Raw genomic sequence first — 141,197 nt, 5'->3', positions numbered from 1 at the left:
ATCAGCTTTATCCCTGACATTCCTACCCATGAAAACACTCTCCATCCTGAATTTTTCTGCCTGGGAGCAGCATTCCCAACCTCTCCTATTGACAACTCCTTTATGTCCCTGTAAATACAAACCACGAGCCTTCTGTTGCTGTTGCAGCCCTTCTTAAGAAGGATCTTTTATTTGTATGAATCATCCAGCAGCTCCTTTCTGTCCAAGTGGGAATGAAAAGCCAGGATATCCTGGCTCATCCCTATCCATCCCTGCAGCTTCCAGCTCCTTCCTGGGACCTGGATGATGTCCCTTTGTGCTTAAACAACCCCCTGGGGGGAAATAATAGTAAGGAAAAACCACTTGATTGTATAAAAACCACTTTATTGTATAAAACAAAAAGCATTTGCATCTATGGAGGGTTTGAGGGTGCTGCTGGTCCAAGCCAAAGTGTGCCTGTCTCTGGATAAAGATGGGATATAGTGGCTTGGAAGCCATGGGCATGGACCCATGGACCTGGGACCTGTAACAGAGACAACGCAGTGCCAGAGCTCCCTGGCATGGATGGAGCTCTTCCCCCTATCCAGGGGTCTTTGCCCCCAGCTAATTCCTCCATGGAATGCAGCCAGGGGGGCTCTGGCAGCTCCTGCACCCGTGGATGGGCAAAGAAGCACCTCCAGCATTCCCAAAACATCCCAGTCTGGCAGGATTCCCTTGGCACCTTGACTTCCCACCTCGCTGCTGGGTCTGGCTCCTCACAGAGGGAGGAGCTGCCAGAAGAACCCCCCAGAAATTGCTCCTGGAGTTTGTCCTGGGTGGGCTGTGAGCAGCAGGTTCGTGGAGATGGGATGCTGTGGGCAGGGATCCTGCTCCTGGTGTCCTGTGGGAAGGGGTGTCTCTCCTGGGGAGAGGACTGAGCCCAAAAACCACCCTGTCCAGGTCTGAGCATCCATCCTCAGGGACACCCCCCTCTGGAGCTGCCTCTCCCCAACAAACCCCTGAGCAGCACCAGCTTCTCACCCGGGAGAAATGACTCCCAGCTTTGGATCCCTGGGGCTGCAAACCCCTCAGGGCAGAGAGGAATGGGCTCCGACTGGGGCACATCTGCTGTGGCCACACATTTTCCACATCCCCCCAGCCCGTGATCCCTGCTGGGGGTGTGGGGATGTGGTGGGGACCATCTCCACCTCAGCTGGAGCAGCAAAGTGTCCCAGAGCAGCATCATCCATGGCAGGGGGCTGAAGACATGTCAGAGAGGAGGAGGATGCTTTTCTTTCTCCTTCCCATGCCCTCCCTGGCTCCTGCTGGTCCCCTTTTCCATCAGGATGAGCTGGTGGATGAGCTTTGCAGGTGGGTGGGGAAGGGCTTGTGCAGCTGTGGCCTCTGAACCCTAAATGATCCTGCTTAAAGCTCCAGCCCTGGGGCTGGAAACCCTCTGGAGGCTCAGGGATGGGCAGAGGAGTGTTGGGTGGCTCCAGGTGAGGCGGGTCTGAGGTGCTTTGGCTCTTGCAGCCTCCTCTCTGTCCTGGTGTTGTGGGAATTCTGTGCCACAGGGGCTCAAACCACCCCTGACTCATGTAGGACCATCCCAAGGCATGTTATACAGCTTGGGGGGGGGACAGCATTCCCAGGGTGGGTGGGGTTGGAGGCACCTCTGAAGGTCATCCTAGTCCAGGTTGCTGGGGTTGTGTCCCATTGGAGTTTGAGTGTCTCCATGGGTGGAGACCCTCCAACCCCTGGGGTGACCTGTGTGTGAGCACAGCCAAGGGGTGTTCTCTCCTCCCAGCCCAGCTCTTGGCTGACAGGATCCTTCTCCTCTCTCCCAGGGCTCAGTGACACCTTCAACATCGACACCAAGAGGCCCAAAATCATCGCTGGCTCCAAGGAGGCCTATTTTGGGTACACGGTGCAGCAGCACGACATTGGGGGCCAGAAATGGTGAGTGAGCTCTGGGCTGGGCTCTGGAGGGGGGGGAGTCCAAAACAACCCTCCCAAAACGCTGGCTGGTCTCCTCCTGCTCCACCTGACCCCCAGTTTGGGGTGGGAAGAGCTGTGGCTCTGGGGGAAACTGAGGTTTGCTCGTGGTGGTGCTGAGCAAGGCAGAGCCTGGAAACCCTTTTCCTTTCAAAAAGCGGAGTTTTGGGAGGGGATAACGGGATATTTTGGTAGGGTTGTGTACAGAGGGTGGTATCCTGGCTCCTGCCCATCTGCCTCCCGTGCACAGGGCTTTGCTCCAGGCAGGTTCCTCGTTCCTTGGAGCCCCTTGGACTCGGACACTGCTGGAAACCCACCCGGGTTTTGGGTCGGGGCCATCCCGTTTTCTGGAGTTCCCATCAGAGCCGGGTCTGCAGAAGTGCTCAGCCCTGCCTGTGTCCATCAGGAATGTGAGATGAGCCTTGGGTGGGCCCTGCCCAGGTTTTGGGTTTCGTGGGGGGGTTTTGCTGCTTGCCAGGGCTGATCCCCACGGGGGATCCTGCCCAGATGTTGGCAGAGCCCCTCGGTGCTGGATGCTGTGGGGAGCCCAGGGAATTCCCTGCACCTCCATTCCTGCAGGATCCGCCCCAGGGTGGGTGACAGCCAGGCTTGAGGCAGCAAGAAAACACATAATGAATGCCCATGGATACTCCTGGAATTCAGGAATCAAACCTGCTGTGCCTTTCCATGCCCTTTGCTGGTGCTGGTGGGGGACACGGGGCTGGATCTCGTCCTGTGTCCTCAAGCTGAGCTGATGTTTCAATGGAAAGGAATTTTGGGGCCAGTTGTGGGCCCTCTTTCCCCTGGCTCCGAGCCCTGTTTGCTGCAGGGGTTGTGTGGTTTTCCCAAATGGAATTTTGCATCCCACTAAGGGGGTGATGCTGATGCTGCAGCCCCAGGGCTGGGGGGGCTCTGGTGCTCCCAGCTGCATCCCAGAGGGCCCTGCCAGGGAGCAGGTGACCTCTTGGGATGTTTTTCCTCCTCCCTGTCCACGAACCTGTGCTGTGGGACTGTTTCCCAAGCGAGCTTACACTCAGGAATCCAGAAACATCTGGATGGGACAGAGCCCTCCACCTTTCCTTTGCTCGAGAATGTGACTATTTACCCAGAAAAAACGCTTTTTTGGGGCTAAAGAATTTTAGGCAGCTCATGACCAAAGTCAGTGGAGCTTAAACACAGCTGTGGGGTCATTCCAGTGAATCAAACAAATCTCTGCAAGGTCCTGTGCTGGACCTTGGGTGAGGAGCTGGTGGCACAGAGGATGTTCCTCTCCCTGGCCTGAAGACTGCCATCCTCAGCTCCCTCCTTGCAGTGCTAGAGCACATCTGGGTGTCACCATGTGCCTAATTCCTAGGGGAACCTGGTGTCTCCATCCCTCAGCTGCTCCAGGGGTGTCTGGGATGGTGAGATGGGCTCGTGCTCTCCAGGGCACTCGATCGGATGCTGCGGGGCACGGGAGCTCCTCGTGTGCAAAATGAACAAAATGTGAAATATGTTCCGTTGGGAATGGATCCAAAACCCCAAAAAATTCGGTGCTGTTTGCTCTGGCTCCTGCAAGAGGCTCCAGAGGTTCTGCCAGGTCAGGATGAGAGGATGTTCAGGGATCGTGGTTCTCGGAAGCAGATAAGGAACAGGAACCAAGTGTCTCTGCCACCACATTCCTGCTGCCTCTTCTTCTGGAGAACATCCCTTTGCCAGATCTCATTTCATCCCAAACAGCCAAATCCCTGGGAGTGTCCAAGGCTCGGATGGATGGGGCTTGGAGCAACCTGGGATAGTGGGAGGTGTCCCTGCCCATGGCAGGGGTAGAACTGGATGGGCTTTAATTCCCTTCCAACCCAAACCATTCCATGATTTATGAGGGATCCTGTGCAATTCCCTCCCACCCCTCAGGGCCTGGTTTCCCTGGGAACACCAGCAGCAGGGAAACCCTGGAGTGTTCAGTGCCTGCAGAGATTTCTGCCCAAAGGGAGCTCTCTGAGGGAGAGTGGTGGAAAACACCCATTTTGGGGAATCTTTTCAGCCCAATTGCATCTGTAGGTGCTGTTTTATCCATGATCCCAGCAGAGGGACTCCAATTCCTGTGCCACTGGGAGTCTTATGCTTCTTCTCATGCCTTGGAGCTGCCACCACCAGCAGGGTGGTCAAGGGCTGGGGATCAGTGAAAAGGGATAAAAATCCTCCCTTTTCCCAGCAGGAAACTGGAGCAAAGACCAGCCCTGGCTTATTTTGTCTGTTCTCCCATTTCTCCTGCCAACATCAGTCAGGACAGAGATTTAATTTCCTCTGGTTTTGGTTATTCTGCATGAAAAAAGGGACTTTCTCTGCACAGCAGGAGCGTCCACATACACACACACATATATATATATATATATATATAAATATAAATCCAGCATTATTTAAATCTGCAGTTATGCAGCACAAAATGTCCATTAAATATGTGGACGTGGTTAAAAAATGAAGCCACTGTGACTCACCCTGGTTAAAGGAGAAAGGAGGGAACAACCCCAAAGCTCCGTGGTCCAGACCAGGGATGTGGAGGGGGAGCAGGATAAGGATTGTCCCAAGCTCCAGGAGCAATGGAGAGGGAAAGATGAAAGCAGGGGCCAGATGAGCATCCTTCAACCCCATCCCAGGGGAGTTCAGCAGGATCCACTGCAGAGGAGCTCCGGGGGGATCTCAGAGCTCCGTGTGGTTCCAACGACGTGCACGGACCCGGCTGCCAAATTCCAGGCGTGGAATCCGAGGACTTTGGCACCTCTCCTTCAGTCTGAGCCTTTTAATGCTGCTTTTGGCTGCTGTGGATGGGTTTAGAAGGGTTTCAAAGCAGCTTATATATATATGTATATATATATATATACATATATATATATAAAAATATGGGGGGGGGTGTAAAGGCATATTTAGGTGTATATAAACTTAGAGATAATATTCTCCAGGTATCTTTTTAATGAGTTTTTCCCCTTTCTTGAAGCTTTTGCAGAAGGACCCAGATCGTTTGCACGTGAGGGCTGTAATTCCAGCCCAGATAGTGGAAAATCCATGAGGAAAGAATTCAGATTATTAAACTCTAGGGGAGGGGGGAAAAAAATCCACTTGGATATACAGTGCTTGAAAAGCTGGTGGATTTGGGGGGGTGAGTTTGAAAGTGGCTTTCAAACTTCTCTCTCAACACCTTCTCTCTCTTCTTCATTAAGCTGGGGGTGCCTTCTGCAAGTATGTGAGTGGAAAAGATGACAACAGGGTTACTGAAACTCATCCTGAAGTGCTCCAGGGCCTCGTGCAGCAATGCTCAGGCAGCAGCTGCCTGGCCCTGGAGCCTCCTGGGATTTTGGGATTATGGGATCTGAGCTTGCCCAGTGCCCAGGGCTGGGCACCTTGGGGGAAATGGGAGCTCCCTGTGCTGCTGGTTTTGGGGCAAAATAACCTGGCAGGGGTTTCAGGGAGTTGCTGAAGGATGGAGGTGGTTGTGGGGTTGCCCTGAAGGGCTGAGCTGGCTCAGCACTGCTCCTCTGCCCTGGGTCACGCTCTGGTTTGGGCCATTTTGGGGGGGTTAAGGTGTGAATCAAATCCAGGCAGGTTTGTTGCTGTGGAAGGAATTTTTTGGGGGGCAAAATAAGTGTGTTCAAACAAGCCAAGGGTTTCCACAAGCTCCCATGGGCTGTGTGTCCCTGAATTGGGGAAGCTCCCACGGGTGCTCTTCTCGCAGTGCTCAGGGATGTTTGTGGCCAACATAAACTGGAATCACATCAAATTTGGGGTCCAAGAGCAGGGGGAAAAGGGAAAAAAATTCCCTCTATCTTTCATCTCCTTCCAGTTGCTTGTCTTGGTTGCTCCCTGTCATCCCGTGAGCAGGAGCTGTGTCATTCCCTAAGGAAGGACAATTCCCTCCTCTCACACGTGCGTGGGAGGACACTCCAACCACTGCCCTCAGCTTCCCATTGCCACCAGACATCCCAGGAGAGAAGTAGGAGAGGGAAAGGGAGTCCAGGGGGTTGGCTGTGTCTCCACAGGGCAGTGGCAGCATCTGGGATGCTCCACACGAGTGCCAGCACCAGCCTGTGGCTGTGGATTGAGGGTTTCCAGCTATGCAAAAAATGAAGCTTGAGAAGAACTGGCTGTGGAAGGAGAGCCCTGGGAATAAACATCCATTAGCCCTCAGAAGCTGTAAAAATAATAAATACAGCATTCCCAAGCTGGCTGAGGGCAGGGATTCACTGATCTGCTGGCAAGGTGGCAGGACTGGGGAGTGGGTCCCTGTGGGCTTCGGATCTGTGGGTCGAGTGATTGGGATGCTCCTGAGCTCCCTCCCCATCCTGAGCTCACGTCCTGCAGCTGTGAAATCCCAGTGAAGAGCTCACCTCCCTTAACCTCCCCCAAAAATCATCCTTGTGAGCCCCCCCAGAAGTTTCCCCCCTTCCCAAGGGTTCCTGGAGAGGGGCAGCCCCGACCCCCATCCCTGCAGCTGCTCCAGGCACAGACATGACGTTCCCAGTCTGAGCCTGGCCAAGGGGAAAAAGAGGAGGGAGAAGGGAGGGCAAAAAATCTGCCTGCTGGATTTCAAGCTATAATTGTGCTGATCTGGAAAAACAGTTACAGGGTTTGCTGTTTCCCTACTACTGAGAGAGACTTTCTTGGCTGGAATTCTCCTGTGGTTTGGCCGCTGCCCGAGCGCTCGGATTATTTTGGTGGAAGGGGACGGGACTGCAGAGCTTTCCTGCAGCGTGGGGAGCATGGACACTGGCTGTGGGGGTCATGGACACTGGCTGTGGGGGTCATGGACACTGGCTGTGGGGAGCATGGATGCTGGCTGTGGGGTTCAGGGACACTGGCTGTGGGGTTCAGGGACACTGGCTGTGGGGATCATGGACACTGGCTGTGGGGATCATGGACACTGGACACTGGCTGTGGGGATCGTGGACAGTGGCTGTAGGGGTCATGGACACTGGCTGTGGGGGTCATGGACGCTGGCTGTGGGGGTCATGGACGCTGGCTGTGGGGGTCATGGACAGTGGCTGTGGGGATCATGGACACTGGCTGTGGGGATCATGGACACTGGCTGTGGGGTTCAGGGACACTGGCTGTGGGGATCATGGACACTGGCTGTGGGGATCATGGACACTGGCTGCTCTCAGCTCTGCCTCCCACCACGGGCTGCAGGCACAGGGTGCCCATCTCCTGCCTGCAGGGATTGGCCCTTTTTTGGCCTCGTTTTCAAGAAAATCATGGAACGGTTTGGGTTGGAAGGGACCTTAAAGCTCATCTCGTTCCACCCCCCTGCTGTGGGCAGGGACACCTTCCACAGAGCAGGTGACTCCAGCCTGGCCTTGGACACTCCCAGGGATGGGGCAGCCACAGCTTCTCTGGGCTGATTCCAGCCAGAAAACTCCCTCCCTCTCCCTGCCTGCTTGTTTCTTGGGAAGTTGGCTGAGCTTTGGAGCAAATTCCCCCCCTGGCTGCACGGGAAGGGCAGGGATGGCTCAGCTCCCCCATGGACACACTGCCCAGGGAGCAGGGCCTGTGCTGCTCTGACCTGATCCCAGAGAATCCTGGAGTGGTTTGGGCTGGGAGGGACCTTAAACAGGTTCTGGATGGGCAGGGACACCTTCCACCAGACCAGGTTGCTCCAACCTGGCCGCAGACACTTCCAGGGATGGGGCATCGATAACTTTTCTGGGCAACATTATCAGAGCTGGTGCCCAGTGGCGCCTCCAGAAGCAAATGGGTGGGGGAACCCCCTAAGCACTCTTTGCTGGTGCTAAGGGGTGACTGGGCAGAGCAAGAGCCACCTGGGGAGAACTGGATTCCCAGAGTTTGTTCTGGAAACCTCCCGAAGGCAGGCAGGGATCCCACGAGAGCAGAGGGACACGAGCAGCCCTCGGAGAGCACCGAGCCAAGAAGGGCTGTAAACACCTCCCTAATGCAGCACTCCAGAGTAAAAGGGGGGAAATTACACCAGGAAAAATAGGAGAGTCTCCTCAGTGCTGAGCACAGGGAGTTCCTCAGCCATGTTTTCCAACCCGCCCCTCAGCCGCTATTTTAGGGCCGTGACCTAAAATTGGCCGGTTTTGTGTCATTGCTGCAGCCACGTGCGGGGCTCTGACCCTGCCTGTCCCCTGCCCTGCTGCTGGGTCCCCTCAGGGCTGTTCCTGTGACGTGGCTGCTCCGTGGGAGGGGGATGGAGGGGTTTGCTGGGTGATCAGGAGCGAGTTCCCGGCTGGACGTGGCGCGAGGAGTGGCTGCGGGAACGCCGGGCGTGCTTGTGTCTCGTTCTGTAATGAGAGGGTTTGTTAGAAAGTGGAGAAAACACCGAGCAGCCCTTAAAGAGCAGCAGCTGAGAGCTGCTCGTGGGTGTTGGTGACACATGGATGGCAGGAGGGGACGGGGACAAAGCTCACGTTCAGGGTCTGGAGCTGGGGCGCTGCAGGGGCAGAGGGACCCAAACTTCAAAGCAAGGATTTGCTGCTTTTGGGGGGAAAAATAATCCCCTAAAACTCCCCAAATGTGGGGATGGAGCTCTGTACTTTGCAGGTTGTGGATTAACTGGGGTAATTTGGGGAGTGTGGGGAGACTTGGGAGCAAGAGGCCAGCTCTGATGGCTCCACCAGGAATGCTTCTGCCAAGGGATGGTTTGTCAGGTATTCAGTGGGTAAAACCCATCTTGCAAAGGGTGTAACATCCCCTAAACCCACCAGTAAATAAGGAGCCTGGTGGCTCTCTGGTTGGGAGTCAGCCCAAAGGTGGTGCTGGAGAAGATCCATCCCAGAGCGGCTCGAAGGACATCGGGCACAGCCGAGGGAAGGATCTGGTTTGATAAAGCAACAACCACCAACCCAAACTCCCTCTCTGAGACCCATTGGAGGCTGCCCAGCCCTCAGCCACAGCTGCTGGTCCCAAGAGTGGTTTTGTGGTGGCCCTTGGTCACCAGCACACGAGTTTTCTGTGCTCGTGGTGGGCAGGAGTGGCCGGTGGGATCCTCAGCCCCAGCAGAGCCATCTCACACCGCCTGTGCTCTTCAGCTGGTTGAAAAAACAGGAAAATAACCTCAGATTGATCAAATGGTTTGCTGGAGGCTGCCCAGAAGCTGCTGGCAGACCCAGGACTCATTTTCAGGTCCCACATCCTCCACCTTGCAGACTCCTCCACCGTTTCTGCCCCTCCTTGCACTCCCGCTGTTGGTGTTTTTCCACCATGACCAGTGCGGAGGAAAACATTTGGAAGTCCATCCCTCTGTCCCAATCCCTCCAAGGAGCTCCAATCCCACTTAAAGTTTTCCACAGCTGAACTCTCTCTTTCCTGAACCTCCTTAATCACTTCTTCATCCAGTTCCATCTTGAATAAATTAACTGCAAGTGAATTTGCCTCGCAGGAGATTAAGTGTCCCATTGATTGAAAAGTCCTGTGAACAGCAGAGTGGCTCCTGCCTTCCTCCCTAATCCCCACATTCCCGGCTCTCCAGACATACCTTCCTCTCCTGGGTTCTTTTCGTTTAATCAAAATACCTGAAGGCTCAAAATGAGCTTTAATCAAAATACCTGAAGGCTCAAAATGAGCTTTGCACCCTCTCCACGACACACCCAGGGAGTGAGCGGTGCCAGGGGGGTCATTCCCTTCAGAAATTAGGGATTTGCTGGATGCAAAAAGGCTGTGGGGTCACCAGAGGACCTTGAGTGAGGGGCTGAGCTACATCCAGGTGAAGATGCTGGTGAATACAGGGGAAAGTGCTGGAAAATTTGGCTTCTCCCTCGGGATGCCTTCAAATGCTGCCTTCAAATCAGGGATGGATGTTTTCTCAGGAGACACGATCCAGCCAAAGCTCACTTGTTGGGTTCCGTACCAAGGTAAGTGAAGTGAGTTAATGTCTGTGACACAGGGAATTCCACCATAAAATGTTTTGACCAAGAGGAAGAAAATACCCCAATAATTCAACAGTCCTGAATAACTGTGATTTTAATCTGTGCATGTGTAACAAAACCATTTAAAATGGTGTAAAAACATGTAAATTGAGCTTGGCACATCATTTTTGTCCAGAGTAGCTGTGGCTGCCCCATCCCTGCAAGAGTCCAAGGCCAGGTTGGACGGGGCTTGGAGCAACCTGGGCTGGTGGAAGGTGTCCCTGCCATGGCAGGGGGTGGGATGGGATGAGCTTTAAGGTCCCTTCCAACACAAACCATTCCAGGATTTCCTGATTCCCTGTTTGCTGTGAGCCTGCAGCAATGGACACAGCCATCCCATCCCATTCCCAGCCCAGGCAGGACATCGGGAAGCAGAACCCAGCACAAAGCACTTGAGCTCCTCTGGTATTTCCACCAGCAGCCTGGTTTTCCTCTTTTTATTTTTTCACCCTGGATGAAAGTTAAAAATATGTGCTCAGACATGTTGCTCTGAGCAGTCTGTGCTTTTCCCACTTAATCCCTCTTCTTATTTTTTCCCTTTTGTTTTCCCCACAAGCAGGGCATGAAAAGGAAGGCGAGGGAGGGCTTGTTTGGTTCTGATTTTCTTTTAAAGCCTCTTTTCTGAGTCAAGCCGTGATGCAAGGGCTCCCTGCAGAGCCAGGAGGGCTCTTTGCAACATCCCAGGGAGCACCAGGGGGAGATTTGGGATCACCCGAGGGGGTGAGGGGTGTGTGGGGAGGGGGGGAGCTGGAATGGAGCGAGGAGTGGCTCCCTGCTGCAGCAGGGTTTGGGTGATCGGGTGTTTGGGGTTATTTGGGTGATCTGTGCTATTTGGATGATTTCGGTGATTTGAGTATTTTGGGTGATTTGGGTGATCTGGATTATTTGACTGTTTTGGGTTATGTGGGTGATCTGGGTTATTTGGGTGATTTATCTGGGTTATTTGGGTGTTTTGGGTGATCTGGGTTATTTGAGTATTTTGGGTTATTTGAGTTATCTGGGTTATTTGGGTGATTTGGATTATTTGAGCAATCTGGGTTATTGGAGTACTTTGGGTTATTTGGGTGATCTGGGTTATTTGAGTATTTTAGGTTATTTGGGTGAATTGGGATTATTTGAGTGATCTGGATTATCTGAGTGGTTTGGGTGATTTGGGATATTTGGGTGATCTGTGTTATTTGGATGATTTGGGTGATTTGAGTATTTTGGGTGATTTGGGTGATCTGGACTATTTGACTATTTTGGGTTACTTGGGTGATCTGGGTTATTTGGGTGATTTATCTGGGTCGAGTGTTTTGGGTGATCTGGGTTATTTGAGTATTTTGGATTATTTAAGTATTTTGGGTTATTTGGGTGAACTGGGTTATTTGGATGATTTGGATTATTTGAGTGATCTGGGTTATTTGAGTATTTTGGGTTGTTTGGGTGATTTAGGGCTAGTTTGATGAACTGAGTTATTCGAGTATTTGGGGTTATTTGGGTGATTTGGGGTTAGTTGGGTGAACTGGGATATTTGGGGTTTCTGGGTGATCTGGGTTATTTGAGTGTTTTGGGTTGTTTGGGTGATTATTTGGGTGATCTGGGTTATTTGGGTTCTTAGGGTTATTTGAGTATTTTGGGTTATTTGGGTGATCTGGGTGATTTGGGATATTGGGTTATTTGGGTGACTTGGGATGGGGGTTTTATTTCTTTTTAAGGAAAAAACACAAATTTAAAGCACAGGGTTGCAAACCCCCAAGTAAAGGAAGAGGCTGGGAGCTGGTGAGTGGAGCAGCATCCCTGCAGCAGCACCTTCCAAACAGCTGGAAAAGCCTTTTCCCAAGCTGCCAAGTTTCCATGAGGATTTGACAGCTTCAGCTAATGAATCATTCCAGTTGAACCAAAAAGGGAAACAATGCCATTGTCTCTGGGAGACAAGAATTCCGGTTTCGTGAGCTCCACAGCCCCTTTGCCTTCATGGCACAGCCTGGAAATATTTGGGTTTCCTTTGAGCTCCCAGCCCTGGCAGAGCTGGAGACCTGGGGAATGGGTGGGTTGTGCTCAGCATCATCTCGTGTTTGAAGGGATGCTTCGACCTCATAACCACTGGTGTTCAGGAATGTTCGTTATTGGGTGGTGTGAGAACATTAATCTGTGAATATTAATTAATGGGAAAGCCTCTGAGAGGATTTCCTGCAGCTTTCCTTCCAGAAGTTCATGTTAAATCCCATTTCTGTTAGATTCTTCGGGAATGAAGAATTCCACAATGAGAACATCACTGTCTGAGGTGTCTCAACCTTTATCCCTTTGCGTCTTCAAGGTCTTTTTCTCTCCCCCTCCCACACCCTTCCACATCTTCCAACCTTCCCCCTCCTCTCTGGCCACCAGCAAATGGACACTGATGGTGGGACAGAGGCTGAGGGACACGAGCAAACTCCTGGTGCAGCTCAGGGAGAAGGTCCCAGACTCCCCTGAGCTTCTGGATGCTGACAGCTCCAGATGGATATTGCTTTCCTGCAATTAATCCCCTCGTTAACACTGGGGCTGTAAGACAGGAAGTATTTCCATGAGAATCCGTGGATTTTGGAGCTTTTCCTTTGGTGAGCAATTCCCTTTCATAGTGATGGAATAAAAGAATGAGTGTTTAGTGTCTTTGTAGAAGCGACATTGAAAAAAAAAAAAATATGACCATTTCTGGTCTAACAGGGAACATCTGTGCTGGGCCAGTGGCTTTGCCAGCTGCTGGGAAGGGCTGTGTGGAACAAAAGAGGTCCTGTTTTATCTGGAGATCCAGACTCGGACAGTTGAATCCACAGATAGGATTTTGAAAGCGAAAAAGCAGATTTATTTTGGGCCGACACATTGGGAGCAGAAGATTCCAATAACTCGTGGTTCTGGGTATTTTTGAACCGGCCTGGAAGGAATGGGCAAATTCCTCAGGTCCTGCTCCCTTCCTCCTTTGGTTTGCTGGTTTTTCTGGTCAAGGCCAGGAGAAGAAAAAGTGAGAAAAATGCTTGTCATGTCCCAGATACATCCTGACTGGAGACCTGTGTCTTTAATGGGTGCGTGGATTTTTATCAGCTCCTCTTATTTTAAAGAGCAGATTCATGCCCAGCGTCCTCACTCGACCCTGGAGATCCAAATGCTCAGTTCTGGGCTCTTTGTAACAACCCCAGGTTGGAGCAAATCCCCCTTTTTCAGCTTTTTGGTGGGGAAAATTCCTCGTGGGTCCCGGTGTGAGTGGCTGTCAGTGCTCTCCCAGCTCCTCTGGGTTCCCTTAGGCAGGACTTTGGACACATCCATGTCCTGAAGACACTCTAGGCATGAAGTGGGAGGTGTCCCTGCCCGTGGCAGAGGGTGGGGCGAGGTGATCTTTGAGGTCCCTTCCACCCCAAACCATTCCAGGGTTCCATGAAAAGGCTCCTCCGTGACCAGCAGTGAGAAGGGACAATGTGCCCCCCTGCCCAGGGCCAGTGCCCCCCACGGACACCTCAGCTGGTGCTCAGGGGTTTGGTGCCATCCTGGTGCCGGCCATGGGGTGGTGATGGGGGTCCCTGCTCCTTCCTGTGCTTCCAGGTGGTTTTGGAGGCCTCACTCCCTTCCAGGCATCTGTTCACCCCCATTCCAGCGGGTGGGCATTAATTCCAGGCAGCTGTGAGTCAGAGCTCCAGCTTATTCCTGCCTCTTCCCATGGGAAGGAGAAATGGTGCTTGCACTGAGCCAGGATGGGGGAACCTTGGTGACACCCCGAAACCACGAGCAGGGGATTTGGGCTGGGGAATCCTTCTTCCCAGGGGGTTCTCCCCCTCTGGGCACTGACAGACCCCTCTTTCCCCAGGCTGGTGGTGGGAGCTCCCTACGAGACCAACGGGCAGCAGAAGACAGGAGATGTCTACAAGTGTCCAGTGACTAGCGACAGCCACAGCAACTGCACCAAACTCAACTTAGGTACGGCCCCAGGGGGTCCTCAACGTGCCCTTATCAGGGGATGATTTTTGGCAGGGCTTTGGACTCGGTCTGTAAAGATAGACCTGGTTGTGCTGCCCTAAAAGCATGAGGTCTGTGTGGTTCAGGAGGAGTTTTAGATAAGGAATTATTTCGGGAGTTCATGTCATTCCTGGTGCTGAGCTTTAAGCGGTGTTAGGGGAAAACTGAGCAAATTGGAATAGAGTAAAAAATCAGTTATTTAATATAGCTTGCACTGGTTTGTTAAATGATCAGGATAAACTTTTCAATGGATAATGGTCCCACGAGTATCTGTATTCCCTCCCCAGGGATGGTTGGACAATGTGCCTGTCTCAGATGGTTCCCTGGGCACAGGCAACTTTAGTTCCCAGGACCCAGCCTGACCCCGTGGTGTTTTGGGAATTCTCACCCAGCCACACCACCCCTGGGCTCCATCACTGCTGTTGCAGCAGGAGAGGCCCTGGGGGTGCTCCAGTCCCGCTGCCATCCCAATCCCACCTCCCTGGGTGGAGAAAGCGAGACCTTCCTCGGGGCTTCTCGGGCTGGTCCAGCACCAAAGGCACAATACTGGGATTTTGGGACGTGCCCTCCCCGAGTCAGAGCAGACAAATCCCCCTTTTCTGCCCAGTTTGGGACACTCCACAGGCACATCCCTGTCTCAGCAGGGAATGTGAGAGCCAGGAACTTTCCCATGGTCCCACAGAGGGTTTGGGGCAAGATCTGGGATTTTTTAACACTGGAGCAGCTGGAGCAGCTGCTGCTCTCACTTTATTTTTCATCATTATGAATCTCAACTATCCTGGGTTTCTACCAGATCTGATAAGAGAGGAGGAACTTTGAATCATCTGCAATATTTGATTGATTGGCTCCAAATATTTTTGTTTTAGCCATTGTTTTCTTTTCTCCTGTTTGTTTTCATTATTTGGGATGACAACACCAAGACTCTTCAAGGAAATAAATCTCTTTTGTGTGTAAATTTGAACCCTGCTAAAAAGCAACCTCTTTTTTTTTTTCCACTGGGAAGGAGTTTCAAATGACAAGAGCAGTTCCATGAGCACATCCTATTTTGTTTTATTCCAAATCAACTTGTCCAGTGAGCACAATGCCCCGGGGCCCTCTGAGTGGAAGCAGATGGGAGCTGCCCTGGGGGGATGCCAAGCTGGAGAAGCAGGAGGTGATGTGGGAGCAGGGATCTGCCCTTGTCCTCCCTCACTGAGTGGGCAGCAGGAGCAGGGACATCCTGGTGCCCATGGAGAGCTGTGATCCCAAACTGTCACACCCAGTGGGGTGGCTGCACCTACAGCCAGGATCCTGAAGGACTCAGAGCATGGGATGGAGCCCCTTTTTTCCTGGATTTGCTGCAGATCCATGTTGAATCAAGCTCGGGGTGTGCAGGTGGAAGCCAGAGCTGCAGCTGGTCCTCGGGGAAAAACAAGGGGTGGTTGGAATCTGCTCGGCTTCAGGCTGAGCTCCCTCGAGCTCCAGGTCGTGGATCTGGGTTTTGGTTTAAACCTCAGCAGGAGGAAACGGCCTCCAGTTCCACCAGGGAAGGTTTAGGCTGGATGTTAGGAAACATTCCTTCAAAGCAAAGGTTGCCCAGCCCTGGCACAGCTGCCCAGGGCAGTGCTGGGGGAGGGTTTTCCAACCTGACTTCCAAATGCCACAAGCAACGAAACCAACCCCCAGTTTTACTATTAATTGCCTGATTTCCTCCTTCTTTTTTCCTTTGGACAAGGGCCTGGAGGGACAGGACAAGGGGGAATGGCTTCCCACTACCAGAGGGCAGGGAGAGATGGGATATTGGGAAGGAATTCCTGGCTGGGAGGGTGGGGAGGCCCTGGCCCAGGTTGCCCAGAGAAGCTGTGGCTGCCCCTGGATCCCTGGAAGTGTCCAAGGCCAGGTTGGATGAGGCTTGGAGGGACCTGGGATGTTGGAAGGTGTCCTTGGGGGTAGAACGAGATGGGTTTTAAGGTGATTCCAATCCAAACCATTCCGTGTTTCCATGATTCCCAGTTTACTTTTCAGGCAAAGCAGCAAAGGGGCAGCCCTGGATTGGGGGGATCTGCTTGTCCTGGAGCCCTGGGGCAGAGGGATGTCTGGGTGAGGCAGCACTTGGGTCACAGCTCAGTGGTACTGGAGGAACACAGGGCTGCCCTGGGGCCATTCCCAGTTTCTGGGCTGTGAAAGATGGATCAGCCACTAAACACCTGCTGGCCTGGCATTCAGGAGGAGACTGAGCCCCTCAGAGGGGTTTCTTCCTAAGCACTCCGTAGAGGTCGTGCCTCTGACTCAGCTCATTCCCTGGAAGCCTTTTCCTAGGAGGAAAACCCCCAATTCTTTGGTGCCAGCTGCTCCAACCCAACCCAGAGCACAGGGGCTGCAGCGGGGCGGGCACGGCCCTGCTCTGCCCACAGCTCCCTCTGGGTCTGGGGGTGCCAGGGGGCACTGCAGGGATGGGATGGGTGCCCCTGGCCGTCCCTGACCGGCCCCTCTCTCCCAAGGCCGGGTGACGCTCTCCAACGTCTCCGAGAGGAAGGACAACATGCGCCTGGGGCTCAGCCTGGCCACCAACCCCAGGGACAGCAGCTTCCTGGTGAGCCACTGGGGTTTGCTGGGGGGTCTGTGTAGATCAGCGTGGAAAGGCAGGAGGATGCTCCTCTCTGGTTAGATATCTATTTTTTATATATATATACACATATATATATAAAATATAGAGAAATAAATATAATATTTTCATTTATATATTTATTTTATATTTAAAATATATAATATTTTTATTTATATATTTATTTTATATATAAAATATAGATATTAATAATATTTTTATTTATATATTTATTTTATATATAAAATATAGATATTAATAATATTTTTATTTATATATTTATTTTATATATATATAAAATATATATATTTATATATATATATATATATAAGGAGTTGGTCTTCACTGATTCTTGTAGGTCCCAACTCAGAGTACTCTGTGATTCTATTTTATATATATGTGTGTATATATATATAGCATTTTATATATTAATTATATGTATTCTATTATAGATAAATATATATATTATATATGAATTGTATATATCCTATTATATAGAAATAGAAATATATATATGCATGATAGAATGTATAATTCATACATTTATATATTATATATGAATTGTATATATCCTATTATATAGAAATAGAAATATATATATGCATGATAGAAAATACAATTCATATATATATACAGTCTATCTATATATGTTTATTTATTATATATGAATTGTATATATCCTGTTATATACAAACAGAAATATATATGTGCACGATAGAATATACAATTCATAGATTTATATATATTTATATCATCTATGTATATATATATATATATATTATATGAACGGTATATATCCTATTATATAGAAATAGAAATATATATATGCATGATAGAATATACAATTCATATATATATTTATATAGTCTATATATATTTATATATTATGTATGAATTGTATATATCCTATTATATAAAAACAGAAATATATATTTATATGCATAATAGAATATACAATTTATATATATTTATATATTAAAAATACATTTTTATATTATATATGAATTGTATATATCCTATTATATATAAATAAAAATATATTTATATGCATAATAAAATATAGAATTTATATATTTATATACATATATGTTTAGATATTATATATGAATTGTATATATTCTATTATATATATATAAATATATATTCACATGCATAACAGATTATAGAATTCATATATTTTTATATATCCATATATGTTTATTTAAACGTATATTGTATTTTTATGTTTACTTTTTAATATATTTATATATTAAATATAATTTCATATATTATAGATTATTTTTATATATTCTATTATGTATTAAAATATAAATATACATACATATTTATAATAATATAAATATACATACAGAGAGAGAGACACATATACACACACTGAGATATAGATATAGATATAGATAGATAGATACACATACACACATATATATATATTTTTATTGTGGAATCCCCACCCCTGGAAGTGTCCAAGGCCAGGTTGGACAGGGCTTGGAGCAACCTGGGCTGGTGGAAGGTGTCCCTGCCCATGCAGGGGGTGGCACTGGATGGGCTTTAAGGTCCCTCCCAACCCAACCCACCACACGATTCCTTGTTTCATGCGCCAAAGAGTTCCAAACAAATCACCTTCTACGGGGAAAAAGATGCTGCAGGAGAGGACAAGCCATCAAGGAAGAGGTGCCAGTTTTAACCCCCTCCCGATTTTCCCCCCAGGCCTGCAGCCCCCTCTGGTCCCACGAGTGCGGGAGCTCCTACTACACCACGGGAATGTGCTCCCGCGTCAACTCCAACTTCAGGTTCTCCAGGACCGTGGCTCCGGCTCTGCAGAGTGAGAACTCAGTGCCCTCAGCTCCCAGCCTGGCTCTGGAGGCAGAGGGAGCCTCCAGATCCCTGATCCCTCCAGCCCCAGGCAGAAAACAAACCCTGTCAGGGATTGGGAAAGGCAGGAGAGCGGAGGAAGTGGCTGCAGGGAAGTGATTCCAAGGGGGTCACGTTCACGGACATCTGGGAAACATTTCCCTCCTGATTGACACCCAGGGAAGACAAAAAATACCTTCTTCTTCCGAAGCCAGGGATAAGAGCATCCAGAATATTTTATCAGAAGGCAAAATAGGGAAAGAATTCGGACTTGGCCGCACAAAACAAAGCTCTCATTGACTGGGAGCGAAAGGGGTTGGCCCGAATTTGTACATTTGGAGACGTGATTTTATTTTTGAGGTCTTGAAAAAGCTCCCTGGCTTTCCTGAGGCTGGGAGGAATTGCAGAAGCCTGTCCTGCACTGTCAGGGCTCCTGGAAGCTCCTTTTCCCAGCTGGGCACAGCATTTGATTCCCAATCTCCATCACCCCTCTGGTGTGGATTAATTCCCATGGAATAGAGAGGGGCTTGGGAAAATGGGACTTTGGGGTGATCCAGGCAGTAGAGGCAGAGCCCACCACCAAATTCTCAGTGTCACTTCCCTCTTCATGGCCAGCAGGGGTTTTAGCCCTTCTGCAAAGGGTAATTGGGATTTTAGGGAGGTTTAGAGGGTGTTATCATTCAGTAAGTGGGATGCAGAGGGTCAGCTCCTTTCCCTGGTTTCCAGGGTGAGACTGGGATTGGGATGGTGACACTCAGCCGAGTGATGGAGTGACCCATGGTGGGTGACTCAAATCTGTCGATGCTCCAACCTGTGAAAGCCCCTGAAAAAAGCAGCTGGTAAATGTCTGTCACAGGGAAATTCAGCTTCATCTGCTTTTCTGCCCCTTTTCCAAGCGGTGTTATAAAATGTAAGCAAAACAGAGACGATGCTGAGCAATTTTCCCCACTGAAAACCACTCTGCTGCCTGAATCCTTCGTGGCTCGTGCTGCAGAGCCGAGCCCTGGGGTCCTCACTGGGGTTTCTTGGCTGCCTCCTCGCCGAGGATTTAATGGGAAGGGAGGAAATGCCCGGCTGGTGCTGGCTGGGAGAACAGGCAGGGCTGAGCAGTGACTCAGGAGCAAGGCATGGGCTGTGGGGAGAGCAGGGGCCGGATCCTGCTGCTCTTTGAAGTGTGGAATTATGTTAGACCGGATAAAAGCCCGAATCTGAATCACAGAAGATGCCACGGAGTGTTATTCTTAGGAAGTGATCCCATTTTTTCTCAGCAGAGAGGATTCTTGTGGCTTCTCTCCACCTTGCTGGAGCCCAGAGCTCTTTCTGAAGGATTGAAATCAGCTTTATTTTCAAATAAATCATCAGAGGAAGTACCTGGCTGGGAGGGAAGCCGTAAATCTCCCCTTCACGAGCACCAGTGAGGTGTCTCAATAACAGCCTGTATTTTCCACAGGATGCCAGACCTACATGGACATCATCATCGTTCTGGATGGATCCAACAGCATCTACCCCTGGGTTGAAGTCCAGCACTTCCTGATAAACATCTTGAAAAAGTTTTATATCGGTCCCGGCCAGATCCAAGTAAGACCCTGCACAACCTGTGTGTCCCCCTGTGTCACACAGAGTCCCCCAGCCCTGCTCATGGGGCTTCTCAAGGTCCCTTTGCTGGAAATGTGGCCTAATTTGGCACAAAACTCGGGGGGGGTTTAATTCATTCCATGGAGATAATTTTCCCACTGATGTCCCTAAATGAGAGCTCACACCTCACATCCTGACAGGCACAAGGAGGATGAAACCCTATGGAAATATAGGCAGCATGTTCCATGTGTAAAGAGCTCCCCATCCTCTTCCTGTTAGTAATTGTGGGCTGATTTGGGCAGGGATTTGGGCTGGAATTTGAGCAGGGGTTTGGGCTGATATTTGGGCAGGGATATCCCCAACAATTTGCACAAATAACCCCAGTTTGGTCCCACCAGAGATGCTGTGGGTCCACACTGGGGCATCACCCCAAACCTTCAGAGCAGGGCAGGGGTGAGAGAAATAAAACTGAGCCTTTTTAATGGTCCCAGAGAGGGAAAATTGGGGCGAGTGGGGACAGAAAAATGGAATTTTAATGGTGGTGGTTGTGTGTGGTTGACAAAGCTCATTGTGGGGGGGGTTGTTGGCATCCTTTGTGATATTCCCTTAATCCCCAGGTCGGAGTTGTTCAGTATGGAGAAGATGTTGTCCATGAGTTTCATTTAAATGACTACAGGTCTGTAAAAGACGTGGTGGCAGCTGCCAGTCACATAGAGCAGAGGGGAGGCACAGAGACCAGGACTGCCTATGGGATAGAGTTTGCTCGGTAAAAACCTTTCACCTTCTTCTTTCACAACCTTTAAATCACCATTTCTTTGCCTTCCCTCCCCCTGCCTTCACTTTTCCTCACTGCTTAGAAAGTGGGCGATACCACCAGGCTAAAAATACTTTTGCAGAGGGGTTTGGTCCTCAATTAATGCTTTAAAAACGATGCTCCATAAAACTGCTCTGCCCCCAGTTGGAGCTGGAGCTGAAGGAGGGAGCAGAGGCAGGCTCTGGAATAGTATCCTCTTTCTGAAAGCACCCAGAGCTGAGCTCTCAGCCCCCAAAATGCAACCCCAGGCACTGTAGGGTAGCCAAGGACTTGTTGCAGCCATGACCCACAGCTCCATCTCCTCCCTTGTCAGGGACAAGTCCCTGCTCCTGCTTTTTTTTTTGCCACATCCCAACCAGTTATTCCTGTTGCAAATTGAGGGCATTTCCACAGAATCGTGGAATCATGGTTGGAAAAGGTGTCTAAGATCAGTAATCAACTACTGACCCAGCGCTGCCACTCCCACCACTCCCCCATGTCCCCCAGTGCCACATCCACGTGTCTGCTAAATCCCTGCAGGGATGGGGACTCCACCACTGCCCTGGGCAGCTGTGCCAGCATCTGGCCACCCTTTGGGTGAAGAAATTTTCTGTAATACCCAACCTAAACCTCCCCTGGCACCACTTGAGGGTGTTTCCTCTCGCCCAGTTTTGCTGAATTAAGGCCCCTCTCCTGCGAGAAGCCACCTCCACCCGTGCAAAAATCCTCTTTTAACATCCTGAAACATTCCCTGATGGTCCTGCCCTACCCTGAGGGGGGTTCAAGGCAGGCAGTGGGGCGGTGCCAGCGGGCAGGGGTGGCACCAGGACCCTCCTGGCAGGGCTGAGCAGCCCAGGGCATCTCTTCACTTGCAGCTCGGAAGCGTTTCAGAAAGGTGGCCGGAAAGGGGCAAAGAGAGTAATGATTGTCATCACAGATGGAGAGTCCCACGACAGCCCAGACCTGGAGAAGGTGATCGAGGACAGCGAGAGGGACAATGTCACCAGATACGCGGTGGCGGTGAGTGGGGGCACAGACGGGCACTGAGGGGCTCCAAAAACCACGCAGGTGGTGCCCTGTAAACCCCAACACGACCCCTCCCGGTGTGTCCCTAGGGATCCCTGTTGCTGCTCCTGCTTTTGCAGTGGGATGGGATGCTCAGCTCTGGATCCAGCTGCCGGAGCAGGTCAGGGAAAGGCAGGACCCCGAATTGCACAGGGGGTGTCCAGCCTGGAGGAACCGCAGCAGCTCCAGGGTTTGGTCCCACAACGGGACAGGTATCAGATGTTAAGGATGGGGAATCCTTCCATATGGCCACCCCTCAGGGGCTTTGGGATGGTTCTATCCATCGTGTGAAAATTGCAGCTGTGGCTGCCCCTGGATCCCTGGAAGTGTCCAAGGCCAGGTTGGGTGAACTTGGAGCAACCTGGGCTAGTGGGAGGTGTCCCTGCCCATGGCAGGGGGTGGAATAGGATGAGCTTGAAGGTCCCTTCCAACCCAAACCATTCCAGGATTCTGTGAAACTCAAAGTATGACCAACCATGAAACTGGATGGGATCAGCTGGAATCACATCCAGTGGAATTTTCAGTATCTCCAGGGATTATCAGGGCTTACAAACCCCTTTTCCTGGGGTATCCCTGCCCATGGGAGAGTTTGGAACAAGATGAGATATAAGGTCCCTTCCAGCCCAAACCATCCTGGGATTGACGAATCCATGAAAACCCCTGAGTCCTGGATTTCTATCCCAACCCAGGTCTTGGGTTATTACAACAGAAGAGGAATCAACCCCGAGGCCTTTTTGAACGAGATCAAATTCATAGCGAGCGACCCCGACGACAAACATTTCTTCAATGTCACGGATGAGGCAGCACTCAAGGACATTGTGGATGCTCTGGGAGAAAGGATATTTAGCTTGGAAGGTGGGTGATGCTCCCCCCTGACACCTCCCAGCCAACCCAGGCTGCAAATGTGCTGTTCATCTTCTGTTTGCTAAATTTGGCAGAGTCACACTGGGGGGTGCCCCATATCTGTTCAATACAGAACCTAAAATCACACTTGGAATGGCTTCATATAGAAAGAAATATCTTTATTTTGAGTGGTTTGCATCCCTGGAGTGTCAGGAGCACAGATCCCTCCTCCTCCAAAGGACACTCCTCATTCCAGGCACAGCAGCTGTGGTGGCTTTGGCATTTATAGCAAACCTTGGAAATATGGGAATAATGTTGGGGTTGCTGGTTTATTGGCTGAAATTAAAGATCAGGAAATATTTCTGTGCTAAATGTCAGCACCTCAGTCTGCCTTGTGACAAGTTTGTCGGTCTCCAAAACTAAATTTATCTAAATTTCATAGGAGAAGAGCAGCCTGGGATGAGCCATTGAAACAAAAGATGGGGGGCTTGCACTGGAAATTAAACATCTTGGGTTTGGGGGAATTTGGGTCAAACCAGTTTGACCAGTTTCACAAACTCTCCACCAGTTTGCCAGTCCAGCCAGCCTGATGCTTCCTTGCAGAAGAGCTTCCCTGAATGAGAAGCTTCTCCCAGTTGCATTTATGAAGCAAAACCCTCTGAAATCCACATTTTTGTGTGATCCTGCAGCTGGGAAAGGGGAGAACTGACACCACAGCAGAGCTCCCAGTTCCTGTTAACAGCAGGAGTTTTGGTGATTGGGGTGACCTAGGGAGAAACAGGATCATAAGAAGGACGTGGGGCTGCTGGAGCTGCTGCTCCCAGCCCCTCTGCTCTGGAGACCTGGAATTGTTCACCTGGAGAAGAGAAGGATCCAGGGAGAGCTGAGAGCCCCTTGCAGGGCCTAAAGGGGCTCCAGGAGAGCTGGAGAGGGACTGGGGACAAGGGATGGAGGGACAGGACACAGGGAATGGCTTCCCAGTGCCAGAGGGCAGGGATAGGTGGGATATTGGGAAGGAATTCCTGGCTGTGAGGGTGGGGAGGTCCTGGCCCAGGTTGCCCAGAGAAGCTGTGGCTGCCCCTGGATCCCTGGAAGTGTCCAAGGCCAGGTTGGACGGGGCTTGGAGTAACCTGGGATAGGGGAAGGTGTCCCTGCCCATGGCAGGGGGTGGGACTGGATCAGCTTCAAGGTCCCTTCCCACCCAAACCATTCCATGGTTCTGTGATTGGGATTTGTGTCAATTGAGCACCTTTGTGCTCACCCCACCCCAACCCACCAAAGACCCCCCCAGGAAACAAAACTCTCCACTAAACATGAATTCCCTTTTGTTTTTTGAAGGAACCAACAAGAATGAGATCTCCTTTGGCCTGGAAATGTCCCAGACTGGATTTTCATCCCACGTTGTGGAAGTAAGAGAGTAAATGTGGGGTTTTGTTCCTCCTGCCTTGTGCTGTTTGCCACCACCCTCTGCAGGGGGGAGATGGGGATTTGGGGCAAATTAATAATTATGGTGTTCAGTCACTCCCACGAGCATAAGCTGCTCCTCCTGATGCCACAAAGGCTTGGGAAGGACGTGCTGGGATGTGGAGGAAGGCACTTGTCACTGCAGGGGGATGCTCAACTCCCCCACCCCAAAGGCTCTGGCAGGGCCCAGAGAAAAGCCAGCAGGGAATTCTGTCCAGGGGTTTTCCTAGGGAGGAAAAGCACTCTGAAAATATACAACTAGGGCTGAAGTGTCATTCCAGCAGGTGGAAAAACCTCCCTCTCTCCAGGTGTGCTTTGAGGAATGGTTTCCTTGGTCTGGATGGGAAGGGAGGGGGGGAATTGCCTCCACCTGGCAAGAAATCCCCTCAAACTCCCCCTGCTCTCCCACAGGACGGGATCCTGCTGGGGGCAGTGGGAGCCTACGACTGGAATGGAGCTGTCCTGAAGGAAACCAGCAGTGGGAAGGTCATTCCTCTGAGGGAATCTTATCTCCAGGAGTTCCCGGAGGAGCTGAAGAATCACGGGGCGTATTTGGGTAAGAGAAGGGAATGAGGCCGTGCTGCCAGGGGGGAATTCAGGATTCTGTGCTTAATAATGGGAAGAGGAGGATATTCCTGAGGTGACTGATGCCAGTGTGGCTCTGTGCCCGGGATCCCACAGGTGTGATCCCTCGGGGATGCAGCACAGGAGCATCCTCACCTGGGAAGAGCCCGGCTCCCACCCTGGTGTGCAGCACAAAAGGGATTCAAATTCGGGAACAGCTGAGCCACAGCCAGCCCGGGTCATCCACAGGACTTCCTGGAATGGTTTAAAAGCAGAGATGGAATTTCATGCCTAGGGAGGAAATACCTGCTGGGTTAATCCATTCCATGTGTGGCTGCAGCAAAAATATCCGCCCGCCTTGGAAAACGAAGCCTCTCTCCGGAGCTGTGGCTGCCCTGCAGGGTGGGATGCTGGGGGGTCATCAGGGCTCTTCCCTGGGATCACAGGCTGCCTCTGGACACGTGGGACATCCGTGGGGTGACAGCAGAGTGTCCCCCTGGGGTCCCAGTTGTGTTCAAGGGGTGCCCACGGCAGCGTGTGGGAGTTCAGCTGGGCTCTGTCTTTCCCACTGTCTGCAGTGAGAAATCCAGGAATATTAAGGAAATGCTGGTGCATCAGGACCTGGGGGTTTCAGAGCTGATGCTTGGCTTAGGAGTATCCCCCAAAAAGGGGAATATTTAGGGAAACAGGAACCCCAAGTTAGGCCTGTGACCAGGAAAAGGGGGTTGTAAACCCCAATAATCCCTGGAGATACTCAAAATTCAACTGGATGTGATTCCAGCTGATCCCATCCAGTTTCATGGTTGGTGAAACTTTGAGTTTCATAGAATACTGGAATGCTTTGGGTTGGAAGGGACCTGGAAGGATCCATGACCAGGGCCACCTTCCACTATCCCAGGTTGCTCCAAGCCCCGTCCAACCTGGCCTTGGACACTTCCAGGGATCCAGGGGCAGCCACAGCTTCTCTGGGAAACCTGTTTCACTTCTAACAGTCTAAGTAGTATTTAAAACTTGAGTGTGAAGGTTCAGAAACCTGGAGCTGGGGTTGAAAACCAGGATTTTGCATCAGCAAAGCCCTTCCTGCCTGGTGTTCCTGGCACTCGAAGGATTGGAGCAGCAGAAGCCGCACTCCCGGCACTCAGCACCCCACTGGGGTTTGTTTGACTTGTGTGACCCCTGGAATAAAACACTTTAAAGTCCAGGAATTGGATTCACCTTGGATGAAAGAAGGATTTACACGGGGTTTGCCAGGCAGTGCCAAAACTCCTGGCACAGCAGTGCTGCCCAAGGTGTGGCAGCACCTGAGCAGGAGACTCAAAGCCCAGGGTCGGGGCGCTGGGGTTGATCCAGGTGACTTTATCCTTGGAAAAAATCTGCATTTTTAAGCTTCCTGCTCTGGGAAGTGGCCAGAGCTGTGTCCCCAGCTGGAGGCTGATGGAAAGCAGACCCTGGGAGCAGGAGCTGGGAGTTCTCACACCATGCACACCCCCCTCCCAGGTTACACCGTCTCCTCCGTCGTTTCCACCAAGCACGAGCGGATTTACGTGGCGGGAGCTCCCAGGTTCAACCACACTGGGAAGGTCATCCTCTTCAGCATGCACAGCAACAGGAACCTCACCATCCACCAGGCCCTGAAAGGAGAGCAGGTAATGCCAGCCAGGAATGCTGCACTGATTTATCCCCCTGGAAAAATCAACCTTCCCCTTTCATCTTGCGAACTGTCCCGAGGGTGTCCTGGCTGTTGCTGCACCCACAGCTCCAAACCGTGGGGCTGGAGCAGGGGCAGGGCTTGGAATGTCCCCACGAGGGAGGGTGGCATCGCTCCCACCCTCTCCTGTCTCCTCCAGATCGGTTCCTACTATGGCAGCGAGATCAACTCCCTGGACGTCAACGGCGACGGCGTCACCGACGTGCTGCTGGTGGGAGCCCCCATGTTCTTCAGCGAGGGCAGGGAGAGGGGCAAGGTCTACGTCTACACCCTGCAGGAGGTACGTGGCAGCACCAGGGGGTGATTTGGAATAGGAGATTAGCCTTTTGGGCACTGTGGTGGCAGCTGTGTCCCCTTGTGCCACCCCCCCTTGTGCACCCGCCGGCTCCCATCAAACAACATCCCCGCTGGTGGTGCCCAAGGTGCAAAGTGAGGTCCTGCTGCTCCCGGCCCCCACAGGGCTCAAAACAGGGGCTTTGCAGCATGGTGTGTCTCGGCAGAAACATCTCCATCCACTTTACCCCCCACAAACCCGTTCCCTCCAAGGGCACCCAGAGGCTGGGCCTGGTGCGGGGCTCTGGGGAGCAGCAAGGTCGCTCTCTCTGCCATGGGGATGGGACATGTGCCACCCCTGTCCCCTTTCCTGGTGCACTGGGGCAGGACCAGCTTTCCTGCCACCCTCAAATCTGACTCAAAATCCAGTTTCTGAGCCAAATCCATGAGGCTCTGGGGGCACCTGGGCAGCGAGCAGGTCATGTTCTACACCCGAGGGTGCAGAGCCCACCCTGAACAGTGGGGTCCCCGTACCTAAACCACACATTTGATGCAATTATTTATGTAGGATGTTATAAAAAGGAGGCAAAGCAGACATGGGGCTGGTGTGGGGTTCAGGGGCTCATCCCTCCCCAGGGAGGTGTCCCACAGACATTCCCACAGCCCCGGCAGTGCTCCCACCTCCTTCCTTGGCGAAATCGCTCCCACGTCGATTAACGTCACTCCCGTATTGACTCACGCATCTCGTTTGCTTGCTTTGAGGGGCTCCTCCTCTTGCCAGGCTGCTGATGATGGTTTTGGGGTTGTTTTGCTCCCTTTTCTCTCTGGCTGGCCCGGCAGAGCCGCTTTGTTCCCAGTGGAGCCCTGGTGGACCTGCAGAGCTACCAGAACTCGCGCTTCGGCTCCTGCATCGCCGCCGTGCCCGACCTCAACCAGGACAGCTACAACGACCTGGTGGTGGGGGCACCCTTGGAGGACGAGCACCAGGGAGCCATTTACATCTTCCTGGGCTTCCAAGAGACCGTGCTGAAGAAGTACAAGCAGGTGCTTCCCTTGTCCTGGTCCTCTTTGTCATTTATGCCCATTTAAAGGACTGATGGAGCATGAGCAGTATTGAATTGTTAATTGTTATGGCCAGATATTTCCTCTTCTGAGGCATCCAAGACAAAGCATTGGAATTCAAGGCCTGGAAGAGGCTTCCCAGGGCAGTGGTGTAGTCACCATCCCTGTGGGTGTGGCACTTGGGGACATGGTTTAGTGGTGGCCTTGGCAGTGCTGAGGGAATGGTTGGACTCAGCAGCCTTAAAGGGCTTTTCCAACCTGGATTATCCCATGATTCTATAAAGTATGGAAAACATGCTTGAAATTAGAGGTGATGCTCAGCACTCGGTGCAAGGGATTGCTATAGATTTATTTATTAATGATAAATAAATACATAAATAAAGAATTTATTGCTATGTACTCGTTTCTCACACTTGTGAGAGACAGTAATCACACAGAGTGAATTCAGCAGAAATCTCTGGATGGTGTCTCCAAAGAGAAATTCTCCCAATCCCTGGAAATTTACGGTTGGTGCAATCCCTTGGATCCTTCAGCAGCGTGGTGGAGGCTGGCACGGCAAACCCTTGGCAGGAGGGGATGTTCCAGCCTGGACTGTGCCCATTCCTTTTCAGAGGATTGCAGCTGCTGACCTGGCTCCAGGCCTGATGTATTTTGGGTGCAGCATCCACGGGCAGCTGGACCTGAACGAGGACGGGCTCGTGGACCTGGCCGTGGGCTCGCTGGGGAACGCGGTGCTGCTCTGGTGAGCTGGGCCCCCCCGGGCACCTCTGCCCAAATCCCACCGCAACCTTCTCGTATTTTTCCAGGCAAAACTGATTTCCCAACAATCTGACCCCCCTTTCCACAAAAACAACCCCCTGTCTGGTGGGAGGGTCTGTGGGGTTTCAATTTTCACTCTGAGGTTTCAATCCTGTTGGGCCCCAGAAAGGTGCCAGAGGGTTGTTGGTTTGTTTTTTTTTTTTGCACTGAATTTCGTCATCTCCAGGAGTTCATCATTCTCCAGGAGTTTCAAACCAGCCAATTGATTTGTGGTGATTTGCCCAGGCTCCCTCTGGCCTTATTTTAGAATAACAGTTGAATATTTTCAAACATTGATTAGTGTTTGGAAAGTCCCTTGAAGCTGTTGAGACAGAGGGTGGCTGTGCCCAGCTGAGGTGGGCCACCCTGGGGTGCTGTGTTCACACAAGGGGCCTTTGCTCTTCCTCAGCACCTTCTTGACGTTTGGTAAAAGAATGAAAAGGTGTGAAAAGTGCAGATCTGGAGGTGTGGGAGACTCGTAGGGACGTGCCACAGCTCATCCCTCTACCCGTTCCGCTCCCACAGGTCCCGGAGCGTGGTCCAGATCAACGCCAGCATCCGCTTCGAGCCCCCCAAGATCAACATCTTCACCAAGGACTGCAAGAGGAACGGGAAGGACGCGACCTGCATGTCGGCCTTGCTCTGCTTCACCGCCGTCTTCCTCTCGGCCCGCTTCCAGACGGCCACCGTGGGTAAGGGCACGCCTGTCCCGGGGCACAGTCCCAGCCCGTGCCTTGGCTGGGTCTCCAGCCCCAAGGCAGCACCCGGAGTCTGCCAAGGGAAACCCTTTTGGGCACTGGAATGGGCTGCCCAGGGAGGGGGTGGAGTGGCCATCCCTGGAGGTGTTTAAGGACAGACTGGAGGTGGCATCAGTGCCAGGGGCTGGGTGACAGGGTGGGGCTGGACAGAGGTTGGACTCGATGATCTCAGGGGTCTTTTCCAACCCAGCTGATCCCGTGAGCCTGTGGTTCAAGGCACTGGCATGTGTGGAGGAGAGCACGTTACACACAAGCTCCACACAAATTCCACACAAGCTCCACAGAATATTCCGAGTTGGAAGGGACCCACAAGGATCACTGAGTCCAATGCTTAATTGAGTGGGATCAAACCCCTCACCTTGACATTGTTACCACCACACTCTGACCAACTGAGCTCGTCTGAGGGTCCCCAAAGAGCATTTGGACACCACCTGCCACATCCCTGTTCACCCCCTGATTTGTCCCTATCCAGGCTGAGGTAGCAGGGATGGTGGCTCTGCCAAGGAACACCCCTAGGATGAACCTTCCCTGTGTTTAACCCCTTCTCTCCCCTATTCCCCTGAGCTTTGCTGTGCCGTGGGATGTGTGACAGGGGTGTCACCACAGGCAGGGCAGGAGGGGCCGTGCCCAGCCCTCATCCCACAGAGCTCATCCCTCCTCCCCCTGCAGCAGCAGGAAGCAGCTGCCGACCACATGTGCGTGTTTTCCCTCATATCCCAGGGAATCTCTGGGAAGCTGTTGCTATCAAACCCCCACACGCTGCCATGACCCCGAGTCTCCCCCCGGATGCTTCCCGGTGACTCAGCGGCGCGGGGGAAGCGAGAGTGGCTCATCCCCTGTCAGAGGAAAACCGGGAACTGAGCAGAGCCAAAGGAAAAGCTCCCATCCCCCCCGAGCAGGAGTTTTGTTTTGTGCTGCCCAATCCCGTGCTTTCCTCCTGCAGGATAAAAAGCTGAGTGGGGTTGTCTTTATTTATATGATTTTACACTTGTTTCCACCCAGAAAAGCCACCCCATGGACAGGGCTGATGGTGCCTCCTTCCTTATCCATGTTTTACATCACACTGGTGTAGGGAGAGCCCCTCTGCTCTGGAGCCAGGCTGGGAGAGCTGGGGGGGTTCACCTGGAGAAGAGAAGGCTCTGGGAGACCTGAGAGCCCCTTGCAGGGCCTAAAGGGGCTCCAGGAGAGCTGGAGAGGGACTGGGGACAAGGGATGGAGGGACAGGGCACAGGGAATGGCTTCCTACTGCCAGAGGGCAGGGAGAGATGGGAGATTGGGAAGGAATTCCTGTCTGTGAGGGTGGGGAGGCCCTGGCACAGGTTTCCCAGAGAAGCTGTGGCTGCCCCTGGATCCAAGGCCAGGTTGGACGGGGCTTGGAGCAACCTGGGCTGGTGGAAGGTGTCCCTGGGGGTGGAACGAGATGGTTTTTGATGTGCTTTCAGCGCAAACCATTCTGGGATTCTGTGGTTCTATGAAATCCCACCCTGCTTGGAACTGGGCTGGGAATCTTCAACCTCTTTCCAACAGCAGTGCAGGAAGCAAACCATCTCCATAAAGCATCCAGGCCAGGAGCATGTGAGGGTAGGGTGCCTCCAGAACAGCTCCAGGCCTCCATGTGAACACAGGAGAGCACATCATTGTACATCCTGCCCAGATTCAGAGCAGTGTCTGGCAGCAAATGCAACAATGCCTTTGAAAAGCTCCTCCTGGAGAGCAGCTGCTCTGCCCAACAGGAATGTCCGTCAAAAACAGGCATCGCTGGCCACACCCTGATCTTCCCAGGTCTCCCTCAGCGTGCTCCCTGCCGGGCTGCTCCCGGGGTGCAGGAGCCAGCCCTTTGGGGTGGTGTCTCCGTGTGCGAGCCCGGCGGAGCCCTGACCCCGCTGTCCCGCAGGGCTGCGGTTCAACGCCACGCTGGACGAGCGCCGCTACACGCCGAGGGCTCACCTGGACGAGGGCGGCGAGCGGCCGGCACAGAGGGGGCTGCTGCTGCCGGCCGGCCAGGAGCACTGCCGGAGCCTCCCCTTCCACGTCCTGGTGAGGCTGGGGGAGCTCAGGGCGGGGGTCTCCTCCTCGGCCGGCCCCGGGGAAGGCGCTCTCCTCTCCTCTCCTCTCCTCTCCTCTCCTCCGTGGGGATGCGCCGGGATGTTGTTGTCAGAGCCTCAAAGGCTTCCCGGGGCTGGGAATGAGCGTCATCCCGCAGCCCGGGTCGCTTCCCGCTGGGTTTGATGTGGTCGGGGATGGAGCTGCCAGCACGTGGCAGCTGCTGGGTCCCCAGGCACTGACTTCATTCAGGCCCAGCCTGTGTGTGCTCTGACCCACGAGCCGCCGGCCGTGCCCTCGGGGAGGGCGTGCACTCCCGATCCCCGGGGCGGGCTGCTCCTCCCGCTCCAAAACGCTCATTGTTTCCATCAGGAACCAAGTGCCAGTCCCTGCCAGGCTCACCCTCTGCACCCTCTAACCATCGGGGTCCCACCCCTGGGTGCAGAGCTGGTGGATCCCTCTGCCTCGCTCGCGGGGAGCAGCTGATGCACAAACCTGGCCAGAATCAAACATTCCCAGGGAATGATGAGAATATTGCGGAGGCCAGGCAGGACTGAGCTGCCAGACTGGCCTGGCCCCAAGGCCTGGCCTGAACTGCAGTGAACTTCTGGGAAGTTTGAGGCTGGAGCTCGAGATGGAGCTTGTGATTTAGCCCAAGAAACGTCTCACCCCAGAGCATCTCTGCACCCCTGGGGAGCTCCTGGAGCTTCCTTACCGGCCAGATGAGCCCCAGGTGGGGCTGCAGGACAGATCTGTCCCCCCTTGAGGGGGCTGCCCCTCCCCAGGAGCAGCCCTGTCCTCCTCACTGGCCCTTCCCACCCCCAGGACACAGCGGACTACGTGAAGCCGGTGACGTTCTCCATCGACTACGAGCTGGAGCACCCGGAGCACGGCCCCATGCTGGATGATGGGTGGCCCACCTCCCTCAGGGTCTCGGTAGGTGCAGCACCCACCTCCCAGGGGGCCTTTTATCAGGCACCTGCTCAGCAGGTTGGTCTCTGGGTGTAACATTTGCTGTTTACCTTGACCTGTCCTGTGACAGGAGGGGTTGGGCACTGCTGCAGCCTGAGGTCCCCCCCATGTCCCCAACCTGGGGCACAGATGGTCCCTGAGCTGCTCCCCTTGTGTCCCTCAGGTGCCTTTCTGGAATGGGTGCAATGAGGACGAGCACTGTGTCCCTGACCTGGTCCTGGACGCCAGGAGCGATGTCCCCAGTGCCATGTGAGTAGATCACCCAGAGCATCCTCCAACCAGTGTCACAAACTGGGGGGAGGCTCCAAAATCCACCCCCAACCCACGTCCCCTAAATTCTGACATCGCAGCTTCACCCAGCACCACCAGGAGGTTCATCCAGCCCCTCCACGAGGTGTTCTCTGAGCCTCTGTCTGCTCCCTGTCTGGAATGAATCAGTGTTTTTCCAGGGAATCCGCAAAACAACTAATATTTGGTGCCATGGTGATGAGTCCCAGGGAGACAAATCAGTAAATAACAAGGGGGGGAAATAAATGCAAGGCTGGCATTACCCACCTGGCAATTACAGGCTTGACTCACGCACAGGAAATAATTACACACCACAGCTCGTTGGCTAAAGAGCTTTAAAAGGTTATTTGGTGAGTCCAGAGGAGGCCACAGAGATGCTCTGGGGGCTGGAGCCCCTCTGCTCTGGAGCCAGGCTGGGAGAGCTGGGGGGGTTCACCTGGAGAAGAGAAGGATCCAGGGAGAGCTGAGAGCCCCTTACAGGGCCTAAAGGGGCTCCAGGAGAGCTGGAGAGGGATTATTAACAAAGGCCTGGAAGGACAGGACAAGGGGGGTTGGTTAGATGGCATATGGGGAAGGAATTCCTGGCTGGGAGGGTGAGGAGCCCTGGCACAGTTTTGCCAGAGAAGCTGTGGCTGCCCCTGGATCCCTGGAAGTGTCCAAGGTTGGATGGGGCTTGGAGCCACCTGGTCTAGCCCTTTGCTGACAGCATGGGATCTATTCCTTCCTTGCATCCCGTCTGTCCTGAGCCCTCCTGGAGATGTCTGAGGGAGCTCCTCCCCATCAGCCAAAAATCCCAAGCAAAACGATGGACAAGGGGAAGGATTTGATCCCTCTTTCCTTAGCAACACACCGGGACAGAGGGAGAGCAGGGATTTCCACGCACTGTGGGCGTAAAAACCCAGGGAATGCCCCCCTGTTTCAGGGAGTTCTGCCGGCGGGTGCTCCGGAGGGGCCCCCCGGAATGCTCGGCCTTCAGCCTGTCCTTCGACACGTCCGTGTCCGTCCTGGAGAGCGGCAGGAGGAGGGTGGCCGTGGAGGCGACGCTGGAGAACCGCGGGGAGAACGCCTACAGCACCGTCCTCAACATCTCCTTCTCCAGGAACCTGCAGCTGGCCAGCCTCATCCCCAAGGTGAGGCTCCCCCAGGCCTTTCCAGGGGCGCTCCTAATCCCGGCCGGAGGAGGAAGCTGCATCCCAAAGCAGAGCCCAAAAGTGTCTCCATCCCTCATAAATCAGGCGTGTTTATGGGCTTGGTTTCTAAGCACTTACGGCCCTTGCAGCTCTTTATTTTGGAAATACGGAGGTTTTTAAGAGCCTGAAAGAAGGTCAAAGGCAGATGAAATTATTTCCCCTCTTTATTTTTCTACTCCGGGAGTTTAAAAATACTCCCTGCCCGTGGCCAAGTCCCTGTCAGGGCTGGATTTTTACAGCTGAGATGTAACTCCTGGAAGTAAGGGCTGATAATGGGAGCATGGTCACAGCTCAGTGTGATGCCATCTCTTTACAGCTGCCCCCCTGGACGAGCCCCTCGTGCCCCATCCACTCCCACCCTCCCCAAAATGTCACCCCCACCACTCTCTTGATGTCCACGTGACTCCTCCCTTTTCCCAGCGAGGTTTGGGAAATGTGCTGATGCTGCTGAGCCCTCCCTCATCCCCCCCCCCCAATGACTTCATCCCCACCACAGATCCCATCTCCTGCCTCTGTTTTCCTCCAGGCCTTGCCAAGGGAAAATTGTGGGGCACGCTGCCCACAAAATAAGAAAAACGCATTTTTTGAGGGATTTGCTCCACATAAAGTGGGGGGGGGACCCTGCCAGTGGTGGGTGACAGAAAGCCCCGTGCAGGAGTGGTTGTAGGGAATATTTGCAGCTGGTTATGGAAGCAACACTGCTTGAGGGGTCCTGGCTGCTGCTCCTCAGACATCAGCAAATTGCCAAAGCCTGGGGATGGGTGGATGTGTCAGGTAAATAAAAAGTAGCTGTGGCCCTAAAAAGTCCCTAATCTCAGCAGAGGAGTGGGAGGAAGCTCCAGGCTGCTGCTGGTGGCTGCCAAGGCCGGGATGTTTCGGCTCCTGGGCAGGACTTGTCTGGTGGCAACAGCTCCAAGTGAGACCCTTGAGGGGTCTAACCCAGGGATAAAAGCTGGAATAGCTCCTTGTCTCATGGTGAGGGTGGACTCCTGCTCACAACCAGGCTACAACCTCTTGTAGGGCTGCAGAGGAGACAGAGCAGGGTTGGTCCCAACCCATCCCTACCCATTCCACCTGGGATTGGGCTTTGCAGTGCCCTGGAGACAGGGAAGATGTTCCAGCAGCAGGAATGTAATTGTTGAGCTGAGGAAATTAAATACCACGGTTTAGCTGGTGGCCATGCAGAAAACTAGCTCCTGTTATCCCTTGGTGCTTCCTGGTGACTCCTCATCCCAGGAAAATCTTCTCCTTCCCGATTAGAGTGCCAAGAACAATTGAGCTCATTCATTCGCTGCTGGAGTTAAATTCATAAAGAGGATTTAGATCAGAAAGCTGGAAGCTGTTTGCTAGAAATGCCCCTCTCCAGAAATATCAAAAAATGCATGGGAAGGATTCCCAGCCTGCAGCGAGCGGGGTGGGTTGGGTGGTTGGTTTTTTGATTCATTTTACTGTTCCTTCATTCATTACTTTGTCATTTTGTTGTTTTGCTGCCTGGTTGGTTGGTTGGTTGTCTTTCCCAAAGTTAGAGCCCACTTTGAGCCCCGTGGATGTGTTTCCTGCTCTCATGAGGAGCTGGGCCATGGGGCTCGTTCCAAGGTCATGGACATTTTGTGTCCCATTTTAGGACGACACCGACGTCAACATCGACTGCACGACCGACGACAGGCACCCCAACAAGAGGGTGTGCAACGTCAGCTACCCCTTCTTCAGAGCCAAGGCCAAGGTAAGGATGTCCCCTCCTGCCCACCTGCGGCTTCCCCCGTGGCACAGGAGCCCTCTGCCCCTGCTGTGCCCACAGGGTCACTCCCCTCCATCCGCAGGCTGGGCAGCTTTGAACGTGGCTTTAAAAGACAAATATTTGGTTTCTTCTCTTTCTCTGCCCTTTGCTGGAGTTTGAAAGGTGTGTTAGGGATGGTTGGGGTGCTGCCTGGATGCTGGGAGAGCCCCAGAATCAAACTCAGCTCCTCCAGGTCACAGAATTGGACTCCAGGCCTTTGCAGCAATTCAGTGTTGGCTTCAAAGCACTGATGGTGACTTCCCTGGTGCTCCATGGGCATGAGGAGGAAGCTGTCACCCTTCCCTGCCTGTTTGGTTTTCCTTGCTCTGAGGTGCCTCTGGACCCTGCTCTGAGCCTGCCCAAGCCCCCCTGGCCTGGTGGCATCCTCTGAACCACAGCTCCCAGTGGTTCCCAGCACCCAGGACGAGCTCAGGTCCTGTGAGCATGGTTTTTATATCACATAAAGCCCTCTGAAAACATTAAATGCAGCAATGAGGTGGGAAGGAAAAGTGAGGAGATGCAGCCACTGGGGATCCATGTGAAATCCCACCCTGCACCCTCGTGGGAAGAGTGGCCAACACGAGTGTGATGTGGAGATAAAATCTCCCCAGCTCCTGTATCTGCCTGAAGCTTTTCCTGGTCAGAAGTTTGATGATGATGAATGAGCTCCCAAAAAAGCCCTCTCAGATGCCTGTGGCTACCCAAGGAGCTCCAGCCCAGCTCCCCATGACCTCGGGGGGGGAGCTGGGAATGCATCTGTGTGGCACCAGGTACTGCAGGTCCTGCCAAAACAAAGACAAGCTGGAAATGGAAATTTGGCCCCAGAGCAGCAGGAGCTTTAATATTATAGTCAGCTGTGCTGTCCCAGACAGTTTGAGGTCATTGCCACAGGCTGCAGATGTGACATTTATCACATTTTATTGTTGTTGGCTCTCTCAGCTGCCTCCCCTGGGCCGCAGATGGAGCGAGTGCAGCGGCCTCTCGCCGCCGCTCCCCGGGAGGGATCCTCTTCCAAAAGGGAGCTGCTCCCTTCTCCAGCCTCAGGGGGAAAAAAATGCAGCAGGAGGGGCTGAAATAAATCCTGCAAATCCTTCTCTCTCCCTGGAAAGGCTCTGCTCAAACCTGGCACCGTCTCCTGTTGGGATCACGGCGATGCTCTCACCCGGAATCCCACGTCCCTCTGGGGGGATTTTTTCCCCCTGATGTTTTCTCCACTCTGTTTCCACTCCACAGGTAGCTTTTCGCCTGGATTTTGAATTCAGCAAGTCGGTTTTCTTGGAGAACATGGAGATCTACATGATTGCCAGCAGGTCAGTGGTGGCTTTCTCCCTTGAACATCTCGGTGGGGGCAACGGGATCACGGAATCCTGGAATGGTTTGGGTTGGAAGGGACCTCAAAGCCCATCCAGTGCCACCCCCTGCCCTGGGCAGGGACACCTTCCACCAGCCCAGGTTGCTCCAAGCCCCGTCCAACCTGGCCTTGGACACTTCCAGGGATGGAGCATCCTGGAGCAACCTGGAGGCTTTACTGAGGGAATACCCCCAAGGAAACCTGATTTCCATCCCTGTGCTCACAAATCAGGCTATTTTTATTTATCTATATATTCATATCCATCATTTTCCCATGTGTGTGAAGCTGTGCAGTCACTGCCAGTCTCTGCTGGATCTCCAGCCAGTGCTGCTTTCTCACCCACCCTCACACTGCAAATATTTCCCAGGAAAAATAGCTCAAAATTCTCCTTACTCACCCTTCCTGCACAGGGAAAGATTTCCAACAGGAAAGTGACATTGCACTACAGATTAATATTTTTTTTTCCAATTTTCATCAGTTATTAGAGCAGAGGGGGATTCACCTGCACCACTCAGAGGCTGCTGGGTGTGACACCTCTCTCTAATCTTTTATGTAGATGAATAAAAAAATCACAGAATAAAAGTGCTTATCTTTACACTTACCCAAAAAGCAGAAGTTCAACCCTTCCCCTTCCTATGACCCCCCCAAAAAAAAAATATCAGAGGGCATCAGGCTCCTGCCTCACCCCCTGTGGCCCTGCTGCTGTTGCAGTGACAGTGAGGAGAAGGAGAGCACCAAGGAGGACAACTTTGCCCACCTCAACTTCCACCTGAAGTACGAGGCCGACCTGCTCTTCACCAGGTGTGTGTTTGGGAAGGGGCTGCAGCTCCTGGGGGGTCTCAGGTTTCAGGGTGTCCCTCGGGAAAAACCAGGTGGGGGGAGCTGCATTAAAACAGAGCTTTAATTTGGGGAATCTCTTTAAAAAAACCCAGGGGCTGAAGGGCCCATAAAATCAGGGACATCCCTTATAAAAATCCCCAGCGACGAGGTGCTGGGCTCTCGCCACATTTAGAGGCACGAGTGTTATTAAAGAGGTGTGAGGGCAATTTTCTAAGGGAATTAAAGTACTTATTGTGGGTAATAATGTCCATAACAGGTGTTTCCAGTGTCTGGGCCTTTTGCCATCCCACTAAAGGCATGGGAGAGAAGCTCAGCTGAGGGATGTGTGTGTGGAATCACCAGTAACTAAAGTCTGGGACAGTGAGGGGTGAAGGCACAAATAATTTATTAACCCGATGATAGGAAAAATCATGGACCCCAGAAGCACATTCCCTGGCAGTGCTTGCTGTAATCCTTAGGAGATTTTTGAGATCTTCAGTCATTTTATATTTTTGAGGGTTTTTTGGCCTCAGACACTGAAAATAAAACCACTTTAATACTCAGGATTTATGGGGAGCGAAGGGATTCTCCTCTTAACAAATATCAGAATTGTTCTTTTCCAAGGGGAAACTTGGAGGGAAAGAACAGCCCCAAAAGCTATCAAATTTGGGAACCTTGAGGTGAAAAAAGGGGGAAATAACTGCAAAGAATGTGGGGATTTGGGGCCACGTGTCCCGTGTCATGACATGGGCAAGCACGTGTCCTGTCGTAGGTGCTCCTGGATGGGATCCCACAGGACCCTTTGGATGCTCCTGGCTCCTTCCCCTCCTCTCCAGCTGCAAAACAGAGGTTGATTTACCTCCTCTGGTTCACACATGACACTCAAACCCCCAGCCAGGGCCTTGGATGTCTCTGTTTTATTAAAAAGGCGAGAAAATCCTACAAAGGAAGGGAAAGTCCTGCAGGAGCATTAAAATCCCCCTTTCGGCTGGTTTCCACCCAAAATGGAGCCAGGAGGACCTCAAGCCCTGCCTGGGGAGGGGCTGGGGGGGCTGGGGTGCTTCATTCCAAGCCCAGCTCACGACTTGTCATCCCCTGTCACGACAGGACGTCGAGCCTGGACTATTACGAGATCAGGTCCAACAGCTCCCTGGAGAGATACGACAGCATCGGCCCCCCCTTCCACTGCACCTTCAAGGTGAGGAGGGGGCTCCAACCAGCTGAGGGACCCCCAGGTGCCATCCCGGAGGTGGGATGTGCCACAGGGTCACATCCCTGTCCTCTCCCCTCCCAGCTGCAGAACCTGGGCTTCTTCCCCGTGGAGGGGGTGACCATCAGGATCACCGTCCCCGTGGCCACCCGGGCGGGCAACCGCCTCCTGCTCCTCACTGACTTCCTGCTGGACCAGGTAGGATGGGATTGCATCCCAATCCAGGGTCCCTTCTGCACAGGGATGGGGGGGAGGAATGCCATGGTCTGTCTCTTTTTGCAACACCTGCCTGGACAGCCTTGGCTCCCGCCCGGGCCCCTCCCTTTTGCATTCCCGTGTCTGGAAATATGGAAAAGGGCAGTGGCCAAAGGGTTTAGTCCAAATATTTCTCTGAGCTAAACCTCCCTCCAGCGTGCAGTGAATTCCTGAGGGTCTGGGAAGCTGTGCCTGGGGTGAACTCCGGGCTTGAGCGAGCATGGAAGGGCTGGGAGGGCTGGGAGCAGATCCTGGGGCATCCCAAGCCCATGGAAGGAGCCCCTGGCACAGGGACAGTGTGTTTATGGGTGGATTGAGCCCATGGAAGGAGCCTGGCACAGGGACAGTGTGTTTATGGGTGGATTGAGCCCATGGAAGGAGCCTGGCACAGGGACAGTGTGTTTATAGGCAGATTTGGCCTCGATGGAGTGTTTGGTGCTGCAGCTCTGGCAAAGTCCCCGTGCCACCGGTGACACCCCAGCACATGTGGCTGGAATCCTGGACAGGCCTCTCTGCCAGGCACAAACCCCTGGAATTAATTCCAGTGGGATGCCAGGGCTCAATCCCAGTGCCATCCCAGCACCATCAAAGCCCAGGGGGTGACGGGACCCGCAGTTCCCCCGGGATGGGAGCTCAGGGCAGGACACAGGGAGTGGTCCCTGTGGTCCCTGTGTCCATGCCTGGCCTTCTCCCCCAGGAGAACACGACCTGCAACATCTGGGGGAACACCACTGACTACCGGAGGACGCCGGCTGAGGAGGACCTGACCCGCACCCCACACCTGGTACACACCCCATGGGGCTGATCCTGCATCCCGGGGCTGGGCTGCCCCCAAAACTGAGGGAAACCCCTGGAGCAGGGATGCCCCACGGCCACGGGGGAGGACAGGCACAAAGGTCCGGTTGTCACTCCCCTCAGTGTGCCAGGGATGGATCCCAGAGGGTTTTCCCCCCCTTCCCCAGCGCTGCTCCCACCCCACAAAGCTCTCCCCCTGCAGAACCACAGCAACTCCGACGTGGTTTCCATCGACTGCCACGTGAAATTAGCCCCCAACGAGGAGATGAACTTGCACTTGCGTGGCAATCTGTGGATGAAGTCTCTGAAAGCAGTAAGTGGACACGTGGATTTTGAGGAGAAATCCCCCAAAGGAGCCCTCACATCCCAAAAATGCCGGGTTTTTTTTCCTGTCCTGATTCCTTCCCTCCCATTAAGCCCAGACGTGTGGGGTGATTTTTGTTTCTAAAGCCCACAGTATTCCATCTGTGTGTGCATCCAGCATCCCACACAGCTGCAATTTAATCTCATAATTAGTTAATTAATTCATGCAAATTTAATTCATTTAAGAAGTCCTTTTTGCTGTCATTCAGCCACGCTCTTTGCTTGACCTGCATCCTCCTCCCCCGCGGAGGTGCACGCAGCATTCCCGAGGGATGCAAAGCCATGGAGGGGGGGGGAGCAAAGCCAGGGAGGGGGGCACCCCCTGGGGTGGTGGGTCCTCTGCCAGGCGTGATGCTCATCTCCAGCCCCTCTCTGTGCAGCTGAAGTTCAAGTCACTGAAGCTCACCACGAACGCCGCTCTCCAGCGACGCTTCGGGAGCCCCTTCGTCTTCCGGGAGGAGGATCCCACTCGCCAGGTGAGCCCTGGATCCAGAGCTTTGGGATACTCTGGCATCCTGCTCTGATCCCAGTGGGAAAAGTACTTGGCAGAAGGGCTGGAGTGACCCACAGCAGGCACTGAGCTCTGCAGAGCCCGGAGGAACTCGGTGCAGTTGCAGCCGGAGCCAAACAGCTCCAGTCCTGGAACCACTGGGGATTCAGGAGGGAAAACCTGAGCCAAGTCATGGGTGCAGGACTCCCAAAGCTGGGAGTGCTCAGGATTCCCACAATCCCGCCCATCCCTTCCATCCCTGCCCTGCAGCCCCAGCATGGTTTGGTGCTCTCTCCTCACAGGTCTTGTTTGGTGTTGGCTCCTCACAGATCACATTTGGTGCTCTCACAGATCATCTTTGGTGCTCTCACAGATCATCTTTGGTGCTCTCACAGATCACATTTGGTGTTGGCTCCTCACAGACCACCTTTGGTGCTCTCACAGATCTCATTTGGTGCTCTCACAAATCACCTTTGGTGCTCTTACAGATCACATTTGGTGCTCTCTCCTCACAGATCATATTTGGTGCTCTCACAGACCTCATTTCGTGTTGTCCCCTCACAGATCTCATTTGGTGCTCTCTCCTCACAGATCACCTTTGTTGTTGTCTCCTCACAGATCACATTTGAGATCTCCAAGCCCGAGGAGTCGCACATCCCCATCTGGATCATCCTGGGGAGCACCTTAGGAGGTCTCCTGCTCCTGGCCCTGCTCGTCCTCGCGCTCTGGAAGGTGAGCAGCCCCTAAGCCACGTGTGTTGGGGGCTCAGTGGAGACCCCCCAGCATGGACAGACCCCTTGGCCCCACAGCTCCATGTCCACACCCCCCTGAGCACCTCAGCACTGCCAGGAATCACCAAAAGCTCCTCCAACCTCTTTCCTCTTCCATATTTTCTATATCCAGGGTTTAAACCTCCTGGAGATATCCCATTAGGGGAAAAACCCTTCCCAGCAGTGCCCTGAGATAACAGGGGGGTTTTGTTTCCCTTTCCTCCCCACAGCTGGGATTTTTTAAGAGCGGGAGCCGCAGGCGAGCGGCGGAGCAGGAGCAGAATTCCATGGGGCTGGAATGACGCTGCCGGGGCCAGGAGCCCCCCGTGCCCCCTCCCAGCCCCTCGCCAGCTCCGGAGCAGGAGGTCACCTCGATACCGAGGGATTTGGGTGCTGAGCTTGGGTTTGCATCGAGAGGAGAGAACACCCCTTTGTGTGACATCACCTGAACTGGTCCAAAGGCAAAAAAACCACCCTTAAACACACCAAAAAAACCAAACCCAAACCTCTTCATGCCACGGCCAGAGGAGCTTCGAGCTGGGTCTGCAACGAGGTAGCAGCGACACGGGGACGAGGGGCCACCAACGCGACGTGTCCCGTGGGCTGGGACAAACCACGGGGCCACAAAGCTCCTTAAAATAACAATATCCATAAAAAAACCGAGGATTGCTCATTCCTGTGGCGCGGCTGTAGCATTCCCTGGGCTTTGCTGGCCACGGCTCTCAAACTGCCTTCGTTGACAGGAGTAATTAGGTGGAGATTTTTAATTTGCCACCTTCTGAATGCACTGAGTGAAACGATAGCGAGTTAAAGCACCTTAATGCAAATCTCCGGCGTCCAGCTGTACATAATTATTCTAAAAATATTTACCTGTCGAAGGAAAGGGGAGGAAAAAAAGAAATTAAAAGCTATTTAAAAAAAAAAAAAAAAAAAGGAATTCAAAGCAGTTTGATGTGTTTTTTTCTCCCAGGGGAGCAGTTTGGGAGAGCTCGTGGCCAGGAGGGCCCTCACGTGTATCATACCTGTACATACCTGGTGTCCCCCTCAAAAGCAGCTGATCAGTGCTGTTGGACAGCAAAGTGTCCTTGTGCATCCCAGAATTATTTATGCTAATGTTAATTTTATGGATGGAAAGCGAGCAGATGTCTGCAGGATGCGGGATGGAGGTTGTGAAATATTGTCCTGGTATTTTTTAAGGATTAAAAATACGGTATTTTAAAACCACCCGGGCTCTGTTTCTCCTTCTGTGCCAACTAGATTCCTGATTACTTGGCTGGGTGTGAGGAGGGGGCTCTCACCCCTCTGGGATTCAGGGCAGGAGAAGGGGGCTCTGACCTTTTCCCACCACTGATTTATTGTGGGATGGGAGGATTTTCCAGCCTGTTTTCGAAGGGATGCTCTCAGCTGGGACGAGCAACCTTTGTGAGCCCGGAGGAAGATTTGCTGCAGAATCAGCCCCAAATATGGTGAAAAATGGGGGCAAAAAAACCCAAATGAGATTTTTCATTGCTGGCATCCCCACCTGGAGTGGGAATTCTTCGTGCCTGGGTTTCTGGCTGACTAAGGGTCAGGGTGGTCTGGTGGGGGTGCAGGGATACCCTGGAGATTCCAAATCCCAGTGTAGGGAGCAGGGGGGTGCCTGGGCCTCGGGGAGAGTCTCAGCCCTTGGAGGACCCCACACACTCCCTTCTCCCCTCCTTCCCAACCTTGGGATACCTGGGACACCACGGAAAAGGGCTGGAGGTCAGCAAGGAAGGGGCAGGATCCCATTTATATTTTGTATGTGTGTGTGTGTGTGTGTGTGTCTACAAAATATATATATAAAAATATATTTTATATACATATATATATATATGTGCACGTATTATACATGTTATACAGGTGTGTAATAAGCTTCATATATGCATGTATATGTATGTTTGAATATATATATATAAATACACACACATATATGTATATTTATGTACTCCACTAGAGTAATATATATACATTTAGTATATAGTACTATATATATAGTGTATAGTAGTAATATATAGTATATATGTATATGCATTTCTGTACTATAATATATACTATATATATTTATGCACTACATATAGTATATGTGTGTATACATGTGTATCTATGTACTATATACAGTATATTTATATATTTATGTACTCAAGATAGTATATATGTATACATATTTATAGTATGCATGTATAGCACATATGTAGATGTTATTGTACTATATATATTTCTGTACTATATATATTTCTGCACTATATATGTGCATATGTGCACTACATATTTACACATATGAAGTCAATTACATATATTTAAAGTCTATTTTCTCTATATGTACTATATATTGTAAAGTATATATTATATACTATATATAAAATATGTGTATATACAGTATATATCTAAGAATATTTTAAGTATATAGTATATAGTACACTGAAAGTATATAGCATATATACTATATAATACATATTCCTATAAAACTATATTATATATAGTTTTACCTATATATAATATGTGTGTATATATATATACTTTTATCTATATAATATAGGCATATATATAAATATATATGTAAAATATGTGTGTGTGTGATTTTAAATAAAGAGATATATATCTAAAAATAAAATAATAAATATATGTGTAAACAAACACGTACACACCCTTGATCTTATGCATCAAATTGCCTGAGAGCATGGTTCCCCAAAGCTGGAGGAGATTTTATATATAAAAAAATCATATCTATAATATATGATATATAATATATATAATCTATTTATGTAGATGTTAGAAATTATATATAGAATTTTTATATACATAATATATAATAAAAATATAAAATATAAAACTACAGAAATAATATATAATGAATATAATAGATAATAAAAATATATTACAAATATTAAAAAAATTTATATCTAAATTATATAGATATACAATATATAATATATTTTCATATATTTATATATAATTATACTAAATATTATTTATATATATGTTTTATTTTATAGATATAAAAATAAAATATTCATTATATATATAAAATATTCACTATATATTATATATATTATTTCTAGATATTTATTCTATATATAATTTATATATAAAATCTATTTAAATAGATATCTATATAATATATATTTATATATTTATATAAATAATATTTAAATAATATAAATATTATTTATATATTTATATATTTTATTTTATATATATATAAATAAAATATTCATTATATATATAAAATATTCATTATATATTAATATCTATTATTTCTAGATATTTATTCTATATATAATTTATATATAAAATTTATTTAAATAGATATCTATATAATATATAGATATATATAAATCAATATATACTATAATTTTTTTTATAAATATATATGTAAATATATTATATATAAATATACGAATATATAAATACATATAATTTTTATATTAAAATTTTATATTTAAAACATATTTTTATTATAAATTATATTCATTATATATTTTTCTATATATTTATATTTTTTATATTTTTATATATACTATATATAAATTCCATCTATAATTTATAACATCTACATAAATAGATTTTATATAATATATATTTTATATAAATATATATAAAATATTCATTATATATTAATATAGATTATATACTATATATTCTATATATTCTATATATATAATTTATATACAAAATCTATTTAAATAGATTATATACTATATATTTTATATAAATATATAAATATATATAATTTCTAGATATAATTTATATATTAAATCTATATAAATAGATTATATCTATTATATCTATTATTATATCTATTATATCTATTATATCTATATATATTATATCTACTATATATATAGAAATCAATATTTAGTAAAATTTTATATGTAAATATATAAAAATATATTATGTATTGTATATAAATATATATAATTTTTATATAAATTTTTAATATAATTGTAATATATTTTTATTATATATTATATTCATTGTATATTATTTCTATATATTTATATTTTTTATATTTTTTATATACTATATATAAATTCTATCAATAATTTATAACATCTACATAAATAGATTATATATAATATATAAATATAAAAATTATATAAGTATATAAATATACATATATAAAAGTATATATACGTATATATAATATATATATAAAATATATAATATATAATATAAATATATAAATTATATATAAAATATAAATATATAAATATATATATAAAAATATATTTTTATAAAAATATATATTATATATATGATTTTTTTTAATATAAAAACTCTCCTCCAGCTTTGGGAAACCACACTTACAGGCAATTTGGTGCATAAGTTTGAGGGTGTGTACGTGTTTGCTTACACATATATAAACTCATTATTTTATATTTAGTTATTTTTATATATATCTATCTGTATCTCTCTTTGTGTGGGAATGTACGTGTGTGTGTTTGTGAGCATCTCCCCACACCCCCCTGCTCTCGGCTCCTGCCCAGCGTGGGCCGGGCTCAGCTGAGCCTGGGTTATTTTTAAAAGCCAATCCTGTTTCCCAGAGCAGCTCCCGGATCCATAAATAACAGCGATAAATCCTCCCCCTCCCGCCAGAGGGGAGTCACTCCCTCACTCCGCTGCTTTTCCCAGGAAAAGGAGCACCTGGGGGGCTGGAAGGAATTGTATCAATTAATTAAATAACTCCCACAAAGAGCAAGGGCAATCCTTCAGCTTTTAATGCTTGGAAAAGAAAATTCCAGGCTAAGGACAGGGAAGGTCCTGGGCTGGGAAGGACTTTCCTGAAGCCCAGAAAAATGGCACCTGCCACTGTCCCAGGTTGCTCCAAGCCCCATCCAACCTGGCCTTGAACACTTCCACACATGGGGCAGCCACAGTTTCTCTGGACACCAGAGAAACTAAACCTGTCCTAAAGCTGTTCCTAAAGCTTTTCCCTCGGAACCACAACCCCCCCCCAACACTCACCCCCAGAGCAAAATGAAGAGTTCCGAGCTCATTCCACATTCAATGTTTATTTATTTGTAATACAAATAGAAAGGTGTGCCCAAATCTCGCCTCAAAGTTCTACCCAGATTGTTTAAAAAAAACCTACAGAACATTCTTTCATCGTTTGACAGTTAAAAAGCTGCGTTTAAAAGAACCAGAGTTTTCAGTAGCCTGTCAAAACAAGTGACATTTTACTGCTGGAGCATCTGCAACTTCTACCAAGGAGAAGCACGTTCTCGAGCAACAGCGGCGTTGTACAATCAGTTGCTTATCACAAAAGACATTTATGATAGGGCAATTTTGTAAAAATCAGCGTTAATAGAGATTTTTTTTTTTTTTTCCTAATGAAAGGAGTAAAAACCATGAAAAATCCTCCAGTCCAATTCGGGGAGGCACGGACTCCACGCTTCCTGGAAAAGCCAGTTTCAAGGGAAGACTCTCTTTGGCGACACAGACTGCTCCGTTAGGAAGGTACAGCGTTTGGAATCCAGGAGTGCAGGTTTTTTTTACATACTTTGAGTCAAAAAAAAAAAAAAAAAAAAAAGGTGCGTGTTGATCGTTGAAAGGACAGAAAGAAAAACGAGTTAAAAAGCATTTTGAAATGTTGGGACACACACAAACACAAATACCCTATCCATTTTCTAGGTATCCATGCATGATCTTTATATAATGAGCGACACAGCTACGGAAAAAGAAACCATGATTCCGGGTGTTTTTCGGTCAGTGTGCGAGTTTTTAGTTCAAAAGTTATTCAACACTTACCGCAGGAGTGTAAATGAAGAGCTTGATGCACCAGCTACCACTAGAAAAACATGTCAGAGCTGAATTTAAACCTGTGTTTCCTAACAGAGCATCCCCCACGTCTGTAGCTGTTGATAACTGCCGTTCAAAATTTAATTCGAAATGAAATGAAACTTTAGAACGTTACCAACATCTTCAGCATGAACTGAAAGGCATAAAGAGATGGTGAGGTATGAGAGCACCGACCTGCTCTGGGTGTCGAGACTTCACTTTTAACCAGCTACCACAGACTTAGCAATTTTTCTTTCCCACCTCACTCCGAGGAGTTTTAAAATCTGTAAATGGTGAGTGGAGATGTGGATTGGGAACAAAACATTCTACACAAGTTACATGGGGATTCTTTTCATTTTGTTTATAAAACCAAGAGACAACGAAGCGATTCTTTTAATCAAAAGAAACGACCAAAATCTCAAAGCATCAGATTCGACTACAGGAAAATGATGTGGTTTTTTTTCTTCCCTCCCCCCCCTTCCAAGATCTGCACGAGAACTGAGGCTGCAGACTGAATCCAGAGGAACCCGAAACCAAAGGAATGGAACAAAACAACTTCGTGTACACGTGTGTATTCTGCTGTCTGGTGTCGTCCCGGGGTAGCACCACCACGAAAGGTTTGACACGGCCTAGTGGAACTTCACAAACTCCTCCAGAGTTCTGGGGATCTGGTTTTGGTAGCTGATGTTGTAGATCCGCACGGCGCGGGCAGCCAGGCACTTGAGACTCAGCTTCATTTGAGTTTTAAGGAGTATTTCGGACACCCCGGTCGTGCTTTTATCCAGAGGGGTTTTCTTCTGCTTGTTGGTCATGTCCGTGTGGGCACCGGCCTCCACCAGGCTGATGATGATGGAGTGCAACGTCAAGAAGTCGCTGATGGGCCGGTGGTACTGGACGATGATGTGCAGGGGGCTGTTCCCCTCGTTGTCCACGGCGTTCACGTCGGCGCCGCAGTCCAGCAGGAGCTTGGTGACCAGGGCGTTGGGGAAGCTGCACACGTCGTTGGTGTGGAAGTCGTCCACGGGCGTGCCCGAGTTGACGGCGTGGTGCAGCAGGCTGGAGCCGTCCCGCGTGCGCGGGTCCAGGTGGATCAGGTTGTAGATCTGCTTGTTGATGCGCGACTGGTCCTCCTCGCTGCACTGGGTCTTGGTAGAGATGCAGACCAAGTAGAGGAAGGTGAAGATGTTGCACTCGTAGTTGTCCAGGGCCGTGTGGATGTCGGAGTCCTGCGTGGTTTTGATGCGGGACATGCCCTGTTCTATCTCCAGGACGCTGCACCGCAGCACGCTCTCGATGTCCTTGGCTTTGACGGGCTCGTTCAAGTGGATCATCTGGGAAAAGACCTGAGCAAACCTCAGGAGGTCCTTGTGGGTGTTCCTGTTGCCTTTCTGCCTCAGGTGCAAGGCATGGAGCCACAGCTTGATGCACTGCTCAAACTCCATGTTATCCGCATAGACCGCCCCCCGGTAAATGATGGGGTGAGAAACATCGATATTGTCCGAGCCCAGAATTCTCTCCCGCACGATGAGGCCTTCCATGTGAAGGGCATCTCTGTCCTGCCTAATAGACTCTAATTCCTGAGGGGTCCTGCATTCAGTCCTGTTCCCGTAGGCCTCGATCTGTGGAAGAACCTCTTTCTCGATGACGCTCTCGCTGTCCCGGTACCTCTCCAGCATCGCTAAATATAAATAGTGGTAAGTCTTCAATATATCATAGTTTTCTCTGTCGTTGGCAAAGGAGGCGCCCAGCAGCTCCAGCGCCTCGATCCTGCTCCTCCTGTCGCAGTCGGCGTGGGCCAGCAGCAGCTCCACCACGTCGGCCTTGCAGCTCTCAGCGGCCACCTTGAGCGGGGTCATCCCGTGGCCGTTGACCATCATGGCCGCCTTCCACTTGACCAGCTCCCTCACGATCTCCAGGTGCCCGGCCTCGGCCGCGAAGTGCAGGGCGGTGGCGCCGCAGTGGGCCTTGGCGTTGGGGTCGGCGCGCTGCTCCAGGAGGTACCGCACCACGTCCGTGTGGCCCTTGTAGGCCGCGATCATCAGGCAGGTGTTGTCGTACTTGTTGGCGATGCTGATGTTGGCGTTGTTCTCCACCAGGTACTTGACGATGTCCAGCCTGCCGTCGAAGCAGGCCGCCCGCAGCGGGGTCGAGTTGGTCACCGTGGTGTGGTTCACGTTGGCGCCGTGGCTCACCAGCAGCTTCACCACCTCGAAGTGGCCGGCGCCCGCCGCGCACCACAGCGCCGTGGCCCCATCGATGACGAAGCTGCAAACGTGAGGACAAGCGGTTAAAACGGTGCTCTCCCAAAAGCAACCCGGCCCATCCCACGGGCGGGCACACACCCCGCTGACAACAGGGATTTTACAGCCATCCCACCCGGACTTGAAGGAACTCAAGGTCAAAAAATGGGATTGAGCACTCAGACCTCCCCAGGGAAGGAGATCTGGCAGGTGAAGCTTCAAAGCAGCCAAGGGATGTGGCCACATTTCCACTGGGATTCCCCAGGCTGCTTTGAAGGTGCCACCCACAAGCTCCAGCCCTCGGCCTGTGGAGATCTGGGAAGAAGAGTTACAAGAATTGGGAAGGAGAGTTACAAGAATTATCACTTTGATGCCTTGTGCCGCAAACTGAGACATTAAAGAACAATAAAAAACATAAAATGGATATATTGACATAAAAACCAGACACAGACACGGTACAGACACACAAACACCGGCCCTGGCAGCAAAGTTGGCTTCAAAATGTCTTATCACTTCCCTTTTCTCTCTCCCTGAGCTGCAAAACTGCCACAGCTTCCGCTGCTCCTCCTGATTCCAGAGCCTGTGCCTTAAACCAGCCCAGCAGTTACACAAATGGAACTCCAGGAAGAAAATTAAATTTAAAAAGCAGAGATCTGCGTCACATCGTGGCCTTGCTGGCTCTGGGAAATGAGGGGACAGGTCACTGTTTCTGGAGCTGTTTTCATTCCCCAACCCAGCACGGTGTAACTCCAAACATAAAGGGTGATGTCCTTCCTATTCCCTGGTTTTTGAAGTAGGATTTAAATGTAGAAACAGAGAGTGTTCACACTGCAGCTAATAAATGCTCAAGGCACATCCCAAATCACTGAGGAGGGACAAATATTTCCATATGCCCAGTCACGTTACCCAGAGTTAAAATTTTGTAAGACACCGGGTTAATTTTCACTTTAACAGTGATTTTTAACAGTTGGTGAAGCTCTCAGAGCTCCACAGGAATAGCTGTGGCTGTTTGTAAACCCAGCACCTCCAGACAACACTGCAGAGGCTGTGTAAGAGCTCTCTGGCCTGCAGAGAGAATTCACAGTAAGAAATTCCTTACTGTGTAAATAATTCCATTAAAATACTCCCATATGAAAGCAGGAGGAAAGCAGGTGACAGGATTTGTTAACGAACACGAGGTGATTTGTTGGTGCACTGTAGCTCCAAGTGCAAAGCTGGAGCCCAAACAAGGGGAGCTGCTGTGCCACCTTATCTGAGGCACGACATTCCCGCGGGATCACATGGCCCTCCTCCTCTGCTACTGCACCCATTGTGCCTCAGACAACACCTCCTTTAATCTATGCTAGGCAGAGGCTCTGGCACCACATCACCACCCCAGGGAGGCACAAATTCAGCAGCACAGCATCTGCTGCCTGTCAACAGGGGCCCTCCCTTCCTTCGGCGGGATTTGGGGCAAACCTCAGCCGAGGAATTCTCAACCAGTTCCTGCCTGGAAAAAACAAGGGCTGGAAGGGAAAAGGAAGATAGAAAACACCAAACCACTCAGAGAAGTGGGTTCCTCCTGCTTCATTCAGTGTAGGAACTGAGCCAGCCTTTGCTGGGCCGGGTGGAGCTGCTCAGGTGTAACTCAAGCTGGAGCAGATGGAAGAGCCCAGCGGGGACCCCTCGCTCGGTGTCTGCCAGGAGCTCCCCTCCCTGTGCCAGCCACCTGCAGCTCCTGAAGCTCTTCCAGACACCTTCTCCATTACTCAGCCTCACATCTGACGCTGACAGCAAGGCGAGAGCTTGATGAGTACTCTGGGAGGTATTAAAAACAACGTTCCTCCTCCCTCGGGCCACGGCACCGTGGCACCTGGGGACCTGGACATCCCCACCACTGTCCTGGTGGGTCCCAGCTGAGGGCCTGGCACCCTCATCCCTCCCTTCCCATCCTAAAATGTCACATTTTCCTCCTGGCCATCCCACATGTTGGCTACCAGCAGTGAGGAAGGGATGTTGCTTGGGATGTCTGGGCTGGACACTGAAACCCCTTGATTTGGGTAAAGGGGTGGGTTCTGGTGTGCGGGTACCACCCAACCCTGATCCAGCTCCAGGTTAACCCTAATCCAGCTCCAGATGTCCAAGTACCACCCTGCCCCAACCCAATCTCTGCTGTCACCTGCAGCACCAAACAATGTCACAGAAAGGCCATTTTGGCACAGCGAGAGAGAACACGGGGCAACCTCCTCACCAACAGGAAGTTCTCTGGGCTGTGGGGAACATTATCCTGTCCACGGCTTCAGGTGGGGAATTCCAGAAGAGTAAAGGCATTTCTGGCCCATAAAGCATCAAGTGGGATCTCCAATCACACAGGCGTTTTTACCAGAGAATCCCAGAACAGCTGGGGCTGGAAGGAACCTCTGGAGATCATGCATCCCAACCCACTGCCAAGGCAGGATCACCCAGAGCAGGTGACACAGGAACTGGTGGGTTTGGAATGTCTCCAGAGAGGGAGACTCCACACCCTCCCAGTGATCTGCCACCCTTCATGGAAAGTTCTTCCTCATGTGGCGGTGGAATGTGATGTGTTTTAGTTTTGATTTTAGTCACTGCTGCTCACTGGAGATGTTTATAAGCATTGCTGAGATCCCCCCTCAGTCTCCTTTTCTCCAGACTAACCAGGCCCAGCTCCTGCAGTCCCTTCTCATCAGAGACACTCCAGACTCCAAATCATCTCTGTGGCTCTCACAGCCACAGTTTGTCCTGCTCTGCTCTGCACTGGGGCAGCCTCACCTTCAGTCTGGGGTCAGTTTTGGGCACCACAATATAAAAAAGACATGAAGCCATTAGAGCATCCAAAAGAGGCCACACAAGGATCATCCAGTTCACCCCTTATCCCTGCACAGGCCCATTCCCAAGAGTCCCACCCTGTACCCCAGAGGATCATCCAAACCCTCCTGGAGCTCTGGCAGCCTTGGGGCTGTGCCCACTGCCCTGGGGAGCCTGGGCAGTGCCCAGTCACCCTCTGGGGGAAGAACCTTTCCCTGAGATCCAACCAGACCCTGCACTGGCACAGCTCCAGCCATTCCCTGGGTGCTGTCCCTGGTCCCCCCAGAGCAGAGCTCAGTCCCTGCCCCTCCTCTGCTCCTCCCCAGGAAGCTGGAACTGCAGTGAGGTTTCCTCTCAGTCTCCTCCAGCTCAACACACCAAGTGCCCTCAGCAGCTCCTCAAGGCCTTTCACCACCTTCACTGGACACTCTAATGGCTCAATACCTACCTTCCATTGTGTCCCCCCAAACTGCCCCAATATTGCAGGGGAGGACACCCCAGGGCAGAGCAGAGCAGGACAATCCCCTCCCTGGCCTGGTGACACTTTTCCCGATGTCCCCAGGACAGGGCTGGCCCTGCTGGGGCACTGCACCATGGCACAGCTGCACACAGAGCAGAGGATGGGCTCGCTGGCACCCCAATTTGGGCAGAGGCACCTCCTAATAATCCACCCATAACCCCCACCCGTGGCCTGTCTGCTGGGGCCCCCCGTGCCCACTCCCGGTGTGTTCCCAGTGTGTTCCTGGTGGGTCCCCAGGGTGTGCTCCATGTGTGCCTGGTGCCTGAGCTCATTCCCACCCTGTTCCCAGTGTGTTCCTGGTGTATTCCTGCTGTGTGCCCCATGCGTGCCTGGTGCCTGTGCCCGTTTCCAGTGTGTTCCTAGTGAGTGCCCCGTGTGTTCCCAGTGCATTCCCGGTGTGTTCCTGTGTGTTCCTGCGTGTTCCCCGTATACTCCTGGTGTATTCCGCTCTGTCCCTGGCGTGTTCCCAGTGCGTTCCCCCTGCATTCTCAGTGTGTTCCTGGTGTCTGCCCGGTGCATTTTCGGTGTATTCCCGCTGTGTTCCCGTTCCCGGTGTGTTCCCGGTGCGTTCCCGCTGCGCTCGCGGTCGGTACGTACCCGTCGAAGCGGACGGTGCCGGTCTGCTGTGTCTGCACGCGGTAGTGCTCGAGCAGCAGCCGCACCACCTTGGCGTGGCCGTTCCTGGCGGCGATGATGAGGGGTGTGGAGCGCTGCCCGCCGTGCTGGCTCACGTAGCCCAGCAGGTACTTGATGTCGCTCTCGGAGCGGTTGAGCAGCAGCGCGGCCAAGGTGAGCACCCTGCCCTCGCTGGCCGCCTTGTACACGTACCCCGCCAGCCCCTCCATGGCCGCCTGGGCCCCCGCGCGGCCCCGCCGCCCGCCCCGGGGCTCGCCCCCGGCCCGCTCCGTCCTGCGCCGCCCCAAGGGCCGCACATGCGGCCGCCCCGGGGCCCCCCGCGCCCCGCGCCGCGCCAGCCCCGGCGGGACGCGAACCCCGGGAGCGCCGGGCCCGCTCCGCGCTCGGGCCCCGCGGCCGCCCCGCCCGCCCCGCAGCGCGGCGGAAACGGGAAGCGGCGCCACCGCCGCCCGGCCCGACCGGCAACCGCGGCACGGGCCGAGCGTTCCGGGGCCCGGCGGGACAGCGCACCCGGACACGGAACCGCGGGAGAACCGGAGTGAAAATCACGGGAATAGAGCCACGGAATGACAGAATAACAGTTATGGAATCACAGGGGAACGGGAGTGAAAATCACGGGAATACAGAGCCACAGAGTCACAGAATAACAGAGTTAGAGAATTACCGAATTACAGAATCACAGAATTGCAGAATCACAGAAGTACAGAGTAACAGAATTCGAGAATCACAGAGTCACAGAATTAGAGAATCACAGAATTAGAGAATCACAGAATTACAGGCACAGAATTCGAGAATCACAGAGTCACAGAATTAGAGAATCACAGAATTAGAGAATCACAGAATTACAGGCACAGAATTAGAGAATCACAGAATCACGGAATAGCAGAATCACAGAATTACAGAATTAGAGAATCACAGAATAACAGAATCACAGAACTAAAGAGTCACAGGATAACAGAATCACATTCATGGAATCACAGAATCGTCTGGGTTGTAAAAGCCCTCCCAGACCATCCAGTCCAGCCTCTACCAAGGCCGCCACCAACCCATGTCCCCAAGTGCCACAGCGATCGATAAAATAGAATTACACACCACTATTAATCTGCACATGTTACCACCTCGACTTTTAATCCACATTTCCACTGTAGAATCGTTTTTGCTTGGAAAAGACCTCCAAGTCCCCCCTGTGCCCAATGCCCACCCTGTCCCCCAGCCCAGAGCACTGAGTGCCACCTCCAGTCCTTCCTTGGACACCTCCAGGGATGGGGACTCCACCACCTCCCTGGGCAGCCCCTGCCAAGGCCTGACCACCCCTTCCAGGAAGAAATTTTCCCAATATCCAGCCTAGACCTCCCCTGGCACAGCTGAAGGCCGTTCCCTCTCCTCCTGTCCCTTGTTCCCTGGGAGCAGAGCCCGACCCTCCCCGGCTCCCCCCTCCTGTCAGGGAGTTGCAGAGAGTGAAAAGGTTCCCCCTGGGCCTCCTTTTCTCCAGGTTGAGCTCTGTGTCCTCCCCAGGACCTGCAGTGCAGCCCACCCGCCCCTGGGGCTGCCCATCCCTGCCCTCCATGCAGGGACTGGTCCCAGGCTGGCCCTCCTGGCCCTGGTTCTCTTGGGCTGGGCTCAGCTGGGCTGGGCTGGTTCTGGTTCAGCTGGTTCTGGGCTGGGTAGGGTTGGACTGGGTTCAGTTGGGATGGGTTGGTCAGACCGGGTTGGGTTGGATCTGGTTCAGTTGAATTTGGTTGGTTGGACTGGGTTGGGGTGTGCTGGGCTCAGCAGGGATGGGTTGATTGGACTGGGTGGGTTAGACTGGGCTGAGCTCAGTTGGGCTGGGTTGGGCTGGCTAGGCCGGGTTCAGTCAGGATGGGTCGCTTGGACTGGGTTCAGTTGGGCTGGACTGGTTCAGTGGGGGTGGGCTGGTTGGGCTGGGCTGGGCTCGCTCTCCTTTGGTTCACTTCACTGTTTGTTCTAAGGACAGGACCAGCAGCTCCCATCGCCTCGGCCCCACCTCCACCCCACCCAGCCTTGGCACACGCAGGACCTTCCTCCTTGGCTTTGGGGATGCCATCCCCAGCCCCAGAGTGCCACATCAGCTTAACCAGGGGCTGCAGTGACCTGCAGGGCCTCTCCTCTGCCAGCTCCTCTCCCCACACCCCCGGCAGGTGCCCCAGGCCAGGAGCAGCCACTGGAGACGGGCAGTGAGCTGATCCCACCCCGAGCACCGTCTGCTGGGCCTTTGTGCTCGGGGGATCCGCTCTCAGCCCTATTAATAGTTAATTCAAAGCCTTGCAACCGGAGCTGGGGTGAGCTCTGTGCAAGGCTGTGCATTATGGATGGAGCAGGGGGGGCTGGCAGAGCCCCTGCAGAGCCGAGGGGACACAGCCAGGGGGGTCCAGTCAAGGAGGGTCAGCTCTGCAGAGCCATGAACACATGTCAGGCTCAGCGGGACAAGAAGAGTTCGTGGTAGGATTAAGTGGAACTCGTCTCCGTTACCTCAGCGAGCTCCTCCACTTTTCAAGGGTATTTCTCTCCGGGTGCCACTCTGGGTGAGCAGGAGTGATGTGGAGAGCAGCACCACCCTCCTGGCAGCACCTCTGAGCAGAGAGTCCAAGATCTCTGTTCTGCAGCTCCTGGGAGCCTCCTCAGCTCCGCTGGGTCCAGCTCCCTGTGCTTCAGACCACAATTCCTCAGTGGAAGGAATTCTCCTCAAATCTTTTCCCACTGTCCCCAGTTACCACCCAACTGTGCACATCTGAGGGAACAGAGGCAGGACATGTCAGTGTGGTCACAAAGAGCTCCCAGCCCAGAGCCCATCCCGAGGGTGCCAGAGCCTGTGTGATCCCTGAGCTCCTCCGTGCCCAACCCCAGAGCCCTGGAGCTGCCCAGGAGCAGAAGCCAAAGGGTTCCAGTGCACCAAACCTTCTTCCCTGGGAGGGTGGGCAGGCCCTGGCACAGGGTGCCCAGAGAAGCTGTGGCTGCCCCTGGATCCCTGGAAGTGTCCAAGGCCAGGCTGGAGCAACTTGGGATAGTGGAATGGGGTGGAACTGGATGAACTTTAAGGTCCCTTCCAACCCAAACCACTCTGGAATTCTACAAACCCACTTTGCCCATTAAATGGATGTCTCCTTAAGCTGTACCTGAACCCTGCTTGTTTCAGGTGTGGATGCACCTCCCGATTTAGACCCTAAACTCCAAATCCCGGCGAGTACAAATTTAGTCCCAAAGGGACCAAATCCTTCCCAGCGCCCCTGAGTCATCCCGGCCCTGTGGCATTTATCCAGCCAGAACTGGGGAGCGGGAACAGAGCGTGGAATCCACGTCTCAGGGCCCACCAGGGCAATCCTGCCCGTTTGCTTCATTCCCTCGGGGACACAGGGAAGTGGGGACGGGCCCATTGCACCAGGCGAGCCCAAGCCGAGCTCCATCCCCTCGCTTCCATCAGACCTCGGGCTCAGAGCGACGGAATCGCGTGGAATGAGCTGCTATTCCCTGCCGGCCTCTTCCCACCCCGGAGCCCGTTTTGGTGGCCGGGCTGTGCGTGTGTCCCATCAGCGCCTACACACCGCACACGGGGTTGAACACACCGCACACGGGGTTGAACACACCGCCCCGCTCCCCTCGCTCCGTCCCGACCCCCCGAGCTCAGCCCCGGCCGCCGGGAAGGAGGCGGGCCGGGCCGGGCCGGGCCGGGTGGGATCGGCGGAGCCCCCGCCCCGACGGGGCGGTCCCGGGGCCGCCCCCGCGCAGCCGCCGCTCGGCCCGGCGGGGCTGGGAGGGACCGGCAGCGGGGCCGGGAGCGGGACGGGCACCGGGAGCGGGGCTGGCACCGCCGCCGCCACCGGGACCCCCCGTGCCGGGCTCATGCAGGGCTCGGCGCGGCGCCGGCCCTTCCCGGCGGCGGCCCCGGGCTCCCCCCCGCCCGCCGGGACGCTCTTCCCGGGCAGGTGAGATCGGGGACGGCGTTGGGAACGGGAAACCCCCCTCCTCCATCCCTGGGGTCCTCCCCCCGTGCGATCCCCCCGGGTCATCCCGCCCGGAGCCCCCCCAGGACGCCCCAGCGCCATCCAGCCCCATCCCGGATCCCACCGCCCCGGCAGGGATGCTGCGGGGGGTCCGGGGCATCCCGGGCATCCCGGAGGGTCGGGGTCCCCCAGCCTCGGGTAGGATTCCCCTATTCAGCCTTGCCCAGGGCATCCTGGCTTACCTGGGATGCCTTTTCCAGGGAGCCGCGGCATTCCCAGCTCCTCCAGGGCACAGCAGCTCATCCCGGGTACCACCATCCTCATCCTCCATCCACCGGCTTTCATGGAATCATCACGGAGTGGTGGTTTGGGTTGGAAGGGACCTTAAAGATCATCTCTTCCCACCCCCCTGCCGTGGGCAGGGACACCTTTCCCACTCTGGACCGTGGGCTCAGGTGGCACAAGCTCCAGGCTGATCCGGGGGCACCAGGAGAGCAATTCCACCTTTTCCCGGGGGGAGGTGACGGTCCAGAGGTGCTGGAGGGCCATTTCATGGAAGGACTTCAGCAGGGCTGGATGAGGCCTCGCTCTGCAGAGGCAGAGTGGGAGATGAAGGTGATAGTGCATCCCCAGCATCCCGGTGCTGGAATACCACCAGGAATCGCTGCATTGGGTGCCATGGGAGTTGGGATTTTGCTTTGTCATGGAAAAGTTAAAAATAGTTGCACTTCATTCAGCACTTTTCACCTTGATTTTTGTGCTGCTTCTCGGCCAGGAAGAGTCTTCCCACAGGGATGGGTCAGTGACAGTAACAGCTTTTTGCCTCCTGTCCTGCCTCCTCCTTCTCCTTAACTTTGTTATTCCGTAAATCCCAAAGCCTGCTGGTGCTCCGGCAGCCAGGGCAGCGCAGGATCTGTGTGGGGACGCAGCCCTGGGGTGCTCAAAGCCCCGTCCCACGGGCTCAGGCTGACCCTGTCCCTCTGTCCCTCCAGGCACGGGGCGGTGAAGGGCGAGGACACCTTCAAGACGTCCCCGTTCCACCTGGACCTGTGGTTCTACTTCACTCTGCAGAACTGGGTGCTGGACTTTGGGCGTCCCATCGCCATGGTGAGCCAGGGGGGCACAGGCCTCCACTTATTTGGGAGGGGGTGGGGTGGTCCCCATGGGCTGTTTCCTGCTCCAGAGGGAGCTGTTCTGGGATGTACTGGTGTAACTGGGATCAAGGGTGTTGCTCCAGTCCTGGGGAAGGTCTCCTGTGAAACTTGTTCTGTGCCATCTCTCCCTCAATGTTTTCACAACAAAAGGGACCTGGGGAGGTTGTTCCATGTTATCTATCCCACAACTTAATGTTTTCACAACAAAAGGCACTGGGGAGGTTCCTGCTGCTCTTCCCATACCTTGCCTGAATCTCTGGAGCTTGGAGCTCCTGCTCTCCAGCTGGAGCAGGACAGAAGTGGCCATTCCCCTCAAATGGAATTTTTTTATAGCTGCCACCTGGACATGGCAGAGGGTTAAGGGAGATCCACTGCTGCAGGATTCCCAAATTCCTTCCTTGGCCCCACAACTTCAGGCAGTGATAGTGAACCCTGAGCTGTGCACTGAGCATTCACTTCCAGCTGGGCTTTTTGGGATGTTCACTCCAAGAAGAGCTGCCCAGCCTGGCTGCTGACAGCTGCCTGAATCCAAACTGACCATTAGAAACCAGCAGCATTCCCAAGATTTTCTCTCTCCCTGTCTTTCCCCCGGTGATGGGGCTGTGACCACGAGCTGGGCTGTGAGGAGATGCTGATGTGCTTCTTTTCCCCCCTGTCCTCAGATAATCCTTCCCCTGGAGTGGTTCCCTCTGAACAAACCGAGTGCTGGAGATTATTTCCACATGGCTTACAACGTTATCACACCATTTCTTCTGCTAAAGGTAACCCTGGGGTGGGGGGGCAGGTGTGAAACTTTCCTTGCCATTGTAAAAACAGGGCCAAAAAAACACAGTTTTGTAAAGGTTGAGATTTTTTTAGGTGGTTGGTTGTTCCCAGATTCCCAAGCCTGCTGTAGGTTAAAGTTTGCCACTCCAGGAAGAATTTGTGATGGCACTTTTTAAAGTGCAAAGCAGTGACCACCTCAGTACACCTCAAATTCCTGCACAGACAAAGCAAATCACTTCCCCCAGGAATTCTGGTTCCAGGAGGAGTCAGAGCCCCTCTCCCCAGAGCATATTTTTAAGACAACATCCATCCTTGACTTAAAAGACCTTATGAGACAGCTGGAACTACAGTACATTTTCTAAATTGCTCAGAGTTTAATTACACTTGCTCTTCAACATTAGAGTTGTGTCTTTAGCTGGAATTTATCTTGCTCCAGCTGCCAACCACTGGATCACAGAAACCATTTAGGAGGTTAAAGACTGTGGGGTCATTAGAAATCCTTTTATATTAAATACTTAGCAGCCAGAAGATACGAGAAAGCAATTATAAATATATTTTAACCTTCATTAGCTAGAAATTGAATTATGTCCTAAGATGTAAATGATTTTCTCTCTCTCTCCTGAGTCTGTCTTTGAAATTTTAAATGGTGGTTTGGCCAAAAAGGAGTATTGGGGAGTCTGTTCTTTGGATGTGAAAGCTCTGAGGTTCAGTGTGACCCCTCAGAGCTGACTTCTGCAGGCTGGGGGCTCAGCAGGTTAAAATTTGCTGTCTTGGACTTCCCTGGCAGCACAGAAAAATTCCACTTGTTATTCAAGGTGTGTTTCCTTTGCTGTGTGCCCTCCAAGGACGTGTCCCACTGTCCTCTCCCATCCCACCAGAGCCCTCCTAGACCTTTCCCACCAGAGCAGAGCCCTCCTGGACCTTTCCCATCCCACCAGAGCCCTCCTGGACCTTGTGCTCTCCTTGTCCTCTGTGACTCCCGTGACGTTCGTGCAGCAGTTACAGGGAAAGGGAAAGTTAAGCCTCAAAATTAAATACAAATAAGGAGCTTTTCCCTGTTTGGGGAGGGCTGCAAAGCTGATTTGGCAGCGGGGAGAGGGAGGTGAAGGTGGCCCTGGCTGATCCTGGGGTTGGGATGATGCTGCCCCACACTCGGTGTCTCCTCCGGAGCCTGAACCGCTCGAGCTGGGATTTGTCTTCCCGGGTGTTCCCTGCCCTGCAGGCTGAGTGTGGAGCTCCTTCCCGGAGCTCCTGCTCCCTGTTCCCAGCCAGGAGCTCGCCCCGGACTCTGAGTCAGCCCCACGTGGCCTCCCCAGGCCTCGGGATGGGGCGGGGAGAGCTCAGCACTGCAACTGCTGCCCAAAAAGTTGTCTCGACCGGTTTTGCTGGGAATCAGATATTTCCAGATATGGGGTTAAACACAGCTTGTTCTTTAGAGGAAAATGCACAGGGAGGTGAGTCTGGTAAAAAAAACCAACAAACAAACAGTTCAACAGGAGCCCTTGGAAAATGATCCTATGGGGAGTTCTGAAGTCTCTCAGGCAGGGGAGGGAGGTGAGTGCTGAGCCGAGTGTGCTGGAGGCTCTCCCTGCCACTGGAGGGCACAGCCAGCCTTGGAGATCTGCTCCAGAGCCCGAGAAAACCTCTGCCTTTTTGCTTCTCGTTGCTCACCTTTGCTCATTTCTGGTGGAGAAGCTGCTCCGGGTGCTGTGCCGGGAGCAGCAGAGCATGGAAGAGTCAGGGAGGGCAGAGCTGGGGTGTCCCTGCTGGTGTCTCCTCGCTGTCCAACACTCCCTGTGCTTTCAGCTCATCGAGAGGTCCCCCAAGACCCTGCCCAGGTCCATGATCTACGTGAGCATCATCATGTTTGTGATGGGGGCCAGCATCCACCTGGTCGGGGACTCGGTGAACCACCGCCTGATCTTCAGCGGGTACCAGCACCACCTGTCTGTCAGGGAGAACCCCATCATCAAGAACCTCAAGCCAGAGACACTGGTAAAGAGGATTTACAGTTATAGCTCATGGTTACTGCTAAGGAGGATGAGTTTTACAGAAGCACTCAGGAAATATATGAACTGCCTGTTCTTGCTGAACGGCCCCGCTCCCCCTGCCCCTCTAAATCTCCCTCTGTGCTGTGTTGCAGATTGATTCCTTCGAGCTGCTCTACTACTATGATGAATATTTGGGTCATTCCATGTGGTGAGTGATTTGCAGCCGGGCTGGAGGCCCCAGAACATCACCCGAGGAAGGGCAGATCTGGGCAGATCAGAGCTTAATGTGGAAAAAAACCTGAAGCACAGCTGATGAAAGCTGGCTGGGGATAATGTTCTCATGGCCAGGGTGATTACAGGGGAGCTCACCCTTGGAAAATCCCGGTTTATCTCTGTCTCAGGGATATTTCTGGGATGTGGCAGTTGTTGGGCAGCTGCAGGGAACAGCTCATCCTTCCCCAGGATGTCCAGGTGAACAGACCACCCCCCCTTTGTGCTCCTCAGGGGTTTGACCCCCAAACACCCCAACTCAGAGACCCCAGGAAGGCCTGTCTGTCCCTTTGGCTGCTGCCAGGTAATCCTGAGATGGCTCAGAGCAGAGGGAAATCTCTCCCCATCAGGCTTTCCTGGTTTCTTTGCTGTTCCTCGAGTGCTGTGAAGCAAAAAAATCCCATTCTTCTAAATAAAAAAAAAGGGCTCTGTGGGGTTATTGAAATCCTGGTGCACATCCTGCTTTCCTGCAGCTCAGCTTGGACAGGACACGAGGCTCTCAGAGCCTGGGAATGGAACAACTGGAATTGTTCAAGGAGCACTTGAGCCCAGGGTTTGCCCTAATCAGCAGAATTGGGCTTTTCCTGCCTGAGACTGGGAGTTCTCATTACCTGCAGGAGCACTGGGAACAATCAGGACATAAACAGCCTCTCACCAGCTGTGAGGGCTGTGGACACAGCAGGAATCCCAGAGCAAGAGATTCTACTTCTGCTCTTTCACCAAATTAACCCCCAGGCTCAGCCCACGTGCTTGGTTTGGATTTGGGAGGGGTTTAAACACTTCCCAGGGTCATCCCACTGATGGGAGTTGTTTCTTTTTGCAGGTACATCCCTTTTTTCCTGATCCTGTTCATATATTTCACGGGCTGCTTCACCCCCGTGGCAGAGGAGAGCAGGATGCCAGTGGCTGCCCTGCTCCTGGTGGGGCCCAGCAGCCTTTACTACTGGTAAGGGGCTTCTGGCCATGAGGGATGGGCAGGGATGAAGAGGGAATACCCCAGGGAATGCCCCAGGCAGAGTTCTCTGTTCCCCAGGGCAGCACTTGCTGCAGCTTCTGCTCTGCAGGGCTGGAAAATCAAATTAAGTCTCGTTGAAATTTGCAGCCACTTCAGCCTCTGGATGTTGGGACAACTCCAGGGACACCCAGCAGGAATCCTGTCCATGCTTGGGGTGTTTCAGAGTTCCAGAAGGAACTGCTGCCTTCCCCCCCTCCAAGGTTTGCTGGGCCCTAAGACAGTTCCCTGAGGCTTTTGGGGTGGTCACCAGGTTCCTGCAGAGCATCCACGTGGTCCCAGCTCCCTGGTGGCTGGAGATGCTCTCACAGCTCCACCCAGAGCCCAGGGGATGCTCAGCCACAGCCTCCCCTCCAGCCCTGGGGGGGTCCAAAGGGCCTTTTTGAGAGAGGCCTTATTTATTTCCCATTTTCATGAGCCTCCTCTTGCCCAGTGCTGTCCCTGGTGGCAGCCAAACAGCTTCTCACCCACCCCTGTTCCCTCTTGCCCTGCTGAGACTGGTTTTATCCAGCAAATTAATTCTTGACAGGCAAAATCACCCAGATGATTTGGTCAGTCCCCAGGTACCCTCCTGCACTTCCCTTCAGTGGATCAGTGTGGATCTCTGTGGTTTGTGTGGGATTGAAGAGGCAGAAGTGCAATTCCTCCTTCCTGCTGACCCCCAGGCACTGTCCAGGGGAATTTTGGGATAAATGAGCACAACAGCCACGGGTGGGAGCCAGAATCCAGCTTTGGTTCTGCCTTTGAGCATCCCAGACACAGAGAGCCCAGCACCTTTCCCTTCCCATACTGAGGGACAAAGGGAACAGGGATAAAGGGAACATTCCTTTATCCCTTCTCTTCCCAAAGCCCAGGTGTTAAATTACTGATGAGAGTCACGAAAACAAATCAGGCAGCAGGAGCAGCACAGCTTTGGGGGGATGTGGAGCAGGGAAAAGGGGAGATGCTCATCCCTAAGGCTGGAAGTGCTGCCCTCCCTCAGAGCCCTCTCCTGGGATCCCAGAGGAGCAGGCCCTTGGAAAATCCCATTTTATCTCTGTCTCGGGGCTATTTCTGGGATGTGGCAGCTGGTCTTTCCACGGGATATCCAGGTGGAAAGACCACCAGGAGAGATTCATCCCTAAGGCTGGAAGTGCTGCCCTCCCTCAGAGCTCCCTCCTGGCATCACTAACAGGAGTTTTACCTTTGCAGGTACCTGGTGACAGAGGGGCAGATCTTCATCCTCTACATTTTCACTTTCTTTGCCATGATGGCTTTAGTGATGCACCAAAAAAGGAAGGGACTTGTCCTGGACAGCAACGGGCTCTTCCTCTTCTACTCCTTCATCATCACCCTCCTCCTCATCGCTGGCTGGGTGGCCTGGCTGTGGAATGACAAAATTCTCAGGAAGAAGTACCCTGGAGTGATTTATATCCCTGAGCCCTGGGCCTTTTACACCCTGCACATGAACAACCTCCACGCAGCAAAGGAAAGTTTCTAAGTTTTGATATTTTGGAGCGATTTGAAAAGGAAAAAAAAAAAAGAATTCTAGTTTTTCTAACGTAGATTTAATGTATTTCCAATAAATTCCTGACCGACCTTGGCTGCAGGAGGTGCTGTGTGATAACTAGACCTGGCTGGGGAGGGGGTATTCCCCCCAAAAAATAGGGGTACAGTGTAGCTCTTCAGAGGCAGAGTTGGGGTGTCTCCCTGTGTGCCCTCACAATTCCACAGCTCAGTTCCATGCTGGACTTATGGGACAGCACCAAAGCCCTCCTGTATCAGAGCAGGGGCAACATCCCAGCCAGTGGTGAACCCCCCCAGCACCACTGTCACCCCACAGAGCATCCCAGCCTGGGAGGGGAGTGGTTTGCCAGGAATCTCTTGGCACAGGGAGATGAATGTGCTCCTCCCTCGCTGCTCCCAGAGGAGCAAACGTGCCAGGAAGGGGCTGAGCTGCCCTGCCTGGGATCTGCAGGTGGCTCTGCCTCTCCCAGGAGCCCTCCCGGGGTCAAACCCTCACTTTGGAGCTCAGACCTGGGGCAGGAAGGGCCAATTCCCCACAAACGGCCCAAAAACCACCTCAGGCAGGGGTGAAATCCAGTGCCAGCCCCTCTCACATGAGGTCTGTGCCAACAGCAGCTTCTGCTCCTGCCCAAAAGGGCCAATTCCCCACAGACAACCCAAAAGGAGCATTGGGGAGGGGGTGATCCCTGGACATGAGCAGCAGCAGCTCCTGCTCCCCCCTTCTCCAGCTGCATCCCTGGCTGGGTTCAGCTCTGTGCCATTTGTGTCAGAGCCCTGTGGGACACAATCCAAGTGGCAGGGGGAGGAAAAAAAACCCCCAAGCTTCCAGCAAAACACAGAGAATAAAAACATTTGGCCAAAGCTGAGTGACTCACGTTCTTCCTGCAGCAGCTTGGAGGGGAGAAGCTTCATCCCACCACATTCCAGGACCTTGGATGTGTCACTGTGACAGAGCAGGGTCTATGTTAGAATGGTCACTAAATGTCTTCTCCTTGGGTCTGGATCTCCACCACAGCCTGGCAGCAGCTACTTCACCCCCTGCTAGTTGTTAAATGGTGACAAATAAAAACTCAGGCAATAAAGAGCTTTTAAACCATCTCAAATATCCCCTCTCGGCCTGTTCACAACCTCCCAGCTCTGCTGAGCTTGAGGGGCACATCCAGACCCCCCGGGAGGGCACAGGGACATCACCAGAGGTGCCCACCTGAATTAACCCCTGTGGTGCCCACACCCCTCCAGCCGTGCCCTGCAGGGCTGCAAATCCCCCTCTCCCTTCCCCGGCAAATTCCAGCAGGGCCGGATTTGTGTCCCAGCGCCAAGGTGTGCAGCTCTTGGAGGGGATCACACCCAACCAGCCCGACCCCAAACCCCCGAGCGGGGTCCTGAGCTCGGGGCAGGGTGGGCAGAGCCCTTTTCCCGGCGGAGCGGGAGCGGCGCTGGCAGCGGGATCCAGGCAGGGATCAGGTCTCGTAGCCATAGCAGCGGGTATTTATTACAGCCTCCACCCCGGGGCTGCGGGACTTTAGCCCTTCATCGAGGAGAAAAGTGGCAGCAGCCGCCTCCGAGCCCGACGGGCAGCGACCAACACCCGGATCGGCCCCAAAATCATGGTGAGTGCGGCGTCTCAGCTCCTGCAAACCGCTCCCCCTCTGCTCCCCCCGGCCAGATTTTAAAGCTGTTTGGGTTTTTTTTTTTTTCCTCTCTTTTCCTTTCCTCTCCCCTTTCCCTCTCCAGGCAAAGTTTCTGTCCCAGGATCAGATCAATGGTACGTACGGTTCTGTTCTCCTCTGGGGTTTTAACGAGCAAGATCAGCTTCACAAATTAAGATGGATAGATATAAAAATGGCATTTTCCCCCAGAGTGTCTCATGCTGGGCTTGTGCTCCCTCCCCTCGGCCTCCTCCCAGCTCTCCTGGGATCTGTTTGCTCTGAAAACAGGGAAATCCCCCCCCGGATTTTGTTTGGAGCCCCCCCAAAAGCACCCCCAGAGCCCAGGCTGGGTTGCACAGGGACCAGCAGAGAGTCACCAGCCACCTCCCACTCCTATAAACACGTCAGCCCTGGCCAAGCCATCAGGGGTCAGGGGATATTCCAGCTGCCCATCTGCAGCTCTGGAGATTTGAGGTGTGATGGGAGCGAAGGAGGAGGAGGAATTAGGGGGTGCAGGGGGCACAAATTCCCATTGTGAGGCACTGGGGCTTCCCTGGGAAAGGGGAGCCCGGCCTGGGACTGGGTTTGCTCCGGGAACGGCGGAAGAAAAGCTGAAATAAGAGTATTATTGCAAATCTGTTAATCTGCGGGGCCCTGGGGCTCAGCAGCTCTGCGGGATTGGAGGGAGGAGGCAGCGGGGCAGGGGAGGCCACGGCACCCAGAGGCACCCAGGGGCACCGAGGGGCCCTGGCACCCTGTACATCTCCCTGCAGGGAGGGCTGGGGGCACAGAGGGGGAGGATGGCACCAAAACAGGCTGATTTTCCCCGGGCAGCACAACTTGCTGTCAGTGTTGAGCCTGATGAGGAGAAGGGGACGGGAGCAGCCTTATCTAGGTCAGCTCCAAGCCTGGCTTTGTCACTGGGAAACTGGGAAGCGCCGAGGTCGAGGGGGAAGGGGAGAGGGCGAGGGGTGCGGGAGGGGGATGCTGCAGACCCGGCACCCTCCACCCCCACCCTACCCCACCGCCCCATCCTCCTCCATCCCCCCCATCCTCCTCCACCGCTCCCTCGGCCTTCTCACCCCCCTCTCCCACCCCCAGGAAGGCAGAGGAAAGCACTTTTTTTAAACAATATCCTCCAGGTTTGAAAGCCTGGACCCACTTTTTGAGCCTCCCCTCGTTAGGCTGAAGGACCCCAATTATCTCCGGCGTTCCCCAGCCGGGGTTTTAATTGCCCTTGGCTCCTTCCCCCGCTGTCCATCACCCTCCCTGCAAGGAGACACCCCGGAGCCGACACAATATCCCTGCTGGAATCCTTCCAGCGCCATCCAGGCGGCGGGAGCGGCCCCGGCGCACGGGCGGCTCAATGTGATCTTACACGGCCTGACGGAGTTTTGGTTTTTAATTAGAGTTCAAGGAATGTTTTTCCCTGTATGACAAGAAACAAAAAGGGAAGATAAAGGCCTCGGACCTGCTGGCAGTGATGAGGTGCCTGGGAGCCAGCCCGACCCCGGGGGAGGTGCAGAGACACCTCCACCTGCACAGGATCGGTGAGCACGGGGCAGGGGCAGCAAAAACACCCGCATTAGGGTTGGAAAAATTCATTTTTTGGGGGGTCAGGAGGCTGCCTTGAGCCCAGGAGTAACATCCACCCTCTGGTGAACCAGCACAACTGAGAGCAGTCACCAAACCCTGATTATTTTAGCACGTTGTGATGTGCTAAACGAACATGATCCAGCCCACGGATTAAAACAGTGCCAGTAAAACCCCCAAAACTTCCAGAACAGTGGGAGACAAACACATGGATGTGGATTTTGAGGCTGGGGAACTGTCCAGTCCAACCAGCAGAGTAGAAGAGCACAGAAAGACATTTCTCTGCAGATATGGAGGGTTATGGTCTTTAAATCACAAAGACTAAAGAAGAATTATGAGATAAGGTGGGGTGGATTAAAAATTCTGCATGCAAGTTCAGAGCACAAGTTTAGCAAAGCTAGAAATGGGGTTTTAAGACAGGAGAAAGCCCTCAATAGTGGCCCAACCTGATCCAGACCAGGGGCAGGCAAAAGGGAAGAGAAACCCCGGGAAGGGGAACTGGGGGGGGGGAAGAGGAGGGGAAAGCTGAATTCTGGATACACACCCCACAGAACTGAGCCACTCCTGGAGAATCTCTTCCTTTGGCAGACAGAAACGCAGAGCTGGATTTCTCCACCTTCCTGAACATCATGTACAGGCAGATGAAGCAGGAGGAGCCCGAGAGGGAAATCCTGACGGCGCTGGCCATGATCGACAGGCAGAGGAGAGGAGTCATCCCCGTGGCAGAGCTGAGGGCAAAGCTCACCAGGCTGGGGGAGAAGCTTTCTGAGGAGGAAGGTATTGAGACCTGGATCAGACCCTCCCTGTCCTCTCATTCCCTGATTTTCCTCTGCAGACAAACCTGGGATGAGGAAGGGCCTGTGCCAGCAGGAGATGGGAAAGGGTAAAAAGTATAAACCCCCAAACCTGTCCAGTTTGTCAGAAATTTGCCTCCCAAGGGGCACAACAGGAAGGAAGTGGAAGGTGAAGATGATCAAGACCTTCTTTGCCCTGACACAGGTTGCCCAGAGAAGCTGTGGATGGACCCCTGGAAGTGTCCAAGGCCAGGCTGGACGGGTCTTGGAGCAGCCTGGGATACTGGAAGGTGTCCCTGCCCATGGCAGGGGGTGGAATGGGATGGGCTTTAAGGTCCCTTCCCACCCAAACCATTCTGGGATTATTTTTTTTTGCCCTACATGTTTTATGTACTTATTTAAACTCTTTAAACACATTCCCACACTCTTAACACAGGCAAGGAGGGAGTTTTCTCTCCTGTACAGACCCCTTTAGGCTCCCTGAGGGGGTAAGAACTGTCCTGTCTGATGTTAAATAGAATTTAGATTTAACCAGAGCTGCTCAGTGCAGTCACCATCCCCAGCTTCACACCAACAAGGAATTTCTTCCAAGGGTTTTCTTCAATTTAACTGGACTAATAATTCCCAAAGCTATTTCCATGTGCAAACACTTCCAGAGCATTTTGAGGGCTGAACACACAGCCAGGACAGGGAGACATTAACCCTGATTAAGGGCATCCTGGAAGAACCTCTTTCTGTGAAGATTTGGGGGGTGCAGGGGGATTTCCCATTCCTTTGGGATCTCACTTGTGCAGATCCTCATGCAGGAAGCAATGCTGCTTCTCCACAAGAAATCCCCCCTTGGCTTTTCCCCCTGAGCTCTGAGCTGCTGGAATTGTTTGATACCAGGACAGACTCCATTTCATCAGCATCTGCCATTGCCCAGGAACTCCTGGCACAGCCCTTCCCTCTCCAGTGGCTCCAGAAAAGCCTTCACTCATTTGAATTAATGCCCTTGTACCAAACTCAGACATTTCTTCTTGTGTTGTTTTCAAACACTCTGGGAAGAATTCATTATTTTTAGAATTTATGTCCTTAGAAGGACTTGGTAAGGATTAGATCTTGTGGAAAGGGAGTTGTTCCTCACCTTACAGGAACAACAGCCCCTCATTTATCCCACTGCACCCAAATCCTGCAGCTGCTTCCACTTACCCCTCAGTTCACTGATACAAACAGACCTACAAACAGGTGATGCTGCTCAGAGACACTTTCCACAACTATTTACTGTAAACCAGCTTTTTTCCTCCTAAATTCTTCCCCCTTCCCATGGTTTTCCCCCCCAAATTTCACAACTGGCAACTGCAAATTCATCGTGTGCTCCAGGATGAGCACTCGGGGTCTGGTTTAAACACCCACGGGTTGTTCAGCCTGAAGAAAAGTTCTGGTGCCCTCAGCCAAGTAGTTCACAGGTGAAAATGTCACCACTGACCTGCTCTCACCTGTTCTGGACTGGGAAGGCACTGGAGCACTGCCCTGGACAGGCAATTCCAGGAAAAACGGGCAGGAGAGCATGGAGGACTCGTACTCAGCACATCCCATGTGTGATCCCAGTGTCTCCAGGGTCAACCAACGGCCTCCAAACACCCACAGAGTTCCCTGCTAATGGAATATCAAAGGAAAAATGCAGGTGCACAACCCAGCAGCTCCACTCCATCCTCTCTGCACCACATCCAGCTGTGATCCTGGAAAACAGGGACACGCTGGGGGCACTGGGAGGACAAAGCTCCCCTGGGCTGCACGAGATGCCTGACCCAGGAAAGCTGCTGGGATGCCCTGATGTTTGTTCTTAGGGGTGAAGGAAATAGGCCCAAGGGAATTCACCTCCTCTCCTGCCATCCCAAGGAAGTGGCATCCAATTCCCAGGAGCGGCGTCATCCAACGCTGCGTTCCTGATGTACTTCTATTTCCCTGACATTGTTTGACAAGAAAAGTACCTTTTATGGTTTAGGCTGTACAGAAGAGAGTGTTTTAAGACAGGTATAATAAGTGCTGTCACTGCCAAGAGCTGGAATGAGAAGTGTCACCACTGCTGGTGACAACTCCCCCCCGGGTGTTTGCAGAGCCCCAGCTGGGAAGGTGTTCTCTGCCTTCAAACACTGAAGGCCCGTCAACATGAAGCAGAATCACACCAATCTACTTAAAAATGGGCACAAAAAAACTGCATCCCCACGTAGTTTGGTCTGATTTGAACAGGGACGGGTTTGCAATTCAAGTTAAATCAACCAGTTCTTACCAAAAAGCTGATTTGGACAGAATTTGTGAGGTTTTTCCCATGTGGAACTCAAAGAGATGGACAGCTCTGCTCTGGAAAGTTAGACATGGAATTCAAAATCAATGTTAAGAACACTAGTTTATCACCTGGCTGGCACCTCCCTGATCCCAGAAATTATTATTTCTGATAAAAATCCCTGAAAACCCCAAATCCTGCCTTGCTGCTCTTCCTCTGGAAGATCACAACACCCCTAATAAATGCCACTCAAACTTCTCTCTTCCTTGTGCTCTTTTTCAGTTGATGACCTGCTGAAAGAAGCCAAAATTGGGCCAAATGGAACAATAAAATACGACGAATTTGTTCGCCTCATTTGCCTTCCCACGGTCGACTACTGAAATCCTACAGGAGGTTTGCTACAAGCAGGACCTGAAAGTTGGTTTTACTTCAATTTTTCCTACTTGGACTTCTGGATCATTTGCCTTTAAAAAGCCTTATTTTGCCTTTATAGCAGTGCTTTAAACTTACACAGGTTCCCACCTCATTTCTGGAGAAACGGTGTCACAAAATGTGAGTTATTTAAATTAAACTGAGCATGACATTCCTTCCTGCAACACGTGGCGTGCTTTAAAAAAATAATTCTTGGTTAAAAAAATGCATTTAAGCCCAGGGATTGTGGCAGAATTGATAAGCTGTGGTGAAGGTCTCCTGGTGCCCCAAGTCAACATCCCCATCACGTGCCCGGTGCCCGGATCTGTGCCCACATTCCGGGCTGGGTGCCAAGGACACGCTCCCAGAGACAGCCTGGCAGGGAAAACAGGGCCCAGCAAAGCTCAGCTTCTCTGCACCAGCAAAAACCTCCCCAGCTCTCTGACTTCAGACTGATTAAAACCGCTTGGGCCCAGAGCAGTTCCTGCTGATCTTATTCCCCCTCCATCTCAGCAGCCTTGGTAAGATCCATAAAGGGGTAGCTGGAATTTAGGAGAACATTCAGCAGGTTATCTCTGGAGCCAGCTGGAAAATGGCACAGAATCAGCTTGGCACAGGCAGGGCACAAGCAGCAACCTGGAAAACCCTCTGGAAGAGCCCACGTTCCTACGAGTCTGATGTGGCTTCTGCCTCCAGGAGCCCCTTCCTCTCCCTCCTCCCCTTTTTTAATCCTGAATCCCCTCACTCTTTGCTCTGTGAAATAATCACCAATTAAATCATGGCACAGCAGATCCAATGGATTAGGAAGGAATTCCTGGCTGGGAGGGTGGGCAGGCCCTGGCACAGGTTGCCCAGAGAAGCTGTGGCTGCCCCTGGATCCCTGGAAGTGTCCAAGGCCAGGTTGGAGCAATCTGGGACAGTGGGAGGTGTCCCTGCCCATGGCAGGGGCTTGGAATGAGATGATCTTTTAGATCCCTTCCAATCCCAAGCATTCCATGATTCATTTATCCCAGAACACACAAAGGCCACTCAGGAGGATCACACAAAGCTGCAGCAGCATCACCCAGGGCACAACAGGCACAAACCTGGTTAGAAACTGAAAAAAACCCCAAAGAGCAAATCTCAACTCTCCAAATCAGTGTCTCTGTAAAGGTAAAATAAGGATTATCCTCATGGAATATTACATGGGGGGGGGGGGAAGCACAAGAGATTCCATGACATGCCAAGTGCTGTGCAAGAAAAGGAAGGAGATCCAGGATCTTCCAGTCCTGCAGGTAAGAAAAGCAGCAGGTTTTGCCATTTGGTTTGGCCACCCCCGTGGTCCAGATCCAGGTCCCTGTGGATGTCACAGCAGTCCCAGACCAACCCAGGAAGCTCAGACTTGGATCCTGACATGTCCCAGCTCTGAGCAGGTCACACTCCAAGGGGAAAGGAACTTTGCTCCCTGGAAAACTGACACACCCCTTAGTTCTTAATGAGCTCTTCCTACTCTGTGGATAGAAAATAAAGCAGGAAAACCAAATTTCTCTAAATATTCACTTGAGCAACACCCCAGAAAAGTGGCACACAGTGGATGAGAGGTGAGATTCCCTGGAAAACCAAGAGCAGGTTAAATTGAGAGCAAAAGGTGGGAATTCCCTGGTAAGTCTGTTCCCACCACTCAGTTAATCCCAGTGTTGGGATAAACCCCCACGTACCTGACACTGCAGCTTTCCCACACCCTGGAGGTCATTCCCTGCCTCCAGAGCTCTCCAGAACTTTGCTCCACGAGCCCCAGGACACAGCAAACCCCTCACTGAGCATCAGCAGCTCATCACACCAGGAGTTCACGGAGAGCACTTGTTCCCAGTGGGCACCAAGAGCCGAATTCCAACTGATCCAGTCGCTCCCCACAGCCCAGGACAGCGGAGAACAAATCCTTTCACACACACAGTGGAAAAGCCTGGATGTCACGGGGACTGGGCAGCTCCCAGTCCCTCTGGATTACTCCAGAAGGCAGCTGTATCCCAACAGGCTGGGGGGGAAGAACATTCCCAAAGGAAAGCTGGCAAAGAGGAATCACACTCGGGACACAGTCAGGGAACAAAGCAGGGCTGGCAGAGCTTGGAGGGACAAGAGTGAGACACCCCAAGCCACAACCAACTAAAAGCAAAGCATTCCAGGTCCAAAAGAACCACAGGAATCACCCTCTGCCCCCTCCCTCCCTTTTCTCCCCCCCTCAGGAAACACAACATAACTGAATGCTTTTTATTACATCTAAAGATTTCTACAGAAACAGGTAACATTCAATAGGTAAACCAGTTGTTTTTTTTTTCCAATGCATATAATAAATATTTTCACTTGGTACTTTTATACAAACTGACATTGGTCTACTATACATTTTTAAAAGCCATTTACTGGTTTGGCATGCCAAAGTATGGAAACTAGGAGAAAAGTCTTAAGGCAATGAATGACAGGTTTAAATTCATGGAATTAATGGTAATTTTTAATATTCTGCTTATATACATTTTTTCCCTTTGTTAATTAAAACAATTAACAGCAGCACTTTCGGGGACCACCAGCAATTTTCCCTTGTTAGAAATCTAAGTTCTGTTAAAAAAAAAAAAAAAAAAAAAAGAAAAGAAAACAAGTTACACTGATAAAACCAAAATCTTTTCTATTTAAAATGTGCTTAAAACCCTGAAATGTTAAACTGCAATAAAAATTAACTTTTCAAACATTCTCCTCACAGTCCTCAGCTCTGCTTTGGGAGGCAGGTCCACCAAAGTCCAAGGAAAAGCCATCAGCCATCCCATCCTTGAAAGGGTTATGGAATCTTTGCCACAGAGAGGAGGGGGTAAGCCTGGGATTGCTGTTCCATCCCTAAGGAAGTGCTGGGAAGTTTTTAAGGGATAGTTTAGTGTGGGTTTTCATCTTCTAAAGGATGCAGGAGTGACTCAAAGCCACCCTGCTCCTCCAGGAGCTGTGTGTGCACGGACACACACGGAGCTCTGGAACACACATCCCACTCCTCTCAGGGAAGAATTTTGGGATAAGGGACCGCTATCCTAAGGATCACAGCAACTGCCACCTGCAGGGAACGGGGCAGGAGCACAAGCCAGGACTTGTGACCTAAAGGAGCCAAGTTTTGGAGTGAGGTTTGCGGGGAATGGCGGAGAACTCAGACTGAGACTTCTACCAAGCAACGTTCACCGTGGTCAGAGGCACAGAGAATTACCCAGCTCCAGGAACACCCGGGCACGACACAGGAATACTCACAAAGCACATGGATAATACCACAAAGGAGGACTGGAGACCGTTGCTGGCCCTTCTTTGCAGAGCACTGAGGTTAAAAATGCCAGCGGGGCACTGAGAGCCTTTCCCCCCGCGGGGGGCACCGGCAGGAACTGGAAGACGCCGTCGGCCGACCTCACCTTCCCAAAACCAGGCATCAGTCACCTCATCCCGGGATACCACACACTCCCACGGGTCAGTTTGGATGCGATAACAAGATTTTAATACCAAAAAAAGTGACACAAAGCTGCTCTTCGGGTCGTCTGTAACAACACAGTCAATGGAAACGTCGCCACGAGCGTCGGAAAAGCAGCCGCGGGCTCTCCCGGATTCCTGGTGTTCCAGAGCCTGGGACACGCTCCCAGAACAACCCAGGGCAGCCACACTCCAGATTTACAAAGATCATAGCAAATATGCTCTGAAGTTACCAGGTTAGTATCCATGACTACAAGGTATGAGATATATTCCTAGTGTAGGTTTAATCACTTCAAAATCAGACTGTTTAAAAAATAAGTATTTCCCATTTTCTATCCTTTTATTTATTTTTTTTTTTAACTGACATTTAATAAATTATAAAATTGGTGTATGGTGAAATATATATATCAGCCAGATATGTATGAAATACACATGCATGGGAAAAACTATTTAACTCACTTTGAACTCACACACACGGATCTATAAATACATATATACACACACATATACATATAAACACAAACATTTTGTTTTGCAAAATTCAAGTCAACTATTTAGTGGCAGAGGGATGCTGTAAAAACACTAAAAACGATTTTGATGCCACATAATGTGAACCTTTCAAATAACCATACGACTGATCATACAGCAATACCTAATGCTACTTGGATTAAAGATTTTTTTTTTCTTTTTTTTTCCTTTTTTTTTTAAACCTTTTTTCCTTTTTTTTTTTCTTTTTTTCCTTTTTTTTTTTTTTAAATCAATGCAAGATTTTCTGAGACGACTTCATAGGCAAAAGGTGGCCCTTGTCAATGCTCGAAGCGAAGAGCTGCAATCAACAGTTTTGGACATGAAAAAATTCAGACAAGAATCTGCTAATTGTAGTATTCCTTAACTCTCTTTTCCTGATAAACTTGTTACCTGCACTTTCAACCAGTTATAAAAATATTTTTCACGCCAGAGGAAATATTAACTCTCTCTGACATGGACTTTGGGACACAAGAGAATCAACTTCCTGCCCTCCCCCTTTCTCTGACTTTAAAGAATCTCCTGAAAAACTGCATTCCAGCTATTTACACATTTGTCACTCTTTAAGAAGAACAGATCAGCCCAAATGACCCATCAGTTCTAAAAAAAGATTTTTCCTATGTCATGCACAACGTTAAAAAAAAAAAAAAAGAAACCAGGAAGTAAATATGGCTCCAAGTTCAACTGAAAAATCTGGGAAAGCAAAAAGAATTCCAAGGCCAAAGAGAGAAAACTGAATTTCGAAAGCCACTTCCCTAAAAGACTTAGATAGGGAGTCCCTGGGATCCAGGTGGGTGGTTGCTTGGGTCGGGTTTTGGTTTCAGACTCACACTGAACACTGAATATTCATTGGGATGAGGGTGAACTCGGCAGCCCAAGAGCATGATCAGCTGCACAAACCATGCAAGAGTGTGCTGGGAGTTGGATTTTCTCCTTGTATTCAGTTGACAAGTTCACTTGGAAGCAGAAATTTTTGATCCACTGCAGCTAAAAGGAGGTTTTTCCAGAGGGAACAAGGTGGGCCCTGACTGCCAAGGCCGTTGCTACAGGCATGGCTAAGGGGAAAGCACAAACAGCTCCACAGATTTCAAACTGACACATGCTCAGGATTTTGCTGATTAAGATCTTAAAGTTATTGGAACAGGGTTTTATAGGAAGTTCTTAGAAAGAAAACCCTCCAGTCCAACGTGTTGACACGGGGATTTGGGGCTGGACTCCATAAAAATGTCCCACAGAAGCAGAGCCAAGGAATTCCTCAGCCTGGGATTTTGTTGAGTCTGGCCCTCAGGAATAACTGAGCCATGGAAAATGCTGAGTTGGAAGGGACCCATGAGGATCATCGAGTCCAACTCCTGCTCCTGCACAGGACACCCCAAAACCCACCACGTGCCTGAGAGTGTTGTTTACACACTCCTTGAACAGGCCTGGAGCTGTGACCACACCTTGGGGAGGCTGTTCCAGTGCTCAACAACCTTCTCCTGGGATCCAACCTAACCCTCCCTGACTCAGCTTTCCTGCCTTTCCCTCAGGTCCTGTCACTGATGAACTTGCCACGTGCTTGATTGAAGTGTGGAATTCAAAAGTTGTCTCAATAAAGGGTCACACAGAGATGACAAAAAACTCCTAAAAAACCAAACCCACTCCTGAAAGGCTCTGTCCTGCAAACAGAAGGGAAGCAGAGCAGGGTCTACTCTGCTTTAAGCATAATAAAATCTGCACTGAATGTGGGATGGGGGAATTAAGATTCCACCACCGAAGGGAAATGTCTCCAAGAGGAGAAAAAACCCTCTCTCCCAAGTTTGAACTTTTAGAAGTTCAGCTCCTTTCCTGGTTATGTTACTGTGAGGAAAATAATGCCATTTGTGTCCAAACTAGAGGGGAAAAAAAGAAAAAGAAACTCACATGACAAATGCACAGGTGTAAAATCTTCAGCATCCATAAAAATGAACTGAAGCTCCTTGTTTTTGTTATTTTTTTGTTGGTTTTTTTGTGTTTTTTTTTTCTTATTTTTACCAGTGAGGCCATCTTAGGTTTATATACAAAAGTAAAACTGAAAATATACTTTTGTTCTCTGTACACGTAAATTTTTTTTTCCCCCTAAAAAAGGAAAAAAAAAAAAAAGAAAAAAAAAAAAAACGAAAACAAAACGAAATGAAAAAAAAAAAAAACAACCAAAAACCAAAACAAAACTTTGTCTTATGTTTCTAACATAAAGTAAAAACCAAGCACAAAGATTTCCTCTGTCCAAAAAGGATCAGTCCAATGAGATAATGTCTGGTATGATACCAAAGATTGACGCCGTGTCCGTGCTGCTCCTACTTGCAACGGGATGCCCATGATTCTCTCGCAGGCTGTTGGAGGAAACAAGACTGCTGTTACTGCCACTATTGCTACCATTTGTGGCTGGCAGGGAACTGCTTCCTCCTGCATTGAGCTGATCGAGAAACATCTGGGATGAAGTGTAGGGGAAAAAACGGGAGTGTAAAAGTTCTTGATCATCGGACGCGGAAACCGCCGCGGCTGCGGCGGCAAGGAGGGAGGTGTTGTAATGCTGGGGGGAAAAACAACAAGTTAAACTTCAGACACAGGACAGGTCGGATTCAGAGCAGCACAAAGGGAAGGGGTTTGTTAAGCTAAAGCTCTGCTGGGTTCGGGGGTTCACGAGGTTTGCGGCGAGGGGGGAGACGCGGAGGAGTTTGAGCTCCGCAGCCCCGCGCTGCTAAACCAAGAGGGAGTGGCTCCAGAGTCCTAAAACTGGCTTCACAATCCTAAAACTGGCTACAGAATCCTAAAACTGGCTTCACAATCCTAAAACTGGCTACAGAATCCTAAAACTGGCTGCAGGATTTCAAAACTGGCTTCAGAATCCTAAAATTGGCGTCAGAATATCAAAACTGGCTGCAGAATCCTAAAACTGGCTGCAGGATTTCAAAATTGGCTTCAGGATTTCAAAACTGGCTTCAGAATCTCAAAACTGGCTTCAGAATCCTAAAACTGGCTTCAGAATCCTAAAACTGGCTTCAGAATCCTAAAACTGGCTTCAGAATCCTAAAACTGGCTTCAGAATCCTAAAACTGGCTTCAGAATCCTAAAACTGGCTTCAGAATTGCAAAACTGGTTTCAGAATCCTAAAATTGGCTTCAGAATCCTAAAATTGGCTTCAGAATTTCAAAACTGGCTTCAGAATCCTAAAATTGGCTTCAGAATTGCAAAACTGCCTTGAGAATTCCAAAAGGAATTGGAAATGCTCGTGTTGGTAAGAGCAAACACTGCCAAGGGAACACACACCCAAACCAGGAAGGAAGGGGAAGCAGCAGCACTGTTTTACCTCTTCAGAAAAACTCCCTGGTGGCAAAATTCCCCGAAATTCAAAAAAAAGAAAATATTGTGCCATCCCCTCATCAACCCCAGCTAGGGAAACTCTGTGAAAAATGCATTTACAGCCAGTTTATTCCCATGGGATGGAGCCAAGGCTGCCCCAGGTTATTCTCTCTGGGGCAGCCCCTGAAAGGCAAGAGCTATCAGGAATCAGGTTTTAAATACAACTTTTCTGTGGGGTAATTTTGCTCCCAATGTTTCTTTCCACTGTGATGAAACATTCAGGCTGTTCAGCTTGCTCCCCAATATTTTGTTTCAGAGTAATTCACTTACCTGTGTTTTAGTGAATATTCCTAAATCCAAATTCTAGAGTGCAGGCTCTGCTCTTAATTAAGATATGAAAGAATCCCTCTATATTTAGTGCCATTTTCCTGCTTAGCACTGCAGGAAGGGCAGGTAAGACACCCCAGCCCCTTCTTTTCCTGGAGGAAAAGTGACCCAGCAGGACTGTCCAGAGTCCCAGGGGTGGGACCTCAGGGCTGGAAAATGAAGGAGGTGCTGCTGCACCTTCAGCCCCAGCCCAAGGTCATCCCACAAGAAAAACTGGCTGCTGAGCTTAACCCAACTATTTGGTTTTTTGTTGTGCCTCATCCTTCACCTGTGTTTAGGCAATGCTTGTCTTTGGTCACAGTTTGTGTGGATAAAAGAAAGCTGCAGCCTCCCTAATTTCACACCTACATCATAAATCTGCTCCTACACAGCCAGGCCAGCAAGTCCTGCCTTGGAAAAGAATGTTTGCCACAGGACTTGATTTGCCTTGACTTACCTGATTGTCTCCTGACAGGAAAGGGAAGAAATCTAAACCTGTGAAGAGATTAAAAAAAGAAAAATTAAGCTTCTCAAAACGAAAAAAGAAAAGCACCTCCTCATTTCTTCACCATTTATTTTGAAATAAAACCAGCATAACATTGATGACACTTCAGATTTTTTTCACTACCAGAGATATTAACCTATTTTTGTTTTCTTTTACAATAGTTACTATTGCTTGGAGAGCTGTATTTAGAGGTGCAGAGCCAGAAGCTCACCTTGCAAGTCATAAGGCATTGGTGTCATATGGAATGGATGCCTGTAGTCTTGGATAAGTGATGTGTTGATGTAGCTGGTGTCAACAGCAGGAAGGCTTGGTGTTCTTGACACAGGAGATGCTTGATGGGGTAAATTCAAAATGCTGCAGGAAACAAAGGCTTGTTACAAACATAGAATAGTCTTGGCTTTCTTGTTGTCTCATGCAGGGGATGCTTATTTTCAAATTTAGCTCCTAATTCAAATTTAAATTTCAATTTTCCCAATTTAACTCCATGATCTAAAATGCATCAAGAACTTTGTGAAAGATGTGCAATTGTTAAATGTCAAAGCTTCACAAATGCCCCTCAATGGATCTTATAGGGAACTGGAGGAAACATGAGCAACACATGTTCCCCAGGCTTTCCCACAGGAAAACCCTTTATCAGGAGGGTTCATTCAGTCCAAGACAGGTGAAATTCAGCAAAATTAAAAGGAAAGTTCAGTCTCAAAGAGCAGAAACTGAGGACTCTCCCTGTAAATGGTACTGGGATCTCTGCTCTAAATATGTTACTGATACTCCCAAGCCAGGACCAGACAATCCCAAAGGAATCCTGAACCCCAAACCCCCCCAGGAATCAGTGGAACAACACAACACTGATACCCTACAAGGTAATCAGCAAATGAGGACAGAAAAAAAAAAGGTCTTGAGGAGTTTTAAGTGGTCACTGAGTCACTCCCATCCCTGGGGAGGAATCACTCCAACAAAAGGATCCCTCTGGTTTAGCCCTGGTTTTGATCCCTGGATATTTATGTAAACCAGGAGCTATTTCCAGCCTGGCTGCTCAGGTGGGACCAGGTTGTGGCAAACCCCAAACCCTCCCACACCACACCCTGCTTCTCCTTGCTCTCTCCAAAGGTGCTGCTTTTCCAGTTCCCTATGGAAGAAAAGCACTCCCAGACTTGCAAAAAACAGGCTTGGAAGCCACAATTTTTTACACCATTTTCACAACTATAACTGAAATATTTCATTGTGTTGCACACTTAACAACTCAAAGTTGTGATTCCCATCTTAGGCCTTGTGAGCTGAGAGCAAACCCACGTGCTCTAAGTTACTACATGAGGATACTACCCAAATACAGAACTTTCCAGATGTAATTTATTTTGAAATTTATGGCTTCTGTCCATCATGAGCATATTCTCTCTGCACTGGCCTATTTCATCCTCACCCCTTATTATTTAATGGTGATGCTGGAGATATGGAAGGACAGCTCCTCTTGGCAGATGGTTCCTCCTCCTCCTCATCTGACGAGCTGTCGATGGTCAAATCGATCACTTCCACTTTCTTATTTTTATTTGACTGTTGGTGAGAAGACACCTGATGTTCCAAGGAAGAGCTTATGCATCCTATACAAAGTAAGTCAACAGGAAAAGCTGCAGCTTAAACCAACACTACAATCAGAACATCACAGTTTATTATAAAGCTGTAACTCAAGACGACAAAATTACACAACGTTGGTTACCTTAAAAGCCCCAAACAGGTATTACTCAAGTACTTGTTGTCACAAATGATCATTAAAGCTACAAATATACATCTAAAAATGAGCATTTTGAGAGCTTAAAGGACCATCAATACTCAAGGGTTCCCACTGTAGGAACTTCAGTCCACACCCCCCAGAACGTGACTTACCATCCACGCCGTTGTAAGATGCTGTTACTTCCTGCACCTCCTTCTTGGATCTCATGGGAGCCCAGGATCCATCCTCCTTAAACTGAATTTCATCACAATCTGTACAAAACTTCAGGATTTCCATGAACAACCTGGCCACCAAAAACATTTGATATCAGTCCTCCAAAAGAGCTCGGTTCCTTTTTTCTCCTCCAACACCTTTATTAGTCAATGCAAGTCTGAATCAGCGTTAAAACAAAAGCTTTCATTGCTCTGCCTTTCTCTCATCTGCTTCCTTGACAAAAAGGAACCATGGGAAAAATTCCAATATTATCTAAGAGGAAAATGTGCACATGTATTTCAAAGCACTGGGGTTCTGTTTGTCTCAGGGTTTTAGTTTTGCTTCTGATGTTTTTGTTTGTTTGTTTTGGCATTTTTTTCTGGGTTGTTTTTTTTTTTTTGAGTCAAACATTCTGAGGTATCCTCAGAAGCCTCAACTTGTTCTCTTCCTTTATCACACTTTGGAAAGAAGATTCTTCTCTAAGAAATTCAAATGCAAACCCAGGAATACACACCTGGCACAGACCAAGCCTAGATTTCTTTATTTTTTTGATGTTTTGCAAGGAGGCAGTACCAGGGAATCAATCTCTGTGTCACTTTGTATAGATGGCAACTCCCCAAGTGTGAAATTGTACATGGAATTGTACATGGATTTGGAGGGCTGGCAGGATTTATTTGCTCTAACATGTCTGCTATTAAAAAATACTACCTTTGTGCAGTTGCTCCATTAAAAAAATATACAACATGTGCTGTTTTCACCCAGGAATTCAGCACTACAGACCATGGGAAAAAAAGGCCATTTTAGGCAGGACAGCTCAAAAATTTACCCAGGATTGGAAGGAATACCTTTCATTATTATTAAATTTAATAGTTTGATGAGCACAGTTCTTCCAGAACGTTGAATGAAGAGGTATTTGGTCATTAATTCTTCACCAACAGCAGGGAAATTAAATAATATGATGAGTGAAAACAAGTCCCAGCCAGATCACCGGGAATTCAGAGCCCTGGACGTGGACAAGGAGCAGAGGGTGTGAGGCACACCCTTGATTTGGCTTCAAGCTTTACTTACCCATCAATAATGAGATGTTCATAGGGAGCCTTCTTGTCACAGACAGGGCAAACCCAGGTTGGTTTCTTCTCGTTCATCTGAATATAGAGAGTGGCATCAAAGCACTGCAGGTGGGAACAGGTCAGGGCCCTGCAGGGGATGGTCAGACGCATCTTACCAAGCTGGAAGAGAAAAAAAACCAAGAAAACAAGATTAAAACAAGACTGTGTTGTTTTAGTATTAAATTAACCATCAAGGGTTTCCTGTCTGAAAAGGGACAGGTTGAGTTTTACTCCAGAAGACTCACACAGATCTGAGGTTTGATCAAAATACGTGGCACATCCACTGCTGCCTCATTCCTGTAGGTTTGAAATGGCATCAAAGTGAATAAAATCATGTTTTAAAGAATATTTGGTCAAGGAAACTAAGAATACAACCTTCCATATTCCTGAAACAAAATACAGAGTTCACTGAGCACCTGGAACATACCAATCTCCTGGATGGACCAAAGAAAGAATTCTTCTTCTTTAGTATTTTACCATTAAAGTATCATTACACTGAATGCAAAATTGATCAGACAGTGAAAAGCATTTCATAATTATCTGAAATAAGTTTCCCTCTCCTCACAAACCCCAAGCAGTTGTTCTGTGGCCAAGTGCTTACACTGCAGCTTAGGAGGGGCCTGGACTGACCACACTAAAGGTAAGAAGTAGGAATGTCTAAACAAGGCTTTTCCCACATTAAAAACCAACAAAACAATTCTTTATTAAGAACTGTTTATACTAAGGAGTTTGGAGTTATATCTATTTGGCTAAAACATACACAATTCCAGCAGTGGGTGGGAGTAGAACTGGTTTTAGGCCTGGCTCAACCCAGCCCCGTGGCCAGGCTGATCCTGAGCAGTACAAGAGGGATGCCACAGGATGGCACCAATCTCCCAATATCCCCAAACTCAAAACAATCTCAAGAACAAAGGCTCCACTCACAGGCCACCACTTCCTCCATGATGCTTTCATTTTTTTTTATTCCCCTTAAGCAGAAATCCCTCCACCCCATTCCCAGCAAACCCGGGGTAGCTGCAGGATCTCGCTTGTTTTTCCTCCCTCTGACTCTCAGTCACTGTCCCAAACTCCCCAGCAGATGGGAGGGGGGCACAGAATTCCCAGGAGAGCCCCAGGAGTGGTGGCAGAGCCTCAGCCCCACGGCAGGAGGTGCTTTTTGTGCCATGTGTTTGGCACCCCCTCCCCCCAAAAGCCATGACCAAGCACATTATTTCCATCCCATAACCAACCCCAGGCACAGCCAGGCCCCCTGATCCGTGTCTGTCAGGAATCCTGAGCTCCCAGATGGTGGGTCAATGGCTCATTTGTCTTTTGGGCACAGTCAAGTCTCCCAGCTCAGGGAGCACCAAGAGTAAGGAGAGAAAACCTGGATGGTTCTCTGTGGCTCCAAATGAAAATCAGGAAGGTGAGAGACAAGTGTTGCAGGAAGGACATAAATACCCATTCTCCTGGGGGGAAAAAAGCAGGTTGAAACCAGGAACATTTTCCCCAGGTTTTGGTATAAAACCTGAGCCTCTGATTTCTCAGGAGCAGTTAAATTTAGCCAAAAATCAGCATATTCAGTGTTAACAAGTTGCTGCTCCTTTCCCGTTTTTGGCATTAAATTCTGGGATCAGCTCTGCCACGCTGGCCAAGCTGGGGCAGAACTGACAACAAAAAGGTCCTAAAAGGAGGGCTGCATCCCAACTTTGGGAAGCCTGTGATTCCCAGCACTGGGGCTGTTTGATTCCTGCCTCCTGGCAGCATAGAAACGCTGCATTAATTCCTTTTCCAAGCACACAAAACCCTTCTATCTAAAACCCGTTCTATTCTAAAAAACCCACCCAAAGCAGGAGCTCAGGATTTGTAAACCAATCCCCCAAAAACCCCTGGTAAAAGGCTACATTTGGAATTTCTGCTCAGTTAAATATTTGCTCCGGCTGCAGAGCCTGGGATTTATTTATTTGTACTTCCAGGGGGGAAAAAAAAAAAAAAAAGAACATGAATTCAAGTGTCTTCCTGAAATGCAGGCTCAGTCCAGCCCCTTTGCTGCTGTATCCTGGATGGATCCAGGCAGTAGTTAAGGGCAGTTTTCCCTCCCTGGTCTCAGAGGCCTCTGTGCTATAAAAAGCTCGGGAGCAATCCAAAACAAATTCCCAGGAAGCTCCTCCTCTGTGCTGTTCTGAGGGCAAAATAAAGGTTAGAGAGACTAAACCCAGCACCCCCAGTTATTTTATTGGATAGAAATCCCAGCCAGGAGAGGGGAGAGCAGCACCCCCACGCTCTCAGAGCTGAAGGAACATCCTTCTCGTCATCCCTTCCTTTCTCATTCTGCTCCTGGAGACCAAATCAGCATTTTCAGGGTGTGTTTTCAGAGCATTCAAGCTGGAGAAAACAACCACAAAAATCCAAGACAAAAAAATCCTCCCTGAGCCAAATGTTTATGAATTATCAAGTAAAAATCTGGAGGCTGTAAATGAAATTACGGTCAGACCTGAGGACAGTCTGAACCGAGGTAAAACCTTTCTGTTCACAGGTTGAAAGGTTCCATCTCTGGCCCAATGAACCTGGGATGGATTATTCCAAGAGCTGCAGTAAAATCAGGCAGCACTGAATAAGGAACACACTGGAAAAAGTCAAGTGTAACTGTTTTGTAGGCATTAAAATGACAAATATACTCAGAATAATCTGCTATATTCTTTGGTTTGTACATCTCTCACAAATATAGTGCATTTGAAAGAGGAAATTCTGGCAAAGGTGGGAATTCTGAAGAGTCACATCCTACTGTCTGATGCTGTTTTGTTGTTTTAACCCTGGCAGAACTCAGAGAGCAAAAGAGAATTTGGCATCTTGAGGCTCTGCCAAACCTGCAGTCCTAAAGGGAAAATTGGAGGGGATATTCCTGCTCTAATCCCAACCCACCTGAACTGCACTCAGAGGAAAAAAGCACTGCAGAAGAGCTTTCATCAGAGTGGAGGCAACGAGGACAAACAGAAATGTGTCAGAAAACTCCCATGGAATGGTCTGTAAACCATCACTTGGACAAATCAAATACAACTGAAGTAAAAATCTGTATTTCTACAGGAAATCTTTCCTACAGATTAACTCTACCTTCCTTACAGATTCCTTATCTTCCTTAGTGTTGATGTGGAGAAAGTCTGAAGACTGAAGATCATGACAATACCCCATTTAAAGATTTATAAGAACATAACACACATATAAAAAGCAACCACGATGTTAATTGTGCTTTTTATGAAGCAGAACTCACGCCTCTAAAAGTTTATCTTGAAGAACATATTAAATAGCTGGAGAAATAAGCTCCAGCTCTGCAAGAATAAAGTCAGTTTAGATTGTTCTTGTTTAGATTTTAAAACTGAGAATTTCATGTCCAGCTCGAGCAGATTGAGCCAGACCAGGAAACAGATGTATCCTTAATCTTGGAAAGAGGTTAAAAAGTTATACTGCAATAAAGATATTATGTCAGTCGACACACAGAGCAAGTATTCTGAAGCACTGCACCTGAAACAAGTCCCAGAAAAGTGCACATCATGTTAATATTGTGCATTTTACCACTGACAACATAAACCCACTGCATCTACTTGGTAAAAGAACTAGGTCAAGATACAGGTTGTCTGTGCCACTTCCACCTTCTTTGGAACTGTTTCTCCCAGTTCAAATTTGGAATAAAACAAATTTTGTTTGGACAACCTCTAGGAAACTGCTTTATTTTTAGTTGAAGATTATTAAATCCTCAAAATATTGAACATAAAATCGATTTCAGATGCTCAACACTTTGACTGCAGGCACTGACTGAAGAGCTGCTTTTAACAGTCAGGTTTCCCCACCTTACCCCTGAGAGTGGTTTTATCAAATCTGCACACTCAGGTGATCAGATTGAACCAGATTTAAATGACACATTTAAATGTAAGCTTACCTATATTTTGAATAACATCTCCAAGCTAATGGAATCCCTGTTTCCTCAGGGGTGTATCACAGGCTTTTGATGCACGGTGAGAGATAATTTTCTATCCCCACAAAGTTAAACCAGGTAAACACAAGGTAACCTCTCCCACACACACGTCCCAGAACAGCCACATTTTAACCAGAATCACTTTGGAGGGAATAAAAAAAAAAGACTTACTGGGCAAAGAAGAGACACTCTTAAGCTTGTTGTTGCTATTTCACTGTCTGGATCAGCAGTCAGCTTCTCTTTAACTGTTATTTGAAAGAAAAAAAGGTTGATTTTATGTTAATTTGAAACATAAATTGGATGATAAAGAAATAAAACAAGACTGAAACCATGTGCTAAACTTTCTACTGGAAGCCAGAGTCTGACTGTTGCTCCAGACCCACCCCAACAGATTTGACTCTCTAGAAAGCCCAGAAACAACTGGATTTAAGAAAGTGAAAAGCAGAAAATCTCATCTTAAACCAAGATCCCTAGAAAATGTACTTGTACAGAGATGGCTTTTGTCATTTACAGGCAACTTGGCACTTGACCATTAGTTAAAATCCACCACCAAGATGAGCTACATTGATTTCACTTCTAACTTCAAGCACATGAAGTGAATGTGTTAACAACTCTCACACTCACAAGGACCACTGTAAACCCCCAAAACAGTCATCAAGTGATCCTGTGATTTAAAACTGAAAAGCAAATGGAGAAACAGGGAATCAGAAACACTCTGAAAAAAATCTGAGTTTTAAATAACTGCAGTAAAATATTAGAGCCTTTCATCTCTAGAGTCTTTCACCTCTCCCCATCCTCTGCTTTTACTTACAAGCTTTATAAGCAGTCACTCATTAAATGAACAAATCAGCCCCATTTTTTCCTGCTCTGAACTGGCCCTACACACTCATTCTCACCTTGTACACACAGAGTAGAAGCCACCTGGAAACTCTCTAGATTTCTGTGCCTTTAAATCAAACTGCATTAGCACAAGGTAATGCCCAGCACTGTGGAGCATTTACTGCTGGACTGATTCCTTTCTTGTGCTGTGTAAAACACATTATCTGAGCATAAAAGAGTAAGAACAGTGATCAGGTGTTGGTATTTTCACCCTCTCTCTGAAAAACAAACACGCAGCAGTTTTTGCTTTCGTTTCTATTACACAAACTTAGCCCAACACGTTGTTGTCAGAGAAAACAATAAGGCAGCAAATCTCCCACTCCAGTCTGGAGGGGGTTGGGAGGAGGATTGTGCTGGACATTCTCCCTCCAGGCTCCCTGCAAACCCTGTGCCAGAGGAACAAAAACTGTGCTGATGAATCCTTTCCTCCTCAGCACCCAGGTTCAGTGTCAGGCATTTAGTTCAGCCCGAGGTGCTGAATTACCAGTTAACTGTATAAATACAGTTGTTCCATTCTGAAGAAACAAAGCCAGTATGGCTGAACTGAAAGAGATTCTCTTGCATTTTTCCCTTCCCAGTGTCAACAGGGTTCCTGGACTGGCTCCTAATCCAAACAAAGGCCTCTGAGTCTTTGAATTGGAACTGAATACAAAGAACACCACTATCAGATTCCCAAAACCCAGGGAACTGTAGGAAGTCCAAACCTCGGGCGGCACAGTGCTGTTTGAAATCTCCCTTTAAAAAGCTGTTTTCCCTGTTAAACATCAGACATACTCAGGGCTCTGGAGTGATCCGGGTTCCGAATTCCCTTCGCTCGCAACCTCTGCAGGAGCACCGTGGAGGACAACTGCTTCACCAGGTACACTGCCATGGAATAGTTCTGGGAACACAGCAAAACATCACAGGAAACACTGATTTCATCAAAAACCAGCTTGTATTTTATACCACTTGTTCTGTGTTCCTAACAGGCTCGAGACGGCAAAGTTTTCAGAGCAGAGAAAACCCCTCGTGCTCCAGGAATTTCACAGGGCTGGAGTCTGGGATGCAACACAAGTGACTTCATGCTTTACTTAGATTTAACTGCAAACCAAGCTATTAAAACAGCATTTAGGACACTTCTGGAAGTTTTACATCTCGTTCAGGACATGCAGCCCCTTTCAGCAGGGTAATTTTACATTACCCTGTGTCAGTGCATCTAATTTTACAGGGATGATGTGAGGTACTGCCCCTGTGTCCATGTATTTAAGGGAAGCTGTCGGGTCAAATATTATCAGAACTTTTCCTTTTTGTTTTTTTTTTCTAGTAAAAGCTTATTTTGTTTTCAAAATAGGAAAGTGAGCAGTGATACCTCTTCCAAAGGAATACCTAAAAAGATGTATCACCTGCAGGATCTGCTACTCAGTCTGGAAGCACTGCTCATCTTTTCCTTATTTTGCTGCACTTAGCTGTGTCTGAAACAAGAACTTCACTGCTGAAGCAGAACAGCAGAAAGGCAGTGAAGGAGTTCAGGAGTTCAGAGGGGCCAGGACGTGCTCTGGAGAACCAGCCCAAGAAGTCACCGCTCCCATGTCCTGTCCTTCCCCTCCCAGGAGGTCGGGTCACTTCCCCACCAGTCTCAGCAGAGCTGACCCTGCCAATTTTCCTTATCCATGCCAGGGAAAAGCCATGGATGCTCCTTTCTGCCAATACATTGGGATCCAAGCAGGTTGGATGCAGAACTCCAACTCTGCCAGGCCCCCCTTCCCTCGAGGGCCGAGCTCTTCCTGGCATCGAGTTCAAACCACAGCCTGGCATTTCTGAAGCTCTGATTTTTCTTACAAGCTTGTAAAAAAGCAGGTTATAAATGTCTTTCTAAAAATGTGAGATTGTACTGTGCATTCATCAGCAACACCCCAAAATGGAAAGGACAAATCTCGTGTTCTCACATTAGGGCACATCAATTATTTTGATATAAACATTATTGGCTAAACCTGTAGCTGCATTCATACAATTTAAATTGAAAAATGAAAGGCTTCCCCCCAGCAACTGCCACATGTGTTTTCACTTAAACAAACAAAAAAAATCCATACAATTGTGACATCTACTAGGTTTTATTTAGGATGCCACCAGCATGCAAAGGCGGGGTTTCAGTAATATATCTCACCACAAAATTACTCAAATTGAAATGGCATCAGAAACACCACATTTTAAATATTTCATTCTTACAATGACTGCTTCTCACATCGTTAAAAACCACTACTGCTTTAACTTGTTTGTTTAATGCCTCAATTAGTATAGAAGTTAGAAAAATGCTAATTAACGTTGTGAAATTATTTACCGACAGCTTGAATCTACAAAGGCAGGAACTCGCCCAAGGCAGCTGGTGCAGAAGGCTCTTGAAACAGATTGTGGAAAAATCCTAGAGATGACTCCAGGAAAGGTAGAGAGCACCAGTTGGGACATGTGAGTGACTCTTGAGGGGAGAGGAAGAGGGGAATCCAAATTTTGTATTATATGGGCAGACCCAGAAATAAAATAATTCCTCACATTTAACTCTCAAAGAATCACTTTAGGATTGTGGCTCAGAATCACAGGATGGGTTGGGTTGGAAGGAGCCTTAAAACTCATCCCATTCCACCCCCTTGCACGGGCAGGGACACTTCCCACTGGACCAGGTTGCTCCCACCTGGATTTGAGCACTTCTGGCACCTAATGCTCCTGAGAAGTTACCCAATATGTTCTTTATAACTGAAATATCTGTGAAGCCTGAGAACCAACTAGTTCACAGGAGACTAACTCGGAGTGCAGGGCATTCCTCCTCCCTAAATCCTCCCTGATCTTCCCAAGACTCAGAGCAATATCAGGATCCATCCCCTTGCATGGAGGCACTTCTGCAGTGTGAACCAAACCAGTTCTGGTACCTGCAGCTCTCATGAAAAAAAAAGAAGGTTTTTCTGAAGGATCATCCAGCCATCATTTATTCCACAATCTGGATGGAGATTGTTTTCTGCTCCACAAGAAATCCATCCCGAAATGTCCTGGTGGTGTTCTAGAGCTGCCCATTGTGCAGGACTGGGCTGTAAGCATTTTTCCAGGCTGGATCAGGACTCCTGGGCTTTGCACACTGACAAATTCTTGGACAAGGTTTCACCTCAGGACAATTCTCGGCACTTCTAATAACAGGATGGTTGCAGTGGCACCAGCACACGCTGCCCCTGGAATGCCCATCCAGCAGGTTTGGTGCCAGCACTGAAAGCACTTCACTAATTCATGGACTCATTTACTGAAGTCACTTTTTGCAGCATGTTCCAGATTTAATTAGTCCAGTGGAACATCAGCAATTTTACAACACCAATTGTAACGTTCTCCCCACAGACACACACACACAAAAAAAAAAAAGTGATAAAACCGTGAGTTTTTAAATATGAAACGTAAGAATGGCAGTTGTGAGAAGAGAAATGTAAAAAGGCCAATGAAATCTGCTGGGCCCTGCTGAGCTGTGATGCTTTGTGTCCACACTCACAGCTCTAAAGGGCCACTCTGTCCTGAATGTCACGTGCTGGGTACAAGTCAAAGCCAAGATAAGGTTTGTCGAGCCCCTGAAGTCAGGAAGAGCTTGAAGTCTGAAGTTTGGCCAAATCAACAAACAAAAATCTTATAGGATGTCTTGATCTTGTTATCTGAGCCCTCAGTGAGTCACAAAGGTGGGTGGGGGGTGAAGAGGGAGAGCTCACACCACAAAAACGTGAGCGCACTGATCTGAGGGAGCACGTCCTATCTCCTGCCATCAAGGAATTCCATCAAAAGAAGGAACAGTCCAGTGCAACTGCACCAAGGGCTTTCTGCACAATTAAACCTGCTTATCTTTCAGATCTTTCAAAGCACAAATTGCCAAGGTTTGAGCAGCCACTTACTCTCCCGATCTCCGCGGTCCAGGAGACAACGATTGTGTTTGGTACCGTCGTGGACAACCTGACGAGTGAGGTAATGTTGATTGGTCTGCTGGGGCGCTTTGGTTCAACACCATTTTTGGTTGGTGGAAGGTAGCCCTGGAAATCAAAGCATTTCATCTCTCAGATACAAACACACACAAAAAAATTTAGCATTGCTTTTGTCTTCTTCTCACCACGACCCTGCCCGAGCTGCATCCCACCCGAGCCAGGCTTCGACTCAAACAGAGAGAGGGATCAGACAAAGTATCAGGTGTTTTAGAAGCTCTTTCTCCTCACAGAGAAATCTAAAATCCCTACCCATGGAATTTTAAAAGGCCCCTCTCAGCAGTGCTACTGAACCTGCCTGGCCAACACTGCCCACTCCAACCCCCTGTGCTGCCCCAGGACTCTCACTGGGGTTTGTCAAACACAAAAATACACTGTCATGGCTTTTGGAAATGAATCTTCTCCTAAGAAACAATGTACTTAATCTTTTCTAGTCATTCAAACACTCCAGAACGTGAAAACAAAGGTTAGGATAAATTTTCAGGCTAATTGCTGCCAGACAGTTCCTAGTGATGCTACCCAAAAACGTGTATCAAAAGAACATCTTACTTACTGGAAGGCTGCATGGTTTCCCATTTACTTTCACACACAGATTGGGTGGGAAGTGATCTTCTTGTGGACAACTGGTTTCTGATAAACAAAACCTAAAAGCAAAGAGCTCCCATCATCTTTCACTTTTAAAGTGACTTCAAGTGACATCTCTTCCTAGAAGGAATTTGTTTTCCACTGGGCAAGGAAAGCACAACAGGTCTTGCTGAACACAGTCCTCCAATTAGCTGAGCAGGAAAGCCCCCCAAAATTACAGCGGCTCAAGATGGCTGTGGGTTCCTCCTCAGACTCCCTGAGTTCCTCCCACTGACTGACTCCTTCCCACAGGCAGGTTCCTGCTACAAAAGACAGCTCATCCCAGTTTCTTTTCTGCCTTTTCTCCAGACCTCTTGACACAAGTCCAGAGCTTCACAAAGGACAAAAGTTAGGCTCTTCCACTGTCCTTCCTCCAGGCAGCTGTTGAGGCACAGCCATGGAACCCTGAGGCCTGTGGCAGATCTCTTAGTTCAGGCAGTTTAATTTATTTACTGAAGTTCAAACAGGCTTATTTGCTGCTGGATCCAAGACAGGACACACCCTTCCCTGTCCCAGGCCAAGATAATGGACAATAGGTAAAGGACCAAGAGCCTCTCAGCTCCCCTGGATTCCTTCCAGGGGACCTGTCCCATCCCATCAGGGTACAGCTTCTCAAGGCAGCTGCTCTCAAAAAGGGGGAGCTGACTCTGTCCCCCTTTTCCCTCATTCCCTCCACATCCCTTTGTCCATCCAATTCCACACTGAGCCAACCCAGCTTGTTGATACAGAGGATTTCATCAACTTATAATAAACTTGTGGAAACTTCTGAAATAACCAGCAGGTTCAGACCCAGCCTGGTGATTCCCAAAGTGTTACCTACAGAGAAGCAGCCCTTGGGTTGGCATGGCCATGGAATTCTGTGCCTGACAGCTCTGCCAGGAAAAACCCCCTTCCCTGCTTGGAAATTCTGAAGGCCCAGGCACATGGAATCTGCCAGCGGAGTTACAGGAAGGAGGATCCACACAATCTACAACCACTAACAAGAAAATCAACCAGGATGAGGCTCTTCTCCACCCTGATCTGCTGGATAACATATGGCTGATCCAGCTGAAAAACCAGCAGCACGGAGAACAGGCAGTAACACACTTACCTTAGCTGGACCTGTACTGTGAAGTCACATTTGGTCCCAGAAATATCCCTGGAAATAACAGAACACAGCTTAAAACACTGTTTTTCACAAGAGATTCATCAATATTACAATACAGATTCCTCCAGAGTTTGCCCTAAGTTCAGTGTATGTAAAACACCCTTTCTGGTATCTATGGTATATATGGGGTGTGTGTGTGTGTATATATATATATATATATATATATATATATATATATATATATGATATATACCACACTTTCCTGTTTCTGGTCAGTCAAACCACCACTCTCAGGACACATTAAAAGGCACAGTTTTTATTCTTCAAGGTAAATAAATCAATTACATTCTCATCTGACCTCTGCCACTCCCTTTTTTTTTTTGTACACCGTAAATAAAATTCTGATAGGTCACTATAAAATACCATCTTTATAGTGAATAAAATATAAAATACCATCTTTATAGTGAATAAATTATAAAATGCCATCTTTATAGTGAATAAAACATGCCATCTTTATAGTGAATAAATTATAAAATACTGTCTTTATAGTGAATAAACAGAACTTAAGAAAGGATCTGGTTGGTGGCAAGGAAGGGCTGCAGGAGGCAGAGTTCTGAATTTGCACACAAGAAAAACCCACCCAAAACACCCCAGAAGTGGGGGAGTTTAATCCTCCCCTCCTCACCCCTCTGCTCCCCATCAGTTCACACGGAAAGGGGAGGAGAACTCCCCTTCTCTGAGCACTGCACACACCTCACAGTTCAAAACTAAAGGGGTGGGATGCTAATTCCTGCTTTAATGCCTTTTTTTATGGGAATACTGCTGGAGGCCACTCACATGGAACTGCTGATTTGCTGCACTTGCTGCGGCGTCAGAGCGAACGCAAAGCAGGTTTCTCGAAACCGCTGACTATTGTCTGAGGCTGCAAGAGAGCAGAGAGCAACTTCAAAAAACCTGCACAGGGATCCATCCATTCACATCCTTTGTCATTAAACTCTCCACAAATACACTCGTTTTTACAGCCACATCTGCTCCTGTAAACAGCTTCGGAGCCAACGAGCCGCCGCTTCAACCCTCCTGTAAATAAAAACAGGATGAGCAAACTTTACGTGCAGATAAAATGTACATTTGAGAAGTGATTAAAGGAAAATATAGATTAAAAGAGCGATGCAGATAACAGCAAAGCTGAGGGGAATCAGCTTAAAACTTTTATCAGTAACTGAATGTCAAATGTTCTCTGATATCCAGTGAATTCTTAGGAATTCTCGTCCATCGCTTTTTTATGTCCTTGAACACCCAAGATCATGGATTAGCCTGTAAAAGTTCACAGGGGGACTGAAGCACAACACATGCAACTTCTCCCATTTCAGGAAGGTATTTCATGGAGTTAAATGCACTAAAAGATATGTAATATGCCAAGAACTCCTGAGACATGCAACTATAAAATCTGCTTTTAAAGCCCTTCGTAGTGTCCCAGAACAAAACAAACACTGCTCAAGAGTTAATGCTCCTGCTGAAAATCAAAGTCATGTTAAATACCTCCAAAATAGTTCTTTTATCTAAAACAAATCCCTTCCCAGGGCTACAGGCACCGAGAATAACACACTGGCAATGAAAACAGCTTTTTAAAAAAATAAATTAAAAGAAAGAAGCATCTCCCCAGAGAACTGTTCCACACTCTCATCAGCACATACATTGAAGTGCAACTTAAAGCAGCTTTTCATTCAATTCCATTATTCTTAATAATTTTATAAGGCTATGAATAAATATATTGTGCATTAAACACTCAATAAAATGCATCAATTTTTGGTTTACTATAATGCACTTCCTGACTCAGCCCTGAGTGACAGATGAGTGAAAACTTCAGGGGGAGACTCCAGATCCTCTGTTCAAAGCAGCATGTGGTAGGTTGGAACCAACAATAGCAAAGACATTGAGTGAGTATAAATATTAACAGCAGCAATCTCCTAAAATTTACATTTCTGTCTTTCTTGCATGACAGTCCTACAATCTACACACTCATTGCATTATGTAATAGGTAATAATCATTATACAGAATATATTTTATATATAATAGATATCAATATAAATTATATATTATGATCAACTGCTCCAAAGCTGGATGGGCAGGAACAGGTAACAAACTTCTGGGACAATACCAGCAACAGGAAACCTTCTAAAAATCATAAATTATTTCTATAACTTGCTATATTTTGATATCCATACATTTCCTCTCCACCAGCCATGGCAGCAAAATGTGAGAGTCTGCAGGAAACAGAAACACAATGTGCACAATTAACAATGAGAAGCTGTTTGAACATTTGGTTTTCAATATAGTTTTACTCCTATTTTTAGTTATCAATGGAAAAGTCAGAATTACATATTGTCATCAACAAAAGCTGAATTAGCAAAGCCAAAGCACTGCAGAACTGAAGGAATTCCAGGTATTATTTCCTAGTGTTCCATGGGTTTATCTGCCTGGTTTATTTTCCTCACATGGATTATTTGCTTTACCCCACAAATTGTCAATTTTGGCTTTATTAGAAAAGTTCTGGAAGGTTTTTGTGAACTTTTCCTGTGAACTCCAACACCTTTAAATTAAAGGCTGCTGAACATTTCACTAATGCTACATTCATTGAAACCTTAATTATCCAAGAAGTCAAACAGCAGCCACCAAAATTCCAACCTCAAGTTTCCCAAGTGATCCTTTTCCCTTTCACCTGCTCATCTTTTTGCTTTCTTTGGCTTTACAGCAGTCCCAAATGAAGGAATCCAGCAGGGAATATGGGAAACAGGAGGAACTGGATCAGGAAAGCTATGACAGAGTTGCCATCACGGGACAAAGATCCCGAAATTCAATCCTGTTTCCTCTCGTTAATATAAGACTTATTTTTCCCTTTATAACAATATGTGATTTTGAGAAGTGGGTTTCCAACTTGTGTATTCCCAGAATCGTTAAGGTTGGAAAAGACCTCCAGGATCATCAGGTCCAACCTTTAACCAAATCCCAACTTGTCAGCTAAACCATAACTAGTTTTTTGAACACTTCCATGGGGGGTGACTCCACCACGTTCCAGAACTTTATTTTAATACTTAAACAGTCTCTCAGTCAAGAAATTTTTCCTAATATCCAACTCCTGCATTGGCCAAATTAAAGCATTTCTACACTCAGTTGGGAGAAAATTTAAAAGTACATTTTTGAGTGATGCCATGGGAGCTTCCCCAGTCTCAGCTGCCCTCATGAGCCAAGTTCTACCACGTTGGGAAGACAGGAAATAGCCACTGCTGGAACCAAAAACCTAAGGAAAAAAAGCCTCCAACATTTCTTCCTGTGGTTTGGTTTTTTTTTAATTTTCAGTGGTTTTGGTGCAGTTAATGCTGTGCCATCTGCTGAAGTGGGGACATGGAGTGAGGACAATGGCTTGAGCTGAAAGAGGGTGGGTTTAGATGGGATATTGGGAAGGAATTCTTCCCTGGGGGGCTGGAAAGAATTTCCCAGAGAAGCTGTGGCTGCTCCTGGATCCCTGGAAGTGTCCAGGGCCAGGTTGGACAGGGCTTGGAGCAACCTGGGCTGGTGGAAGGTGTCCCTGCCCGTGGCTGGAACAAGATGAGCTTTAAGTCCCTTCCAACCCAAACCATCCTGGGATTCTGTGACGCGCCTTTGTCTTACTGACTGTGAGTAAAATCCATGAGCTGCTGGATCAGTGGTCCCAGTGCTGGGATGTTCCTTCAAAGCAGCACTAACCCCCACTCCGTGTTCTCCACACGTTTCTGTGCACCAGCAATCCCGGGATTCCCACGGGAGCAGGGCCACATTGCCAAGGAGGCAGAAAAAACTTGTTCATTGGGCAAGGATGCTCCAAAAGCCAATAAAATATTGCAAAACTCTTGACAGGCAGAACAAGACAAGAACTACATCACTCTAAACTACAACAGCATCACGGTCAGGCCCTTCAACCACCACCAGGACACAACTCTGCCCCTTGGATGTGGAACCACAACCGTGGAGTTGCACCTCAAAGGAAGATAAAATATGGTTTTTCTTTGTGGTTTTCTCTAATCTTCTCCTTCAGCTTCTTTTAAGACCCATATCTACTCCTTCTAGATGTGCTTTACCCTACAAATGAGGCATGAAAATTTCAACCAACCACATTAAACTGAGCTCATTTAGCAGCTTGACCATTAAACACAAAATTCCAAGTGACTGAAACGCCTCTATGTCCAAGGACTTGAGATTTTTCAAGGAAGAGGCATTGGAAATCTGGAATTTAAGTGTAGAAAAGCTGCTGACAGATTTCTATTAATTCAGCTGGTGTAGCAGAACAGCAAACAGACTCTGGCAAGTCAAGCTCATCCTTTACTTTTAAAGTTCTGGAGTCTGATTAAAACCAGAACTATGCAAATGTATAGTTTCATATGAGAAAACCATTTTGAGGGCCAGAAACACAACCATGCCCCTGCAAACAACTATTATTATTTAACAACAGAAAGGCAAAAATAGCTCTGCAATCGAAAACCAAGTGGATTAAAATAGAATTTATAATCCAATAAAGCTGAAATCAAGCCAGGACAACAGAATTAACATGGACATTCTTAAGAAAGATGCCAGGAATGTTTTTTTGGAGGGTTGGGTTTGGGTTTTTTTCCATAACTATGAATTATTAGATATTATAACCTTTTCTTTAGCAGTCTCTGAAGGGAACAGAGCTTGGAGGATGAGTTAAGAGGTTTACAGGCCACGTCTCCTTTGCAAATTCAGAAAGGAGGGATGTCTAATGGACTTTCATTAATTTAATTTCAATCTAAAGAAGTGCAGTAATTTCAAAGAAATACATGAAGCACAAGCATCACTTTAGCTTGCTGCTCAAAAATTCCCTGAATAATTCAGAAATCTGAAAGGGCATGTTTGGAAAGTGTAACACAAAGCTCTGCAAGCAGAATTATGGCATTAAATGAGTGTCAGCAAGAACAGTTTCAGTGTACAAAACCCACACCTCATCTTACTGGGATCTCACTGGTTTGGAGGGGAGGGTTATTTCCTACTTCTTCATCCATCCAGCTTAAATCCAGGGAAGGCAATGCAGAAAATCCATGTTTTCTTGTAAACTTGTACAGACATTAAAAACCAGCACAGGCTCAGCTCCGTTGCCTCTGCAGGTCCCAATAATTAGTAAAACACACTCAAAAATGCCTAAAATGCTGCAAAAACATGACAGAGTTTTTTCTTCCAAGCTCCTCTTTTACCAATTCCTGAATTATTCCAAGCTTTCCATCAGGTCACGATCCAAAGAGAATATGGGATTGGTGGATATGAACTGAGAGGGGCCCAATTCTGCCTTCCTGGTTGTGGAGTTCCTTAAAACATTTCACGTGAGTAAAGTTTTCAAAATCTGAGGGGAAACTATTTTAATATATTTTAATTACCATGCAGTTAATATATAGAATGTATAATTAATAATATAATTAATGTATATAATATATATATAATTAATATGTTTTTTAATATGTGGCAGTATCATCCACAGGTCCAAAACACTTAAAATCCTATATAAATATATAAATAAATATACATATATATACATAATCTATCTATCACTTATATAAGTAATAATGGTACATTAAAGACATTTCCTACCAATTTTATTCTTTATTTTGGAAAACCCCTCCAGCACTAGAGTGAAAAAAGGAACCCAGCTTGAGTGGCTGCATTTTCTACAGCTCTAAAAATATTCTGTTCCACCTCACCAGTACCCAGGGCTAAAAATAGCCACACAATCTTTCTGCAGCAAAATACCTCTTGCTGTCTTGAGAAAAAGCCACTCTCTCCATTCCCATTCAGGAACAGCCACCTTGAAATCTTTAATGAATCTTCTGATATCACGTTGCTGAGGTGGAGACATTTCCTGATGCTACAGCAGCTGACCAATAAACTAAGGTTAATCTTCCCATAAATCATCACCAAGGGCAGCTTATTAAATACTAAAGAGAATATTTTACCTCCTAATAGAGAGAGAGACCTGGACTAAAATTAAACTTGCACTTTACACCACAATTATTACCTGAGCTATCACTCACTTGGCCCATTCCCAATGACTTCCAATAGCAGGGTGTTTATTTCTGAAGGCAGAAATAGTTCTGTTAAGTAAGAGTGTGAGGACTAGAGCAAATTTTTGCTGCATGCTGTAAGATAAACAAGAGATGCCTAATTGCTTATTCACTAACTTAATACACTGCAGAGTTTGGATTAGTTACATTTAAATTTCATTAATAATATTAACCAGAAATCTGAATATTGTAGTAGATGTCAACCCCACACATAAATATTTTTATATATATGTGTGTGTGTGTGTATATGTATAATATCTGTCTACAACTTCCTCACAAGGATCTGAGGAACAGCTGGAGCAGTGCCAGGGGAGGTTTAGGTTGGATTATTAGGAAAAGGTTCTTCATCCTGAGGGTGTTTGGGCACTGGAACAGGTTCCCCATGGAAGTGGTCATGGCCCCAAGAAGTGTTTGGACAACACTCTCAGGGACAGGGTGGGATTGTTGGGGCCAGGAGTTGGACTGCACGATCCTTGTGGGTCCCTTTCAACTCAGCATATTCCATGATTCTCCAATTCTTGCTTGTCTTCCCTGGATACATAAAATACCTCATTTTTAGGCATCTTGCTTTTTCTTTGTATCCACTTCGGTTCAATCCTCTTCCAAACATCGCTCCTGAAAATTTAATCGCTGCCTCCAAACCACACCAAAATTCCTGTGTTTGGATTGAGGCACAGAAAACATTTAGCTTTGAAAATGGTAAAATTCAGGCAGGCTTTGGATGCTGTCCCATGGCAGCAGGAGGCAGGAAATCCGTAACCCAACACCCCAGAGCCACAGCTCCTCATCCCACCCTCTGTGTGGAGCCTCCTGGATCCCTCCTGACCAGGGTTCATTTCTCCAGCTGTTCTTTGGAGGTGGGATCCAACACTGTGTCCCTGCTGGAATGACTTTATTCCAGCAGGATCCAAGTGGGAGACAAACACTGAGAGGACCCACCTTGACGGGGGATCTGCATCTGGGGATGCACCATCAGGCCTTTAAACCCACCCCAATTTCTGGAGTTCCTGGGTAGTAACCAAGTGTTTCCACATCAACACTTCCTGTCCTTTAACCACAACCTCTGTCATCTTCTGGAAGCAGCAGCAGAGCCTTGCAAACCACCACCCACCATTCCCTCCGTTTCCTGCTGCCGTTAAATGCATTTGGAGTGTGCGGGATCAGCCTGGATCCCTGCTTGGAGCCACCCTGTCCCCTGCAAGGCTGGAAAAGCTTCTCACTAATCACCAGAGCCATGTCAGGCCATGCCAAAGCAGGGCTCTACCCCCACCCCAACACCCAAGAGCGTGTCCTGCACAAGGCACAAACTCCTCCAGCAGCTCGGCCGCTCCAGCGCCAGGAGCGATCCCACATTCCTGTTCTGTCTCACCTTGGCCATTTCCCTCCATTTCCAGCACTTACCACAACAGATGCTGCATAACCTTAACGTTTCAAAACACTTCAAAGCTACTTGAGGGGAAGCACTTTAGTAAACACACAGACCCTTCTTGCCTTGGCAGTTTTGAGGAGCCCTTGACCCACTTCCACGGGTCCCAACTGCGCTCCCAAACACCCTGAAGTGACACTGAACGTTCTTCACCTTGGAACAGATGAGGAGCTGAACCCAGGGTCTGGGCATTTATCAGCTGCTGCAGTTATCACTTCAAATCATCTTTAGATTCTGTCCAACTCACAGTTAATCCTCAGGAGGAACAGGCAGAGCCACACCGGGGGTGGGAAAGGCAGGGAGTAAAGAGATGTGAAGGAGCTTATTTGAAATAGTGCCTAAATATATATATGAAAATAGCCTGGAAATACTCCAAGGGCTACAATTAATCCATAAATATTATGTATTTTATAAGTCTCTCTGATATGTTGTACAAACAGAACAGATCAGCTGGAAACTCTGTGCAATTGGACTGACATTTATGTTTGATTATTTTTTCAGTCAGTCATGTATTGGAGCATTTCTGAAGACCTGCAGTGAGGACTGAGGGACAATTTCATTCCAATCTGTGTCAGAATTCCCCACCCTCCCAACCCACTTCTGTGGGATCAACACCCACCCACCCCAGCTCTCCCCTCCTGAGCCCACAAATCTCCAGTGCACATTGTGCCAGAGGGCAGGAACATCACTGGATCCTCCTTAGTCAAACTCAGTCACTTGAGACACCTAAATAAATGTCCCAGCACTCAAATGCTGCCATTCAGGCTTGAATATTTTAGTTTCTTCCTAAGAGCACCAACCCTTAAACACTCCAAAGCAGCAGCACGAAGAAGGCAGCGCTGCCACGTCCCTACACAGGGGATCCTGCTTTTAGAGGAGCTTTCCTCTCAAAAAGAAAGTAGCAAGTTTTATAAACCTGACAGAAAAGGTAAAAAATTCAGTTTAAAGTTCATTATTAGACAACAGAGTCCCTAATAAGCTCTTCACCAGGGTTAGCACAACCTATATATGGTTTTATCATCTGGGGAGGTGAAAGGATCTCTAAAAGACTTCCAAGTCCCAGCAGCGTTTCCAGCAACTCCTGAGGGATCTCAACATCTCAGGGGCAAGAGGAAATCTTAAAAAATACCTATGGCAATAGCAGAGCTTCCTCCCCTGTGTGATGTGAGCAGCACTGTGAGGCATCCAGTCCCCCAGCACTGGGAAGGGACTCCAGGCTTACACTCCTTCCTGGTTATTAATGGATTACCACATGCCTCGGGTCAACCACGGGGTTTGGGGTAATTCCTTTCATGAGAATTGTGGAATATCCTGAGCTGGGAGGGACCCACAAGGCTCATCGAGTCCAACTCCTAATCAAATTATCAATTCTCAAAAAAGATATCCTAATTTGGTCTTGGATGAAGTTGAGTGAGGGGAGGTTTAGGTTGGATCTCGGGAAAAGGTTCTTCCCCCTGAGGGTGGTTGGGCACTGATCAGGATCCCCAGGGCAGGGGTCAAGGATGCCAAAGCTCCAGGAGTGTTTGGACAATACTCCAGGCACAGGGTGGGATTTTAGGGTGTCCTGTGTGGGGCAAGGAGTTGGACTCCACCATCCTGATGGGTCCCTTCTAACCCAGCATATTCCATGATCCTGGGAAAGCCAAATGGCTTCCTAAATCCATTCACACCAGAGCAGTGGTGTCTGAAAACATCCCTATCCTGTCAGGTCCTGGAATTTTGGTGATCTCAGTTCTCTGCATGAGGAGGTTGAGCAACCAGCTGAAGTGAGCCTCATAAATTATCCTCCTTTTTCTGCAGCACAGGAGTTACAGTTGGTTACAGCTCTCTCAGACTTAAAAGAAACAAGACTCTTGCCTATGGAAAGATTCTCTATAGGTGAACCTGAGGCCCACTGTATGCAAATACGAGCTGAGGCCAAAAAAAGAAACCCAAGTGCTCTGTAATTCTAGTTGAGCTCCAGCACAGGAACAAGGCAGAGCTAATATTTCACCCTCTTCTTGCACAATTAAAAGCTGCAGGGTCGGAAGTCAGAAAGCTCAAGCCTGAGCTTAGAAAATAGTGTTTTGTTGAACTTCCTCCCACAAAGTACATTTAAAAAAATAATAAACACAGAAGACAGTAAAAGCGTGACTTTCATATAAACCATAATACCAATTGCACAGAGCAAAAGATCAGCTCGCTGATATATGAAAGGGAGAAACACTTGCCAAGCAAAACTTGCAGCCTTTCCAACCCAGATTTCTAGTGCCCTGAATTGTTTAATTGTTTAATGGCTGTACCTTGAACTACAGTCACCCTGAAGATTTCAGTCAGCTCGGCTGCAAGAGCTGTCTCCCAAAAGGCAGCGTGGCCAAGCCAGGCAGGATCACTCAGAGGCTCCTCAGTGAGCACCAATGGATCCTGGAGGGCAGGCACCAGGGGCAAAATTCCACTGCTTGGAGAAATCCTGCTAGGAGAGCCCTCAAATTAACAAATAAAACTAAGCCCTCCATCAGGAGAAGGTTCAGTAGAGGTACTGGAAGCTCCTTCCACCGGTGGAGTCTGGAAACATGTTGGATATAAGGAATATTGATGGATATTTGTCTCCTCCTTCCAGAAGGCTGCAGGGAAAAACCTAATTCTGTTGCCCTGATCCAAGTTTCAGTGTTGTGTCCACATCACTGAAAGCTGAAGCAAGAGCAAATAAATTAGGATGATCATCCCTATGGCATCTGGACAGTTTTTAAAAGAGCAGGATAGTCCACAGCCTCTTTAATCCTTTAAATTGAAAAGAAAAGGGTAATTTCCCCTTACAGGTAAGTAAAGACCCCTAAGCCAGTTAAAATGTTTTTTGGAACAACCACACAGCTAAAGCAATTAGGAATGACATTTGCTGGAAGAGGAGGCATTTTTAAGATGTTGTTTAACTATCTCATGTCCTTCCCATAACAATCTGGCAAATTCTGGTCCTCGTTACTCATCTCACAGCAAACACACATTTCACCACACAAAAGAGATCTTATCTCTTGGGAGTTACTTTTAGAAAATGCTTAAAAAACAACCAATTAGCAGAGTCTGTGCAGCAGGGGGGGGCTGGTTGGAAACAGGGGGAAAAATAAGTGAAAGCTGCAGCTTCACTTGAGAAACCAACAACCAAAATTCGCCTCTTTAAAGGAGTTCCTATCAGAAAACCAACCCAGAATCACAACAACAAGGCAATTTTCAGACATTCCATCAAGGCCTAACTGGACAGTTCTTCCTGCAAAATGACAAAGCCTTAGAGTCACTTCAAATCCTGGTTACCCATGGGCAGAGTACTCATGGTGGGTACACCCACCCCCCCAGCAGCCCTCCCCAGCACACAGAGCTTTCCCAGTTGGCTTGGACACAAACCCATCCACTCGAGATGCTTTCTCAATTTGGCACTGAGGATGACTAATAAAACATGGATCAAATTCAACAGCTCCACAGAAAATGAACAAATCTCTCTTTGTCTCACGTCAACAATGCCCAAGGAAGGACTGGACGTGGCACTCAGTGCTCTGGGCTGCGGCACAAGGTGGGGACTCGATGATCTCAGAGATCTTTTCCAACCTAAATGACTCTGGGATTCAGCCAGACATCCTCAAGTAAAGATCCTGGTGAGAAGGGTACAGGTGGACAAATCCCTGCATTCCCCAATGCCATAAATTCCAGCACATCCACTTTAATCCCAGTCCAGAGCTACATTTTGAGGAAGCAAGTTCGAGAAGGCAACTTCTATTTCCTCCCTTTGTTCTCAGCATTCAAAATAAGAGTTAGCACATTTAATTTCCTTATCTGTTATTCACATTAGTTGTGTACTACCCACCTACCTAAAGTATTTGGGTACAGAATGCATGTTCAAGTGCCCTGCTGAGCAACTCCCTGCCTTGAGGCTTCACCAAATTATTGCTTTTCAAATTAATAATCACTCCTCCACGGGACACAGGACTACTGCAGCAAACCTTCCCAGCTGTTGATCTGGGAAAGACCAGGGACAATGCCATCCAAAGATGCGCTTTGCCCAGTTTTATGTAGTGACTGGCATTTCAGAAGGATGTAAATATCCTCAAATCACACAAATTCTTTCTCTTCCTCACACGTTTTTTTTTTCTCTTCCAGTAGGTTCCATTTTAAGCACACAGATTTCAAGGTTTGTTCAAAACCCCACATGGGGTCAACAGTTCCTGCTTGTGGGGGAGGGAAACAGCCAATTCAAAAGTTCCTTATCCCTGTCCCATGAGTAATCTGATGGGAAAAAGCCAGGAGGAGATGCTGAAACACTGGCTGAACGCCAGGGAGACGTTCTGAGTGCCTGCAGAATGGATCTGCCATCAGAAAACACACCAGGGGACCCACAAACTGGACCTCTGAGCAAACTCACATTGTTGGCAGCAGCGAGAAGGATCCCCAGACCATTTGGGGCAAATATTCAATGAATAATTTAAGACTTTGTAAAAGTATCAGTAACTGTATAAATGGAGAAAATTTATCCAAGCCTGCTGAGCAGAGTGGGGAGGCCCTGGCACAGGTTGCCCAGAGAAGCTGTGGCTGCCCCACCCCTGGAAGTGTCCAAGGCCAGGTTGGAGCAACTTGGGATAGTGGAAGGTGTCCCTGCCCATGGCAGGGGGTGGGACTGGATGTCTTTAAGTTCCCTTCCAACCCAAACCATTCCATATATTCACAGACACTGAAGGTCCCTCTTCCCCCAAATGCATAAGAAAAAAAGCTTTTTAATAGTATTACTTCAGAAAAACAAAGACACCTGCAGCCAGAACTCCCATAAAAACCCCAAATGTACCCTTTAAGTTAACAGAAGGGACAGAAACTCCTTACAAAGGTACCTGCTTGGAATTCCAGCCACTTCCATCTTCTTACCCTGACAGAGTCCACAAAAGGGGGAGAACATCCCACTGTGTATCAGCTCCTGAGGCAATGAGATATGGCAGAGCTTGAATCCTGATCCCTCCATTTGGGGCTGCCTTGTCTGACACAGAGCTGACAGCAAAGTGCTCTTACCACATCTAGGAACAAATGCACTCCATAATTCCTGCATTGGAATGTCTTCTGGAAATTAGAGCATTATTTTTAAGTATTTATAATTTAAAAGTGATGAGGGCACATACTGAGCACGTAATTATCTCATACCACCAGCGTTGCCTGGAATGCTTATTAATCAATTAGGTTTTAGATTAAACAGACACAGAACACCTCTGAAAAGAATACCTGAACCAGAAGATGAATCATAGAATCATAGAATCAGTTGGGTTGGAAGGGACCTCCCAGATCATCAAGTCCAACCCTTGATCCAACCCCGCCGTGGTTCCCAGCCCATGGCACTGATGCCACATCCAGTCTCATCTTAAAAACCTCCAGGGACGGAGAATCCACCCCTTCCCTGGGCAGCCCATTCCAATGGCTGAGCACCCTCTATGGAAAGAATTTCTTCCTAATATCCAACCTAAACCTCCCCTGGCTCAGCTTAAGACCGAGTCCTCTTGTCTTGTTGATAAATCACCCAAAACCATCTGGTTTACCCTCAGTGTCTCAGTTACAACCAAACACACAGAGGGTTGTGCAGCATCCCTCAGAATTCCAGAGGCACCATCCCTGCTCACACCCTGGGCATCCCACAGTTCCTCAGGCTGGCTTTTGTTTACGAGGGATTTCTTCTGCAAAGGGCTTTTTTTCCTTTTTTTTTTTTTCCTCACTCACCCACCACCTCCCCGTATCTCCTCTCACCAATCTCCTCCTCCTCCTCCTCCCAGCAGGGAGTGTTTTTTCCGAGCTTTCAGACAGCACAAGGTTCCACCACACGAGCAGAAACCCTCCAGAAAATCAACAGCACCGGTGTATTCAAGCAGTGCCACCCTGGAAAGTGCTACGGGGAGAGCCAGAAAAAAAATCCCACATCCTTATATAAAGCTCTGGGAGCATCAGATTCCTCTCAAGTGATTGATACCTTAATACAAAAATCTGCTGCAGGAAAAGGAGCCACAACTCACAGCAAAAGAACCACGAGTCGCCCCAAATTCACAATGTTCAGGCTCTAATGGATCCAGCCTGGAATTCTTTCCCAGCACGGATGAGGTTTTCTAGGCTTGATGGATTTGGGGGGAGTTTTTTGTTTAGTTTGGGGTTTGGTTTTTTTTTTAATAATTGAAGTCTATGGTTTGCAAGAGCTCCTGAAAGCAGACTGGTTTTTTTTCCTTTTTTTAAGGTTTAGTTTGTTTTTTGTCCAACTCCCCCCTCAAATATAACGGATGTTTAAAGCATATTTAGTGGCTCAGCTAAAGCAACTAATGAGTGTTACGTAAGATGTCTCTCCATGTAGAACAATCTGTTCCAAAAGTTACCAAAAATAGCAATTCTCTAAACACTGCTGTGATGCAATATTTAACCACTTACTGCATTAGCAGGCCAATTGGTCCATTGTACTTCAAAAAAGATATATGCATACTTTGAAACTTAAAAAAAAATATATATATACGCTTCAAAACTTAAAAAAAAATATATATACTTCAAAACTTTAAAAAGTATGTATACATTTCAAAACTTAAAATATGTATGTATATATTCAAGTGTTCTTACGATGTTTTCTTACCTAGGCTGGTTACATTTAAAAAAGAGTATGTATATATACTTCAAAACTTGAAAAAAGTACATATATATACTTCAAAACTTAAATATATACTTATATACATACTTCAAAACTTGAAAAAGTATATATACTTCAATACTTTAAAAATATATATAATTACATATATAATATATAATATTATAATATATATAATAGTCTATATAATATCCTATAATAGTCTAATATATATTATAATACATATTATATATTACATAAAATATATATTATATAAAATATAGTCTATATAATATCCTATAATAGTCTATTGAATATATTCTATAGGATATTATATATTATAATACATATAATATTTTATATATAATATATAATATAAAATAGTCTATAGAATCTCCTATAGAATATATTCAATAGGATCTAATTATAGATCCTATTGATATATCCTATAGATATATAATATCCTAATCTTTAGGATATTATATAATACATATTATATATAATATATATAATATAAAATACAGTCTATATAATCTCCTATAGAATATATTTAATAGGATCTAATTATAGATCCTACTGATATATCCTATAGATACATATAATATCCTATTCTATAGGATATTATATAATACATATTATATATAATATAAAATAGTCTATATAATATATATAATATAAAATACAGTCTACATAATACCTATAGAATATATTCAATAGGATTTACTTATAGATCCTACTGATATATCCTATAGATATATAATATCCTATAGGATATTATATATTATAATACATATTATATATAATATAAAATACAGTCTATATAATATCCTATAGAATATATTCAATAGACCATTATAGGATATTATTATAGACTCCATTTTATAATGTAACTATTATATATTATATATAATATGTACTATAATATATATTAGATAGACTATTATAACACACATATATAATATGTAATATATATAAAATATCATCTATATAACATCTGTAATGTATATGTAATGTGTACTATGATATCAGATCCAACATACATTTAATATCCCCCACATTAATCTATAATACACACAAACAGCCAGGGGGGTGTGTTTCTCTGTACAACCCCAGGTCCCTGGCCGTGTCCTTACCGAGGCTGGTGGGTTTGATCAGCTCGTCCAGCAGGTCGTAGAAGGGCAGTTTCTGCAGTTTGATGTCGGGGTGCACGGGGTGCAGGGCCGAGGTGAGGTGGGGCAGTTCCAGTTCGTGTTTGGGGCCCAGCAGGGACACGGGGAGCAGCGGGGACGTGGCGGGGTGGCCGTCGTAGCCGAGCTGTGGAATGGTGGATGGAGACAGCGTGGCCGGCATGGAGCTCGAGTGCACGCTGGGGATGGACAGGTCTGCGGGGGTCATGATTTTCTGGGGGAACCTCCTCCGGTAGAGTTCTTTGATTTTCATCTGCACGGCGGGGCTGCAGCCGGCCTTGAGCAGGTGCAGGGCTTTCGTGAGCAGTTCGTGTTTGCGGCCGTGCTTGTTCCTCCCCGCGTAGCCCAGCAGCACCTGAAGTTCCGAAACTCGAAGGCTCATAACCATTTGCTTCAAGGGAACAACACAGAAAGTCAGCGTTGGGGTGACAGCATCTCACACAGCAACAGCACAAAGGGGGGTCAGCCCACCAGGCACAAAGTTTTTAACTTTGCTGTGTCACCTCTTTCACCACATCGTTCCAAGAAACTCCGAATTCCTGCTTTATCATTTCAGCCCTTTTGGCGGCTCCACCAGCAAACCCTGTGCCTGGCACGGCCTTAAGGCTCACAAGAAAACCCACCTGCAGCACACCAACCGAGTGCTTTTCCCATCTAAACCCTGTCACATCCCAGCTGGTTCCCAGGGGAAGCATGCCAACAATTCCTAAAAAACTGAACTTGGTCGGTCTTTACAACTGACTTGAAACTTCCAACTGCCCAAGCAGGAACAACTGTTATCAAAACAGGTAGGGCATTGTGGTGGGTTGGCCTTGGCTGGACACCAAGTGCCCACCCAGCTGCTCTATCAGACAGTGCCACTGCTCTGCCCCCCCCATTATCTCCAGCACAATGTATAAGCAGGACTTGCTTATACACATATCTATTTTATACAGCAATTTTTCAAGGGATTTCCATTCCTGAAGGACAGCAATGCTGGGGGGGAAAAAAAACCACTGAGAAAAGGATAAGTTGCCAGTAAAAAATGAAGCTGTAAATGTAATTATTTCTTAAGCGTTGTCCTTCAAGTTAAAAGTCCTTCATATTAAAAAGTCAACACCTCCACTGATTATCTCCAGGACAATGCAAAGCAGGACTTGCTTATACATATATCTATTTTAAACAGCAATTTTTCAAGGGATTTCCATTCCTGAAGGACAGCAATGCTGGGGGGGAAAACTCTGAGAAAAGGACAAATTGCCAGTAACAAATAAATCTGTAATCACTGTCCTTCAAGCACCTATAATGTTAAAAAGTCAACACCTCCACTCTGGCCCCACTGATTATCTCCAGTACAATGCAAAGCAGGACTTGCTTACAAGATATATCTATTTTAAAGAGCAGTTTTTCAAGGGATTTCCATTTCTGAAGGACAGCAATGCTGGGGGGAAAAAAACACTGAGAAAAGGACAAGTTGCCAGTCAAAAATAAAGCTGTAAATGTAACTGTTTCTTAATCCCTGTAAATGCAATTATTGTAAATAATTATTGTAAATAATTACATTTACAATAAATGTAATTATTTCTCAAGCCCTGTCCTTCAAGCATCTAATAATGTTGAAAAGTTCTGATTCCTCTAGCTGGATGTAAAACAAGTTATACACTGACAACATCTGAGCTGTGCCAGTCCTTAACTCTGGAAAACTTCCCTTCCCACTCCTTCCCTCCCTTTCTGCCATGCAGAACTAATCCACACAGGTTCAAAGGAAAGGAGAGAAAGGGCTGATGTTAAAGAGAAATTATAATCCAATTTGTGTGCAATCCCATATTGCCGTTCCTGGGTTAAAGGGAATATCTTCCCATTCCCTTTCCTTCCTTCTCCCATTGGAGCTGCGTGTCCTGGCTGGGATGGGGGAGCTGGGTTTTGCCTTCTATTAATTAACATCTTCATTTACACAGTCATTTGCTGCCTCCCAGTATGAATCAAACTGGTAGGACTTGTCAAGGGTTTCAGTTCTTCGGGAAGTGAGAAAAACCCTTTGCAAGGCAGCGAAACCCCAAATGCCCCGAGAGCACCCAGTGCTGCCCTGCTGGGCACACGGGAGCCAAATCAACTCTGAACCTGGGGTTGATTGAAAAATTTGATTGAAAAATTCATCTCAGGGCTTGACAGTGGCTTGTTCATCATCAGAATCCTGTAGAATTCGGGATTCCCAAGAAATCCCAAGGCAGTGAAATGCCTGGAATCCATTGCCACAACAGGCACTCTGTACAGAACCAGTAAATGCCCTTTACAAAACCATTACTCACACCCTGAGTATTCTTCAGTCAATCCCAAAAGATCAAACTCAAAGTAATACTTGATGGGTATCACTGGGACTAAACCAGTCCAGCACATGAGGCTTCTGCAATTCCCCAGCCACTGAAGGCCAAAGAACCCAACCAGAACTTGCATTTGCAGTCTCTGAAATCAAGTCCAAACGCTCCCATCCTCTCTAGTCCTTCAAACTGTGCAAAGCAGTCACATACAGTAATTTTTTTCACATTAATTCTTAAACCTGAAGTGCCAATTAGAAAGTGTGGTATCCTTAGTTTTAGCAAAACCATCCCAAAACGCCCATCCATCTCCAGTACCTGCAAGAGACCTTGTAGATCTCCTTGTAGGATTTCCCCACACTGAAACCATGTCATTTCAAAGCCCTAAATTAGATGATTCATGTATTTAATGAGGTTTGCACCCAAGCAGACTGAACTCAAACCTGCCACGGTTCTGCTCTGCTGAACCACAGCACCAGAGCTCAGGAACCTGGCTGCAAATCCTAGATAAGCCTTCCTTGCAGACTTCCACAAACCCTCTGGATGTACCAGGAATTCATTTTTTTAAGCCTGAATACCCTGAGAACTTTTCTTCACACTTTTAACTGCAGGACTGTCACTGAGCTACTAACGAGAACAGACGAGGTATCTTAAGAAATTGAGATTTCTTACAAGAATAAGGCATTTCATTACAGGCTGAAGTGTTGACAGCTGAAAGTGAAACAAATAGATTTGAAACATGGGGAAAAAAACCACTATTTATAACGCTTTACAAACATTTCTTCAACAGAGTGAGTAGTTACAGCTGAAGGGTTTAATGCCACCACCATTAAAAGTCACTTCCTGAGCAGCCAGAACCTCTCAGAGCTTCCCTGTGTTCTTGTTTTGTGATAAACTCAAAGGCCCAGCTTGCAAAAAACACAGAGGATTAAGAAATAATTGAGCCAACGGCGAAGCTCCTGCTACAGGTTGGATGTTTTCCATTTTTAAGGTAAAGGCAGGTTAGAAATGAGCCTACAGAAAGCAGGGTCCAGACTCTCCCACACCAAACCAAACAAAATTTCTCCACATCTTCCCCACTCTGGCACATTCCTGACAGAGGAGACAAGAACAATTGTGTTTGCAATGTTCACTACAAAATCCATCCCTGAAAAAGCAGCACTAAAGCCTGGTGGGTTTATTACAGCTCCAGACTTTATTGGTAAACCTTTCTTCCTCATAAGAAAGGGAATAAAGATAAATATAAAATACAGAGAGGGGCAAAATAAAGAGAGGCAACGGTTTAAAGAGAGGCAATGAATATAACAAAGAGAAAATATATAAAAATAAAGAGGAAATGCCTTAAAACAATCCACACACACACACACAAACACACAGGGCTTTGCCAGTGGATCGTGTCCATCAGGGGCACTGGGACACAGAGCCTGAGAAAACAGGGAAAAATCTCACAGGTTGCTGCAACATGAATGGGAAAATTCCTCTCCCCTCCTCCAACATCGTATTTTATTGGAGGACACAGCCCAGCTCTACCAGAAGTGCTGCTGTCCAAGCCTCTGGCACACTGGTACCTCATCCTGGAACAGGCAGGATAATTCCAGCAGGGAAACAAACTGAATGCACAAAATACGTGAAAAAGCTGCAATTTATATCTTTTTTTCCCTGTCACATCTCACCTCATCACAATTCCAACCCCTTGCTGGCTTAGTTGCAGCAGCAAAGCTGAAGGGCAAAGACACAAAGCCTTTTGCTTCAGGAAATCTTGCTTTTCTTCCCTGTTGCCTGAAGTAGTTGAGCAAAAAGATCACAGGCTCTTGCCAGGGACAAAACCCACCCCAAAGAGTCTGACCCCAACAACAGCAAATCTCCACAGGGCAGTAACTGCCCCCACCCCTGGCTGCTTATCAGAATTGGCAAAATGTTTGGAGCTTGCTTTCCTACAGGAAATAAAGTAACAAAACAACAAGAAAAAGCTGAATTAAAGAGAAATAAAAGGATATACCCAGCTCCCAAGGACTGAGTGCAGGATAGTCTCACACACTGCAATGCTAGTTATGGTAGATAGTAAATACCTGATCCTACAAACATCACTAGTGCACAAAAACTGATGCCACTGAGCTGCAAAAAGGTTGAGCTCTTTGCCACTTGCCTAACTGGGGTGTAAAAAACACAGGAGAGCAAACCAGTTCCAGGTCCAACAAATCCCAGCACCAAACACACGAGGTGCTCTGCTGACGTTGTGCTTTTTGGTACCTGTCACACCCAGGGAAGACCCAAAATTCAAAGAGAGGGCGAGGACAGTGGGAAGATGGTTCAAAGTGTAAAAGAGATGAACAAGCCTCACAAAAACCCGACTTATCTCAGGTTAGCAGCGACTTTCTGTTTTGTGTAAACACCTTCCTGGGGTGTAGAAGGCAACTCTGATCTCCAGACACACAGCTGACATTTCCTGCTCGACAACACAACTCCAGCACGTGTTCTCTGCAAAAGGAATTAGTCATGGGATTGCTGGATCTTTATCCATGCTCCCCCTCCAACCCTCCCTCACCCAAGGCCTGAGACTACACTCCATCCATCCCACCCCTCCCAAAGCCAGCTGGGCATTCCACTGCCATAAGACAAGTCACATAATGAGGCAGGAGGTCCATGGAACCACAGAGGATGGTTTATTTGCCCACTTCCCAGTTGCCTGTTTCCAATCCATGCCACTTTTCCGGGTTGTGTCATCCCAACCATTCGATGCCGTTCATGCTCCCGATGAATCCCCTGATTTCTGCATGGTGAGGAAACATTCTCAAGCAGCTCACCTGGAAACAAGGACTATTTCCTGGAAACAAGGACTATTTCCTGGAAACAAGGACTATTTCCTGGAAACAAGGACTATTTCCTGGAAACAAGGACTATTTCCTGGAAACAAGGACTATTTCCTGGAAACAAGGACTATTTCCTGCTCCACACCTACCTCAGATAACTAATAAGGTTTGGAAGAAAACGGCTTAAGTCCAAAAGTGATCCACGAGCAGCATCCAATGCCATTGTCCTACTTCCCTCCATCCATAGGAAAGGGATGTTCCACCTACAGCACTTCCAAAGAAGTCAGGACACTTTTTAAAAGCTTAAAGATATGAAAATTGTTTAAGGTAAGAATCATTTACTTTGGTTCTCTCTGCAAGGGCAACAGCAGAGATGAAATCTCTTTTCAGTTCAGTTGTCCCAGCCATCAAGGACAGACGCCCAGGCTGGGTTGATTCCTGACTGGAGAAGTCCAACAGGTCAGAGCCAAGAAAATTGCTTTCACGAACTGGATCTTGTCTCACTGACCTATGAAGGCTGAGAATTAAGTTTAAAAATAAAAAAATATAAGTGTTGTTGCCTCTGGGTAAGAAATTCCTTCACTGACCCTGTGCCTGGGCACATGATTTGGGGATGGGCACTAAAAAAGCAGGATTCAAGACAGGGAACTTCAGTTCTGGACTGGAAAACACACAGAGGCTTCAACACTGGCTGGAAATGCAGGAAGATGAGCTGCAAGTCCTGCTGCTCCAGAAAGGATCAGATACAGGCTATCTGTGAGATCCAACACCACCCCCAGTGAACCTGCACCCTTCTTCCCATTTTTGGAAGGGAGGGACTTGTCTGAGGGGAAAAAAAGGGGCAGCAGGCAGTATTTATTATTTTTTTTAATAAACTGAGCAGTGTTCACAGTGTGATGCACAAGATGATGTTTTCAAAGCCCTTTCATCCATCTGTGGCAGCACCAAGAGCCCCAACAGCTTGAGGAGTTCTTGGAAAGTGTGTTTCTCCTCCTCCACTAATCAGCCCCACGATCTACCTGGAGAACCCAAGTTATTTCTGGATGTTTATGATAACTACAAGCTGTGAATAAGCTCCAAAGCACATTCAAAAGATGTGCCAGCACAACAAGAAGCATCTGGCTTGGTACCACACCGCATTCAGTGCCTAAAGCAACACAACAGGTCCTCCCCAATTCTCCAACCATTAACAGGGAAGCTAAAGGGGAAAAAAAGAAAAGGAAAAGAAAAAAAAAAATCACTCAAATACCAGTCAAAAGATGGAAGAAAAGAGTAAGTAAAAAGAGAAAGAAGAAACTCAATGGGAGGTCACTCATTTATAAGCAGTAATTTCAGAGTGACAGTAAATTTCTGTTATTAGAAACAGAGTGATTAGTTTAGTGATCTTTTAGTAATTAAGAATCATTATTGCAGAAGAGAGCAGGCACTGCAGCAAGTTCCTTCCTGGGTGGAGGGCAACACAAATGGAAATTTCCCCCCTTATGAAAAAAAGGAAACTGCTATTCCAGGAATTCCACAATGCACTTCCAAAAGACAAGTAAAAAAAAAAAAAATCATCAAAATTGTCCTTGTTTCTAATAAAAGCAAGTAGGAAGCATTAGATGAGAATGGAAATGGTTCTGAATTGATCTCAGTAAACCTCCAACACCCAGCTGTAAAAATACAGCTCCTGCACGTATGAGCAGCCTTTTTAATCCCTGATATCAATTTTCCAGAGGAGGAAGCTATATCTGAGCTGGGGGAGCTCTCTGCTCTTCCACAGAATAAACTCCTGGCCATTTAAGGTTTGTGAAAACGGGAAATCGTGAAGGTCAAAATATTCCCGTCTTTTATGAAGCCACATTGCCCGGCCCTAAATCCTACCTGCAAGACTCCCACAAAGGAAGCCTGAGTGGAGGCTGAACCATAAAAACTGCACCCAACCTCCCGAAATTCTGCACGAGGGAGTGAAACAACCCCAATTCCTGGAAGCTCCAGGGAGCCCCCGATGACAGGCTGGGACTTCCTGCATTTGTCCAAGGCAACCAAAACACCCCCGGGCTGAAGGGCCTGTAATTCAAACCAGAGGGGAGGCAAAGGCACAGCACAACACTCATAAATATGCAACATCCCACAGCCTTTAAGGAGGCTGCTGGTTTTCCTGATGAAAAGCTCATCTGTCTCCTGGAGGTGCTGGGAAGCAGGACAGAGCTAAAGGAGCAGGTACAAATATTATTTGCCTTTTATTGCACACATAAGATCAAGTATTTCTTAATCAAAGAAACCTTTCTCTGTTGACACAGTTTGCTGCAACTGGATGAGCAAATCTATACATTGGTCCAGCTGGCAATAAGAGCAGATTTAAAACCATTAGGAATGAGTCAGCAAAATGAGGAACTGATACTGGAAATGCCAAAATAGAGCTGCTGGTGGTGTCTCCATCAAGCTGGGCTTCCTTAAGCTCAAGCTCTGTATTCATGATTTGCACCAAGTAATGTATTCCCTGCCAGGCCAGCCCAAAAATCACCCCAAAGCTGGAGCCATCCGGGGCTATTTACCTTTGTCTGCTCACAAACAAAGTGTTTCCTTGGAATTACAGGGTTGTGTTTCTGTTCACAGAAATGTTATGACCCTCGAATGATGAAGCTCTTTTCCAGCCTCAGTGGTTTTATGATTCTCAGATTCCAGTCCCTGCCAACACTAAAAATCTCTGTCAGGGAAGAAATCCCAAAAACTGCAGGTTTTTTTAGCTCAGTCTGAAGCTTCTGGACAGGAGCTCCTGTCTTTTCCCACCACAATCCTTCTGTATTCAACTCATGTAACCACTTACCAACTGTATCATAACCCCTGAAATTGGAATTCCACAGGAAACTCGTCCAAGGAACATTTTCTTACCTGCCTTTGGCAAATACCAGTTGCTTATATCTGTTGTGCTGGTAAAACGTGGTTGCCCCCAAATTCAGTAAGTTTTAGGAAGGTCAGAGCAATGTTCCTACCTAAACAATAAATAGATTTAATACTCATACATTTAAGCTCTGAATTCCAGCCCACAGTCCTGAGCCCACCAGTGACACCACCAAGTTGTTAGAGATGTCTGTCACTGGTTTTAAGAAAATCCACAGTGATAAAAGTCACAAAACTCAGTGAAGAGTGACAGGATATTGCAAAAGCAAACAGAAAGGCAGCTCCAGCCCTCTGAACTGGCTGCTGGTAACAACAGGCAGAGTTTGGAATTTTTAATATAATCCCCAAGTCTTAAAGGTTCTCTTATGCTTTTGGCAGATGCCTGTGGCATTCTGCTGTGGGAAACACCTTCTAAAAGCACTGACACACAGACCCTGGAGTATTAGTGCAGGGAATGGCCCTTCTAGACCTCCATCCCACCCCTTTCCCTGCCTCTGGAAGGGAGATTCAGCCAGACTGTGGGATCACACCTCCAAAATGCCAACTGGGTGCTCAAACACTTAAACCTGTGACATTTTTTTGGTTTATGATGACTTGAACCCCACGTTGTGCCCTGGCTGCACATTCCCACCGTGGGGGCAGAGCCACTGGGGCAGCTTAAACTGCAGGAGGGATTGGCTGGAGAAAATCTGCAAGCCTGGAGTCGTGTCTGAACAGTGTTTGATTTAAAGCAAAGGCACATTTTATCTTAATCCACGAGGAAAGTTTTACCGTTCTCGGGAGACTCTCCCCACCAGGTGAGCCAGATCATTACCCTGGTATTCAATAAGGTTGCTGACACAGTGGTAATCTCCATCTCTGCTCTTGGAGGCTCCAGGTTTTTTCAGCCACGCTCCAACCTAATTGTCCCTGGAGTATTTATCTTCCAGATGGGAATTGTTTTCCCAGAGCTCGCAGCATTTCCAGGACGAGTCGTTGCAGAAAGACCAGTTTAGACAATCTCTGGCTACAAACCCAGGAGCCTCTCAAAGAGCAAACAGCTCCCACCTCAGGCTAAGAGGGAACAAGATTATTTCCAGCTCTTTGGGAGGGGGTCATGGCCAGACAAATTTACTTTTTATTAAGAATGTTCTTCCCCTTAACTGAGCCTTTGTGGCTGACAGGAGAGCCAGTTCCTATGGAATAAACTGCAGTGGAGCCTGAGCCAGGCACAGACACAGCCAAAAGAGCTTCTAAACACCCCCTGTCCTGTTAGAATCTGACAAACCACAAAATATAACAACTTCTACAGCATTCAAGAATAGTCTGAAAGATTGTCCCTTTGTATAAAACAAGGAAAAAGACAGAGGACCAGGAAGTCTCAGCTTCTGGAAGCCACACAGGAGGTCACAAACCCATATTTATTTCCCCTCCCTCAGTGATTTAAAACAAATAAAACGTATGTTTTAAAATACACAACCAACAGAAAATAAATCGTTACATAAACTGACCGATCTGGGATTTACAGACAGAGAATCTATAAAATGAGGATCCCTTCAGCCATCACTTTCCAGCAGAACAGCAGAGAAAGAAGCTGCAGTTGCTTTCTGAATATCTCACATACCTGCATGAAGCACATGGAGCTTTTGTGGGTCAATTTTGCAGGAAAAGCTGGAGAAGAATGTACCTGGAATTCCATGAATGTACTTGCATTGCAACATGGATAAAGAGGCTTCCAGGAGCAGCTTCCAGAGCCTCTCAGCAGCAAGTCCCACATTCCTCCATGCAGGGTTTTTGAAATCTCTGCTGCACCAACAGACATTAGTATTTTGCATGTGTTACTCAGCTGCAGCATCACTTGATTTAAATAAATTATTGCCATAAAAGATGCATATTTTCCTCCAAAATTTAAAGAAATGATCTTTCTTTCTTGCAAATATTCCCCCCGTGCCCTAAGTTACCACCCAGTGCTGAAGAGTTAGTTAAGCACTAAAACTTTGCTATTAATTAGCTCCAAATGAGATAACACTTCTGAATATGAGATCACACAGTCAAATATATCCAAACTATCCACTTTTTTTCCCCTCATTTGTCCCATTTTCTGGGATGCAGCACAGGAGACAGATTACATCATCCCTGACTATTATTCTGGTATCTCAAAAAGTTTTAATTAAGAATCATATTAAAGTTGGATCCTGACTTGCAAAGTACTGAACAGCAGGGTGAAATCAGTACATAATTGAATCTCATTTCCCTGAAAAGTAACCAATCCCTGTGCTGATGCCCCAAGAGAGGGAAAACTGGAATTATCAGCTCACAATTCACACTTAAAAAAAAAATAAAATTTAAACTCAAATGACACGGGATAAAATTAATGTATTTTTTTAGAGTTTGGAGCAAAATTCCCTTCTGAGAAATGTATTCCCAGGCTTTGTGAACTGGTGGTAACTCAGGGCCATCTCACAGGATGCACCAGGATGTTTGGTTGGGCTTTTATCTGGAACCACAGGAATAGAGAAAAGCCTCCCAATAATTGCTCCTAATATCTAGAACACAACTGGGGAGGGAGGAAAGGAGGAAGGATGGGAGAACAGGAAAATCAGGAGATAAGACAAAACAGCAGGTATAGGAAATAATAATTTATCATTAAAAGATATCCTTTTCCAAAGGAAATAAATCTGCTGACAACAAATACCTATGAAATACACTGGCCAAATATCCTATTCCCTTCTCATACTGGTCCACTGAGAATAATAATTTATTACTCCTAACAATTAGTCTTAATTATCACAGAAATAAGCAGTGGAGCCAAAAATCCCCACTGTGTCAATAAGCTGAAAAAAAACATTCAATCAAGCAATCAGACTGGCATCTGCACAGCCTTTAAAAAAAAAACCAAAAAACTAAAAAATAAAGAAAAAGAAAAGGAAAGGCTAATCATTCTGCACAGCATCTCTATTTCATAAGGTCTTCAAACCCATGTATAGAGATTACACCAGGAAAACAAGGTACACACTTCTTTTTAAGTAGTCATAAGTCTTTTCAAGTAAGTCAACGAGATAACATCTTAAACAATAAGAAATTTTCTTTTTATATTCCATTTCTCACATATGTAAATAAAGAATTTGCACATCTGAAATGGTTTTCCACCATACAGTTGGTGTAAGAAGAATTACTGCCCCTTTGTATTTTACAGGTGAACCAATAGGTTTTTAGGCACCAGCACCAAGAGACAGCATTCCATGTTTGCAGGACTCTGGAATGATTTATTCCAAGATTATCAGAGATAATCCCAGATTTTTCTGAGTTGGAAGGGACCCACAAGGATCGCTGAGCCTACACAGGACCATCCCCAAGAGCCACACCACGTGCCCCAGAGTTATTATTTACATCCCATATTGACACTGATCGGTTTTAAAGCGCCAGAATACATTTTATTCTTAATCAGCAGCTGGATAAAACAAGTCCTGGGATGTCAATGGGGGTGCAGGTGGAAATGCTGGCAGGCAGGAGTCCGTGTCCCAGAGAAAAGCTCAGCCCCGTTCCCAGCGAGGCGGCTCCGGGCTCCCGGGTCAGTCAGTTAATGAGACACGGATGACTTCTTTGGCCGCTGCTCCCGGCAGTAAAGAATCAGTGGGACTGTCAGGAATCACTTGGATTTCAGTCCAAGTACCGGCACAGCTTGGAAGGAGAGCGACGGGGGCACGGCCTGAATGCGGATCCTGGGAAGGCGCCTGAAGGAGGCAGCGGCACAAAGAAAGGGAAAGCAGGAAGTGCAGGGTTTCATATCTCCCCCAACGACCGGGCTCTTCCCACCACGGAAAAATGCAGAAAGATGACAGAATAATGGGGGAGGAAGCAGAACCTTCCTGCTTTTCTTCAGCTTTCAATGAGGATAAAGAAAACAGTTTCAAACCACAAAGTGCAGCCAGAGGCGGGCTCGGAAGATGCATCTCAGGCAAGGCCTAAACTCCAGACAAAGCTGATCCAAACCCCTCCAAATTCGGGCTACTCTGTCCTTCCATCTTCCAGAGCTTGTCCGTGCCAGAAAACTGCATTTTTCTATGTATTAGCTGCAGTGTTACCTATAGGCTCAAGCATGCAGTGAGTTAGAAAGCTATATATATATTCCCTATGCAATATTTTCCTGGCCCACATATAGCACAGACAAAGCTTATTTCCCCATTTTCCCAGTCACTCTGGCACTTGTTAAGGACAGACACTAAGGACACTTGCTCAGTGGGAAGATATTTCTTTTCCCAGTGCCCTCAACCCGACACCCTGTGCCCCTCCCCTTCAGACAGCTCACCCTTCAGACACAATTTCTCTTACAATCAGAGTAAGACTGAATCCAATTCACCATTCCCACAATAACCCCTGCCCTGCATGGAAACAAACTGCTCGATGGAATGAGGGGGTTTATAAGCCAAGTTTCAGCCACACCTATGATTTAAAAATACATGAAAACCATTGCAAGTAAACTCCAAGAACAATCCTGGATTTAACTTGGCTTCAGCCACAAGGACAGCCAGGACTGAAGGAGCTGCCCAAGAAAACTTTGATAGCCAAGTTCAAACTTCCACGGTGATCCCGAGGAAGAGAGAACAGCAGCACTGACTGCTCCTATCCCACTCCCTCACTTTTCCAAGCCTTCCATGAGCTGCCTTCTCCCCATTCCCCCCCCACTCTCCAGGCAGAGGGAGGATGCTGCTCCAGTCACTGCTCCTTTTCATCTTTACTGCCCAAACTCTTGCCCCACCTCATTAATGCACTCATCCAAATCCCACCCTGAATAGGAATTTGCATATCCACAAGCCTTTGGCAGCTCATTAATGTCCTTTGAATGACTCTCACATGTTCATGAATTTATACTCTGCCTGTCCTTGGTACCTACACAGGCCAAAGGCACAGGGGCTCTCAACAAAATAAAGCATTGCCTGGGTCTCTAAAGCCTAGAACTTTAGTGTGAAGTGTCTTCACCTTTGTGCCTCCTAAATTCTCACTAGATAACAACACACAGGTTCCACTTCCAGGTATGGATGTTGCTTCCCAACATTGCTCAGCCTCTGTGTCAAAAGCAAACAACAGTAATATTGGGGGGAAAAATAAAAATGAAGGCTTCAAGACATCAGAGCCCAAGCAATGAAGGAGTCAAGGCATTTAATCAACTCTTATTTAGCTCAAGCCCTTTGCTAAACTATATGAAAAACAAAGGTACGTTTTACAAAAGTTTTCTAGTTAAGTGAAGATAGGAAACAAGTTCCAACACATCCCTGCTTCCCCTTCAAACAGCTTGGCACCACCTCAGAGTGTTTAAAAACAACAGCCCAGCACAGGTCAAAGGCAATCTGCACGCCCAGGCTGCACACACCAGTGTTCTGACAGCAGGAAGAACTTCCTAAAAAAATAAAACCAGGCCACGGATCCTCAGCTGCTTTTCAAAGTTCTTCTGTTACCAGGGTGGCTGAGCTGTTCCAAGAGCAAACAACAGGGGAAGGTCATGTGTGGAGTTCTGGGCTGGCACAGCTTAACCTGTTCCTTGACATCCCAGGAAACCAAGGGCTCAGCAGGATGACAAAGCTGCTGCTGGTGGGACCCGGTGTAAGGATGGAGGAAAAGTGGGAGAGCTCAGGGATGGAGCAGCTCAGTGGACACAACCCAAGTGATGGCTCTGGGAAAAGCTGAGCAGCCAGACCCAGCCTTCCACACACAGGGATGGCTCTGGTGACCTTTGCCACCCTGGGGCAACTCCTGGGCTCAAGATAAACACACCTCTGAAAACATGGGCTCAGCAGCAAACATGCAAATCCTTGGGGGAAATCATTAGGAAGGGAACAGGGAGCAAAGAAGAAATCATGACACGCTCTATAAATCCCTGCTTCACCCAGGTCTCCGAGTGCATTGCTTTTGGTGGCCTCATCTTAAAAAAAATAATATATATATATATATATATACATACACATTAGAAGTGGAAATGTTCACAGAAGGCAGGCACAAATTCAGCAGGATTTCCCCAATGAAGAAATAGCAAAAGCTAAGACTTTTCAACCTAAAAATGGAGGACATGGGGACAAATGTGACACAATCTATAAACCAGGACAGAACAAGGAGAGCAGACAGGCATCAACTTTTTCAGTCTCCTCCATTCCACAGCAGTGACCTGGGGATGAAGCTGGGTGGAACCAGGCTCAGAGGAAAACGAGCAGGGTCCTCACTCAGCAAAGAGCAGCAAGAAATTCCCTCCCCAAATACTGTGAATGAAACAAGTTTATACAGGTTCAAGAGAAATCTGGACAGGCACTTGGAAAATAGATTTATTTGGGCTCATCCAGCTGGTAGCCCCCTTTGGATCCAGAGGACTGAGCTCCAAGTGGCTGGAGACCAGGGCACTGCTGCAGGGAAGTGACAGTTATTCCCCACACTTTGCCCTGTTGTTGCTTTTCCCTCCTCACTCTTTTCTGGAAGCTGTACCAGGGATGGACCCTTGGTCTGAACCACTACAGCTACTTTGACACTCTTAAGAATCAGTTTATAACACGTTTATTTTTAGCCATTTCCTCAGAAACCCAAGCGACATCATCAAGAGCCTTGAATAAAAACATCACTTCTCAGCTACGAGAGTCAAATTTTAACACCGAAGAGGTAAGAGCAGAAACGAACTGAACGAAGAGCTGGGTGTGCACCCTTTAGAAAAATATTATCTAAAATCCTTGCAATTCAAACCAACAACAGTCCTGATACTTGATTTTAAAAAAAATGTGAAGCCCTGCCATGGAGTGGCCTCAGAAGATTCACAGATGAGATACTGTTAAATCAACAAGGAACCCACCAAAAAGAACAGCTCGATTTATGTCCCACATTTTCCATCCTGGTGCTGCACATTTATAGGTGCACTCACAGCTCCATCCATAGCCTGGGCAGAGCTGCTCCAACAGCTTTTCCAATAAGCTGAAAACCTACACAAATGCTTGGACTGCTGCAAAGGCTCTTATTTTGCACCAGGGAAACAAGATACAACATCTGCACGAAAGTGAGATCATTTTGTCAGGGGAGTCTCGAGAAACAACATGAGGAATGAATGCATCAGAAAACATTCTCATCCACACAACTTTTTACAACACACTCCTGCAGTTTGGATTACAGATTTTACCTGACCCAAACACATTATCCCTACTGTATTTGGCTGCTGCTTTTCTAAGAAAAATAATAGCGAGCTGCCTTTCTGCTAGAGAGTCAAACAAACCATCTATATTCTATTTCTCGTGCTAATGAATCATTTTTCAGTTGGAAAGATGAACAGGGCAGCTTTATAAAGTCCAGGCCCTGCTCTACCAGTAGGGGAGGGGAACATCTTGCAGAAGGCACTGAGTGAAGGTGAACAAGAAGTTCCAACTCTGAAGATTCTCATCGGATTCTCTGCAGCAAATTTGTCCACGTGGCTGGACAGTGAAAGTCTCTCACCTGCTCACACAGCAAGAGGAGATGCTCTTCCAAGGACCAAGAGTAGAATAGAGACCTGGTTTTTACAGGGTATAAACCCAGCTTAGAAAAACCTCTAATCTCAGCTCTGCCCACCACAAATCCCTGAGAACATTTATCCCATGTTTGCACACTCCAGTGGCTGTGCCCACAAAAGCTGCACCAAAAGGTGCTGCAGCCAAGCAAGAAGGAGACTGAGCTCAGTTTTCCACCTGCTTTGTAAGCAGGTATTTAATGGGAGGGGAGGAAAAAGTGGGAGAGGTTTCCAAAATGGTCCCAGTTTCCAAAATGGACAAGAATCCTATGGATCCTCCTGGTGAGGAGCTGCCCACCTACTGCCTGTCGCCTTCTCCTCTCAGAAGGTTCACTGCCTATGAAATTCAATTTTTTGAAGCAATTTGCACCTTAGTGGACAGTCACAGGAACTACTCATGCACATTGCTGAGGCTGTTAAGGATTTCCAAATACACCTCCAGTAGCAGAAACCCTCAGGAGTAAAACCTCATGGAACCATCGGCCCAAATCCCATTCCCAAACAAGCTGCTGGTATCTTATTGCCAAAGATGTGAGGTACAGCAAGAGGCTGGGGGAACAGGGCTAACTCAGCCTGGGGAAAAGAAGGCTTTGGAGGAGCCTCGTGGCAACCTTCCAATGTGTAAAGGAGGTCATCAAGGAAACAGAGCCATGACCTTCACACCAGCACACAGCAGAAGGATGGGAGACAACAGGCACAAGATGAAGTAAGAGGTTTAGGATGGATACAAAAAAAAAAAACAACATCACAACCCTGTTTTCACCCTGAGAACAGTTAAGCAGTGAAGAGGTTGCCCACAGGGCTGGTGTCATCTCCATCCTCAGAGGTTTCACACACCAGACTGGATAAAGTCCTGAGTAACCTGTTCTGACCTCACAGCTGATCCTGCTTCCAGCAGGAGCTTGGAGTGGAGATTTCCCACGCTCCCTTCCAGCCCAAATTACCAAATGATCTATGGTCGGGAGCAAGGGAGCAAGTAGGTGTCAAACTGAAAGTAACACCAAGGAAAGCCAACAGGAGACTCCTCCTGAACTCTGGTTTGAAGAACTGAGCATGAAAAGCATTCTTAGGCTACACTATAAACAGGGCCAAGGGAAGGAAATATCTCCAGAGACAGAGGGATGCAGCTCAGTTCACTGTGGAAAAGCTGCTGGCTGTGTGGCAGCCTCGAAGCAGGGACAGACTAAAATTCTCCCTTCCCCTCCCACCCTCAGATATCCTTCTAGGATGGAAACTGGCACCTGGAGCGTTCCCTCAGCCCAGGCAGGGCTGGCAGGAGCAGGAGGCAGAGCTCACCCACATGTCCAGAAGGCTCGTTCCCATTTCTGAACAAATCCAGGGAAGTCCAGCCCCGGCCCATGCCCAGTGATGCACATGGAGTGACCAGCACTTATCTGCCCATCCCCAGTGCTGAATAAACTTTCACATGCCCAGGGAGCCTCTGCTCTGCTGCACAGCCCAGGGCTCTATTCTTACCAAGCAATGGCTTTAAAAGGCTCCTTTTCCCCCTCCATTAATTATCATGCCACTTCCTATATAAATCTCTTGTATATCATCTCCTATAGACATAAAGGTCAAGCTTAGGTTGCCCTCTGCTCTCATTGTATACTGGCTTTTCATTTCTTTGTTTCACATGGCCCAGACAAGGCCATAATACCCACCCTCTGCTCACTCCTGCTCTGCCCTGGCCCTGGGATGCAAAGCTCCGAGCCCTCCACTATTCCTTGTGTTTGCCAAGGGACACAACAGACAACAGAGACATCCACAGCCATCCCTAATCCCAAAAGGAGAACAAGATTAAGCAAATTGCTGACAAACTCCTGGATCAATACAGCTGCACCAGCCACAAGAGCCTCAGCAAAAGAGGGAGAGAAGAAACGACAACCCAAAGGTTTGTGGCACAGCACAGGGAGAATAATTTACTGTTACCTGGTTTTAATGTGGTTCTGGCTGCCACTGAAAATTTGGAAGATCAGAACAAAGCCAGATAAAAGTGACATCTCCTGGCCCCATCCTCAACTCCAGATACTCTCAAGGGTTTAATACCTTCGAGTTTTTCTTGTAGCCCCAAAGTTTTGCATTTGCTTTGAAATAGCCACATTTTATAGCAGTGACCACACATTCAAAGTGGTTTTGACAGCACTAAGCAAAATTACAGAAATGAGCACTCTTGGTAAGCTCTTTTCTCCTGCTCACCCCTCCTCCCTAGCAAAAAAACCCTACTTTTAAGAATGGCATTTGTTTTCATGACCAGATTACTACTGAAGGTACTATGTGCCATTTCTGCACGATAAAATCCAATCACCTTCACTTTAAAAAGCCCAAACCAGCACTCCTGGCTTTTACTGGTCTACACAGAGCTGGAATAGTGACAGAGCAACAAGACATTCGATACCTGAGCTCCAGCAAGGGGGTTCCAAACTCCAGCTGCCCGACCACATGTCACAGGAGTCCCCCAAACTGTGCATTTCCCCCTTTCTCCCCCCTCAAGAACAGGACAAACATTTCTCTGTGATTCTTGCAGGCACAATTCTGTGACCAGAGGTGAAGGGGGACAGCACAGGCTGAGGCAGCTGGGCTGCATGAGACACCCAAGGTATTTACTGACCAGATTTTAACGTGAAAACTGGTGTTTTCATCCTTCCCTGAAATCCTGGCTGTCAGAAGGCACTGACTGCTTTTTATGGAGGGTGACAAGGCTGAGCTTTTCACTAGAAGGGCACCTGCAACATCCTTCAGCAAAGCAGAAATTTGTAGAGGGGAAGCACAGCAGCAAAAATAACCAGACAGCTCTGAGACCACCTCAGGACTGGAGGGGGAATTCTCTCCTCGCGGAGCCAAAGGGCCAAACACCAAGACGAGCAAAGTCACAAGAGACCCAGTCCATTTGCCAGCCACCAATCCTCTGGGATTTGAGTGATCCAAAAAGTAACCCTTCCAAAATGTTGATTCACAGCAACCAAGGGACTGTTGCTCCAAATTCAGCATCAGCAGAGCCCAGGGAAGGCCATGCTGATGGAGCCACCAGCTGCCACTCACTCCAAGCACCGGGACAAACAGGGATTCCAGGAGATGCCCCGGAGGAAGGCACCAGGGAGGCACTCAGAAGGTGGGAGAGGCCTGGGGGTATCTCAGAACAATCACAGGGAGCACTCAAGTCTCAAGTGTGTGGAAGGTCTGCTTTGCTTTTCACTGTAATGGCACTAAAGAGGGAAGTGAGGAGAGTTGACTTCTCGGAGAACAGATTACAGGAACTCCAATCCTCCCTGCCAGAGACATTAGTGACAGGTCTGCACTTATCTCTGTGCCCTGTGTGAATGCAGGTCAGGCCATAAACCATTGAAACCAGAGCAGTGGCTGCATCCCTATAAATAACTTCAATATTTGAAGGTATCTGAACTGTCCACACCCTGTTCCACGGGATGCTTTTAACTATCTGTCTTGGGTGTCTGAGCCAGAAACTGAGTCCTGAGCACTCACCCTCCTGAGGGGAATATTTCCTCATGGAATAAAGCTGAAGAAGATGCATCTTCTACCTGCCTCTTACCTTCCCAGCCCTGTAACTGTAATTTTTAAAGCAAAAGAAAAATGAATTGTAAACCCATGAAAAATATCAAGTATAGTGGGTATGGTTCTTACCCCTTCCTTCCTTCCTTCTCACGAGTGGCATCAAATAAGAATTTCCCTTGCACAGAACCACAAACCCCTCCAGGATGGCCCCCAGTGCTGGGGAGGGTTTCTCCACAAGTGCAGTGACACTGTATTTCCGTGTGCACAACAGGCAATCTGGGTTTTATTGGCCATAAAGAAGGGTTATGGATTGGGGCTCTGACAGTTAAGTGGTGATGCACAGCTGCCAATGTTATTCCTCTGGTGTCTGCAATCCCAGTGGTAAAGACCAAAGGCTAAAAAAAATGATACCTGGACCAAAATACAGTTAAAAATACAACGATGCTGCCACACACCAAATTACTGCATGAAACCACCCTAATCCAGGGACTCAGATAACAATGAAAAGTAGATTATATTTACTTTAATCACAGAAACAAGCAACCACAGCAACTTGTAAAAGGATTAAGCAAATACAGCTTGTAATACAGAGGACTAAAATTCTAATTGAACACCGAAATAGGTAGATTGTGCTTATTAGCACTGAGGATGCAGTTCCAGAGATCCACTTGTCACTATTATCACCCCCACCTAAAAGCTGTGCCACCAACCTGTCCCCCTCAAAAACTGCCTCCCTGCATTCAGGGGAGGGGTGTTTCCCAACTGGATGTTTCTGACTGGTTTGTTTTCCTCCCCATTGTGTGGAAAGGCTTTTATGAATTTTCATTCAAACTCTTGGCTCACTTTTTTTTTTTTTAAAGTATAAATTGTGTCTAACAAGAAACACACCAGGGATCTCTTCAATCCCCAAAGGCACTTTCTTAAAAGGAGAGAGAACAAAGGAGAAAACCTCCCAGCATGTGCTTTCCAAACCAGCTCCTTAGGACAGTATCAAGAATGACAATACTCGAACATAAGCTTTTCTTTCTCCTTCTTTGATCCATGTATAATTGAATTGATTATTGCAAACTGTGTAATGATTTCCAAAAGACTTGAGTGCAAGGCAAAGATCACAACAATCTAATAACCAATTTAAAGAGATGTAAGAAATATTGAAGGAAAGATTTAATCACTCAAGTATACTCCTTCCAATTAGAAAGAGCTTTAAATAGCTTACCTTGAGATAAATTAGAGTCTGTGTGCAATTATACAGGAATAGTAATTAAGATCAGGAAAATTCACATATGCCTCAGCCTATGGAGTTATGGAGAACTCCACAGACTTTCCAGTTACCTTATTTCAGCAGCAGAAATGAAAACATACTGGTTCAATTTATCCAACCCTTCCAGAGTACCAAGGAATTCAGTAACCTCACAAGTCTGGGATCTGCAGAGTATGTTTGATCTTATCTGATTATTTTTCTTTTTCCAATGGGACAAACAGTCCCAAATGGGGCAAAAGACTGAAATATTCTTGATTATGGTGAGATAATACATTACAAAAAAACAAAAAGGCTATTTCACGATTTAAAGCTCCAGGAAAAGTTATGGCAAGTAAGACTGACCACTGTTTTTCTGGAGGGAGCAAGAACTTTAATTTGCCTGTGGCAATACCATGGTATCACATTCCCCAATTTACACGTGCAGTGCTACCCACAGGTCTTTACATGGGAAGGCAGCAAAGTTTTAGAAACTTGCCTAAGTTTTCCTGACATACTTTTTCTGGCAAGGCAAGCGAGGCACTGCACAACCATTACATTTGATTTTAGTTTTAAAGGTCACTAAAGCTGAAATCAATGCCATTTGCTAATTAATCGGAGGAGAAATGAAAATAATTAAAGGAATTCACCGGTCATTCTTCAAACAGCAGAGTCTTAATCACAAACCTTCCCTTAGGTACCTTTCAACTTGGAAAGAGAGAATTTAAAAAGAATTTTCTGGGGATTTACTCCTGCTCAGAAAACACCCACGGCCCCCAAGGACGATGTCACAGCTTTCCATTAGCCACGTTTTTCCAAGGAGCACTCACCTCATCCAGTACCTCCTAACTGAGCTGTGCTGCTCCTGGAAAACCACCCCGTGACAGCTACGACCCAAAGCAGGAATTTTTCGTGCCCCCTTGTCTTCCCCTCTCCTTCCTGACACAGAAGGATCCACCCACACACCTTTTTTCCTTGTAAAAAAAAATGTACTGAAGTCTTCAAAGTATAAACTCATGAAGTAACTATTTTTTCTTACATCAAGCCCCCAAAACTAGAGGAAAACCCCAAGTTTTCACAGAATGCAGTGGAATCCTTCAGTGCCAGCCTGCAAGTACCACTACCCTGAGCAGAAAAGTGAAAATGAAAATAAGATAGTCAGCTTGGCATTTATTCTCCAGGCTCCTGAAGCAGTAACAGTAAGTTTAGGAAAAATTAATTTTAAAAGTTGTGATTTCTTCCTACCGGTTCTCAATAAGGAAGTTTTAGAGAAGGATCAAGACAGAGGTCTGGGATGAGGAGCAGACACAGAAACAGCTCTGTGAAAGATCCACCTGTGAAGCTGCAGAGCAAGAGGAAAGGACAGCCCCCCCCAGGCTGATGGACCACAGGCTTCAGGTTTCAAAGCTCCCAAGATGGATAAATTGTCAATTTTCACAGCCAAATCCTGCCTTTCAGCCCCGTCCCTTGACCTGTCATCTTAACGCACACCCAAAAAAATCACTTTATTCCTTCTCTCTCCTCTCCTTCAACTCCATTTCAGTGAGTGTTGCTAATAAAGGCATCACATAAAGCCCATCTGGCTGCTGTGCACCCAAACCCCTCAGAGCTGGCTACCAAAGCACACTGTTCCATTCGCCACGCTAAGACTGACAGAACTTTAATGCTGGAACCACATCCCAACCTTTTATCTCCTTATGTGGGAAGCACATTTTGAAAAGAAAAAGGACTTAAGGACAACACAGCTCAAGCAACACAGTATGGTCTGAAAACACCCAGAAAAATTAAGGCCAGAGGAGGATTTAAAGAAGGATCTGAGGGTCCTGAAGTTGGACACGCTCAAGGTTTTATACTTCTTTACCTCCTGACAGCTCCTTAAGCATCGAGAAATGAAAGTGCCCAACACCTTTGATACGCAGAAAACTGAGACCTACTGAATCTCTAGGGAAAGACAAAGTATTTCCGTAGTCATACCGTACACATCCCGCAGTTTGTTACACTTTTAACACATTTCTGATTTTACATATGTAACACAAACCCGATTTTGTGCCTTTCACCGAATTAACTTTAAAGCAGGAGACAGGAGCCCTCCTGGTGAATAACGACCCTGTGACAACTGCGATCAAACTCCCAAACTTCTGCCAGGCTGCCGGGCGTGCAGGGCAGGGTTTGCAGCCCCACGCCCGGCACCGAAGCGATGGCAAAGTTTGGGGAAGGGGGGGGGGAACGCTTTTCCTTGGATTTTTGTGCGTGTGTCCAGAGAGGACGCCCCGCCAGCCGCTACGACGGTTCCTCAAAATCCCTGATGGATAACTGAAGTGATTGCTGCGAAGTGCGTGACGACTTCCCAAAGGCCGAGGGGTGGAAGGCGAAGCTCGCGGGGGCTGCTCCCTGTGCCGAGCCCCCCAGAAAACCCACCCGGGCCGCACCGGGGGAGCTCCAACTCGGCTGCGGGGCGGCCGGAGCGCCCCGTTTCCATGCCTTTCGCAGGATGACAGGGACCGGCGCCAGCTCAGCCCCGCCGAACTCCTCCACCTCTGCCCGTGACGCGCTTTATCCCGCGGGGCGGGCGGCGAGCGGGGCCGCCCGGCGCGGTGCCCGCGCTGTCACCGCCGCACTCCCCGCAAACTTCGCGGGGAGCCCGAGGGCTCCTTCCCCCGCCCGCCCGCCCCGGCAGCGGCCGCGCTGCCCAGCGCCGGCACCCCCCGGGAGCTCGGCGGGGCCGCCGCCCTCCCCGCGCAGCCTGCCCGGCGCGGCCCGACCCGGCGGGCGCGGAGCGGGGCCGCCCGCGCTGCCCCGGCGGAGCGCGGCCGGCGAAGGGGGGGCAGCCAGGGGAAGGAAGGCAGCTCCGCGCTGCGCCGCCCGCCAGCGCTCCCCCCGTCCCTCCGCCCCCGCTGCCGGCGGCCGCCCCGCCGCGCCCGCCCCGGCGGGACCCGCGGCCGCCCCGGCCCGTCCCGGCCGCGGCCGCGGCGGCTCCGCGGGGGGACCCGGAGCTGCGCTTTACCTTTAGTTCCGCACTGTCCGCCATCTTGCGAGGCCGCGCGCAGGCGCAGTGAACCCCGCCGGGACACCGCCCCCCCCCCTCCGCCGCCCCGCCCGCTCCCGGCGCGCAGCGTTTGAATCGCGGCGCCATTTTGTGCCTCCTCCTCGGGCGGGGGGTCCCCCCCCGATCCCCACCGCCGGTCCCCGCGCCCCTCAGCAGCGACCCTCGGCCCACAGCCCCGGTCCCTCCGCGGGGCCCCCCAAGCCGCCCCGGTGGCCCCGCGTTGCCGCCGCCGCCCTGCCCGCAAAGTTTCCCCCCTTCCAGCGCGGCCCCCGCGGGTCGCTCCGTGAGGGGAGCGGGCGGCGCCCCCTGCGGGACCCGCGCCCCGGGACACCCCGGAGCGCCGGAGGGGAGCGGTGGGTCCCCGTCGCTGTAGTAAATAAATGAAGTTGATTAAAATCGGAATTTGCAGCTCTGCTTCCTGCTACATAATCCGCAGGTTTAAGTGGTTTAAGAGTGGAACTGCACGGCACGGGGCTGGGGTCCCTCAGCGGCGGTGAGGAACCCTCAGGCTCCTGGTCTGCACAAGCAGAGAGTGATGAGTTTTATAAATAATAAGTTTTATTCCCCTGGGCTTCTGCAGAAAAGTTCAGGGAATCATCACGAGCTTGCCCGGGTTTTCCTCTTACAGAGGAACAGCAATACAGGTGTTCTGGGGAGGCCTAAGGAGTTGGAGCAGAGCCTTGAGGTGCAAACTTGACCATTTCATGTCATTTTCGAGTAAAATGTGGGTTATTCCAACAGCAGACCAGGTAATACGGGGGGAAATATATATCAAAAATGCTGCCTGGCAAGATGACAGCATCGGTTGTGAATTGGGCAGATTAAATACTAATATTTAAGTCACTTTGGCTTTGTTCATCTTCTTTTTATCTATGTGTCACTCTATAAATACAGATCATCATGAGACTCTTCACTTGGCCTTCACCTTGGTGCATAGAAGAGAAAAAAAGAAACGAAATTTCCTACTTTTCCATAGCTTCCATAAAATCCATCTCTACATTCAGAAAGCATTTAGGTTACGTGCATTGCAAGACAAAAATAAAAAAAAAAAACAACATTAATGTCTCCACTCTACAGATTAAAGTGTGTTTTGGGGCCACCCAGGGAACGTGTGGTGAGGAGATTACCACTCCTGGTTATTACTGAGTTATAATTTATCCCATGTGACCTGAGGAGTTGCCCACGATTTAAAATTAGGTAGTTTGCATTGAGGGAAGAATGGGAGAGTGGTGTCAAATGTCTTTCTAGGAAGTAGGTTTTTGATATCATCCTCTTTATTCATAAGAATATATACATATATATGAATGAATGTATGTGTGTGTGTGTGTATATATATGAAGTCCTGATTCTCTGACCAAAGAGAACAACTCCTATCTCTTTCCAAACATTCCATTCCCAAGCATTTCTCCCAGAAATATTCTCCAGCTTGGCCTCCAGACAGCGGACAGAAAATCCAGGTGACTCCTTGCTGGGACCCCTCTTTCATCTCCAGGCCATGCCTACACCCCACTTTTATTGCAGATATCCAGATATCCACTGTTCTCATGGATTTCTTTGACGCTCAGCATATCAAATGAAGCATTCAGGAAATGAGGAGCAATTAGAAGAGGCTGATAAGTGACACTCCGATACTCCAGCTTAATCCTGCGTGTAATGAAGACTTATCAGAGTGTCTCAAAGGCTGGTTTGGGGAGGGGGCAGGGCGAGATATCTAAAAAAATAAAAGTCAGATGACTCCCCAGAACGCCCACGGGTGCCATAATTAGCTGCTGTATTTCAGTGGTCTGAACCAGCCCAGTTTGGAACCCTTCCTTTGAAATGATCCAATATGTTTAATAATTATGACCTAACGTGATGGGTGAGCTTGTGTCTCATCTCAAGAATTCGGCAGAAATGGTCTCTAATTGTATAAAGACAAATCCTTTTTGATTTCAATTACTTTTTTCTCCCCTGAATGAGGCTGCTGCGCAGCAAACAGTTTTTTCCTCTGCTTCTTCACTTCCTACCAAATTCAGTGGGATGTGGACATGTGCTTAAAGTGTTTTGCTAAATCATGGCATAGCCCTATCAAACTTGACACGTGGCCATAAACCACAGTGTCCTCTTTCAAAACCTGCTTTAAATAAAACAGGCTGAGAATGTCTTCAGCTACATTAAAATGAGGAAGCGAACAAAAGCAGAGGATACCGAAAATTTGGTTTAAAATGCTTCACCCTAAATACTGTCAGGGTTTTTACAGACAAAGCTCATACAGGCCCCTCTTTTTTCAGTTTGGACTTTTTGATAGTCAGTTGTTTTTAAAAGCAGGATATGCTTTAGGATGAAGAAGGAACTTAATGAGAAAAACAATCTGTGCTTCTATATTTAGACTATTATTTACATGTAATGAAATTTTGTTCCTCTCTGCTCCTGAGTCTCAGATGATGGTTTATTGCCAAGAAAAGACTTTGTCAACACACAGTGATTTTCAAAGGTGCTCCCAGTTGTTCCAGCTCTGGCTGTGATGGCAACACTCAGATCTGTCAGGATTCTGTCTTAATTTAAAAAGGACATACCTGGGGTGCAACTGGAGAAGGTGAAAATACCCCCAAACAGTCTTCCAGTTTTCTTGTTTCTGAGCTAAAACTCCAATGTTTTTTCTTTTGACCTTTGGGAGGAGAGAAGATTAAAGATCAAGATTTTCCTCAACCATTCAGAATTTTGATATTTTCAATTCCCGATTTTCAGAAGTTCACTTCCCCCTTTTGGCCATATCTCAGTAGAATAAATGACTTGAGACTCTACCTCCCACCCCCGTTTCTTCTAAGTCCTTATTCTGTAACTGGTCAAAAAAATGGATCATGTCACGTAACTCACTTGCTTAAAACCGTGTTCAGACACAATAACATTTTTAAAACAGATATGCAATTTTTCTACCAACATATTGTTTTCATTAGTCCGAGTCTCCGAGAATTTTCCCTCTTTGTCTAATAGTCCAAACTTACTCTCTGCTCAAAAGTGCTGGGGGGCATTTTTGATCCTGAATACAACTTATTTAATGATAGATTCTAGATCACTATTTTTTGATAGAAAACACGACCAAGCCACTAAAACCTGAGGTTGTTGGAGGCATAAAAAACAGATATGCCACCGAAATAGCTTTTTCTGAGGGACAAAAAGAAGCCACAGAGGTACATTTTAGTGCAAATTCCTTGGCTGCGTGTGCAGAAAATGGAGTAGCAAATCTGCCTGATAAAATAAGTCCATTTTTTATAAGCAACATACGTGGCACTGCTCAATATGCTGTGGAGTAAGTTCCTGTTGAGTGACTGGGACTTGGCTGGTGCACACATCTCCCCCTAAACCCACATCCAAGAGCAATATTCCATTAAATTATATCATATTAGGTTACCATCATCTCGCAAGTCTGGCCCAAACAAGGGCTGCTACTCACTTAGAAAATAAAAGTTTCATCACAGCTTTGCTGCCTGAGCTCTTTGAATTCCCAGAGAGGGAGTTAATCACCCAAAATCCTAAATTAGGGGCAGATACTGGGCCATTTTGCTCATGTCAGTGTTATATCCTTGGATCTCCTGGCCTAACAACATGGAAAGCACGTGGAAAGGAGTTATTATAATCTTTAATTACATGCACAGCGTCATGGGGTGACACATCCCAGCTCCATTTCGTATTTCCTGTTTTTTCAGTTCTCCAGGATCAACTTCCCTCCTTTCTGTACTCACACAAGCACCATTTCCAAGCCCGAGTACCCCAAGCCTGCAGTGACCACGGCACAAACTCTGCCCCCCTTGCAATTTTTTTACAAATCTAAAAGAACTTTAACCTCACTCCTTGATTTTTGAATGCCCTGGAGATTGTATTCCCTGCCTGGAATTCCACATTCCAAGGCCAGCTCAGCTCCCTCCGTCCTCCACTGCTCCACAAAGCCTCTGCAGCTGCAAGACAATAGTCCTGGGCACAACAATCAGCCCATTCTTTACAACTATTTCTTCATCCTTCCCACCCCAGTATCACTGGATCGCGTGTGGAACAAGATGAGCTTTAAGGTCCCTTCCAACCCAAACCATTCCAGGATTCCAGGAGGAGATTTATGTCCTGGGGGACTGGGTTTGTGCTGAAACAAGCGCCCTCCTGGCCTTGCATCCACTTTACCTTAATGTCACTCACCTAAAATTAACTCCTGGACCTTTTACTGCCACTGTGGAGTGCATCTGGTTCTGTCTGTACCTTTATTCGCTTTTCTTTTACATTGTTATCCATTTCTTTTTTTGGTTTGTGTTTTTTTTTTTTAATTGGAACTGGAAAGGTTTTTTCTCTCCAAAGAAATGGCCATTCCTGAGATATTCATCTACAGTTGTAAAAGCATTTCCTCTGGCCGAGTTAAATCCACATTTTTTTGGTCAACAAAATTCCATTTCCATTAATCACAATTGGCATTTTTTTTTTGTCATTAGCACCCATTTTCATAATGTGTGGATGCAGTAAAAGAACAAGGAGTAAAAAGCAACTGCAGCAGGACGTGGCTGATCCACAGGGAGCTGAGAGGGCCATGTCCAAACCTGGAGCGTCACATCCTTCAGCAGCTTGAAATTGGCCAAGAACTATTCAAACACAAGGACAGAAAACTACAAAAAGCTATATTTATTTCCAAAATATCAACCCAGAAGCGAGGCAGCCTTTTAATTACCCTGTACAGACTTACAGCATCAACAAATCCAGGTTTTCACTGGGGTAAACTCTTTCATTCCAATTAAAAGTGATTTTTTGTGAGACTGCAGTGTCCCAGTGTTTAAGTTGGTTTCTTCAGATACTAAATAATTCTTAACAAGCAAAGTCTGGGGCAAATAAAAATAATCAAGATCCTAAATTTTCCAGAACTTTGATTAAGTTATGTGTTATTCTCCCCATTCCCTCACTCACACAGTACATGTAAAATACTAATATTTTCACACAATCCTAATTTGTATCAATTTTGCACAGGGCATCAGCCACATACAGTGATTTAGAAAAAGACCTCTTACAGTTTGAGTGTCTTTCCTCCTCCCTGTCCTACAATTTCCATTGTGGACCACACATGGAAGTACCACAGACAGTGAATTGTTACACATGGAATTCATAGACTTATAGGAGTAGATTATGCTCATCTTTCCTAGTTCTTTAGGTCTCATCTTGCCTAAGGAGTAGAGTTGCATAAAACCCCAGCAGCAAGGCACCAAGGTGGGATCTGCTGTGAAATACTCACATCTTCATTTTTTACCTCATCACTCTTCCCAAAGAATCTCTGCAGTCCTGGGAAAGGCTGGAAATAAAAGCTGAGCTCCAGCAGCCAGCAGAGTGCATTTCAAATGGCTCATATGAGAACAGCACAGCTAATTATACTGTCGTAATTACCTGAAAATTATATGTATGTTGTTTTTCCACCAGTCAATAGTGCTATTTTTGAACTTTGCATTGTTCTCATGGACTGCTGGAGTCACACTGGCTCTAAATGCTCCTCTTGTCTCATCAGAAACTCACCCTCTGGTTTGGGAAGAGCATTTTAGGAGAAGTTTCAGCTGCAGAATGTTAATCTTTTGTGCTCACCTGTGCTCTCTCTACCACAGCATTTCCTCAGCTGTGAATACTTCTATTTTGATACCCTTTTAAGTAAGGATTATAAGATTCTGACTCTACAGTAGGACTCTAAACCAGCATCCCATTAAGATTTACTCCTGGACATCAAAAAATGCTGAAAATTCATCGCTTAATAGCTGTGAACATCCTGATTTTGAAGAGTTTCATTTCCTCTCCTGCCCTGGGTGTGGGGCATTTGATCTCTGTTTATTTTTTTCTTTTAAGAGCAACCAATAAAAGCACCTGATGAAACCACTGTGAGTGTCACACCCCACTCCCAGGAAGGGAATGTTGTCCAGCAGCAAGGACAGGAGAACGGGAGGCAGGAATTTTTGGCTCAGTCCCAAATAAACTCCTGCCATATTCCCTGATTTTTGACCAAGTCATGGGGTAAAATGCACTCAGAATGACTCCTTTGTGAAATGAAGATAATAATAGGTATCTCCCTGGACTGCTGAGAGGAAATTAATTAACATTTGGAAAGCACTTTGAGATTCTTGGATGAAAGATGATGGAGCTGGAATGCTGGCAACATTAAAATAAGTTGGAATAATGTTAATATTTATTGCGTACAGTGCTTTCATCTTCAAAGCTCTTTACTAACATCAATGAATTAACAAAGAAAATATTAATAAAGATTATATTTACCCATAAAATTATCCTCCCAGAGCATATATAAATAGAGCTGCCTCCAGTTAAAAATTATTAAAAGAAAACCTAAGCACCAACTCCAGTATCAAGCACTAAATCCCTGGTGGGGCTGTCCATAGCAAACCCACTTTGAACTGAGAATTATTAGTTTATACTTTTAATGAGGATAATTGGACCCTAAGCCTAATCCAGCAGTCACTGGGAGCTCATCACCCACTACTGGGGGGAAAATGAGGACGGCAAAGGGAGAAGGAAGAGCAGTGGTTGGAAAATGCCTGGAGAGAGCAGGAATCACAGAATCCCTGAGGTTGGAAAAGCCCTCCCAGCCCATGGAATCCACCCCTGGAATCCTCGTCCCCCAGCCCAGTGCCAGGGCCAGGCCTTCCTTGGGCACCTCCAGGGCTGGGGACTCCCCCACCTCCCCTTCTCTCTGCAGGAGGATATTTTGCTTAAAAATGGTTTGTTGTGTCTCTGGAATAAACTCCAGAGAACCAGGACAGGCTTTGTTCCCCCAGGAGAGATAGGCAGCAGCCCTGGATGTTTCTTGGTTAAGGTATAGAATTCAGGGCAGCCCAGACTAAACTATCCAAATGCTGCTTGCAGGGAATTGCTCAGTTCTTTTTTTTTTTCTTTTTTTTTTTTTTTTTTGAAGTGTATTCTTCCTGGCACAGCCACGACACTCACATTATCACTGGGAAGCACAGCCCAGCAATTTACTGAAAACCAGTAAATGAGAGAGCCCTTCCAAGTGCATTATGTGCATTGATTTCCAACCAGTGCTTAAGGAACAGCGAGGGACCTTTCCCTTTGTGTTTCATTTCCCACTCACCTTCCCCAGCTCGGTCTCTTCAGCTGTAAAGATAAATAAAACCAGAGGAAAAGCGTTCTGTTGTTATTTCCCCCCACACACAGCCCTGCTTTATTCTGAATTAAACATGTTTCCATAGGTCTCCTTCACTACAGCAAAGGCAGAGACTCGCTGGCACTGCCCACGCTGATGGACTCGGATACATTCCAGAACATAATGGGCTATAATAGATTTTTTAAAAATCTATGGTGCACTGCATACGCTCTGGAGGTCATTTTAGGCAGCCCATCAATGCTCAATATAAATATTTCTGTTCAGGCTGTTCTCTGCACACCGATCAGAACCGTGCACTTGCCAGATGTGCCACGAAACCACAGCCCTGCTCTATATTTTCCAGACTTACTGTGAAAAGCACCACGTTATCTGTGAAGTGTTTTGTAGCCCAGCCTTGTCAAGACTGTTGCTGTTCCTTCAGAGCTGGCTGAAGGTTTTATGAAGTTAGTCACACATTAAACTGCCCCACTTAATCTACTATACAATGACGTCCAGGCAGAGCTTCAAATATGTTTAGTTTTGGATAGAAATCAAATGGTACCTTTGGGAAATATGCTTATTATTAGCATTAGACATAGCTTTTGGGCTCCTTCCAGGAACTTTGTTGAATTATAGGCGTTTTGCTAGTGGGTTTTCTTTGTGTCCTGTATTTATGATCGTGGTTGGATAGACGCTATTTTTTAGCCTTTAGTGTTTCTGGTGCTCTGAGGGATTTGCAAACATCAGTTATAATCACAACACCTCACACACGGCAAGGACCCAGTTAGGAGCATATCACCTCTCTGATGTGGTCTGGGGGCAGCATCTTTAGGCACAGGTAGCATTTTTGTAGGTCAGGAAAAGGCACCCACGAGCAGGAGACGATATTTCCATCAACAAACACGCCGTGGCCCCAGAAAGCATTTTAACGACGGCCGAGACTGACGTCCAGACAAACAGCCAAGGTCTTTTTCTCACCATGTGATCTTTTCATAATCCTCCATTTCTCTCCCAGATCAACAGGTTCCTCTTTATTTGTCATTGTCAGCTCTGAGCACAAAGAGCCTTTTGTCTGCAGCTCTGACCCAAACACACAGGACTTTTCTTTGCCCGTTCTTGGCCATATGCTCTCGACTGGACTAATGGCTTTCCGAGCTGTAAAGCAGAACCTTGACCCCAGAGGGGGAGATGGGTGTGTGACAACATCTCTCTGTTTTGACATCATAATTTATCCCCTCTGCAGCACGAGCCAGCACAGCCCAGCAGAAACACTTGAACCTGATCCGCCCCGAAGCTCGGGCTGTGGATCCCACAGCTGGAATCGCTGCCGTGGCAGCTTCCAGCACGGAAGCTCGGAGCAGGGAGCACCTGAACCAGCCTCCTTACATCCTCTTCTACTTCATTATCGCTGGTGTGGGGAAGTTCTCACACCTCCTTTGTACAGCAGCACTTCACAGCAGGGAATCACAGCGGCTGCAAAGCCCAGAGGATTCCTGCTGGAGCCCTGCCACGGCTTCCTTGGGCTCTGGGAGTGAAAGCCCGGCTATGGATGCATTGCTGCATCCATGGATGCCCCTCTAGGAATGCGTTGCTGAGGGAGGACCTGGCAGACAACAAGTAAAAGTTACATTTTGTGTTGTTTTCTCCATTTGCAGGCCTACATCACCTTGCTGCACCCAAGCTGCCTTATTAAGGAGGGTGGGAAAAGCTCCTGATGACCTGTAGGAACCCTGTGAGCAATATTCTGCAGTTACCACAGTCTGCAAAGAGTTCATACCCTTTCACTGGCACTTGTTCCAGACTGTCACAGAAACCCTTTTGTTTTCCAATGAAAACAGCTCCAGAGCCAAATTCCTACCTGTCTCTTTTAGGGTGTGTCTTTGCCACATCACATAACGTGGTTTTGCTCAAGGTAAACCTGCCCTGGAACTTCAAGGGTGGCTTAAGAGACCCGGTGGGGTGCTGAGGAGAAAGGGAACCTGGCTCTAAGTTGGTTTTTTTAAATTATTTCACTTCTTTCACCCCAGATTTGACAAATCTGTCTTCCAGAGACCGAGGGGTAGGAGTGACCCATCTCCTTTGGGTGCCACTTTCCCATGGGTTTTAACAGTGGGATTGGGGAAGTGGAGACTCACCATTTGCTGGTGCTCCAGACGAGGGAGGAGAAGGGAAGGAGCTCCTTATCTCCCCTGTCAGCCCTTATCTGAGCCCGCCAGCTGGGTGATGCTGGGGGAGGATGACGTGAGGCCGGATAACATCTCCTGCAAGGAAGCAAGGACGGGGAGACAAGGGGATATCTGCACCCCAGGCACCTCTTGTGTCACCCCCTGCTGCAGATCGAGGGTTGAGAGGGCAAAGAGAGCAGCACCACACAGGGTCAACAAGTCACCAAGAGCCAACGAGTCTCTCAGCTCCAGAGCCCACCGGGATGGTTTGGAATGTGTTGGCACCTCCCACACCCACAGGACTGACCAAACTCAGAGGGTTTGCTCTCGGGAGCGTGGCCTTGGAAGGTCAAGCCCAAGACAAACAGAATTATCCCAAACACTGTCTGGAAAGCAGCAAAGCCCAGCCCGTGCTCAGCATCCTCAGCAGGGCACGATGGAGCCCGTGGCATCACCACCTGCTCGTGGTCCTTGAGCTTTGCAGCAGCACAGGAATCTCTCCAAAGCCCCAGAGTTTTCCTTCACCAACACCACTAACCATGCTTAATATACAGCATTTTCCCTCAACAACTTAGCTTGGAGAAAAGAAGGCTCCTGGGAGAACTTATAGCACCTTCCAGTGGCCAGAGAGGCTCCAAGAGAGCTGGAGAGGGACTTGAAGTGACAGGACACAGGGAATGGCTTCCCACTGCCAGAGGGCAGGGTGAGATGGGATATTGGGAAGGAATCCTTCCCTGTGAGGGTGGGGAGGCCCTGGCACAGG

The 141,197-nt window shown here is 48.0% G+C and overlaps 5 protein-coding genes across 9 annotated transcripts in view; 3 read left to right on the top strand and 2 right to left on the bottom strand.

Moving 5' to 3' along the window:
- ITGA11 (integrin subunit alpha 11) overlaps positions 1–42,903 on the top strand; it is a 48,171-nt gene extending 5,268 nt beyond the window's left edge. The window contains exons 2-30 of one of the 2 annotated variants that reach the window (XM_051796848.1): positions 1,806–1,917; positions 13,666–13,775; positions 16,295–16,386; positions 18,106–18,220; positions 19,700–19,827; positions 20,442–20,590; positions 21,493–21,637; positions 22,372–22,537; positions 23,864–23,934; positions 24,401–24,545; positions 26,051–26,199; positions 26,401–26,541; positions 27,375–27,578; positions 28,208–28,338; positions 28,920–29,086; positions 31,047–31,189; positions 32,021–32,131; positions 32,331–32,416; positions 33,378–33,585; positions 35,270–35,368; positions 36,656–36,732; positions 37,485–37,574; positions 38,700–38,790; positions 38,887–39,000; positions 39,755–39,841; positions 40,055–40,165; positions 40,596–40,691; positions 41,324–41,437; positions 41,706–42,903. In XM_051796848.1, the coding sequence (XP_051652808.1) occupies positions 1,806–1,917; positions 13,666–13,775; positions 16,295–16,386; positions 18,106–18,220; positions 19,700–19,827; positions 20,442–20,590; positions 21,493–21,637; positions 22,372–22,537; positions 23,864–23,934; positions 24,401–24,545; positions 26,051–26,199; positions 26,401–26,541; positions 27,375–27,578; positions 28,208–28,338; positions 28,920–29,086; positions 31,047–31,189; positions 32,021–32,131; positions 32,331–32,416; positions 33,378–33,585; positions 35,270–35,368; positions 36,656–36,732; positions 37,485–37,574; positions 38,700–38,790; positions 38,887–39,000; positions 39,755–39,841; positions 40,055–40,165; positions 40,596–40,691; positions 41,324–41,437; positions 41,706–41,777 (3,524 nt within the window). In that variant the 3' untranslated portion in view covers positions 41,778–42,903. Of the gene's footprint in view, positions 1–1,805; positions 1,918–13,665; positions 13,776–16,294; positions 16,387–18,105; positions 18,221–19,699; positions 19,828–20,441; positions 20,591–21,492; positions 21,638–22,371; positions 22,538–23,863; positions 23,935–24,400; positions 24,546–26,050; positions 26,200–26,400; positions 26,542–27,374; positions 27,579–28,207; positions 28,339–28,919; positions 29,087–31,046; positions 31,190–32,020; positions 32,132–32,330; positions 32,417–33,377; positions 33,586–35,269; positions 35,369–36,655; positions 36,733–37,484; positions 37,575–38,699; positions 38,791–38,886; positions 39,001–39,754; positions 39,842–40,019; positions 40,166–40,595; positions 40,692–41,323; positions 41,438–41,705 lie in introns of those variants that run through there. The other variant, XR_007906148.1, reaches the window with a different exon arrangement.
- Positions 42,904–46,489: 3,586 nt separating this feature from the next.
- Positions 46,490–53,722, bottom strand: FEM1B (fem-1 homolog B). The gene is made up of 2 exons (XM_051796884.1): positions 53,440–53,722; positions 46,490–49,539 (listed from the first exon to the last, which is right to left on the bottom strand). Exons 1-2 carry the CDS (start codon positions 53,685–53,687, stop codon positions 47,904–47,906), a joined length of 1,884 nt encoding a protein of 627 aa, XP_051652844.1. The 5' UTR covers positions 53,688–53,722; the 3' UTR covers positions 46,490–47,903.
- Positions 53,723–57,237: 3,515 nt separating this feature from the next.
- On the top strand, positions 57,238–64,211 carry CLN6 (CLN6 transmembrane ER protein). The gene is made up of 7 exons (XM_051796916.1): positions 57,238–57,419; positions 58,430–58,544; positions 59,254–59,352; positions 61,163–61,351; positions 61,500–61,555; positions 62,441–62,563; positions 63,821–64,211. Exons 1-7 carry the CDS (start codon positions 57,337–57,339, stop codon positions 64,107–64,109), a joined length of 954 nt encoding a protein of 317 aa, XP_051652876.1. The 5' UTR covers positions 57,238–57,336; the 3' UTR covers positions 64,110–64,211.
- A 1,422-nt stretch (positions 64,212–65,633) lies between these two features.
- On the top strand, positions 65,634–71,033 carry CALML4 (calmodulin like 4). Of its 3 annotated transcripts, XM_051796929.1 has the most exons (5): positions 65,634–65,745; positions 65,870–65,900; positions 67,194–67,334; positions 67,966–68,154; positions 70,720–71,033. In XM_051796929.1, the coding sequence occupies exons 1-5, from the start codon at positions 65,743–65,745 to the stop codon at positions 70,815–70,817; spliced, it is 462 nt and encodes a 153-aa protein (XP_051652889.1). In that variant the 5' UTR covers positions 65,634–65,742; the 3' UTR covers positions 70,818–71,033. The 3 variants fall into 3 exon arrangements, with proteins under 3 accessions (XP_051652889.1, XP_051652891.1, XP_051652890.1); XM_051796931.1 differs by lacking the exon at positions 65,870–65,900 and having other exon boundaries at positions 65,639–65,745; XM_051796930.1 differs by lacking the exons at positions 65,634–65,745; positions 65,870–65,900 and having other exon boundaries at positions 67,195–67,334; positions 67,929–68,154.
- A 2,048-nt stretch (positions 71,034–73,081) lies between these two features.
- On the bottom strand, positions 73,082–131,175 carry PIAS1 (protein inhibitor of activated STAT 1). Of its 2 annotated transcripts, none has more exons than XM_051796882.1 (14): positions 131,123–131,175; positions 107,839–108,283; positions 93,414–93,498; positions 92,580–92,627; positions 91,419–91,509; positions 90,782–90,916; positions 87,663–87,768; positions 86,181–86,254; positions 82,020–82,180; positions 80,912–81,042; positions 80,451–80,628; positions 79,245–79,387; positions 78,986–79,023; positions 73,082–77,392 (listed from the first exon to the last, which is right to left on the bottom strand). In XM_051796882.1, exons 1-14 carry the CDS (start codon positions 131,144–131,146, stop codon positions 77,096–77,098), a joined length of 1,956 nt encoding a protein of 651 aa, XP_051652842.1. In that variant the 5' UTR covers positions 131,147–131,175; the 3' UTR covers positions 73,082–77,095. The 2 variants fall into 2 exon arrangements, with proteins under 2 accessions (XP_051652842.1, XP_051652843.1); XM_051796883.1 differs by having other exon boundaries at positions 73,082–77,192.
- Between the last annotated feature and the right edge of the window lie 10,022 nt (positions 131,176–141,197).

The sequence above is a fragment of the Manacus candei genome, unplaced genomic scaffold (assembly GCF_025592945.1).
Source record: "Manacus candei isolate 608988 ecotype Guabito, Panama unplaced genomic scaffold, ASM2559294v1 h1tg000046l, whole genome shotgun sequence".
Lineage (NCBI taxonomy): Eukaryota > Metazoa > Chordata > Aves > Passeriformes > Pipridae > Manacus > Manacus candei.
The sequence above is the reverse complement of the archived record's forward strand: the minus strand, read 5'-3'. Positions and strand labels throughout refer to the sequence as shown.

Coding starts and splice junctions, on each gene's coding strand:
- FEM1B (XM_051796884.1), bottom strand. CDS start 53,687: ATGGAGGGGCTGGCGGGGTACGTGTACAAGGCGGCCAGCGAGGGCAGG. Junction 49,540..53,439: donor GGCACCGTCCGCTTCGACGG/GTACGTACCGAC, acceptor TCACGTTTGCAG/CTTCGTCATCGATGGGGCCA.
- CLN6 (XM_051796916.1), top strand. CDS start 57,337: ATGCAGGGCTCGGCGCGGCGCCGGCCCTTCCCGGCGGCGGCCCCGGGC. Junction 61,352..61,499: donor ACCTCAAGCCAGAGACACTG/GTAAAGAGGATT, acceptor GCTGTGTTGCAG/ATTGATTCCTTCGAGCTGCT. Junction 61,556..62,440: donor TATTTGGGTCATTCCATGTG/GTGAGTGATTTG, acceptor TTCTTTTTGCAG/GTACATCCCTTTTTTCCTGA.
- CALML4 (XM_051796929.1), top strand. Junction 65,901..67,193: donor GTCCCAGGATCAGATCAATG/GTACGTACGGTT, acceptor GTTTTTAATTAG/AGTTCAAGGAATGTTTTTCC. Junction 68,155..70,719: donor GAAGCTTTCTGAGGAGGAAG/GTATTGAGACCT, acceptor GCTCTTTTTCAG/TTGATGACCTGCTGAAAGAA.
- PIAS1 (XM_051796882.1), bottom strand. CDS start 131,146: ATGGCGGACAGTGCGGAACTAAAG. Junction 108,284..131,122: donor CGGACAGTGCGGAACTAAAG/GTAAAGCGCAGC, acceptor GTTCCCTTGAAG/CAAATGGTTATGAGCCTTCG. Junction 92,628..93,413: donor CAGCAAATCAGCAGTTCCAT/GTGAGTGGCCTC, acceptor TGTTATTTCCAG/GGATATTTCTGGGACCAAAT.